Here is a 144,179-nt window from a genome sequence, read left to right on the forward strand (position 1 = left end):
ATGACGATTCAATTTCAAATTACTTTTTACCTTTCAAATTAAATAATGTTACAATTGTTTTGCAACAGTGAATAGAACATTGCAATTTCTATCATCTAAGTCTTTAAGTAAGACCAAAAACCAGTTTTCATTATAAAGTAGTTGATCTATTATATACAATATGTTCATATAGTTGTGCTGTCTACACAAGTCATCACAGAGAGGCTTAAATATATTCTCCTGGATATATCCTGGATATGCTTTAAAGCAGTTAGAATTGACATTCCCCTAAAAAATATGACCAAAATTTCTTCACTTTTCAGTTATTAATCATATTGTTTTCATTATGATAAGCTGAAAAACGGGACACTTATGATCTTAATAAATGTCTATGATCATGAGTTAAGAGTCTTATTTTCAAAAGTGATTATTTTCGAAGGGTTAAATATTTCGCGGTGGTGTCTTGCCATGGCTTTGTTTGGACTTGTTTGTTAGCTTTTTGGCCTTGAATGTTTGTCCCTTATATTTAATTAACTGTGCATTTGCATTCAGGTATCGCAGATCAAATTTATTCGTTCATAGTGTGTTAATTTACGTTTTTTTTTATTGAGTTATGCCTTCCAATTGATATTTTATCGTGTGGTTTCTATGTTGTAAAAGGTTTAATCCCGCTGCAAATGTTTGCACCTGTCCTAAGTCGGGAATCTGATGTACAGTAGTTGTCGTTTGTTTATGTAAATTATACGTGTTTCTCGTTTTTTTATATTGATTATACCGTTGCTGTTCCCGTTTGAATGGTTTTACACTAGTATTTTTTAACCCTTTATAGCTTTTTGTTCGGTGTGAGCCAATGCTCCGTGTTGAAGACCATACATTGACCTATAATGGTTTACTTTTATAAATTTTTATTTGGATGGAGAGTAATCTTATTGGTACTCACACCCCATCTTCTTATATCTATTATATATGTTTCTACCATGTTTTTAAGCATTACAAAAAATATATACCGTTATATTTTGATAAGTAGAATGTGTCTTTGGGTCACGGATAGCACCTGTTTTGTACCTGTATTTCGTTAGATATTGTAGAGGCAAAGGTTTGTACAGAAAAATCATGTTGCCTAACTACAGGTGCTTCAAAGATATGACAGACCTTGGTTATATTAAAATGTGTTTTTAATTTTATTACATATCAGATACCCATTATCTTATGATCTCTTATCAGAGACTGTTCATCAATATCTTTACTTTTGAAATTGGATTTAATTCATGAGCATGGATTCTATCTACCTGGTTCAAATTTATTTTTCTTATCAATATTTAATCATTAAAAAATTTCATATTTCACAGTAATGTCAACTGACCTTTTGATAAAATATTTGTACTTATAAACTTACCATCAGTAATATGTAATGCTTTTATGATATTTTAGACAGGAATTAAATAAACTATGACGAAAATGAAAAACAAGAGAAAAATGTTATTGAAATGATACTATGTACATGTATATAATTGGTACATTACTAATAACATGTTACTTTTATCAAATTAACTGTAACTTGTAAGATAACTTCAATCTCCAACTATAAAAGAAACTAATGAAAAATATAATAAACACATGTAGAGAAGGGGAGGTTTGCAACAAATAAAACGTTTAATCCCTCTGCAATTGTTTGCACCTGTCCTAAGTCAGAAATCTGATGTTCAGTGGTTGTCGTTTGTTTGTGTGGTTCATAAGTCTTTCTGGTTTTATATAGATTATACCATTGGTTTTCTAGTTTGAATGGTTTTATACCAGTAATTTTGGGGGCCCTTCATAGCTTGCTGTTCGGTGTGAGCGTAGGCTCCGTGTTAAAGACCGTACTTTGACCTATAATGGATTATTTTTTATAAATTGTGACATGGATGAAGAGTTGTCTCATTGGCACTTATACCACATCTTCCTTTAACTATATCATGTATATTGTAATGAATGATACAAGACAAACATATCAGTGCGCAAATCTTAAAGTCTACATACCATTCATGAACCTTGTGACATTAATCAATTACAATAGCTTTCACTCCAGATTAAAATCTAATCGTGGTAAAGAATATATAATCATATTTTTTTGGGCTTTTATTTTATTTTTTGTATAGGGAGGGGGACATTGACAGGTCAAAATGAATAAACATGTATTATATTCTTCTTTGATAGAAAAATGCATATAAATATTGTATGAGATAAAGAAATACAAAATAAAGAATTTAAAAAAAAACCTATAATAATACACATGTACATGTTTGAACTGCAGAGACATTTCATGACTTGAATATATTGATATTTGATGTGCCTTTAATTTAATACAGTAAAGTTATATTAAAGAGATAACCATATATTATTCAACACAGCACATTATTTTGGAAAACTAGAATAGAATAGAATAGATTTATATTTTTATTTCCCAAGTGACCCATATGCCCATATTCAAGATTCCTCATAGAAATTATAGATGATTAAATATTACCCATTAGACCAAAATATATGAAAAATTGAGGAGAAAAAAAATCCTATTTGAAAACAACTAAAAGTGGAAATGAAAGGGAAAAAACCTAAAAAGTTTTGGGATCTTCGTCGATATCGATTTTCTAAATAAACGGATGTAAGATTCGATTTGAAGGCACAAGAACACAGATATTTAGTGAAAAGATTATCAAATAATGTTGACTGCTGTATATTTGACATTTTTACCTATTATGTCTGTTTGTTCATTCATTGTTGTCAATATGAATCCAGGTCTGTTAGTCCAAAAACATGTTTGCGCCTATTCACATGGCTCCTCTTCACACAGTTTGTCTGCACCCTACACTTTCGCACTCTTTTTTGGTTTTCTGTTTAATAAGTAAAGGCAACAGTAGTATACCGCTGTTCGAAACTCATAAATCGATAGAAAAACACAAATCCGGGTTAGAAACTAAAACTGAAAGAAATGCATTAAATATAAGAGGAGAACAACGAAACAACATTAAAATGTAACACACACAGAAACGAACTAAGCATTTGACAAAATCCGAGGAGAATGATAAATATAACATCAAAACTAAATACATGAATTTGGAATATAGAAAAGTAAAAATTTTGTAATCAAGGTTTGGTAAAAATTGAAAACAACACGTTTACTAATTTCTTGCGTCCGAAGCGCTTTTCTGGATTTACCTTCATCCGGAACGCTCAGAGCCAAACATTTGCAATCCGAAGATGTAAGTGTATAGCTTTAAAATTCTGTTTGTTTTCATCTTGACTATTTTGGTTTTGATATTAACTGTTTTGGTTTTCATCTTGACTGTCATTCTGTAGAATTTTAACCGTATTGGTTGGCAAGTGTGCTGAAGTTTGAATGATTCCTGGACTATAGATCTGTTTTCCATTACCGAGTGAATTAAGTTTGTTACTGAAATTGCTATTTCTCTTTGGCTATGAAATGCATAATATTGGTCCGCGGTTCTTAGTGAGTGGGTCATGTTATTGGCCATCGCGAGTCTTGGCTCAGGTCATGCTGCCCGGACATGTATTGCTGTAGCTTTTCGCACACGTGCTTTGCAACGATAAATTTACATGTAAACTTCATTTCTGCAATACTTCCATTTGCCTTAGGTCAACAGATGAAAACGCTTATTATGTCATCAGGTGTGATACCTTGTAATGTCTTGCAAACTGATATAATTTTTTTAAGCATGGTGAATATTTCCTTGGATAACGCTATCATTACTGGTCCCTGTTGACTTGTCTTTTGGTCAGATATCTGATAAAAATTAAAACATGATATTATTTTTCTAAATCTTCCGGTCCTAAACAGTTTATTCTATTAACTAAGCATTTTACGACTTTCCGACGATGTTTTCTATTCAGTTTCTGTTATTTTGTATTACATTGCATACTTTGTAGGAAATATAGCATTGGTAATTAGATAAGAAAAAACGGTAATTGAATACATCTAATCGTAATTGGGGAACCTATTAGGGAGTATTCGCTGACTTTTAGCGGTAATTAAATACGTGTACAAGCAGTAAAATAAAACCTGTATCCAATTACCACCAAGTTAAATCAAATTACCGTTAAATTGTAGCAATTGCCGTAAGATTGTATCGAATAACCGTAGTGTTATTTACCAACTTAGATAACGGTTGTGTGATACCGTTAATCAATTACCGTTCATTCGTATTCAAGTACCGCATTGATGTATCGAATTACCGTTAGATTATATCGGATTACAGTAGCAGTATTTAACAACTTTCATAACGGTTATTGGATACCAATAAGCAATTGGTATTCAAGTACTGCTTTAATGTATCGAATTACCGATGTAGTAATTTGATACAAATTAACGGTAATTTGATACCTAATGGTGGTAATTGGATATAAGTGGCATCGACCCAGTGGTTGTAAATACCGACTACAGGGCTTGTGAAAAAGATTATGTGTCATCCTTTTATCTCCTGTCACATCTTCAATTACTAATTCTTAAAGGAGATCATATGAAAAAATCTGAAAAATCTCTATTTCTTCAACACATTTCAGTCCATAAAGCATCAATATTAAAATTAGTGGCCTCGTTAATAGAATTTAAATTCAAAGAAGAAGTAAAAAAAACATTTATTATGTCTTCAAAAGAGGCCTTGACAAAATTTGTCCCAACTATCAGTACAAGGAGATGTAGAGGTTTAGCACACTTATCATTTCGAGAATTTAAATACAACTACAGGTATACAATTAAAATTAAATATGGTCTAAGTATAGTATTGCTCTCTTGAACCAGCTTTTTTTTTTTATTATTATAAATCCATTTTCCTTTTTGTCAGTGCCCTTAATCTATATTAAAAAAAGTCATAATATTATGGTGTTCAATTCAACAACAATATTTTTAAACCAACAGGTTTTTTATGCCCCACCTACGATAGTAAATTGTCATTATGTCTTTCTGGTCTATGCGTCCGTTCGTCCTTCTTTAGGTTAAAGTGTTTGGTCAAGGTAGTTTTTGATGAAGTTGAAGTCGAATCAACTTAAAACTTAGTACACATGTTCCCCGTGTTATGATCTTTCTAATTTAAATGCCAAATTAAAGTTTTGACCCCGATTTCGTGGTCCACTGAACAAAGAAAAAGATAGTGCGAAGCTCAGGTAAAAGTTTTGGTTAAAGTTTTTGGTCTAGGTTGTTTTTGATTAAGTTGAAGTTCAACTTGAAACACATGTTTCATATGATATGATCTTTCAAATTTTAAAGCCAAATTAAAGTATTGACCCCAATTTCACGGTCCACCGAACATGTTAAATGATAGTGGAAATGGAGCATCCGTGTACCATGAACACATTCTTGTTTTATTATAAATTCATTGTACTCTTTGGCAGTTGCTCTCAATTCATATAAAAAAAAGTTCCACAAAACTTGAAGATCTGATTAATTTTCTTATTTAGCATCTAAACCGTGAATATCTGGATTTCATTTCTTTCTTGTGTTTCTCTGTACTCATATATTTAAAGTTACACTGAAAGGCTTTAATGAAAACCAATTGACATAAAAGAACTAGAAATTATCACAGGAAATTCTTTTGGTCTCTGGCGTATAGTTGCTCTATGGCAATCATCTTTTTTTTTAGAAAAAAGCACCGTGAAATTAGAAAATTGTTTGAATGTCCATAATGAAGTTACTTGTTTGCGAGCTCTATTGAAAGCATGCGTAGCAAAAAGAGCTTATTGCATATGATAAATTCCCTTTGATAGAACTCGATATATGGAATTGCATTTTGAATATTCTTTTTTTATTTTTCCTTCATTCTGTTTTATTACCTACTTACAATAGATTTCCCTTGATAAAACTCGTTATAAGGATTTCCTTTTAAATATTTTTTACCGTTTGTAAAATTACTATCTTTCCTTTATTCTGTTTTATTATATATGTATAATAAATTACAATTGAAAGACCTCGTTATAAGGAATTGCATTTGGAATATTTTTTACCATTTGAAAAATAACTACTTTTTCTTCATTCTGTTGAATTTTCATAGTTTGTATTATTATTAATTACTATGAATTGATAGAACGCAGTTTTATAGTTTTGCGGTTTTTTTTTGTTTTTTTTTTGCTATTGTACAATTTAATTGTAAGTTGAAACTTGAATAAACAGTTTTAGAAATAAAAGTTGAGTCTCATGGATTTCGGTTATAACTTTGAGACATTTAGATTTAATAAACATAAAATCTTAGAGAAATTGTTCCATTGATTAACTAAAAAGTCACACTATATCATACAAATGAGAGGTTTAAAACCAGGTTAATTCTCCATTTTCTACATTTGAAAATGTCTGTACCATATCAGGAATATGACGGTTGTTGTCCATTCGTTTGATGTGTTTTATCGTTTGATTTTGCCATTTGATTAGGGATTGATTCCTCGGAGTTCAATATAGCCCTCCTCTTTCTTTAAAATATTGGACAGGTTAAGGTAGCATAATGGATCTTACAGGTAAATAATAGTCCAATCACTGCACAAAAAACACGATCAATTCCGTCAATACATTTGGTTTACCTTCAGCTTTGCTTTGTTTTTGTCTGTTGTTTAAGTTGAGCTACTGTTTAATGGGCCAACATTTTAAAGAAAGTTTATTCACTAAACAATTTTCACACTTAATGAAATAAATCTTAACAAAGGTTTATATTAATTTTGCTTGCATTTTCCACCTTTTTGACGTGTTTAACAAGATATAAGCCTCTTACAGTCCATTCTGTACATTATTGAACAGTCCAATACTTAAAAGTATGGACTGTTATCGGCTTATATCATTTACATAGATCCTTACTCACTATCAACAATTATATTGACGTTCATTTAACAATATTAGTGTCTTCTCATTTACTGATATACAGTTTACGCTTCTTTTGATATTTAAGATTGCATTTGGATACTGGTAAACGCTTTTATAAGTCAAACTTACTCAACAAAATATATAATGATTGTTTTAATACATGTTGTACAAAGTTCCTGAAATGGTCATGATAAAGTTCGGGGATTTTTTAGACTGCCACTGGAAAATGAGAATACATTGGACAGTGACTGAAATTATCACTTGTAACAGGCCACATAAGGACCATCAAATAGTTGATGCAAAGGTTCTTTATGTGCTAGAATTTGACACTCTTCTAAACGGTGCATCGGATTTAACTTCTCTTTTTCGACTTGGCATGGCAGCGTACTTTTGCCAGGGTTTTACTGCAGGTCGATATCAGAAGAAGACCAAGATTGACCATATTGCTGTTCCCCTGCCACACTTTGTTTTTATTCTACATGGAGAAAACTTCATTTGAACTTCTAAAATCCTCAAATTCAAAGTAAAACTAATTAAAACCAACCAATAAACTGTCCTCAAGTTCACAGTTAAACTAAATATTTAAATAGACATTCAAAGATGCATATCATTGATAGGACATCAACTCATTACTAAACATTCTTCACCTGCAGAGCTTGAATTGATTATGACTGCGTTTTTCAGTCTCTGTTAAACATAAACTGTCATTTAGATACAATATCGTTTTGATTCCACCTTAAAAAAAATGAAAACAACACGTTTAATAATTTCTTGCGTCCGGAGCGCTTTTCTGGATTACCTTTTGAACCAAACAGACTACTGAGCTGATGATACCCTCGGGGATTAATAGTCCACCCGCAGAGGTATCGAACCAGTGATGTAAAAAATTGAAAACAACACATTTAATAATTTCTTGCAACCAGAGCGCTTTTCTGGATTTACCTTTATCAGGAATGCTCAAAGCCAAACATTTGAAGTAGTACTGCTATTTTTCATAAAGGATTACTGCAAGGATTCCGACATATGCATTAATAGGGCTCTTCACGGTTAGTTCGGCCATATTGGATAGGGGGCATATTTTTTGGAAAGAGGTGGAAAAAGTATAAAAGTATGGGAAATCCTATGTGTGTTTCCAAGCAACTGCTCTGTTTTAATGATGTTTTCCCGTACTTTTCACACCATTTTTACCTCTTATATGAAAAGCTGCCCCCTATCCAATCTTGCCGAACTAACCGTAAAAAGCCCTATTGAACACAAAAGAATATCTGTGTTACCCGATAAGAAACGAATATTTACGAAATGTAGAAATGAATAATCCTTTTAGATGAATCGATTTTACAATTGGCAACACCCTTTACTATTTTAAACACAATTATTTGTTTTAAAACATAATACAAATATTATTTTATATTTATGATGCAAAATAAAAAAAAATGATAATTAAAAATACACAATTCAACTGCAGGTAATCTTTTGAATGAAGTAAGGATTAACACTCAGGACAGTGGATTTTATAGTCTGTGTAATCCAAATATTGAAGATTATTACACCAATTTGTCAACTTTCCAGATATTTCTTGCCAACAGATATTTCAAATTCCATGATAAAGCTTGAAATGACGCTTTTGTTCTCTCTGCTGCAAAATCTGCAGTCGGACTGTTATACAATCTGAATTGGTGGAAAAGAAAATTATTTCTACGTGTCCGTCGAAATGGCACAGTAACATAATTGAGTTTTTTGGAATCTGGTTTATTAATTGCTCGGAGTTCAAGGTATTTGAAGTAAACTGGGAAGAATCAGGAAGGATAACTGTAATAGCAGACAGAAGAACAGTCATGAATTGGACGGACCCATCACCGATACAAATACAAGGCTTAGCGATCATGACGGGATGGGGAAGTGAAGGACAAATATTTCAAAAATTGAAATTAGTATTACGATGGTTTTTAATAAAATTAATTTTAAATTCAGGATGATGTAGATATTTTGATAATACCGATCAGACGAAAAGAGCAAGTCGTTGTGGAATGTTTTCCCTATTTATATTTTTCTTCAAAAACACCAATACTGTGGATTCCTTAATAATCATTGGATACCAATTTTCTTGGATTTGGTTGGTACATATCCACGAATATGCAAGTTTTTTTTAAATGTTCAACGCACTACAAATATTTTAAAGAAATGTATGTGGACTCGGCCAAAACAACGAAATTAAATATCGTCGAATATGCAAGTTTTTTTTTCAAACCGCGAAAATTGGTACCCACGAAAATAAACGAATCCACATAATGTTTCAAATTTCAGACTGTTACAATTTTTTTGTGTATTGATAGTATAAACAAACAAACAAAATACAAATAGTTAAAAATCAAACTAAACGATCGATGATAATCTAAAAACTCATAAACATATTTCTGTCATTTATTCCTAAGAAAAACATGATATGTTATAAAAGAAGTGAGAGATGGAAAAGCTATTCTCCTTTTTTTTTTTTTTTGTATATCCTATTCCATGTTATTGATCTCCGAACTTGACTTTTCAGCTCTTTTCACTTAATAGTTATCCCACAAGGACGCGGTGTGTCAGTGTAAGATCACCCCGATGTCCGGAGGCCAGAGGGTGATCTAACACTGACACACCAAGTCCGAATGGGATAACTATTTTACATCCCAGTTGTTTTAGATTAGACGAAAAACCGTCTACAGTTCATAAAATCGAGTTTAGAACGCCACACAATCATAATAATATACTTTATATATTACGATATGATGTATACCCTTTTTGACCCCCGAACACAATGAGTAGATATCAAACAATGTCAACTCGCCCCACTTGCCAATCGGCCCACACCATATCGCCACTTTATAAAATAAATCGCCCCACTCTTGGTTACCGACTCTTCCCACTTTTGAAAAAGTGTAAAATCAAATTTAACAATAAGTCTGACAAGTCACTTATTAACGAAAAAGGTTTAAACCCCACTGAATAAAGGTCTGCCAACTCGCCCCACTTATGAAAAGATCTTGCTTCCTTTAAGTATGTTAAATTACTGTTAGTTCGTATCCAGTCGTCCTGGTGTAGTGGTATGTGTCGTGGCTTCATATGCTAAAGGTCTTGAGTTCGAATCCCTGCATATACACTGGATTTTTTCTACGTTGAAATTCTTTTCCGTATAATTAATTATAAGTTTTATAGTGGATTTGACATTCCAGCCAAAATGTTACAGAACAAAGGAAAGCATGCATAACAAAGAAACTCAAACTGGGGTGATCTGGTAGGGGTGATCCGGCTCAGATCACCCCTGTTAGAACAAAGGAGCTAGGATGTAAAGGCTATTATTGTGGTGAGTCGGACACATATGGTTATATGACCTGACTGTCTACCACTGTTCAACGCAGTCGTATTACCTGTTCAGGCGAATGTTCAACAAGGAATGACTGTCTTGGTGTCAACTTCAGTATCAATACCAAAACATGTGAGATCGTTGCTGGAGGTCAACTAGTCGTCAAGTCTGTTGTCAACAACTGGAAGTTTTATTCAAAATGTTTGCATGGAAACAAGGCATGTTTTGCTTGTATTGTTTGACTGTTCCCTCGATCTGTATCAGGATACAATATTGCTGTTGTCGGTTTTCCCTTTTTATACTTTATAACTAGTATTTGTTTTTGAAAACATTGAATGATGATACCAATTATAAAGACAAATGAAGATTCATTTTCGTATGATTCACCAGATTACAAACACTTCAATTTAATGGATGCAATATAAGTTCAACCGTATAACTGTTTAAACAGCTTTGTGTGTTAATGAAAAAAATAACTTGACACCGTATGACTAACTATATTATTATACTTCACGTTAAAATGCCATAGTTTGATTGTCTTATACGAGGGTGTTAATTTACTCTATCACATGGCTGAGCGGGTGACAATTTTTTTAATGTTACCCTCTGGTCCAGACCAATCAAAATCGATAATTTAAAGGAAAATGAATAGAATTTGCATCAAGTAATTAAATACAATGCGTAAGTTCTACGTTGTGGTTCAGATTTTAGTATTTGAGTGTCAAAATAAAAAATAATAAAACATCTTTTGTTGTTTAAGAAATAATTCATGAGAGCCATAGATTGTTTGAAATTTACACATGGCCTAGGCCGTGATATTCGAATTTTATCCTGAGCGTTAGCGAGGGATCAAATTATCGAATATCACGGACCAGGCCATGTGTAAATTTCAAACAATCTATGGCTTCCATGAATTATTTCGATTCTAATAGGACAAATACGGTCATTAAAATACTGAAGCGAGGGTTGGTTTGGTGTGTAGGTGGCTGATCTTTTTTACTCCCTGTTAGATAATTATATATATAAAGCTCAAATATCTTAATAAATCCGTAGCTTGCATGGGTTATTTCGTGAATAACCGCTAGAAAAAAAACTGTTTAATTCTTCTTATTCTCAAACCCAACATTTCACATTTTTGATTTACATGATTTTCTCGTAAGCTTCCGTCAAATCCAAAGTTGACATTTTGTAACTAAGGAGCCGCCATGTTGACTTGCTGAAATTAGTAAATATGCAAATAATGCAATAGAATATAAAATAAAACAAAACCTACATCAAAAATCATTTTTAATACAATATTATACGAATGTCGATGGTTCAAGTAACAGAAAACTTTCAACTTTAGCGGTTTCATTTGTATGACGTCATGTTTTGAAATGACTTAAATCAGCGCCAAAAAAAAAAATAGACTCGCGGAATTTTATTTTATTTTTATTTTGTTGATTTCTCCGAGCTCTTGTGAATTACTTCTTTTTATTATGTACCCGAATAAGAATAACAGTTAATTTGTCTTTTTTTAATTGCACTTTTTAATCAATAAAATCGGCAAAGGGTCTGCAAATAGGTTCCAATACATGTAGATTTACGTGGGAAGTATATTAAAACAGCCATTATTATGTATATCTCTGAGTCTGCGCTAAGTATAGATATATCGAGAATTGTATCACAGTGTTGTTTACAAAGCTAAAGAAGCACGTCATATTAGAATTGTTTATAATACCCGTACCGATGTTATGTACGTGACGTCATAGAAAATACTTTTAAAATAAAATTAATATGTAATAGACCATAATGATAAGACATTCAGTATAATAAATTAAATAAAACATAGCTAAAAGGGTGATAGAGCAGATTCGTACCCCTCGAAAAAGTATTGTCAACCTTGACTTCACAATGTTTTCTCGGGGTTACAATCTGCTGTATCACCCTCTCAGCTATGTGTTATTTATGTAGAGTCACATGAAAGGTTTTATTTTATTGATAATGCCAATGCGTTTAGATTATGCTAACAATGAACGAAGTCTAAGTGTGACAGGTCCATATTTAAGAGAATTAATTGTGTGAAAGTTCTAAAGTTTAATATATTATACAATGTATATGTAAACAGTGTATTGTTGAGATCGTTTACATCAATGTTCTTTTTGTGTATTTAACATTGCATTTTGTAAAATTTTCAATATTGACCGTCAATGTGGACAAAGAGAACTTCCTTACCTTCGGCCGAATTTTCTGAAATAGGAATTCCACAATTAAATGCACAAGTATAACTGATTACCAATGAGAGAACTTCGTTCATTATGAAAAGAAAGTTAACTCTATAGAATTTATCAATTTTAGAAAAAGAAATAAAAGTCATTAGGATAACAGGGTACTATATTTCAGCGTGTATATATTACGTAGAATTAGTAGCAAACCTGTGCTACTGTATATTTGGAAGGCTGGTGCCTATCGAAAGGACTTTTCAAAATATATATTGTGTTAAATTGCAAGCTTTAAGTATTGTTTGAAATAAAAGTCAACAAAAATTTAAACAATAGGAATAACTTATTGGTATCTCTTAACACCTATTCGTACCGTCAATGAGATATAAATTACATTTGTACCAGGCTTAGACACAGGAAGAAATCGAGGCTTTGCTAAGCATTTCTATACTGCTTTGAACTGACTACAAATAAAAAAAAATATATGACATGACAATTTATGATTATTCTGCATATACTACATCTCCTGCACAAACCAGTATAATTTCCAGTATAATTTATTGACGTCATAAAAAACCCTCTACAGAAACAGTGTTAACGTCATAAAAAGGTGATCTACATTAACTGCCTGTATATCACAAATGAATATATGGTCTATGCAATTTAATTTAGCAAATAGCACAGTTGACCTACAACATTAGACGTATTAATGTATGTGTACTTGAATGAGCCACATGTCAGTTGTTTCCTGTTTTTTTTTTTTTTTTGGACCTATTCCTTTTTTGCCATGGAGTTGGGTTTTTATATTTATGAGTCTGAATGTCCCCTTGGTATCTTACGCATCTGTTTAAAGATTATGAAAAAAAGGTCTTTGTAAAACATCTTATGTTCACAATTCATACTGACAAAAAATAAAAATATGAAGATGTGGTACGATTGGCAATGACTCAAATATCCACAGGGCAAAGATGTTACAGGTCAGCATACAACCCTTCAACAATTAACACATCCATTACAATATAAAGAAAGAGCAGACAAGGGATTGAAAAGCTTGACCGACATTTTACTTTATTTCGATACATCTATGTCCTATGCTCGAACAGGATATTGAATGCAGTTGTAATAAATTGCTTGTAGTAGTGTTGCATGTTATTCAGTCATGCAGTCATGATAAGATATGATGTGGTCAGTTTATGCAGTTTCTAAATTTCATTCATTTAGAGTTATTTGAACTATTCGAAACTCAAATAACTCACTACTGAAGCTTTGTTGAGTTTCAGACTTATAGATAAATTGACACGTACCTGTTCAGTTAAAAGAAAATTGATTTCTATAAAATTGTTAAAGTCTAACTCTGAGCATGCAATTTGTTTGAAAAAAATAACACTATTGGTAAAATAAATAATTTCACGATCGTATGTTTTAAAAACATACCAAGTCTGATGAAAACAGGTGGAAAAATACATCATTGCTATCAGTTGTAAATGGTGTACGGATTCTTTATAAAAGGTCTACGGACTTCAACAAAATAACAGTAGTCTCACTGTATAACATTCTAAGTAAACTAATATTGTCATTCTCTTTTACATAATTATTATTTTCTATATTTCCGTCTCAAATACTCAAATTAAACTTGTGTTTTACATGTATTTGTTTATGCATCTCATTAACTTTACTGCGATAAATATTTTGTTACCATGTAAATAATATACTCTACATGGATTCCATAAATAGTAAAAAAGCAAGCAAAACAGTAAAATATTATCTGCATGGAGCAAATAAGCAAAGTAACGTAAGCCAAAATAAGCAAATTAATAACTAAATTATTAAACAACATAATACAACTCTTTGCTTATCTCAAGTTTGAATGTTAAAGACTAACATCATATGCGTATGGACACATCAAATATTATCCTGAAGATAAATATGAGTTTATAACTAATGTGTTCCATGTCTACAATATGACTTCCTGATATGAACACATACCAAAAATAAGAAAATCTATTGCCTTAGATATTAAAACATAATAAAGGTTTAAAATGAATATTTATCTCTTATTTATACACAAAAAAACTCTTTCTTTCCATTTAATATCATTTTACACCAATGCTCCATTAAAACCTATTATTGAGGATTATTTAGTATTTAATCGTTGGTCAATCTTTAATGATTTAAAGCATGTTGTTGTTAATACTTATTGTATTTCTCATTCAGGAAGGTCATATTCACACTACAGATTCATTTCTCCATTCAATCAATCAGTCTTAACATATCTTGTATACTCTGTTGAAACTCTAGGGACTATTGAATTATTTTTTTTAATTTGAACGTCACTGATGTTAGTCTTTTGTAGACGAAAAGCCTGTCGCGCAAATACAAAAATTCAATCGTGGTATCTATGATGAGTTTATTTGTAATATTTCGTTACGTAATTAATTTGTGCAGAAATAACTACACCATTCAGTTCCTACATGGTGTTTGTTTCTATGTTTCTAATGGGAGTAGTTATCGGTGGAGTGTAAATAATGGCTTTTGCTATATTATGCACACAAACTTTTAAGAAAACTAGATGCATTTAAGTATATAAATGTTTAATCTGTGTTGGAACGAAGTGTATTCAAACTTATAATATCAGAACACTTAGTAACTCCATAAAGAATCTTAAAACAAAAATATCACAACTTAAGTGTACATCCTTCTGAATACTGACAAAAGCTTTTTATTTTTTCAAATATATTATTAATATTCTGACTTTCCAAATCATAACAGTAGTAAAAAACATCGTCAGCTGGGACAAATTTATGAAGATAAAAGTTCTTTTATATTATGTATATATATATTTTATTTTAATACGATTTAATGCGTCTAAAAGCTTTTCTTAAAAAGAAGAAAACCTCATATTTTAACCTGTGCGGTAAGAAGCTGAAACATAAAGGAGCTAAGTATCAGACTTTTTTCACTAATACCGTTGAGTATTGCCCTAAACAGAAAATAGTTTATTTACTACATTGGTGAATATTTTCCTAATATTACAGGACTTATTATTGTTAAATTTTCCATGAACAAAATATCATATTTTCCCTTTGCACTTAACATAAATATTTTTGAATATTGATCTGATTTAAAACACAAGGACTATCGCAACAATATTGTGTAATACTTCCCTGAATATAACATTACAGGATTATACCCTAGTATTGCTGAATGGTACCCTGAATAGAATATTTTACCATGCAATAACAAATTAAATGAACAAAATTCCCAAACTTAATAATGCTTGACAACAATACAAAGAGTTTACACATTTTCTCTCATGACAGTTCTAAGCTTTACCCCAAAGTAAACGATAGTTTGAAGGTTGCTAGTGTTGATAAACTTATCATTTCACTCAAATGATCCCTCAGACAAAATTGACCTGAGATGGTTTCGGCTTTTTTATAGGTTCCTTTTGATCATATATATAGCTCTTCGGATCATATACCTTTTTTAATGCCTTTTCCCCATCGTATGTGACGTAATTTTTAATGTCTTTTCACCGTCGTATGTGACGTCATTTTCATAAATTTACTGCGTTGAGGCCTAGACTGAGTCGGGAGCGTCTATTCTGTGTTGGTCATTCATTATGTATTCGTGTTTGTTTTATGAAATGAGTTAATACTTCAGTTTCATTATGTATATCTGTTATATTCATTTGATAAAATTTACTGTTTGCAATAGCATTAATTGTTCTAAATAATTAGGATGTTCTTATCCCAAGCATACAAACTTAGCTGTATTTGACACAACCTTTTTCAACTTTTGATCTTCAGTGCTGTACAACTTTGTACTTTTTTTCGCTTTCGATCTTTTATATCTGGGCGTCACTGGTGAGTCTTGTGTGGACGAGGCGCGTTTTTGGCGTATTAAATTTTAAACCTGATGCTTTTTGTTATTCATTAATCATGTGTTTCTTTGTCTAATACGTTTTCCTATTTATTTGTATTGTAGTCCTGTAATATTATGTTGTCATTTCTATGTTATATTTAACATTGCTATTAAAGTGAGAGGTTTGGCATGCCACAAAACCAGGTTCAACCCACCATTTTTTCCTTTAAAAATGTCCTGTACCAAGTCAGGAATATGGCCATTGTTATATTATTGTTCGTTTCTGTGTGTGTTACAATTTAACGTTGCGTCGTTTGTTTTCTCTTATTTTTGAGTGTAAATTGACATTGCGATAAGACGTGTCACGGTACTTGTCTATCCCAAATTCATGTATTTGGTTTTGATGTTATATTTGTTATTCTCGTGGGATTTTGTCTGATGCTTGGTCCGTTTCTGTGTGTGTTAGTTACATTGTAGTGTTGTGTCGTTGTTCTCCTCTTATATTTATGCGTTTCCGTCAGTTTTAGTTTGTTAACCCGATTTTGTTTTTTGTCCATGGATTTATGAGTTTGAACAGCGGTATACTACTGTTGCCTTTCTTTATACATCATTGGCATTCAAATGGTTTGGTCTGAGCATTCCCGGTAATTGTAAATCCAGAAAAGCGCATCGGACGAAAGAGTTTCATGATTTAATTTTAATTAATCAAATAATCAATTATATTCTTTGCTTACTTCTTTAATTGTATACTGAATTGAAAATGCAATGAATCGAACTAAGATGTTCATTGGATAAGATAAATTTGATTGACAAAGAAATTGATTTATATATGGTTTTTCTTTAAAGTAACTAAGAAATAATTTTAACAGTAATTTGGTTTTGAAGTGCTTTAATAAACTTTCGGCAAATATGATTATGAAGGGGACCTTTGTAGCTCTATTGAGCATTACTACACTTGGTAAGGAAATTAGACAATTTATTACTCTTTTCTCTTCTTCTTGATCGTGTTTAATTATCCATGTGCTAACATTTTCCAATTTGTGTTAATAAGATATATTTTAGCATTATATTTTCATTTAATAAAGCACGAAAAGAGCTCAAATACAAATTGGGTCAATAGTTTGACGGACACTGAACAATGAGGATATATTGGGCAGTGATTAAAATTTTGACTTGCAACAAGCCACTTACAGATCCCTCAACAAGTTGTTGCAAGAGTCCTTAAAATTACGTGCTAGAGTTTGGCATTCTTTCTATACGAGGCATTGGATTTCACTCCTTTCATCTGACTGGACATTGCTGCGTACTTTGGCAAGCGTTTTACTGGTTAAAACATATTTTATTGTTCAAAAGGACAAATGGATCGGACTCAAGTTTTACAACTTATTAACGTCTTCTCCAAGCGATTTACCGACGGTCAGAATCGAAGGAATACCAAAAGTGACCATGTTTTATTCCCCAGCACTCTTGGTTTCTATTTTACTTTAATATACATCCATTTATATTATCATCAATTCACAGTTAAACTAATTCTAACCAAACAAATATTTAAACTATGCTTAAATTCACAGTAAAACCAAGGCAAACATATATTTAATTAGACATTTCATTGGTGGGAACAAAAACAAAATGATTTCTAAACATTATTAAACTTTACAGTTTGTATTGATTATGACAGCGCTTTTCAGTCTCTGCTACACATCAACCACTATTCCGATACAATATAGTTTTGGTACCATATTTGCACCAACGGGCACATTACGGTAAAACTGCAATTATAGTGAATAAAGTATGATTGCAAGGATTCTGACATAAGCATTAATAGAACACATACATTCTGCCAATGGTATCCGATAAGACACGAATATTTACGGAATGTAGAAATGAATAATACATTTTGATGAATTGTACACACAAAAAGTTCGTTTCGATTTTACAGTTGGCAACACCCTTGACTATTTAACACATACATGTAATTATTTGTTTTAAAGCATAATCATGATAAAAACAAAAATAAAAAATGATTTGAAAACTAATCATACACAATTCAACTGCAGGTAATCTTTTGGATGAAGTAAGGATTAACACTCAGGACAGTTGAAAAGTAAATCTTTGGACTCCAAATATTGAAGATTATTAAACCAATCTGTCAACTTTCCAGGTATTTCTAACCAAGAAATATATCAAATTCTATGTTAAAGCTTGTAATGACGCTTTTTTTCTTCTCTCTGCTGCAAAAAGTCTGCAGTCTGACTGTTATGCAAATCGTCATTGGTGGACAAAGAAATTCTAAAAATTTTCTTCGTGTCCGTCGAAATGGTGCAGTAACAGGTTTTACTGTTTTGGAATCTTGTTTATTAAATTGCTCGGAGTTCAAGATATTTGAAGTAAACTGGGAAGAATTAGGAAGGATAACTCTAATGTCAGACAGAGGAACAGTCATGGATTGGACGGACCAATCACCGAAACAAATACAAGGCTTAGGGATCATGACGGGTTGGGGAAGTGAAGGACAGTGGATTTTGGAGCATTCGTGTTAGTAATATAACCAAAACTGATTTGAATGAATCAAAAATTGAAATTATTTCTCCGATTGATCAATGAAATCAATTTAAATACAGTAGATTGTCATGCAAACTTCATGAAGTCAAGGTATTTTGATGTTTTCCATCTTCGCTAGCCAAGGGTTACGATCCACTCCCGCTCTCTTCACCCTTGGCGGATTGAGCCAACATTTGTGATAACAATGTTGCGCCATCTATCGGAAGATAAAAATCACGCCCATTCCGAATACATTATTCTTGACCAATGGTAGCACTTCAATTTGGAGGTAAAAACACGGTAACATCTAGATTCTACATACTTGGTAAAGCCGGGAATGAAAATATACGTCAACATTCATGCATTTGTGCATGAAACATACACAGGAACTTCTATTGGTTGATTAAAAACATTCAAGTTGTCACTAAATATAGTCGTATGTGTAGGGATGTAAAGACTTGTTGCATAATAAACACGTGGTAATTGTTTACAAACACTTTATGCATTTACATGTGATCATGTTATAGGCGCTTTTTGATTGGATGCAGCGAGTTTTGACTGCAACCAATAAAAATCCTTACCTTGTGTCTCCGAAATTTTATCTCAATCCGCCAAGGGTGAAGGGAGCGGGAGTGGATTGTAACCCTTGGCTAGCGAAGATGGATGTTTTCGATCAAACAAGCAAAATCAAGGGAATTGTGTAAATGATGATACAAGCATGAAAATTAGCACGAAGCATCATTATTATATACATTTTAAGAAAAAACTGCTGGCCATGAAAAAATTTCATTTTTTCAAGATAGCCACCACCTTTTCTAAAATGGCTGTTTTTTCAAGATTGAAATACTTATTTTTCTGGAAAACGTTTTCTTTTACCTTCTTTAAGTAAAAAATATTATCAGGTTTGGTGGATACCTTCTTTACATGTGACGAATATACTTAAAATAAATATTTGACATGTTCTGGGTTTGCGCGTGCGTGAAAATGTTACAAAATTCACACGCAAACTTTTCAACTATTTATTACATGCTTAGCGCTTTTGAGTTTTATATGATGTTATGAATTTGTTTGATGACGTTTTTTTATCTTCATGTTTGTTGGATTGTCCATGGCTTGTTTTAAATTCTGAGTGATATATTGCGCGATAGTGGATGGACATGTGCCCTTGCTGAAGCCGATATTGCAACACCTAGAGCAGCAGATGCTTTTCAAGTATGTTCAAATGTAATTAGGAATGGACACGCGCATCAGATAACTGCATGTGGTTTGCTTGAATTGATAATGCTAGTCGTTATGAAAGCGTAAACACAGAAAATGTGGTTCATGGCTCTGTGACGTTGAAGTACGTTATCAACGGGTGTAAGGAAAGAGAGTCATATCGACTACAGTTTAATTTATGGCGTTCAATTATGAATTACGAACTTCATGTGTCTTCAGTAGTACGCTCATATCACGAGTCAAATATTGTACTTTACAAACAGTTCATATCAAGCATGATGCCAATCTATGCAAGATATGGATTCCCTTCACAAACATCAACAACAGGTTGCAATGAAATTTGTAAATGGTAATTTTAACTGTCCGTAAGGCCAGCAAGTTGATTTATTATATTACAAATGATCAGGCACAAGCACAGAATAATGAGTCGTAAATGGCGATGTTGTTACCATACGTTTAATCAAAGATCCTTTGGAGACGATGGATGGTAGCTGGAGCAGAAGTCAGTAGAATGGTAGATGAATTTGAAAGATTCAGTGGTTTGAGTAATTCTACAACAGATGAACGACGGCATGAAGACTCTACGAAAACACAAACGGATTTCTTCGAAAAACTTTAAAAGCTTTCTAAAGTGATAAACGAGTTTGGAAATCTATTTCTAGAAGAGTCGTCAGATTTGTACAAAATGTACTCTTTTAAGGAAATTGATGATTCAGAAGTAGGTAAGATATGTATATAAACTCCACGATATTGGGTCCAAACAGTACGATCTTTTGAAGCAAATCTGCTTTTTTAACCAGATGGAAAAAAAAACGTTTCCATATAAAAGCCGTAAACGGAAACTGGAAACTTCTTTGTTAAAAAACAAAGCTAGAGTACCTGAACACTGATTGGGATCTCTTTTCTAGACTTTTCATTTCTTCTTTAGCCACGAAAGTCAAACTGCCACTCCGTCTTTGTGTCAGGACGAGGTATTAAATCGCAGCAAATGGGTATACTTGAAACATTCTGCGATTTGCCATCAACTGATCAAAATTCTGACGCATTTATCGTTGGTGTGGCAGCAATGGTTAGTTTATAATAAATAAACATATGTGATGATTATGCAAATGATATCATACTGCCTTACATAAAATCTTCCTTCAATAAGTATCAAAGATTAAACATCGATTTGATGTTTACTAAATTAATTATTTAAAGGCAGGGACGAAAAAAAAGGCAAAGTACTGGTGCTAGACTGAAAGTTGCTGGGTTTTGGTAGAACGCCAAGGGTTTGGAGTAGTTTTCTAAGTGAAGATGACAACAAAACGGAATTGTTCAAGTTCCTTCTTGCCGACAGAATTGCTTCTTTAGAGACTAATGGAAATGCTTATGCTACTTAAGGTGAAAATATTCTTTGCAATTTCAATACGGATACATCCCAGTTATCCTCTTGTAACCATAAAAAAGCAGATACACGTATGATTGTTCATGACAAGCATGCTGCTGAAAATGGTTGTAAAAAGTAATTTTAAGAAGTACTGACATACATGTAGTAGTATTAGGAATTGCAGTACTCGCAAGATTAGGTGTGGAAAAATTGTGGATAGGTTTTTGTAGGAATAAAGAATGTCGATGGCTTCTTGTACATGTCATATCAAATGCGTTTGGTCCTCGTGAAGCAGCTTTTCCTTCTTCCATGCATTTAGTGGGTGTGACACTGTTATCGGCACTTCATCGAAAAGTGAAGAGGTCCGCTTGGCAGACATTTGAAGTATTCTCAGATGTACCGGTCGTTTTTGACCGATTTTGTATGAAGACACAGACATAGACATCATAGAAGTATTTGTTTGCATCATGCACGGAAACATCACCGTTTGCTGTTAAGGAGGCACGATTAAAATCGTTTGCGAGGAAGCAGCGGGCTTATGATGCTATTCCGCCTACCACAAAATCATTATCATTAACTTTGGTAGGCGGAATATCATCATAAGGCCGCTGATTCATTGCAAACGATTATAATCTTCTGGAGCACATCAAAAGAGAAGCATATCAAGGTGGACATGGTTGTTCATATACCAAGTCATAAACACAGGAGTTGGGTTAAAAAAAATGACAATTGGAAACCAAAATGGACTTTTTTGGTTGCCGCTGATTCTCGTGTCATGATTTTTTGAAATGCGGATGCAAGAAATTCAGATGTGTTGGTAACTGCAAATGCTACCGTTCTGGCCTCCCGTGTACATGCTGGTGTATTGGTTACCGTCAGATAATTATCAGATAAGCAACCTCTCTTTCTAAACAAACTATATATGCATTTGAACTTAACAAAGTCAGTGATATATCTTGTTAAGTTGATAGAAATGATAAAATTGACATTTTCAACGTTTTGCCGCCATTTTGGGAACGGAAGTCACCTTTATATTCATGTAGGTATTGTTTTTTCGTACTTTAGGAATTGTGATTTAAGTTTTATCAAAACTTACATTGGATTATACATATTCCACAGCTTTCAAAAGATTTACGAAATGTTACCAATTGGATATGACGCTATTTGAAGAATGAGCGGTGGCCATCTTGAAAAAAATGATTTTTTTTTATGGCCAGCAGCTGATTTTGTTTTAATATCATTTAAACCACCCATATACCAAATTTCATGCTTGTATCACGATTTGCACAATTATGTCCATAATATCTCCCACTAATAAACTATTTAATACTATTGCGAAATCATTTTTTAATATTAAAAATTATTTATTAATATTAAAAACCTATTTATTAATATGAAAAAGTTTTTATAACATTAATTAACAGGTTTTATTTTATTAATATAATAATAATAATAAAAAAAAAATTTTAAATAAATAAGTTGTATTTTCTAAAATATAAAAAGTATATTTTAAAGAAATAAGTTTAATTTTTTAATATTAAAAAAAAAGAGTTTTCATATTATAAAATCGATTTATACTATAAATTAGTTCCAACATTTAAAACTCATTTTCTAATATTATTAAATACACTTACTATCTTTAAGAGTTGTTTGAGCGCTTTTATATGCGATGAGCATACGTAACAACCTTGACATGTTTTTAGAGGGAAAACAATGCATTCAGATTATACAATGTTTCTGTTGTACTGATGTTTTCCTCTTACAGATGATGTGTTTCTCTCGGTTTTGGTTTGTGACCCGGATATGATTTGCGTTCTCGATTTATCACTTTTAAACAGCAGACTACTGGTGGCTTCATTTACCTATTCGAGGATTAAGTGTTTCGCTGTTTATTTTAAAGTTAATCCTTGGTGTTGTTTCGGTTGTTGTGTTTCAACCCACCAAAAATGCATTTTCTACCACCAGAAGTTATTGTAGATCAATTTTGTTCATGATTTAATTATTATAGAAAACTATAAATTTCACCATCAGATGAATGTAATATCCCTTGATAGAACAACATGAACATAATCGTACATGACTCTCTTTAAAGAGTTGCCAAGTTGTTACTCATAGTTGTCATACAAAACCCCAAATGTGTACATAATTTCAACCAGTTTAGATACTTAAGTACTGATATTATCACAAAACAAACAAAATACAAAGAAAAATTCAGACAAAATGATCCATGATAATATAAAAACCAATACAAATATTTTGTCAATTATTTCTTTTGTGTTTTCTATTTCATGTTATTGATCTTTCAATTTATCTTTTCAGCTCTTTTCACTGGCTATTATTGTGGTGAGTCGGACACATATGGTAACATGACCTTACTTTCTTCCACTGTTCATCGCAGCAGTATTACCTGTACATTGGAATGTTCAACGAGGAATGACTGTCTTGGTGTCAATTTTAATGGCATTACCAAAACATGTGAGGTGGTTGCTGGAGGTCAACCAGTCGTCAAATCAGTTGTCAACAACTGGAAGTTTTATTCAAAATGTTTGCACGAAAACAAGGCTTGTTTAGCTTGTATTGTTTGACTTTTCTATCGATCTGTATTTAATTAGGACACACGATTGCTTTTTTCGGTATTCACGTTTATACTTAATGACTAATACTTGTTTTTGAAAACAATGAAGGATGAGACCAATTGTTAAGACGAATGCAGATTCATTTACGTATGATTCACCAGAGTATAAATACTTCAATTTAAAGGATGCAATATCAGTTCACCCGTATATGTGTTTAAACAGCTTTGTTTGTTAATTAAATGGATAACTTGACATCGTATCACTAACTATAAAGTCACATGGAAGGTTTTATCTTATTGATAATGTCAATGCGTTTAGATCATTTTAACAGTGAACGAAGTCCAAGTGTGACAGGTCCATACTTAACGAATTGACTATGTGAAAGTCCTCCACTCTAATATATTATATATGTAAACAATGTATCGTTGAGATCGACATTAATGTTCTTTTGGTGTATTTAACATTGTATTTTGTAAAATTTTCAATATCGACCGTCAATATGGACAAACAAAACTTCCTTACCTTCGGCAGATATTCGGAAATAGGAATTCCACAATTAAGTGCACACATTTAACTGATTACCGATTACTGAACTTCGTTCATTAGGAAAAGAAATTTAATTGTTTGAAATTTATCAATTTTGAAATAGGAAATAGAAGTCATGAGAATAACAGGGAACTATATTTTAGCGTGTATACATGTTGTACAATGAGAAGCAAACCTGTACTGCTTTCAGTTTGGGAGGCTGGTGCCTTTCAAAAAGACTTGGGAAAAATCTTTCCAAAAAAATCTCTATTGTTTTGAATTGCAAGTACGGCGTTGTTTTAAATAAAAACCAAGAAAAAAATTAACAAGAGGAATAACTTGTTTACACCTATATGTGCAGTCAAAGAGAACTAGAATAACCATACAACGTCTCGAAATGTGAATTTCATTTGTTTCGGGCTTGGAGACAGGTAGAAAGCGAGGCCTTGTTGAGTACAAATAAAATTTATATATTTTATGGGTTTTTTTGTCTTTTGAACCTTTTCTTTTCTTGCCATGGGGTTATTTACTTATGAGTTTGAATGTCTTCTTCGTACCTTGTGCCTCTATTTTAAAATTTTGAAAAAAGTGAAGGTGTTTGTAAAAAATCCTATGTTAACAATTCATAATGATAAAAAAAATCAGAATATGATCATGTGGTACGATTACAAATGACTCAACTATCCACAGGGCAAAGATGTTACAGGTCAGCATACAACCTTCAGCAATTAACATATCTTTTACAATATATAGTAATAGTGGACAACGGATTGAAATGCTTGACCGACATTTTATTTTATTCAATGCATCAATGTCCTATGCTCAGACAGGGTATTGAATGCAGTTGTTACAAATCGCTTATAGTAGTGTGGCATTTTATTCAGTCTTGAAGTCATGATAAGATATGATCTGGTCAGTTTTTGCAGTCTCTTAAATTTCATTCATTTAGAGATATTTGAATTATTCATAACTCAAATAACTCACTTCTGAAGTTTTTTTGAATTTCAGACCTTTGGTTAAGTTTACATGAACCTGTTCAAATAACAAAATAATTGATTTCTATAAAATGGTAATACTTTGAACATGCAATTTTGTTGGAAAAAATAACACTATTGGCAATTAAATATTTGTACGATCGTATGTTTTGAAAATATACCAAAGCTGATGAAACCAGGTGGAAATAGGTATCATATAACTGCTATCAGTTGTAAATAGTGTACGGATTCTTTATTAAAGGTCTTAGGACTTCAACAAAATAACAGTAGTCTCATATAAAGACCATACAAACTTCAATCATAAAATACTATAAATACTTGTGCCAAGAAAGATAATTCTGACATGTTTATGAACAAGTTCATTGCATTGTATCACATTCTAAGTAAAATAATAATGTCATTCTCTTTTACATAATTATTATTTTCTATATTTTTGTTTCAAAGACTCAACTTAAAGTTGTTTCTCCCATGTATTAGTTTATGCATCTCATGAACTTAACTGTGATAAATATTCTGTTACCAAGTTAAATAATATACTCTAAATGGATTGCATAAACAGTAACAAAGAGAGCAAACCAGTAAAACATAATCTACATGCAGCAACTAAGCAAAGTAACGTAAGCGAAAATAAGCAAATTATTAACTAAATTATAAAAAAAAAATTTAACTCTTTGCTTAGCTCAAGTGCTAGTTTGAAGGTCACAAGACTAACATTATAAGTGTACGGCTACATCAAATATTAACCTTAAGATAAATATGAATTTATAACTAATGTGTTCCATGTCTACAATATGACTTCATAATATGAACACATACCAAAAATAAGAAAATCTATTGCCTTAGATACTAAAACATAATAAAGATTTAAAATGAATATTTAACTATTTAATTACTTCTCATTTATACACAAAATAACTCTTTCTTTCTATTTAATATCATTTCACTCCAATGATTCATTAACATCTATTATTGAGGATTATTTAGTATTTAAATCATTGATCAATCTTTAATGATTAAAAGCATGTTATTGTTAATACTTATTGTATTTCTCATTCATGAAGGTTATATTCACACTACAGATTCATTTCTCTATTCAAACAATCAATCTTAGCATATCTTGTATACTCTGTTGAAAACTCTAGGGACTTTTAAATTATTATTTTTTTAATTTGAGCGTCACTAATGAGTCTTTTGTAGACGAAACGCGCGTCTCGCGCAAATCCAAATTCCAATCGGGGTATTTATGATGAGTTTATTTGTAATATTCCGTTACGTAATTAACTTGTGTAGAAATCACTACACCATTCAGAATCTACATGGTGTTTGTTTCTATATATCTAATGGGAGTAGTTATCGGTGGAGTGCACATAATAGCTTTTGCTTTATTATGCACACAAACTTTCAAGAAAACTAGATGCATTTAATTACATAAATGTTTAATATTCGTTGGAACTAAGTGTATTCAAACTTATAATATCAGAACACTTAATAACTCCATAGAGAATCTTAAAATAAAGGTATCTCAACTAAAGTGTACATCCTTTTGAATACTGACAAAAGCTTTCTAATTTTTCTAATATGTAATTAATATTCTGACATTACTTGAAAATTTCCAATCATAACAGTAGTCCAAAACATCTTCAACTGGGACATATTTATGAAGATGAAAGTTCCTTTATGATTCAGCTTCTTACCGAATATAATAAAATTTTCCATGAATAGCATATCATATTTTCCCTTTGCACTAAACATAAATATTACTGAATATTGATCTGACTTAAACATAAGGACTTTCGCAACAATATTGTGTAACATTACCACGAATATAGAATTATAGGACTATACCGTAGTATTGCTGAATTCTGCCCTGAATAGAATATTATACTACGCAATAACAAATTAAATGAACAAAAACCTCAAACTTAATAATGCTTGACAACAATATAAAGACTTTACACATTTCCTCTCATGACAGTTCCAAGTTTTATGACAAAGTTTACGTTAGTTTGAAGTTTACTAGTTTTGACAAACTAATAATTTTTTTCAAGGAATCCCTCAGACAAAATTGACCTTAGATGATTTCCGCTTTTTTGTAGGTTCCCTTTGATCATATATATAGCTCTTCAGATCATATACATCATTGGCATTCAAATGGTTTGGTCTGAGCATTCTCAGTGATGGTAAATCCAGAAAAGCGCATCGGACGAAAGAGTTTCATGATTTAATTTTTAATTATTCAAATAATCAATTATATTCTTTGCGTACTATATTAATTGTATACTGAATTGAAAGTGTAATGAATCGAACTAAGATGTTCATTGGATAAGATAAATTTGATTGACAAAAAAATTGATTTATATATGATTTTTCTTCAAATTAACTAAGAAATAATTTTAACAGTTACTGTGTTTTGAAGTGCTTTAATCAAATTTCGGCAAAGATGATTATGAAGGGGACTGTTCTAGCTCTATTGGCCTTCACTTCACTTGGTAAGGAAATTAAGCAATTTATTACTTTTTTCTTCTAGATTTTGAGTTATTATCAATGTGCTAAAAAATTTCCAATGAAGTGTTAGTTATATATATTCTAGCATTATATGTTCATTTAATAATGCATGAAAAGTTGTTGCAAGAGTCCTTAAAATTACGTGCTAGAGTTTGGCACTCTTTCTAAACGAGGCATTGGATTTTACTTCTCTTATTTGACTGGACATTGCTGCGTACTTTGGCAAGCGTTTTACTAGTTTAAACATATTTTTTTGTTCAAAAGGACTAATGGATCAGACACAAGTTTTACAACTTAGTAACGTCTTCTCCAAGCGTGTTACTGCCGGTCAGGGTAGAAAGAATACCAAGAGTGACCATGTTTTATTCCTCAGCCGCTCTTAGTTTCTATTTTACGTGAATTCAAATCCATTTATACTATCCTCAAATTCACAGCTAAACTAATCTTAATCAAACAAATATTTAAACTATTCTTAGATTCACAGTAAAACCAAGGCAAACAAATATTTAAAGAGACGTTCAAAGATACATTTCATTGATTGGAACAAAACTAAATAATTTCTTAACATTATTAACCTTTACAGTTTAAATTGGTTATGAAAGCGCTTTTTAGTTTCTGTTAATGATAAACCGCCATTCCGATACAATATAGTTTTGATTCCATCTTTGCACCAATGGGCACATTATGGTAGAACTGCAATAGTAAATAAAGTATGATTGCAAGGATTCTGACATAAGCATTAATAGAACACAAACATTCTGCCAATGGCACCCTATAAGACACGAATATTTACGGAATGTAGAAATGAATAATACATTTTGATGAATTGTACACGCAAAAAGTTCGTTTCGATTTTACAATTGGCTATTTTACACAGAGTTGTTTGTTTTAAAGCTTAATTATGATAAAAAAATAAAAAATGATTTGAAAACTAATCATACACAATTCAACTGCAGGTAATGTTTTGGATGAAGTAAGGATTAACACTCAGGACAGTGGAAGAGTAAATCTGTGGACTCCAAATATTGAAGATTATTACACCAATCTGTCAACATTCCAGATATTTCTAACCAAGAAATATATCAAATTCTATGTTAAAGCTTGTAATGACGCTTTTTGTCTTCTCTCTGCTGCAAAAAATCTGCAGTCTGACTGTTATGCAATCTGCATTGGTGTACAAAGAAATTCTAAAAATTTTCTTCGTGTCCGTCGAAATGGTGCAGTAACAGGTTTTAGTGTTTTGGAATCTGGTTTATTAAGTTGCTCGGAGTTCAAGGTATTTGAGGTAAACTGGGAAGAATCAGGAAGGATAAGTCTAATGTCAGACAGAGGAACAGTCATGAATTGGACGGATCCATCACCGATACAAATTAAAGGCTTAGGAATTATGACGGGATGGAGAAGTTAAGGACTGTGGATTCTTGAGCATCCATGTAAGCAATAACCAAAGCTGATTTGATTGTATCATAAATTGAAATTATTTCTATGATTGTTCAATAAATTCATTTTAAATTCAGGATGATAAAATGATAGTCATGGAAACTTCACGAAGTGTATATATTTTGATGTTACCGATCAAACGAAAGCAGCAAGCCGTTGTGATATTTTTCACTATATATTATTTATTTTTTTTAGAAAAAAAAGTTTTTAACATTAATAACTCATTTTCTAATTATTAAATACGGTAACTATGTATAAGAGTTTCGGTTATAAAATCTCAGAGAGCTTAATATGTTTATTTGTTATGTAACATGCCAACTATAAATAAAGCTTTGAATTGAATTGAAAGAGTTGTTTGAGCGCTTTTATTTACGATGAGAGCTCGTTACAACCTTGACATGTTTTTTCTTGGGACTTCAGGCTACTACATCTTGCCTTTAATTATCTATCCGATGATTAATAGTTATCAAAGGTACCAGGATAATAATTTAGTACTCCAGACGCGCGTTTCGTCAACATAAGACTCATCAGTGACGCTAATATCAAAATATTTTTACAGCCAAACAAGTACAAAGTTGAAGAGCATTGAGGATCCACAATTCCAAATAGTCGTGCCAAAGACGGCTAAGGTAATCTATAAATCCTTAGTTTTTGGAAAAAAGTTTTGTACACAGGAAATGTATAAAAATGACCACATTATTGATAGTCATGTCAACACCGAAATGTTGACTACTGGGCGGGTGATACCCAATACTGTTGATTCATTAATTTTCTTTGGATACCAATTTGCGTTGATTTGGTTGGTACAAGGGAACCACGAATTTAAATGTTCAACGAATTGAAAATATTCTAATGGAATGTATGAGGAGAAGACTCTGCCAAAACAACGAAATTAAATATCCACGAAAATGCATTTTTTTTCAAACCACGAAAATTGGTACTCACGAAAATATATAAATCCACATTATGTTTCTAATTTCAAGCAGTTAAAAATAATTATGTTTTGTATTGATAGTAAAAACAAACAAAAAAATACAAATGAATAAAATCAAACTTAACGATCGATGATAATCTAAAAACTCATAAACATATTTCAGTCAATTATTCCTCAGAAAAGCATGATATGTTATAAAAGAAGAGAGAGATGGAAAATCTATCCTCCTTTATTGTATATCCTATTCTATGTTATTAATCTTTGAACTTGAATTTTCAGCTCTTTTCACCGGCTATTATTGTGGTGAGTCCGACACATATGGTAATATGAACTTACTTTCTACCACTGTTCAACGCAGTGGTATTACCTGTACAGTCAAATGATCAACGAGGAATGACTGTCATCGTGTCAACTTCAATACCAATACCAAAGCATGCGAGCTCGTTGCTGGAGATCAACCAGTCGTCAAGTCTGTTGTCAATTACTGGAAGTTTTATTCAAAATGTTTGCATAAAAACAAGGCGTGTTTAGCTTGTATTGTTTGACTATTCAATCGATAGTTATAAGACAGAAATTGCCTTTTCTGTTTCAACTTTTTATATTTTATAACAAATATTTGTGTTTTGAACATATTAAAGATGAGACCTATCATAAAGGCGTATGGAGATATGTTCAGGGGTAAATTCAGTAAATAGATATACGTCATCAGGGACCGCCCATTTAGGGGAGAGCTTTCTGTATAACACTGAAGTCATATGCTCTTCTGATTGGTAGATAATGTTTGTAATAAATATTTTTTGGCAGATGGATCAAAACTAGAGTTGAAAAAATATAAAAAATAAATGCTGAATGTACTAAATTTTTTTACTACAGGGTTGAAAAGTAATGGGGGTCAGTATAGGAATTCAGTGCGAATCTACATTGTTTGTAAACAAGGCCATGTGAATGCCCGAAAATGCCGCATGACCCTATGTTTTTATTAGTGCAAAAGATAGGGCTACATTTGTACTTTCATGAATGTTATATGAAAGTTTCCAATTTCTAAAGGTAAATCAGGTATAAATTTAATTCCATACATAGATTAGCATTAAAGTCAATGGGAGATTTTTTACTGAATTTACCCCTTCAGTATAATTCCCCCGTAATATATGGGCCTGTTCATATATGGACTTTATCATCTGTCGATATGGTCTAAATTGGTCCATATTTAACGTATTGACCTCGTAAATAGACCAAATTGATATTTGTATTTTGTAAAATTTATAATACGAATCGTGAATATGGACAAAGCAATCTTCTTTCTTTTTTTCAGATAATCGAAAAGAGGAATGCCATAATAAAATGCATATGAATAACTGATTATGAACAAGAAAACTTAGTAGAAGAAAGTAAATTCTCTAAAATTTTGAAAATAAGAGATAGAAGCATAACTTTTGGATATCAAAAAGCTATATACCAAGAATATTAACGAAATATATTTTATTAGCTTGAAAGCATAGACTCAAACATACTTAAGTGTATGTCCAAATTGTAGAGCTAAAACTATTCATCTTTGTCAAGTTTTAACACATTATATATTTATGGACAATTGGTCTTAGTAATTCGTCTAGTTATCACTGACTGTTAAAACTGAGGTTGTTAATTTGAGGACCGTTCATTGAAGTTGCATTTGATAGATATCCAAATGGACTGGGAATTTAGTTGGTTTTTTTTGCCGAAGATATGGTTCACTATCGGCAGCTCATATGATAGAACTAAATACCACAATAGTCAACAGTACTGAAAGTGGCACTAAATACTAATAAAAATCAATCAATTTCACATTGATGCAAAATTTAGTGGTTGTCGTTTATTAATGTGTTACATATTTGTTTTTCGTTCACTTTTTGTACATAAATTAGTCTGTTAGTTTTCTCGTTTGAATCGTTTTACATTGTCATTTCGGGGCCTTCCATAGCTGACTATGCGGTATTGGCTTTGTTCATCATTGTTGAAGGCCGTTTTTTTTTCATTCTGAATTAATTGTTAACCCATTACAGTTGTCAAAAAGACCTTCTCTGTGTGCTTCAGTGCTGCGGATCAATACATTAAGTTAACTAGAAAAACATTTAAAAAATGATGATAGTTCTTAAATTGGTTAATGTTTATTACTTGTTGCTTCCAATTTGGCAATTATTAGTGACAAAGTAATGGAAATCACTCATGAAAAGCTCTTGAAAGAGTAGTTTGAATATTTTTCATTCATATTTACGTATGGTGTTGACAAAAAAGAACATACATGAATACTGCGCTACTGAAGTCTATTGCATTTACTACTGGTCTTAAGAATCATATGCATTTTTTTTTCAGAAGATAAAATAAGATAAATGTTATCAATGAGAAGTGGTCAACATTTTCGATAAAAGTGCTAATAATATCCTAACCAACTAATTGTGTTCCCTGTTTCGTGTTTTATTGTTCACATTTCATCTTTAAAAACAGAAGAAACTACAAATTAAAATGTCAATTGTTCTTGAACAATTGAGAGGTCTTTCCTTTTGTAATGTAAAATACATGTTCCAATAGACGTAGAATGTATTGAAAAGTTCTTACACACAAAAAACTTAAAATATAAAAATCAACAAATTCGCTTTTTAGATGACCTTGACCTTTGTGAAGATCATCAGTCCACAATGTCATTGCAAAAGGCCCCATGGGTCTAGGACCTTTGGTTCAAGAGTTAAAGCTTTTTTTACCTTTTCGGAACCATGAACAGGGGTTATGCCCCTTAAGAATATGTCAAATCTCTTCGTTCAAAATGTAAAAAAGTTGTGCTTCAGTCACTTAAACATTTTTCACTGTTTACTATTTCTGTAAGTATAATCGTTTTTTAGATATCCAGTAAAAGGTTTTAAGGTCAAAAGTCAACCTTAAAAAGCTGTAAAACACACTGAATATCCTTTAAATAAGATCAAAAACACATAATTCGCTATATGGGACATGACCTTGACCTTTGACCTTTTGACCTTTGTCAAGGTCATTAGTCCCTTCATTGCTGAAGGTCATATAGTAAAAGCTGATTTTGCCTTTTCAGAAACCTAAAACAAAAGTTATGCCCCTTACAGAAAGGTCAAATCTCTTCGGTCAAATGTAACAAAGTTGTGCATTAATGACCCAAACATTTTCCACTATACAACACTTCTGAAAGTATTAAGGTTGCTGGGATTATCCCATAACAAGGTGTTATGTCAAAGGTCAAGGTCAACATACACATTTGACCTTGAGGTATTTTTCAAAGTCACATGAATTGATGATGAATGGTGAAGATCCTAGGTGTCTACGACTTACGATTTCTGAGTTTTGGTGGCCAACCAACACCGGTTAATTTTAATAGGGGCATAACCCTACCAATGAGTCGTTGAATCTTTTCGATCCAAATGTAATAGGAACCAGGGTCTGATCCTGAACAAATTTCACCCTTCGTTTTTTTCTACCTATTACGGTTACAGTGTTTGAACGATAACAAGGTTTTTGGGTTTCGGAGGGATTACTCCGAACCGACAAAATATTTCGACTCACAAGGTGAGTTCCGGATAGGTATTCATGACACAAATACAAAGTGTGAACATGAAAGCGACACGTCTTACGGTTAAGGCTGCTAACTTCGTCAAAGTTTGGCGGAAAAAGAATAATAATAATAATAATAATAATAATAATAATAATAATAATAATAATAATAATAATAATAATAATAATAATAATAATAATAATAATGATAATAATAATAATAATAATAATAATAAACAGAAGAAATACAGTAAGGTCTTTCCCTTTTGAAAAAGGAAAGACCTTAATTAAGGATTCTTTGAATTTAAAGTAATTTTAATTAGGGACTTTCCGTTTGAGTTTCCTCGGGGTTCAGTATTTTTTTTATTTTACTATTTATCTTCATATTGCATATGAAGTTTTTTAGCTTTTGTATGAAGATGCAAACAATCGTAAAACTAATGGGGCGACTAATAAGTTCGCTACTGACCCCTTACGGATTCACAAAGGGTTAGTAAAATCCATAGGGGGTGAGGCCGCACGCTAGACTTTTTCTTCTGCGTTTTGTTGAAAAATAAACAATGAAACACAACAACATTAATCAATGACGTCACCATTAACGCGTCATGAACCCCCTATGAAATTTACTAACCCCCTAAGGTCTCATAGGGGATCACCACGTGACGGCGTTAAACCAATCACAACATGATAATTTACGCGCGGTGCGATAACGTAATACATGTGTAATGTAATCTTGGTTTTAATGATGTATGAATTTCACAAGATACTAGTAAATTATCATTTGATTGTATAAAAACACGTATTAAATATACATTTTTACAAAGCTGGAGCTTTAGAAAAATGTAACAATCTTTGTAGTTATAAACGATATAAACTAATGTTCGATTTTGAAAAATACTTAGAAAATGTATCTATATTAACTAAATTGCGTAGCTGCATACTTAGATTAAATATTGAAATTGATCGTTATCTTAAAACCCAAAAGAGATAATAGAATTTGTTTATGTTGCAATATTAATGTTTTAGAGGACGAATTATAGATCTGTGCGAGGAGAATTTTTACCTAAATTTTACTATTCTTGGCCAAATCGGTACAAGTTAATAATTTATTACAAGCTCATTGTAAATCTCTGACAGTAAAAATATGCAATTATTTAAATGCAGCTTGGAAAATAGATAACCTACATTGTCATTATATTATAGTTTACTCTGTAACTACTGTTCTCTGCTATTCTTTGTTTGTCATATATTGTATATATTTTCATCTGCCATATCATGTATATGCTTCTTGCAAATAAAGTATTTATTCAATTATTTATTCCGTTTTGACATGATTTAATGAACCATTTTTTAATTGTAGATCAAAGAAAAAGTCAATGAACAAATCTTAAATGTCTATTTATTTAACATCTTATATATAGATTTGTGTATTAAATAATGAGGTCAAGTTTTTATGTATTGAGATATATAATGGAGGATCTGCTAAATTATTTTAAACTGAGCTTCATTAGTAATTTGGTCAATATGATTGGCATTTAAGGAGGTTTGACAATCGAATTCAGGTCCCGCCTTTTCTGTTGATTGTTTTGGCTATCATGGCAGTTGTCAATAATGCAGGTAATGTGTCATTACTCTTTCCTAATTAAAATTATTTAACTAGCCTGTAAATTGAAAGACTCCAGACACACATACTTGAATGAGGTACTCAAAAGACACTGTATAACCGTTTGATTTCATGGAACAAAATATACAAAACATTTTAGCCGTTATTATTTTGACAGATTCGAAACTTTTATGAATATTATTGCATGTGCACTTTATAATTGGCGAAAATTATTTTGGCGATTTTGTTTTATCTTCAAAATACGCCATAATTTACACCCCTAGAAAGTACCCCCTATAGTATATAACCAAATACGTTCACTGTTCCTATGTGCACATATACAGAATAGCAGAGAACGTATATAATTCATAGAACTAGTAGCAAACCTGTGCTACTTTATGTTTGGGAGGCTGGTGCTTTCGAAAAGACCTGGGAATAATGGATCAAATTTTTCACAAAAATTCAATATTGTGCTAAATTACAATCATGTCATTGCTTGAACTAAAAGTCAAGAAAACATTAGGAATAACTTATTGGTATCATTTAAAACCTATAGGTACCTATAGTGTAGATATAGTGTCATACATTGTCTCAAAATATAAATTTTATTTGTACCAGGCTTACAAACAGGAAGAAAGTAAAGCATTGCTGAGACTTTCTATTCTGTTTTGAGTTGACCACAAATAAAATTTATATTTTACGAGACAATGTATTGCTATTCTTTATATACTGCATCTAATACGGCTGTTCCGAGTAAAATGTTGATGGTAAAAATCTTTTTTTTTTAATTTGGAGCGAAAGCATAACATATTGACAAACCAGTCTTATTTATTGAATTCAGAAGTAAATCTTTACGGAAACACATTGTCAATGTCATTAACAAAAAGGTTATCTACCGTCAGTGACTGTATATCACAAATGAATATATGATCTTTGCAATTTGACAGAGCAAATAGCACAGTTGCAGTGTAAAAGTCAATATAAATACTGTGGATTCTTTTATTTCCCTGGATAAAAGAAAAAATTGTATGTTTGTGGATATTTAATTTCGTGGTTTTACCGATGTCTGCATACACGCCTATATTAATTTTGTCATTCGTTGAACATTTAATTTCGTGGTTTACCTGTACCCACGAAATCCACGAAAATTGGTATCCAACGAATAATAATGAATCCACAGTATTAAAAGAAAGGAAAAGATACTAGAGGGACCATCAAACTCATAGAACGAAAACAAACTGACAAAGTCATGGCTAAAAATTAAACAAACAAATAATAGTTCACATGACTTAACATAAAAAGCTTAAAACTAAGCAACACGAACCCACCAAAAACTGGGGTTATCTCAGGTGCTCCGGAAGGGTAAGCAGATCCTGCACCACATGTGGTACCCGTCGTGTTGGTCATGGTATTACAAAACCTGTTGTGTAATTCGGTAGGTCACATTCATAAAAAGGGAAGAGAATTATAGTTACGACATGAGGAACACCTCCGATATTATCTGTAAAACGGTTATTCCTTAATGATCAACCAACTTGTGATGGTGTCCGTAAAATTTACGAAGGGATGACTTCAACTTCACCATTTAGAACTCTTGGTTTAATAGCTTCCTTGTGCGCAACAACTCTCTATCAAGGAAATCATGATAGGAAATACAAGCACGGGAATATCGTATCCATTGGGAGATATATACTCCGTATGCAGGCGCTGCTGGAACGTTGCTACTAAGAAATGGACTGTTCACAATTGGGAAGCTGAAATCATTTCTTTTGTTGTAAAGTTTTGTTTTCAACCGATTCCTAGATGTTAGTCAAGATATGAGACTGACTTAACTGTGTCTGCTGTATCCTTTATCTCTAGTTCGATGGGATAGATGCGTTCAATATAGTCTCCAAATTTTGCATTATTTAGTGAGAGAACATCATCAATATAGCGGAAAGTAAAATTAAAGGATATTGCTGTTATCTTATCTTTCTTCATAAGAAGTTCCTGGTTGAAGTCAGCCTCATAATGATAAAGAAACAAGAACAGGAGCACAATTGGTTTCTATTGGAATGCCGACATTCTGTTGAAAAAACATTTACATCTCCTCCAAACGTTACAAATATGTTGTCGATCAAGAAACCAAGGATCTTGATAATGTCGATTTCAGAGAATATTTTGTTTGAATCAGTATGATCCTTTACAAATTAGGATTTATCCCTTCCTAAGATAAGATACTACGCTGGCCATTCTTTTTTATGAAACAAAGCAAAACCAACTCTTTCAATTTGTCCTTATGTTTGGAATGTCTGTGTAAAGTGTAGAAAAGTCAAATTTTTTAATACTGTTGCAAGATAAAAGAGTCTTAGAGTGTATGTACTCTTAAAGATCTTTGAAATTTTTTAGTATTTATATCTGATTTTAAATGGTACAAAAAGTCTACTAGATATGTTCCAACCGTGTAAACCACATTCCCCTCCTTTTTTTTTCTCGAATCTTAACAACAGAATTAGACTTATCACTGTCTGTGTAATTGCATAAGCAACACGACAGTTGCCACGTATGGAGTAAGGTCTGCTTATCTTAATGGAAAACCTAAGATATCCTCTGTTTTTGGTGGGGTTCATGTTGCTCAGTCTTTAGTTTTCTTTGGTTTTTTTTTACTTTTGTCCTTTTTCTCTAACCATGGAGTTTTGTTATTTTATACTTCAGAGTTTGAATGTCTCCTTTGTATCTTACTCATCAATTTTAAAATTATTAAAAAAAGTGAGGGTCTTTTTATTTTCACAATTCATAATGAAAAAAAAATAAAAGATGAAGATGTGGTACGATTGCCGATGACTCAACTATCCCCAGGGCTATGATGTTAGAGGTCAGCATACAACCTTCAACAATTAACACATCCATTACCATATAATATTATAGTAATAGCGGACAAGGGATTGAAATGCTTCACCGATGTTTTATTTCAATGCATCTATATCCTGTGCTCGGACAGGGTAGTGAATGCAGTTGTAATAAATCACTTGTAGTAGTGTTGCATGTTATTCAGTCATGAAGTCATGATAAGATATGATCTGGTCAGTTTATGCAGTTGCCAAATTTCATTCATTTAGAGATTTTTGAATTATTCATCAACTCAAATAACTCACAACTGAAGCTTTGTTGAATTTCAGACTTTTAGTTAAAGTGATGTGAACCTATTCGATTAAAATGTAATTGATATTTATAAAATGGTTAAAGTATAACTCTGACCATGCAATTTGGTTGAAAAAAATAACACTATTAGTATAACCAATATTTGGACGATCATATGTTTTACAAATATACCTAAGCTGAGACCTGCTATTTTACCACGAAAAATAACTTTCACTAAAATAGATTGATGCTATTAAAACACCTTTTCTGACAAATCTTTTGGCGTAACTAATACTTCATCAATTAAAATATTTTTTTTTTAAAGTATATTATTATAAGACGTATTCAGACCCTTACTCGCGTAATAACTTAAAATAAAAGACAATGTATAGCAACATTAAGTTGGTTTATTTTGCATAGATCCCATACCTTAAGGAAATTGTACCTTAACTGGCAAATTTGTTCCTATTTAATCATATTACTAATATAAACATATTTCACTAGTCCATCAGGCACCAATATTAAAATTATTTGCTCGTCAATAGAATTTAAATCCAAAAAAGAATTAAAACCACCCATTTAACATGTCTTCAAAAGAGATCTTGGAATCCACGATTTGTGTCTGCAACTGTAAGAAAAGAATTAACCTGGTACATCAACATAGCCTCCCATTTTTGTCACAAAAAAAACGGGCTACAGCAAATTTAGTTCAGCTTGTATAAATTCGGTACATTGAACCATGATGTAATTTGTAAGTTGTTTTTCAGACCGGCATCCAAATACAGTTTCATAAACATTGACAACATATTTACGAATGTGCATATCCATGGCTATGGGAAAAGTCCGGAACATTTTGCACCATTTTAACTCTAACATCATCTGCTACAACATCACGAGTTGGTTGACCGTTATGGAATAACCGTTTCACAAATGATATCGGATATGTTCCTTACGTCGTAACTACAATCCCCTTCCCTTTCATGAATGTGACCTACCGAATTAGACTATTTACCGGATTTGTAATCACATAAGCAACACGACGGATGCCACATGTGGAGCAGAATCTGCTTACCCTTCCGGAGCACCTGAGATCACCCCTAGTTTTTGGTGGGGTTCGTGTTGTTTATTCTTTAGTTTTCTATGTTGTGTCATGTGTACTATTGTTATTCTGTTTGTCTTTTTCATTTTTAGCCATGGCGTTGTCAGTTGGTTTTAGATTTATGAGTTTGACTGTCCCTTTGGTATCTTTCGTCCCTCTTCTTCTACAACAATAGTATTACAAGATGTTGAGCATCCTGAGAACGGTTTCTTTTTCTGTCGGCAGTTTTATCTAGAACAGCAACAGAAGTAAAAACTTTTTTTAGAAGGATTGGTCAGAGGCCTAATTCTAGGTATCTTTATCTGTTTGTCATGCAAAAACATTTTGAAAAACCATGCATTTACCAACTCAATCGGGGAGTTCATCATCATCAATTTTTATCATTTAGGTTATCAATGGGTTGAATGCAATCTCTTTTTAGCACTGTGCAAACTTGATCAACAAAATCTGCAGCACTTTAATTTCGTCCACGTCACATGAAGTGCTTGCTACCTTCTTCACAACTCAATACTGTTGATATTATTTGTATGCAAAGAAGGACAAGGGGTTACTGTAACTTTTGTGGTATCATTGAAAGTACTCTGACCTTTGTCCACATTAACAACAGAAGACTCGGTTTGATCAAAGCTGTCAAAAACTTTATCTGCTTTTCTAACCGCCTACATCTGTTGGTATTGTTAATTGGTAAGGAATATGTTGACATATTTGACAGGAATGTAAATGAGGCATTTACAAAAAGTCCAATATATCAGTACAGGTTTAACACACTTATCATTTTGACAATTTTAAATACAACTACAAGTATACAATTAAATTTGGTCTTAGTATAGTGATACTCTCTTGAACCAGCAGTTTTTTTTTTTTTTTATCATAAATCCATTCGACTTTTTGTCAGTGCCCTCAATCTATATTAAAAAAAAGTTATAATATTATGGTGTTGTAATTTTTACAAATCAATTTCAGGTGAAGTAGAAAATCTATATTGCCATGACTTAATTCAACAATATTTTTTAACCAGCAGCGTTTTTTTCTTTATATATAAATTCATTGTCCTCTTCCTCAGTTGCACTCAATCTATATATAAAAAAAATCCACAAAACTTGAGGAATCAGATTTTTCCTCCTATTTAGCATCTAATCCGTGATTATCTGGATCTCATTACTTTCTTGTTTTTCTATGTATTCATAAGTTTAAAATATCAATAAAATGCTATAAATGCAACCAATTGACATAACAGAACTAGAAATCATTACATAGGAAACTGTTTAAATGAACCTCTATCTACGTCAATTTGGTCTCTGGTGGATAGTTGCTCCATGGCAATCACCTTTTTTTAAGAAAGCACCGTAACATTAGAAAATTAATTGAAGGTACATTATGAAGTTACTTGTTTGCGATCTCTGTTGAAATCAAGTGTAGCAAAAAGAGCCATTTGCTCTGATTACCTATATATAATAAATTCCTTTTGATAGAACTCGATATAAGGAATTGGATTCTGAATATTTTCTTATTTGAAAAATAATGATTTTTTCTTCATTCTGTTTTATTACCTACTTATAATAGATTTCCCTTGATAAAACTCGTTATTAGGATTGCCTTTTGAATATTTTTTACCGTTTGAAAAATGACTATCTTTCTTTTGTTCTGTTTTATTACGTATTTATAATAAATTACCCTTGAAAACTTCGTTATAAGGAATTGCATTTGGATTTTTTTTTTTTTTTTTTTTTTACAATTTGAAAAATAACTTTTTTTCCTTCATTCTTTTGAATTTTTATAGTTTTCATTATTATTAAACACTATGATTTGATCGAACGCCTTTTATAGTTTTGCCTTTTTGTTATTGTACAATCTAATTGTAATTGAAGACTTGAATAAACAGTTTTAGAAACACAAGTTGAGTATAAAAATTCGGTTATAATTGCTGAGGTTTGAGGTATTTAGATTTAATAAATAAAATCCTAAAGCATTGTTTCCATTGTATATAACTCTAAAAACCACACAGTATCATACAAATAAGAGGTTTAGTGCTATAAAACCAGGTTCAAACCTCCATTTTCTACATTTGAAAATGCCTGTACCAAGTCAGGAATATGACAGTTGTTGTCCATTCGTTTGATGGATTTTATCATTTCATTTTGCCATTTGATTAGGGACTAATAAAACTATACAAAGTTATGCCCCCTTTGCTCGACTCGGAAGAAACTGTATTTTAACTAGTCAATGTGATAAATTCTTAAATTCTAATGATGCCCCGCAGATGCAAAGTTTAGTTAGATATTATCATTTAAGATTTGCATTGTATACAAAATATGATAAAACATACCATGTCCTAGTTATGATAAAAATTGCTTCGCTAAGCGCAGCTGGATACGACCACAGTGGTCCAACCCTGCACAGTTTTGGCAAATATGGACACAATATTAGCACTTGATACAGGTCTGAATTTGAATTGTACATGTTGTAATTAAATATTTGACACAAATAATAGGTTTTTGACACAGAATACCTGTTGTCAAAGAACTTAGAATTGATCATATGATTTAAATTAAGATTCAATATTTTGTTTCCTTTCGTGCAATACACTACGCTGTTGCGAATTGGCATCCCCCGGCCAGAATTTTTTCACCTCCCTATTTCTCTTGCAAAAAAAATATTTTCCCCTCAAGATGGTCATAATCTCATTTCAAATTTCTACTCGAGTTTGCAAACATAATTACCCATTAAATATGTTGTACTTTAAGTGTGATTGGATTACCTCCCTTACACTTTTAAAATTGCCTTAATTGTCTATCAACCAAGTTTCAAGTTTTTTTATTTCTCAAAGACCCCAACAGGGGTATGTGAACAATAACAAATACTACATAAGTATTCATAATATAACAAAATAACAAAGTATCAAAGTAATGCAGTGAACATTATAAACATTGATTAACATAAATACATTTCAAAAAGGAAGACAGTAAATTTCAAATGCACATATTAATGGTTGAAACAATATTAGATTAATTAACAACAGCTAGTACAATTTTACAAAATTTTGCAATTTTAAGAACAACATTGTAAGAGTCAGAATTAAATAAGTTATAAAATTTGTCAGTATTATTGTTGGTAATAAGATTACAAGGTAATAAAGATTTCCTTTAATTATTGAAAAAGTACAATTAAATAAATAATGATATTCATCCCCTAGTTTTTATTACAGATGTCACAAATTTTGTCGTCACGATCTATACCCCAAAAGCGACCCCTTGTAATAGGGAATCGATGATTAAGACATCTAAAATTGCATAAGGCTTTTTTTCAAATCATCTGGTAAACTTAGTAAATAATATTCTAAACCATAATTGTATTTATAAAAAAATTCTGATATTTTGGTGAGTTAAAAATAGTTTTACCCCAATTCTGCATAACTTGATCACATAATCTCTGTTTAACAAGTTTTGATAAATTTATACATTTTGGTACATTTTGTGCAATCCAATATTCAGAAAAACCACAATCATGCAAGATATTTTACATATATGTTATCCACTTAGAATGGAAAAAAATTTTTCTTATGCATATTAAACAACAATTTGTACAACATAGCAGATATCTTGTCTTGTTTATTACATATGAGCCTTTCCACATACCCATCATTCTGCTCTTTATAAATATGTCAGTAGGATATCTACCTACTTCTCCATATAATAGTTATCAAAGGTACCAGCATTATAATTTAGTACGTCAGACGCATAAGAATCATCAGTGACGCTCATATCAAAATATTTATAAAGCCAAATAAGTACGAAGTAGAAGAGCATTGAGGGTCCAAAATTCCAAAACAGTTGTGCCAAATACGGTTAAGGTAATCTATACCTGGGATAAGAAAATCCTTAGTTTTTCATGTTTTCAATAAATTCAAAGTTTTGTAAACAAAACATTTAAAAAAAAAATGACCACACAATTGATATTCATGTCAACACCGAAGTGCTGACTAATCCAATTAGGAGTAGATTTTTTAACAGCAAGTATAATTTTGTAAAATTGTAAAAACAAAGATTCAACAGCAGCATTATTCTAATAACCCCACACTTCACAACCATAAAGAAGAATTGGAGAAACCATAGTATCAAACATTTTAAGTTGGATATCAATAGGCAAACCTATTGATCTACACTTTCTCAACATACTATACATTGCTTTTCTACCCTGATCCAACAATGTAATTCTACTTTTGGAAAATGATCTATTTGACATAAAAAAAAAATATACCTATAAATACACAAAGTCATCTAAGATATGTAAAATTTCACCATTTAAAGTAAATACAGGTTTGTCAATTATTTTACGTTTATTAAATATAACAACTTTTGTCTTTGAAACATTAATTTCTAAATTCCATGTCTTACAATACAATTACATGGCGTAAAGAGCAGTTTGTAATTCTACCTTGGATTCAGCTCAAATAACTGTGTCATCAGCATATAACAACAAGTATAATCTTAAATAAACAGAAATTTCATCAGTATTAAGTACTGGGTGAATTGCATTACATACATCAGATAGCCCATCATAAGCTTTGAAAATATACCGGGTCATTTAAAAACTGTGAAAAATACAGGAGACAGATTTTCGCCTTGTCTATCATCAATATTACTTTGAAAATATTCAGATAACTTTAAACCTTGCCTAACACAGGATTTAGCATTTTCATACATAGCATGTATAATAAAAAACATATGTCCATCAACACAGTTTTGCAACAATTTACGCCATAATGCTATTCTATTAACAGAGTCAAATGCCTTACGGTAATCAACAAATGCACAATACAATGGTTTTTTACGATATAAATATAGCTCAACTAAGCATTGAAGATTGAAAGTACCACAATTTTTCCTAAAACCTGCCTGTTCTTCGCAGAGAACATTCATATTTTCTAAGTAACAATTTAATCTGTTACCAGGAAACCCTTGTTCCCCCTTTTTTACCCCAAATTCCTAAACGGTTTGAGTCATGACTATCCCAAAGTCAATTCTAATTAACCCTTTGTGGTATGGAAACTCAAAGTATAATTTCAGAGATATTCATACATTTAATCACAAGTTATTGTCTGGAAACTACTAAATGTTTATTTGGGAACTTTTTTGGCCCCTTATTCCTAACCTGTTGGGATCATAAACCCAAAATCAATCCCAACCTTCCTTTTGTGGTTATAAACCTTGTGTATAAATTTCATGGATGTTTTCCTACTAATACTAAAGTTAGAAACCAATTGTCTTCGGACGACGACGACGACGTGATACCAATTTAAGCCTGCACCGTATCAAAACAAAAGGAACGTGAAAACCTTTCTTTTTATATATTTTGAAACTAAGATGTTTGTATAAAATTGTAAATTACTCAACTCTGTCTTTACTTAAATGAAGATGGCGGATTTGGGGGGAGAGGGCAATAGGTCATTCATCTTTGGATTGGACAACGTATTATGTTTAAGCATAACATAGTCAAATTGTTTTTAGTCAGGCTATACACTCGGGGATATACTAAAATTTCATATGATAATACCCTTTTCAAAATCCAGGAACCACCCCTCAAACTGTGCAGAATATTTGAGGTAGTTAATGCACAAATTAGCTGTGCACTATTCATTTTATAGCACAATAAGAACAAAGAGATTTTACCTATATCATGTGTTAATGAAAGTTTAACTGTTTACAGTATAGAAATGTCTTAATAAGTAAAACAAGTGTGGACACATATCAGTGTGGATAGTATGGTTACATGTTTGACAATTTTTGACAAGAAACGTTCTCTGTCTTTTTCCTAATAGGGTCCTATGGTGTGCACAGTGACAGTCAACTGCAACGTCTTTTAATTAATATTGAGTTTTAATGTTCAAGACTTTCATGGACGAAATACTACTTTAAATCTGTGCCGACCGTTCATAGATTTTCTAGACATTACTATTGATATAAAATTTACATTTTGAACATATTGGCCAACTGTAACATGCCCAAGATTTAATGTCAATAGACAATAACAACCATGACTAAGGAGGTTGACCAACTAATCCCCATGGATGAGATGTTGTTATTTTGTTACATGTACTACAACACACCAAGTATTATTGTCTTACCAGTACTGGTTCGCTACAAACTGAACAAATCAGATTCAGTATATTACAGGGCTCCACATAAGAATTCACAAATGTCAGGTTATCATAGTGTTTCCTGCAGCTTTTGAAAAAAAGGAAGTGTAGTTTTTTTTCCCTCAGAGAGCACCCTTATAGCAATTTGTTACATTTTATGGGCGCCCTTTGCACAGAGGACTACACTTTTAGAGCACCCTTTACATAGAAATAAAGGCACTGTAATGGATAGGTATTTAATTGAATGTACCATTGTTTCATACTTATTTTGAAGAAATAAAGATATTTATACTACTTTTAGGTTGTTAATGTTCGTTCTTTTTTGTAATACAATTATCATTTCTAGACTCACCTTATATGAGGCAGGCGTTACCTTTGAAAGGGGTCGTAGTCCGTATCAATTACATTTTTTTTTAATTCTAACATATTTTAATGTTCAAAAAGAAACGGAAATATCGTTTCTGATATATGTTCTGTTGTTACTCAAAGTGTCCTGATAAACGAAACCGGAAGAAAAAATCTGCGAAAATGCAGGAAAATAAAATAGTAAGAAAAATGAGTCATGACCATCCCAAAGTCAATTCTAACCATAATGTTACCTTTAACAATGTTTAACTGTACATTATTTTAAAGAATAGCTCTCCTCTTTCTTAAAAATATTGAACAGCTAAAGGTAGCATAATGGACTGTAATCACTGATGAGTCTTTTGTAGACGAAGCGCGCGTCTGGCGTGTATACAAAAAATAGTCCTGGAATCTATGATGAGTTCATTTAGAGGCTTATATTTTACATAAAACATTGTTCAACACGTCAAAAAAGAGAAAAAATGCAATCAAATAAAAAATATTGTTTTCATCAAGTGTGAAAATTGTTTTGTGAATAAACTTTCATTACATAAAAATGAACGACAAAAAAATATGTTACACATGAACAAACGACAACCACTGAATTAAAGGCTCATGACTTTGGACAGTATATTTCAACAAAACAAATTTGACTAACAGGTAGAACAACTGATGTTGTAAAACCCTGCTGACTGTCATTGACGATTGAGATGATGGTTAATCCAGAAAAGTGTATCGGACGCATGAAATTCAAAGTTGTATTTTTATTTATTCAAATAATCAATTGTGCTGTCTGCCTTTCTCAATAAATTCAAACTGAATTTAAAATGTAATGTTTCGAAATACGATGTGCATTATGTCAGAAAAAGTTGATTGACAAATGAATTGAGTAACTTAGAACTTATTCTATCAGTAATTGTGTTTGAAGCGCTTTAAATAAATTTCGATAAAGATGATTATGAAGGGAACTTTTGTAGCTATATTGACCATTACTGCACTAGGTAAGGCAATTAAGCAACTTTTTACTTTTTTAGAAATTTGTTTTATTGTCTATATTTATTGTGCTATAATTTTCCAGTTTGTGTTAATAAGATATATTCAAGCATTATATTTTTTATAATGAAAAAGAGCTAAAATTCAAATGGGATCAACAGTTAGACGCAGTTAATATATTGAAGAAGAAATAAAGCAGAAAGAACACATATTTAGATACTTAAACTCTAATATACTGGTAAACGCTTTTATAAGTCAGTCAAACTTACTCGTCAAAAGATATCATGATTGTTTTAATACATGCTGTACAAAGTTCCTGAAATGGTCAGGATAAAGTTCGGGGATATTTTTGATTGCCACTGGAAATGATGATATATTGGACAGTGACAGAAATTACCACTTGCAGGCCACCTACGGACCATCAAACAATCGATGCAAGAGTTTCTTTTATGTGCTAGAATTTGATACTCTTTCTAAACGGGCATCGGATTTAACTTCTCTTTTTTTGACTGAGCATTGCAGCGTTCTTTCGCCAGGTCGATATCGATAGACGACCATGATTGACCATATTGGAATTCCTCTGCCACTCTTGGTTTTTATTTTACAAGGAGAAAAATCCATTTCAACTTCTAGTATTCTTAAATTCACAGTAAAAACAAATTAATTATGACTGCGTTTTTAGTCTCTGCTAAACATAAATTATCATTTAGATACAATATCGTGTTGATTCCACTTTAAAGTAGTAAAGCTATTCTTGATAAAAGATGACTGCAAGGATTCCAACACATTCATTAATTGAACACACAATAAATATCTATGTTACCCGATAACAATTGAATATTTACGAAATGTAGAAATGAATAATACATTTAGATGAATCGTACACAAAAAAAAGTTTTGTCTAGAATTTACAATCGGCAACACCCTTAACTATTAAATATGTAGGACTCGGAGGTGCGATGAGGCCTCTGAAGTGCGATGGTCCTTTCGTTGAAGTGCGATGGTTTTGCAGGACATTGTTTGGACACCGTGACGTTTTCAAATACAACATTATTAATTTAAATAGTCCATAGGCGGGAGATTAAGATTTGTCGCTGAAGGTTTCATGAGTACAAAGGAAAGGAAACAAAATAAACGAACGATTCAAGTCATGAATTTTTGAGTATTAGATGTATAGGTTACAAAAATATGTAAAAATTAGACAGACAGCAGAGAGCTTGGTCGGCAGATGAGCTAATCAGTGTTCGGAAGCATGAATAATGCATACCTCAAATGTTTTGTAAGACAAATAAAATGTTCCGATCTTAATATTGATTTTGACTTCTCTTCAAGTATATATCACATAAGTTTTGCGTGAACAACTTATGAAATCAAATAATTATTTAAGGAATAACTGTAATATTTTTTCTGTCTATGAAGAAATAACATAAAAAAATGTGGTGCACACTGAATACCCGCGATTGTAAACCGGAGTAAACCATGAAAAAACGTTGATGACGTCACGGTCACATGACTAAATTCGTCAACGGGCTGATAAACAAAACAACGCCAACCAATCAGAAGACGCGTTCCATCCAAAATTAAATTATTAGAAAATGTTTTCGTGATATCTTGACTAAAGTAGCTTTAATTTTGTTTTATTCTTGAAATGAAACCTGCTTTGTAAGAAAACACGCAATCTTTTATTAATTTAGCAATAATTTTATTGTGTTCACATGTGGAATTAATTTTCTGCAATGATTTAGACAAAAATATTAAAGCAATATTAAAGCATGTCCTCGTACTCGAATCCATTATACTTAATCTGAGCCATCAAGTTTGATTTTCTGACTCCATACTGTTGTATGCTAAGCGAAAAAAAATTGCAAATAAACTCATCATAGATACCAGGACTAAATTTTGTATCTACGCCAGACCCGCGTTTCGTCTACAAAAGACTTATCAGTGACGCGCGAATAAAAAAAAGTGAAATAGGCCAAATAAAGTACGAAATTGACGAGCACTGAGAACCATAATTCTTAAAAGTTTGGCCAAATACAACTAAGATAATCTATGCCTGAGGTAGACAAGCCTTAGTATTTAAAAAATTCAAAATTTTGTAAGCAGTTAATTTATAAAAATAACCATATCAATGACAATTCATGTCAGCACAAAAGTGCTGACTACTGGGCTGGTGATACCCTCGGGGAAATAAATTTCCACCAGCAGTGGCATCGACCCAGTGGTAGTAAATAAACTCATCATAGATACCAGGACTAAATTTTGTATCTACGCAAATTGATAATTAAAGTCTTGGGTTTGACCTAACCAGAAATCATACCCAATCTCCCAAATTGAGGCTAACACGCCCACCACTACACCGCTACGTTAAATCGGTATGAACTTCAGACCATCGCATTGAGCTAGTATAACAGAACATCACAATTAGACCATCGTACTTCAGTGTATCTAACATGTAAGCGTCACAATGTCACCATCGCACTTTAATGTGTTAACAATCCCACTTCAACGTGACCGTCGCGAGTCGGAGTACAATCGCGGTTCCAAGTCCTACACATATACAATTATTTGTTTTAAATAATAATGAAAATATTATTTATATTGATGATATAAATAAAATTCTGATCTGATATTTTAATACCCAATTCAACTGCAGGTAATATTTTGGATGAAGTAAGGATTTACACTCCGGACAGTGGAGATGTAGGTCTGAAGACTCCAAACATTGAAGATTATTACACCAATCTGTCAACTTTCCAGATATTTCTTATCAACAGATATATCAAATTCTATGTTAAAGCGTGTTCCAATGCTTTTGTTCTGCTCTCTGCTGCTGACAATTTGCATTCGGACAATTATCAAATCTGCATCGGTGGAAAAGGAAATTCTAAAATATTTCTACGTGTCCGTCGAAATGGAACAACAACAGGTAATAAAGTTTTGGAATCTGGTTTATTAAGTTGCTCGGAGTTAAAGGTGTTTGAAGTAAACTGGGAAGAATCAGGAAGGATAACTATAATGTCAGACAGAGAAAGAGTCGTGGATTGGACGGACCCGGACCCATCACTGATACAAATTAAAGGGTTTGGGCTCATGACGGGATGGGGAAGTGAAGGACTGTGGATTTTGGAGCATTCAAGTAAGCAATATAACCAGAACTAGTTTGCATGTATCAAAAATTGATATTATTACTCCGATTGTTTAAATGAAATTATTTTCAAATTCAGAATGATAAAGAGATAGTCATGAAATCTTCATGAATGTAGATATTTTGATGTTACCAACAAACGAAAAGAGCAAGCCGTTGTGGAATGTATTCCCTATTTATAAATATTAAGAAATCATTTATAAATATTAAAAAAATATTTATCAATACCAAAAATAGTCTTTTTATAATATTAATAAACAAGTTTTGTTTTTTTAATATCAAAAACAATAATATTTCATATTATAAATTCGATTCAATTCATTAATATTAAAAATTGTTTCCATCATTAAATGATGTCATTTGCTAATATTAATAATTATGCTTACTATATTATACAAGGTTTTTGAGCGTTTTTATATACGATGAGCACACGTCACAACCTTTACATGGTTTCTAGAGAATAAAAATACATTCATATCAGATTTCATAATGTTTCTGTTGTACTGATGTTTTCAGCGTATAGTTGATGTGTTCTCTTGTTTTTGGTTTGTGATCTGGATTTGTTTTCGTTAAATCGATTTATCACTTTTGAACAGCGGTACTGCATGGTGCCTTTATTTATCTATCCGATGATTAAGAGTTCGCTGCTTATTTCAAATATCTTTTCTTTCGAGGTTCTCTGTTTTATTCTTTAAATTTAATTTCAAGCTGCTCATGATCAATGAATTTTAATTACCTTAATTGTTTATTGCGTTTATATTGTGTTGTGTCCCCATTATAACTCAAAACAAAATGTATCATTACAATCAGAAGTTATTGAAGACCAATTATGTTCATTTATTATAGAAAAAATATAGATTTAAGAATTTTACCTTTACTTGAATGTAATATCCCTTGACTTAACATTGTGTACCTAATGACACTCTTAAAAGATTTAACAAACTGTTACTGATATTATTCTTCAAAAACACCAATACTGTGGATTCATTAATATTCGTTGGATACCAATTGTTGTGGATTTGGTTAGTACAAGGAAACACGAATTTAAATGTTCAACACGTTTCAAATATTCTAATTAAATATCCACGAATATGCAAGTTTTTTTTTCAAAGCACGAAAATTGGTACCTACGAAAATAAATGAATTCACATTATAACGCTCGGAGATAATCTAAAAATTCATAAACATATTGTTCTCAATTATTCCTATGAAAAACATGATATGTGTAGCAAAAGAAGAGAGAGAGGGAAAATTTTCCTCCTTTTTGTATATCCTATTCCATGTTATTGATCTTTGAACTTGATTTTTCAGCTCTTTTCACTGGCTATTATTGTAGTGAGTCTGACACATATGGTAACATGACCTTACTTTCTACCACTATTCAACGCAGTCGTATTACCTGTACAGTGGAATGTTCAACGAGGAACGACTGTCTTGGTTTCAACTTCAATACTAATACCAAAACATGCAAGCTCGTTGCTGGAGGTCAACCAGTCGTCAAGTCTGTTGCGTATTACTGGAAGTTTTATTCAAAATGTTTGAATGAAAATAAGGCATGTTTAGCTTGTATTGTTTGACTGTTCAGTCAATCTTTATAAGACAGAAATTGTCTTCTTCTCTGTTTACACTTTTTATATTTTATAACAAATGTTTATGTTTTGAAAATACTTAAAGATGAGACCTATCATAAACATGATAAAGGCGTATGGAGACATATTTCAGTATAATTCCTCCGTAATATAATGGCCTATTAATATATGGACTTAGTCACCTGTCGATATGATCTGAATTGGTCCATATTTAACGTATTGATCTCGTAAATAGATCATAATTGATAATTGTATTGTGTAAAATTTATAATACAAATCGTGAAAATGGACAAAGCAACCTTCTCTCTTTTTGTCAGATAATCAAAATGAGGAATTCCATAATTAAGTGCATATGAATAACTGATTATGGACAAGAAAACTTAGGAAAAGAAAGTAAATTCTCTATTTTTTTTTAAAATAAGAGGCACACGTGAGATAGTAGCATAACTTTTGGATATCAAAAAGCTATATACCAAGAATATTAACGACATATATTTTATTAGCTTGGAAGCATAGACTCAAACATACTAAAGTGTATGTCCAAACTGTAGAGCTGAAACTATTCATCTTTGTCAAGTTCTAACACATTGCATATTTATGAACAATTGGTCTGAATAATTCGTCTAGTTATCACTGACTGTTAACGCTGAGGTTGTCAATTTATGGACCGTTCATTGAAGTTGCATTTGATTGATATCCAAATGGACTGGGAATTCAGTTTTTTTTGCCGAAGATATGGTTCTCTATCGGCAGTTCATAGAATAGAACTAACCACCACAATACTCAACAGTGCTGAGATTGGCACTAAATACTGATAAAAAAAATCAATCAATTTCACATTGTCGCAAAATAACTAACTTTTCAGGAGCCTGTAATTCAGTGGTTGTTGTTCATTTTTTGTACATAAATAAGTCCGTTAGTTTTCTGGTTTGAACTGTTTTACATTGTCATTTCTTGGCCTTTTATAGCTGACTACTGTGAAAGTACTTTAATTCGTGGGTATCAATTTTCGTGGTTTGAGCAATGTTTACTTGTTCGTGGGTTTTTAAATTCGTGGATTTTAGTTTTCTAGAAAAAAAAATAAATTAAAAATTAAAGCCTTTATAAAATGATTAACGAAGGTTACAAATATTCTGGATTGAGGAAATTGAAAACGGTAAACACTGACCCGTAACAAAGTTATCAACAGATTAAAGACCATCAGAGGTGTTAATTAGGCCATAAACATGTCACCTAAGATAACATAAACAAATGCTATAAACGTATCTTAAATTGTCAAATAATTCTTGTGAAAATCATGCCCAGCATGAAATTATAATTTCCCATATGTACGAGAACTACAAGGATATAAAATGAACACTTTATAATACCAGCATATCTATACCGGAAATTTGACTTTCATCGATCAAAATATTTTTTAAGAGAATTAAAAGATCAAAAGTTGTACAATTTAGGTTATTAAAGATTAAATGGGTATAATCCTGCATGGGGTTGTAGTTCTGCGACTACTATGAAAGATTTTACGTTATTCAATATATTCTCTAGATCATATCAGAAGACAAACCTACCGATGGGGATCTTTCCATGTCTTGATTTGGACAATGGTTGTTTTGTTTCGTTGGACACTTAAATTCGTGGATAAAGTCATCCACGAAAACCATAAAAATTGGTACCCTATGAATAAAAGAACTTTCACAGTATGCGGTTTTGGCTTTGCTCATCATTTTTTAAGACCGTACCTTTAGTTGTTAACTTCTGTGGCATCTGTTCTCTTGTTGAGAGTTGTTTCATTTGCAATCATACCACATCTTCTTTTTTATATTTGCTGATAATGTGATCATTCAGTCTTAAACTCCTTTGGCTTTTAAATATGTAAATTGATGATCTTGATGCTGAACCACAGGCACTTGTTTCTATCCATTGGAAGACCCACTATCAACATATATTTACGAGTAAATATACGTTGATAGTGGGTATTCCAATGGATAGAAACAAGTGCCTGTGTGCTGAACCACTTTTTACTAGTCTCACCATAAAACGTTGTGGCGATCGCTCTTAAATTCGATCAAGCCTAACTTTGCTTTTAATGTTTTCCACAATACTTGATGAAATACTTTCATAATTACATGCATATATAAAGTATATTTTTGTAATAACATGTTTGTATGTTCAAATGTTATGGTGGAGGCCTTGCTTTAATTTTTTTTATTAAACTAGTTGCATTTAATAAAATGTTTGCATGTTCAAGTAATGGTGGAGGCCTTGCTTATAATTTTTTTTATCAAACTAGTTGCATTTATTGTGAATTAATTGTTAACCCATTACAGTTGTAAATAAACAAAACTTCTCTGTGTGCTTCAATGCTGCAGATCAATACATTAGGAAGACTAGGAAAACATTTCAAAAATGATGATACTTCTTAATTTGGCAAATAAATATTACTTGTTGCTTCCAATTTGGCAATTATTATTATCAATGTAATGGAAATCACTCATGGAAAGCTCTTCGAATAGTAGTTTAAATAATATCCATTTATATTTAAGTTAGTGTGGACAAAAAAAGAACATACATGAAAATAGCGGTGTTGCAGTCCATTGCATTTACTATTGGTCTTATGCATTCTTTTTTAGTTTATAAAATAAGATAAATGTTATTAATGACAATTTGTCAACATTTTCGATAAAGTGCAATTGATATTCTTACCAAATAATGGTGATTATACTATTTACCTTCATGGTGTATTTAAAGTTTATAAACTTTTGTACGAAGATGCAAATAATGGTAAAATTAATTTGGCGTCTAAAGTAATAAATGTGTTATGTAACCTTGGTTTTAATGATGTATGAATTTCACAAGATACTAGTAAATAATAATTTGATTGTATAAAAACACGTATTACAGATCAGTTTTTACAGGTCGGAGCTTCAGAACAATGTAACAAAATTTGTATTCATAAACAATATAAATTAGTATTTGGTAAAGAAAAATACTTAAATTTTCATTGTAATGTATCTATATTAAATGAATGGCGTAGCGGTACACTTAAATTAAATGTTAAAATTGTTCGTTATCTTAATACTGAAAAGAAAAAAATAGAATTTGTATATGTTGCAATATGAATGTTTTAGAGGATGCATCTCATTTTGTTTTATCATGTCCTGCGAGCATATAGATCTGTGCGAATAGAATTTTTAACTTAATTTTACTATTCTTGGCCAAATTGGTACAAGTTAATAATTTATTACAAGTTCATTGTAAATCTATGACAGTAAAACTATGCAACTATTTAAATGCAGCTTGGAAAATTATATCACATATATTGTCATAATATGATTGTATACTCTGTAACTACTGTTCTCTGCTATTTTTTGTTTGTCATATCATGTATATGCTTCTTGCAAATAAAGTTTTCATTCAATTGTTCATTCATTTTATACATGACTTATTGAACCATTTTATAAATGTAGATCAAAGTAAAAGTCATTAAATAAATCTTTAATTTCTATTTATTAAACATCTTATATTAGATTTGTGTATTTGATAAAAAGGTCAAGTTTTCATGTAATGAGATACTTAATAGAGGATCTGCTAAATTATGTAAGACCGAGGTTGATTGGTAATTGGTTCAATATGATTGGCATTAAAGGAGGTTGGACAATCTAATTCAGATCCCGCCCTTTCTGTTGATTGTTTGTCGTTTATGTAGGTAATGACGCATTACTATTACGTAATTAAAATGACTTAACTAGCCTGTAAATTGACAGAAACAAAAGACATGCATACTTGAATGAGCTACTCAAAAGATACTGTATAATAGGTAATTTTCGTGGTTGTAAACTTTTACGCCTATTTGTACGGTCAATGCAATGCGCGTCTATGAAATATTATCTTCAGCAGCACCAGGGCATCGCAAATTATATATATGGACATCTAAAATCAATGTTTTGCAATCTTAAATTGTTAGGCCCTAATCTTGTTACTGGTAATTGAAATTGTTGTTTTCTACATATATATATATATATATAGCCGAACGGGGACAATATATCAAATATAGTATTTCTTTAACTATATAGCTTCATATTGTAAGAAGAGGGAAGAAATTACTGTAAAACAGTTGGGTTGTGATTCATGCATTTGGTCTAGTCGAAAAAGAGTATACAAGTATTATGTCCGAAGTTGTAAATCCCTCAACATAAAGCTATCCACATTTTGGTGAGAGGTGAAATTTTTTTAATATTTTTCCCAAAAAAGTATAGAACACTGTAAAAAATCTAATAAAAAAATAAATTCCACTTTAAAACTTTTAAAGTTTATTTACGTGAGGGGGTCCTGGTAACATAGGGTGCTCCTTTTCCCAAATCCCTCTTCTCATCCCCCTCCCGAATCCCACCCTTGTCTACTTTCTCTCAATGACTCTTGCTTTGATAACCTTCCCAACCATTTATTTACACAGCTATATAGCAAGTCGAATAATTTGGTGACCGATCAAGTACCTTTTATTTCCCCTTTTCCTCATGATTTCAATTATTTTTTAGTCACTTTTATAAAATTATATCATTCTTTGAAAAGTCATACTATCGCATTCCCTTGTGAAATTCTAAAAACTTGAATACTGGCGATTTTGTTTATTCTCCAAATTACGAATAATTTACACCTTAAGAAAGTATGAAACCTGCTATATGATTACGCCAAAAATTTTCATATTTCATATGTACAGACACGAGAATACCACGAGACTTTTTTTCATCATGTATACATTTTGTAGAATTAGTAGCAAACCAGTGCTACTTTAGGTTTGGGAGGCTAGTGATGGAAAAAGACTTGGGAATAATTGATTCAATTTTTCCCAAAAAATCAATAATGTGCTAAATTGCAAGTATGTCATTGTTTGAAATAAAATTTAAGAAAACATTTAAACAATAGGAATAACTTGTTGGTATCATTTAAAACCTATAGGTACGTAGGTATAACATATATGTAAACACACATTGTCTCCAAATATAAAATTTATTTGTACCAAGCTTACAACTAATAGAAAGTACATCATTGCTGAGAACTTCTATCTTGTTTTGAGCTTTTTTTAATTTGGAGGGAAGAACATAAAATTTCCACAAACAAGTCTTATTCATTGAATTCATAAATAAAACTTAACCAAAACACATTGTCAATTTCATAAAACAGGTGATCTAGTCAGTGACTGTATATCACAAATGGTTGCCACATTTGGAGCAGGAACTGCTTACCTGTACAGAAAACTTATAATATCTCCTGTTTTTGATGGGGTTCACGTTGCTCAGTCTTTAGTTTTCTATGTTATATTCCTGTTTTTTGTCTTTTGGTTCTTTTCTTTTCTAACCATAAGGTTGTGAGTTTTTTTGTTTTTTTTTAATGAGCTTGAATGTCACTTTGATATCTTTCGCTTCTATTTTAAGATGATGAAAATAAAAGTGAAGATCTTTGTGAAAAATACTAATGGTTTACAGTGACCAGAAACTTAAAATAAGATGATGTGGTACGATTGCAAATGACTCAACTATTCACAAGGCAAAGATGTTACAGGTCAGCAAGCAACCTTCAGCAATTAACACATCCATTACCATATAGTAAGCTACAATCACCCTGAATTGACAATATGTGAAACAGTTTTTAAAAAAATCAATGACTCCATTTACCCGACTAACAGTTTTAAAATGAAATACAAAAATGACAGACATCAGAAACGAACAATACAATACAACTGGATTACAGGTTCTGTGCTTTGGACAGGCATATCAAAATGTGGAAAATTTATCAGAACCAAACTAGTTTGTGTTTTCGCGATAAAATAAAGCATCTGGTTAATTAAAAATTTATTTTATCACACTGCATTTGTAATAACATTACATTTTTTTAACAAACATAAAAGTTTTGTTGTTCATGACACTTCATTATAATTTGTGTTGAATAAGGATTTGACTGCATCACTATATCAATCTCCATTTATTTTTATAGGAAAAACTGCATATTTCATCTTGATCTCTTTTTATTTGGTTCCCAGCTAAAATAGAAAGAAAGAACAAATTTAGTTTGCAGAATGAGAGTCCAATCTATTACTTTTGTAAATAGTTGCTTCTAAAAACAGGTTAAATTAATGCATCTTTTAAATCTTAATTTAAAAAAAAATTAAAATATGTTTGAAAAAGTGACATAATATGTATGGGTTTACAATAATAATTATTGGGGCCCTTTATAGCTTGCTGTTTGGTGTGAGCCAAGGCTCCATGTTGAAGACTGTACCTTAACCTGTAATGGATTACTTTTATAACTGTGACTTGGATGGAGAGTTGTCTCATTGGCACTCATACCAAATCTTCTTATATCTATATATATATGAAATGTGATAGTCCAAAAAGCAGCCAACACAATTTTTTTTAAATGACTTAAAGAAAAGATTTTATACAAAGATATGCAATATACAAGTACCATAGTCCCTGTGCTTGTTTTCGTGATATAAGCCATTGAAAATTCGGCTGGAAATGATTTTCTTTAGATTTTTCATGCATTTTTAAAACATTTGTTATTTTTTTTCTTTCAAAATCAATAAAAAAATAACAAGGATTTTATAAGATTTTCAAAAAAAGGGCTGTACAAGAAATATGTAGTAAAATTATGAAAAGAAAAGTAGGGGTTAGTGGGTAAAATTTTAAATGACAATACATGGCTACAAGAGTGCACTTGCATGAAATGTCTTGCCTTCTTAATTATATATATATAACTGACCATTGATTTTATGTTGAAAGTCCAAAATATAAAGCTTTACTACAAGAATCACAAAAACTGAACAGGATCCAAGAAATATGAGGTCAAGGTCAGATAAAACAAATAGGGAATACATGCACACCTTACAATCATTCAATACACCAAATATAATTGACCTATTGCTTATAGTTTTAAAGAAACAGACTTAACCAGGAAAACTACTCATTGACCAATCAACCATGACAATGAGGTCAAGGTCAGATGATATCTGCCAGACAGACATATTGCCTTACAATCCCTCCCTAAGCAACAATAATCGGTGACCTATTGCTTATAGTTTAAGAAAAACATACCAAAACCCAAATAAAATGCTTTGCTGTTGGCAGCCTGATACCACTGCAGAGGTCGAAACCCTGAACAGTTGGTGCAAAATTATACACAATATTCAAGCTTGATAATGGCTGAATTCTTAACATAATATAAGTTTTGGACAAAAAATAAATGTGTTGAAGATCTTAAAAATCTATCGCACAATATTGTGCAATTGAATATTTTTTCTTGAAACTTTCCGCAATTTACAAAATTTCGAAAGAAAAATATGAACCCATTGAAAAATTTTGAAAATCCCCCCACTATCCCTGTGTCGAGCTTTCTGCAACTTTGACAAAAACAACACGATTCCAAATATCTTGAAAAAATTCAGATATAAGAGGAGCAAGCATACTTTAGTAAATTCAAAGATATCTTAAGGGGGTAAACCTTGGTTCAGGGAGATAGCTCCTTAAATCAGTTATGCGTTTGTAAAAGTCAAACTTCATCAATGAATTTTAAGCATTTACCTGAAACAGATTGAAAATAATCTATGTATCCTAGAAGCTTATAACATATTTATGAAAATGGCTGACACAAACGTACTGATGATTTTAAGAGTTATTTCCTTTAACCTAGGTCTACCTCCTTAAATTGTTTGCTTACTTAAACAAATCTTGAGCTTTCTTCTCTGATTCATTTGTTTGACTCTCAGCCTGCAATAAATACAATATGTTATTAGTTCCATGTTATGGAATTTAAGGGAGTTCGCTTCTCAGTCTCAAAGTAATTCATTTTTCAAAAAACTAGTTTATATAGATAGGGGATTAATAAAGTAATCCAAAGAGCAAAAAAAATATATAGGTCACCGTGCTTGTTTTCGAAATATTAGCCATTGACATTTTGGCGGGAAAATATTCTCTCTTGACTTTTTATAGCTTTATCATTGACAAGTTGAAGTTCTCAAAAACTGTTAAAAAGTAATTAAAGTTTTATAAGACTTTTACAGATGGCTTATCATTATACATGTAAAAGATTTACAAAAAGAAAAATGCGGGTCACCGGGCAAATTTTTTCAAGGCATTCAAATTGATAAAACCAGAGGATTCCGAAAATCTGACAAAAAATCTAAACATGACAAGCCAGCTTCCTTAAATATTTCCTATACATATATATACAAATAAGAAGATATGGTACTATTGCCATGTGAAATCTCTCCATAGGTGAACAAATTTACTAAAATAAACTGTATGTCATTCACAGCCTTCAACAATGAGCAAAATTCTTACTTCATAGTGAACTATAAATGATCATGAATTGATAAATTTAAAACAATTCAAACAAGAAAAGTAATGGCTTGATTTCTGTACAAACCAAAAAACAAATAAACAAGAATGTGTCCCTAGTATACGGATGCCCCATCCACATTATCATTTTCTATGTTCAGTGGACTGTGAAAATGGGGTAAAAACTCTAATTTGGCATTAAAATTAGAAGATCATATCATAAGGAACATTTATACAAAGTTTCAAGTTGATAGGACTTCAACTTCATCAAAAACTACCCCGATCAAAAACTTTAACCTGAAGGGGGACAGATAGACCGATGACGGACGAACGGATGAAGGGACAGACAAACGGACGCACAGACCAGAAAATAAAATGCTCATAAATGGGGTATAAAAAGGAAAAGTTTGTGAACACATATGACCCCTCTCAAGCTCTGTAACTTTCCAAGTTAAAAAGGGGTGTAACTCTAGAACAATTTATGACGTACAGCAAAAATTTAAAAAATTAAATTACTGTGTATTGTGGTTCTTAGCAATATGTATGAGTTTCATAAAATTTGCATAAGGCAAATTTGTGAAAGATTAGGTGATTTTGTAGTTCAATTCTACTTGTGTATGAATACCATCAAATTTGAATTTGCAGGTGCCAGATTTTCTCACTGTGTTGAAGACCCAATGGCAGCCATTGGCTGTTTTCTACTCTTTTGACAGAATCCCCATTTCCATTCTCAATTTTATGAAGTAAGAGTGGGGAAACAAATAAATTTGATTTTTTCTAAATTTTAAAGGGGCATAACTCTAAAATTGTGAATATTTTACTGTCCAAATTGTTGCTCTGTCTGTGTGTTGTGGTTTTCAGCATTGTGTATGAGCTTCATAAAATTTACATGCAGCAAATTTAAGCAAAATTTGGGTAACGGAAACATTTTCAAAGTTAAAATGAATATAATTCTACAAAGTTTAATGACTCATTATCCAAATTCAAGTTTTGGGTTTTGGTTGCTATCATTGTATATGAAATTTCATTAATTTGGATAAGACAAACTTAAATTAAAAGTGCAGAAACTGAAAAAATAGCATTAATCCAAGTTATAAAGAGGCATAACTCTATCTAGATCTGTTAATGACATACTGTCAAAAAAGTCTTATTAAAACCTTTTAATACATGTGCTTATCATGTTATAATAATTTGTACTTCCTGTCACATATATCAGTATCAATTATATATACTATTATTGCACCTTTGTTTACCATGTTGTTCTAATGTAAATATGTTCACAATTTTATTGTTTGTTGAAAAATGTTGTACTAACATACCCCATGTGGGGGCTTTAGTGAAATAAAATGTCTTATATCTTATGTCTTTTATGCCAAATCATATTCTGTCTGCAAGTTTTGGTTTCTAGCATATTGTGTATGAGTTTCACAAAATCAAAATGAGTAAAACTTAAGTTCAAACTCCACTGTGGCAAGGGTATAAAACAAATACATGTATGAAATAAAGCAAATAAAAAATGACAACCACTGAATTACAGGCACATATAGAGTGTGTCAGGGTTAAACATGTTTTCTGGCGCCAATGTTTGCTTTGAATAAATGAAGATGGTAGGTACTTTAAATTCAGCAATTATCGTGATGTTTTTATTATTGCGAAAAATGCGACAGGATTATAATCGCAATAATTTAATCCCATTTTGAAATAACAGGATTTTTTTTCAAGTCGCAAAAATTAGAATTGCATTGTAGTCTAAATAGATAAAATCGCAATAATAAGTGCACGCAATAATTTCTGAATTTACAGTATACCTCAATGATAGACATCTAGAATGCAACATACAGTCTTCAACAAAAGAAAGGTATCCATAAAATATGTGAAGCCCTTATTTTCCAGAGTTTATAAAAGTGGTGAATAAAATTAAACAAAAATATCAAAAGATCACCGTTTTTACAGGCCAAAAATGCATATAATGGTTTACTCTTTTTAAATTGTTATTTGGATGGAGAGTTGTCTCATTGGCACTCACACCACATCTTCCTTTATCAGACCACAGATAAATTATCACGTTGTGATTGGTTAAACACCGTCACGTGGTGACCCCATATGAGACCATAGGGGTTAGTAAGTTTTATAGGGGGTTCATGACGCGTTGATGGTGACGTCATCTATTAATGTTGTTGTGTTTCATTGTTTATTTTTCAACAAAACGCATCAGAAAAAGTTCAGCATCCGATAAATTCGTTATACGGTTAACTACTACCCCCTACGGATCCATAGAGAGTGAATAAAATTCATAGGGGATTCGGCCTCAGGCCTCACCCCCTTTGGATTTTGCTAACCCTCTATGGATCTGTAGGGAGTCAGTAGCAAACCATATAACTTATAATATCTATCTATATATTATCATTAGATGTCAAATGTGTAAGATAACTGGATACATTTAACATATATCAATGCTGTGTAAAAAATATCAATATTTACTAGAATGTGTATCGTATATCATTGCAATCATTGTAATAAATTTAATTTATCTGCTCTTACCAGTGGCTTTTATTCAATTTTTAAATTATCTTTTGTTTCTTTTAGGTATAAAGTAGATTGTTCTCCCTGGACACTCATGCTTCCTTCACCAATAAAACTGACCGCCATGAAAAAAGACTCTCTTACCTGAATTGCTTCTTTAAACCAATCATCTAAGTCCTTTCTATTTGTTGCGGTATGGGCAATTAGATCACTTCCTCCAATAATTCTGGGTAAACTATTTGCTCCTGCATTTTCTGTCTATAACAACAAAACATATCATGTCAAGTGGATTCTTTTGACTTCTTTTTTATGGTTCATTGATAATAATTAATTTATCTGATAATGTAGGACTTGTAACATACCATTCAATCATGATCACTAGATATAAAGCAGGAGACATTTCAGTGTATGTACTGTATTTTTAAGTAGTTGCTAACAAACAAATGGAGCTTGATACAAATGAAACATTATGAATAAAAGGCATAGGAAATGCAGTAATCAGATACAAAATTGTCAATTAGTTATCACTATTCAGTATTGGAAGTGGTTGCACATGCAGAGAGGTCTAAGTAGTATCAACATTGATAACATGACTGCTACACTACTTTCCAAGGTTATGGAGAGGGTTGAGCACTCACAAACATGTTTAACCCCCCAACATGTGCTTGTCCCAAGTCACAAGCCTGTAGTTCAGTGGTTGTTTTGTTAAAAATGATGCTGTTATTTCATTGTATTTTTCTCAATTGTATTGATCAATATTTTCATATCTGGGCCTTTTACAGCCACCTATACAGTATTGGTTTTTCTCATTATTGAAGGCCTTACAGGTGCCTATAATAGCTAACATCCACTTCATTTGAACTTAGGTGGATAGTTGTCTTATTGGTTCTTCCAGGCACATACAATTATTTGATTTTTTGTTTTAATGTCAATTTTACGCAGCATTTTATAAACCATATACTAAATCAGAAAGAATGTTTTCTTTTAAGATTTGACATTCGTCTTTTCAATGTTACCTGGAATTTTATATATAATGATAACAGTACCTTTCTAAACTTTTTGTAACTTCTGACCAGTTTTCCTTTCCATTTAACATAACCCTCTGGTACTCCTTCACTAGATTGTTTTTTAGGTTTATTTGGTTTCCTAGCAACCAGGTCAACAAACTGAATATTGATACACCTGGAAGGCAGGTCTTCCTCTTTGACATAGTCAGTTGATCTGCTATTCTGAAAAAGCAAATATAACTTAAGAATTTAAAGCTACTTTTTGTATTTTTACTGCTGAGTAAAAGTATTGATCAAGCATATTTGGCACAAGAGCACCTCAAACTTTGTTAATGTGCACATGGTCAGCACTTTTACATCCCTATTAAAGTACGATAAAAGATACATTAAATTCTTATAGTTACAATTTAATGTTAAAATGTAAGGAGTTTTAAAAATCAAATGATTGTTGGGTTTTTTTAATATATATTCCTATGCATTTACTGTAACTTGCCATGTAGCCATGCATGAATGTTGAATTTTATAAGGAAATAAAACTTCACTTAAAACATTACATGATTGTTGTCTGCCTATCAAAATTATGGAATTTTTATGAAGCATATATGTAAACTTATGGATTTGAATAAAGATGAACTGTTGACACCGAGATATGTCTTGCCTGTCAGTCAAATATTCTCCGAGAACAGCAACATTGCTATTAATCAATTCAAATGCTGGATTATGACCTTGGGGGACCAGCCTCCAAATAGTCCTCAAACTGATATGTACTGGTGGTAATGCAACTTTAAACAAAATATCTTAGATCTTCACTTGTAAGTGGTTTTTATCAATTTGACTAAAGCAGAACAGTTAATAAATTTTAATGCATCCTCCGCCATTATTTATCTGAAAATTTCAGGGCAGATAGATCTTGACCTAATGAACAATTTTACCCTGTCAGATTTGCTCTAAATGTTTCAGGTTCAGTGATATAAGCCAAAAACTGCAATTTAACCCCTAAGTTCTATTTTTAGTCATGTCAGCCATGTTGGTTGGCAGGTGGGGTCATCGGACATATTTTATAAACTATATACCCTATTGATGATTGTGGCCAAGTTTGGTTAAATTTTGCCCAGTAGTTTCAGTGGAGAAGATTTTTGTAAAAGTTAACAACGACAGACGACCATGACGGATGCCAAGTGATGAGAAAAGCTCACTTTGCCCAAAGCTTAAAATCATTACAAAAGTAAATTATCACAGGGTTAGTTTTCTACACCTAACATGATCTATATTAAATTTTTGACCCTACCTGATTTTCCTCAGCTGCAGAAATAAAACCAGTCTGTGGTTCAGTGACTTCAGTCTACAGAAGAAACAATATATGATATTAATAAAAGAAGAAACAATAGCTGTAGGCAAATTTTTCCAGCTTTTTTTGTTTGATATTATTCCTGTGAATCAAAAAAACAGTATGGGTTTTTCTCTTTGTTATAAACAGTACAGTTACCTATAATTGTACCACTTAACTTGAGTTCTTGTGTATAGTGATCCAATATATGAAATCCTACCACATCTCCTTTTTTTAATATAGAATAGTTGTCAACTTGTCATATATTGTTGCACTCTGGTCAATACTTAACATTCAAGTGATTGTATAGGGGTAAGGGTTATAAGATCATGGCACTTCAGTCATTTAAAATTGAGAATGGTACCGTAATTGTGTATGTGTCAAAGAGACAACAACCCGACCAAAGAGCAAAATACAGCCAAAGGCCACCAAAAGGTTTTAAACTGGCATTTAAACAAAAATTGTACTAGTTCAGGGCAAATGGCCATTACATTAAACTCCAAAACATATAACATGTATTAAAAAAAAAATACTTACAAAAGCCAGAGGCTCCTGACTTAAGACAGGCACAAAAATTTCTTAGAAATACTTGAAAGTAAAATGTATAGATAAATTGTTATAACAATCCATCTACAATTTACTTTCAAGTCTTTATGAACTATGAATGCTTTGTATGTGTTCGACATATCTTTTTGTCAAAAGGAATAATGTATTTTAACGGTACTATTTTATAGTTAAAAGATCTTAACTTAAAAACAGAGATTCTGTTATTTATTCTCATTTGTGTCACTTTTCTCACCTTTATTTCTTCACGGTTTTTATCCTCAGGAACAACAAACTTTCCAGTGCCATGTGTTACCATGGTTACAGGAATAACAGTATTATCCTCATCAGCAACAGAAGAAGTCTGTGGTTTCTTCTTCAGTCTGTCAAATTCATCATCAGAATTTTCAATAACTTGTCTCTTTTTTCCTTTAGGTTGAACATCTATTTCTTCATCCGAATCTTCTACTAAAGTTTTTCGTTTACTTGTTCTCATCACATTTGCACCAGTATTGTTTTGTTCATTACTATCTGCATCACCATCTCCCATATGTTTTGATTTTGATCTGGGTGCTGGTGATGCTTCATGTTTGACAAGTTTTCTTTGACTAGACCTAGGTTTACCAACATGAAATTCTTCATCAGAGTCTGACATATTTATTGATTCAGATGCTGCTTTCAGTTGTTTTCCTTTTATAGTTTTTGTATGAAAATCTGGAAACCCATCATCTGAATTTGCAGATGAAGTTTTAGGTGACTTCTGTTTAAGTGGTATCTTTTTACTTCGAAAGTCTGGAAATTCATCCTCAGAATCGTCTACAATGACACGATGCTTATTTTTACTTTCAATCTCATCATCAGAGTCCTCAATAATTTCCTTTTTGAATTTTCCTGCCGATTTATTTTGTTTCTTTGATTTTGGACTAGGTGATCTCTGTGATGTCGTTTGACTCTTAGGTGATATATTCCTTTGTCTCCTCGGTGATGACCTACTTACAGGACTTGGTGATCTCTTTTGTGACATTCTACGACTTCTACTTTCATTTTGACTTTGCACAGGAGTAACTATTTCTTGTTTAACTTTCTTTTTTAAAGGTGTTGTAGCTTCCTGTATTTCCTCCTCTTCATCAATTCTACCCCTATTACAAAAGAATTTGAAATATTTAATTGAAAAAAAACTCTCAATATTAAATTGTAAATGTTGTTATAATTTTGGTAAATATATAGATATCCCTTTTCTTTACATTATTCATAGGAAGTTTTGATCATTTGAATACTGCAAATTAGGATTTAAAACTAGCAATTTTAAACAGTAATCTGTGGCAACCAACAATGATGTCAGATAAATTGTACAGTACGGGTAGGGACTTATTTTTATGGATGTCTTAATCCGTCTAGTCGGATATGAATAATCCGACATTTTTATGGTAGGTAGTATGGTCATTAATCAACAGATCCAGGTGTGAATGGTCCTTTCATCTTAATCCGTGTTGCTAGAATTACGGTTCACTGATTTCAGAATCAGATTACCTGTAATTTTAACCTCTCAGTCACTTTATTGATTATATTAGTTCTACATCGAATTTGACATAAAATATTTTTACAGGTGAAGTACCAGAGAAAACTTTGTTTAATAAAAATAGCCTATTTTTGTTAATTATGGTTTTGATATTTCAACTGTTATTTATTTTTTTTGTTCCTAAAAAATATTTTTATTTTATGTTCCTTTTCGTTTTTTTTTTTTTTTTTTGTATCTTTTTCTTATTTGTTTGCATAAATTTTTTAAACATATATATTTTTTACATGTATTCTATTTCTTGAAGCTTACGGTTATTTTTATTTAACTGATTTATTTTCCACGTAAATCCATTGATTAGCAGAATGCTGTCTCAAGTGTTGCTGAATACGTTTTAGTTTGACGCGGTCACATGCAAAATACTTCTATAATTTGTATTTAATATTCAGTCTGTGTTGTGTCAGTTCCGAGATAAAAATAATTACAGTGAGCAATACTTATAAAAAAATATTGATTCTTCCGCGGCATAAGTTTATTTTAAGATTTCCGTGTTTGTTCATTATGCTAAATTAATATAATTGATCTGCATTTTGGGGTAGGGGGTAAAAGGGGTCCGGATATTGAAATCCCGGGCTTAAAAACACGAAGTACCGACATTGCGAAAAAAGAATTCCCAGATCCCGAAAGGGTTAATCCCGAAATCCCGAACTTAATTGCATAATATTAATTTACGCACAATCCATGTAAAAAAGGAAACTTGTATGTTATATTTTTTATAGCAATCTATAAGAAAAAATTGCTGTGAAAAGACAATTCCATGATACACATACACAACAGCCCGAGTGGATTTTTCTTTTTCCACCTGCCCACCGTGGGCAGCCCACCCATGCCCACTCTAGCTATAGTCTCTTTTTTTTTGTAAAAATATTGATTACAAATGCTTATCTGCTTTTTTCAAGTGATTGTACTTGCAAGTCTTAAGATTAAACAAAAGAAATTGCATGTCCACTCCTATGGGTGGGCAGAGTGGACAAGGTAGAAATTTTGTCCACCTGGTGTCCACTCCCAAGGTGGGCCGGTGGATAAAGCAAAATCCACCCAAGCTGTAGTGTATCAGTGATCAACAGCGTGTGCACGTGGTTGAACTTTAACTTGACTCCACGCACAATAATATTGAATGCTAATAAAAGATATTAATGATCGATTTTGTCCACTGCACAAGATTTTTATATGGCGGGAAATGTCGTAACAGTAAACACAGGTGACCTTACTGACCGACCGTGGGAAAATTCATTCATGATTAAATTTGATGTGGAATGATTGACAGTATTGTGCTTTAGTTTTGAGGCTCTTGATCGATTTACCAGAATAGAAATTTAATCGATTTACATACATGTATAATCAAAACACGATTTAGTCTTCTTTAACTATTTTTTGTTTTATTTTTATCAGTCATTTCCCAGATTCCCATTTAAATAATCTATTTGGAGACCTCCTTTAAACTTCGGAAATAATACAACATCGATTTAAAAAATCATACTGACTGCGCAAGCTTTAGAATGACTAGAAAAACGACGAAAAAGTAAAGACAGCTGATCATGAGTAGTACGACTAGCCTTCAACCCCATTGGGGTATAAATGTGCATTTAGTCAATAAACTATATAAGGTTAAACTTTGATTTTCGTGTATCGATTTGATACAATTTGTAAAATATATTTATAACACCGGCGATTTTCATAAAAAATTTCAGACATGAAAATAGAAAGGCATATTATCTCGAGTGTCAACAATTTTAAATAAAATGAAAACAAGAGGCTCTCAAGAGCCTGAAAGGCTCACCTTAATTCTTTTGGTTAAATCTCTCATCAATGATTATTTTGGCTTTTCAATTTATTTAAATGTTTTTTGGATCGTCCTATTTTCTTCAAAAGCCAAAAAAAATAATCATTTTCTCCTATGTTCTATTTTAGCCATAGGAGCTATGTTTCTTGACATACTAAATACTCTGAAACTCATTTAGCCTAAGTTTGGCTGAAATTGATACAGCAGTTTCAAAGGAGAAGATTTTTTAAAGTAAGTCAACATGATGAACAAATTGTGAAAAAAGTCTTAAAGGGCAATAACTCCTTAAGGGGTCAATTGACAATTTTGGTCAAATTGATTTAATTGAAGATCTTACTTTGCTGAACATTATTGCTGTTTACAGTTTATTTCTATCTATAATTATATTCAAGATAATAAACAAAAACAGCAAAATTTCCTTAAAATTATCAATTCAGGGGCAGAAACCCAACAACAGGTTGTCTGATTCATCTGCAAATTTCAGGGCAGATAGATCTTGACCTGATAAACAATATTACCCAACGTCAGATTTGCTCTAAATGCTTTGGTTTTTGAGTTATAAGCCAAAAACTGCATTTGACCCCTATGTTTTATTTTTAGCAATGGCGACCATGTTTGTTGATAGATCATAACTTCGGATACAATTTACAAACTAGATACCCTAAGGAACATTCAGTTAAAGTTTGGAAGTATTTGGCCCAGTAGTTTCAGAGGAGAAGATTTTTGTAAAAGATTACTAAGATTTATGAAAAATGGTTAAAAATTGACTATAAAGGGCAATAACTCCTAAAGGGGTCAACTGACCATTTCCGTCATGTTGGCTTATTTGTAAATCTTACTTTGCTGAACATTATTGCTGTTTACAGTTTATCTCTATCTATAATAATATTCAAGATAATAACCAAAAACAGCAAAATTTCCTTAAAATTACCAATTCAGGGGCAGCAACCCAACAACGGGTTGTCTGATTCATCTGAAAATTTCAGGGCAGATAGATCTTGACCTGATAAACAATTTTACCCCATGTCAGATTTGCTCTAAATGCTTTGGTTTTTGAGTTATAAGCCAAAAACTGCATTTGACCCCTATGTTCTATTTTTAGCAATGGCGACCATGTTTGTTGATGGATCAAAACTTCAGAGGAGAAGATTCTTGAAATAGTTTACGACAACGACAGACGACGACAGACGATGACAGACGACAACGGACGCCAAGTGATGGCATAAGCTCACTTGTCCCTTCGGGACAGGTGAGCTAAAAATAGGAATCGAAATATGATCTCGGCGTTATAAATATTGTATTAAAGGAAACCAATTGTTTGACTTTCAAAGAGATTAACGGGAAATATGTCAAAATAGAAAGCACGAGTGATCTGTCTGACCAAAATGTTTCACTTGCGAGAAATGATTGACAGGTGTGAATAGATGTAGAGGCTCTGACGGGGAAAGTTGTATCAAAAGGAAAATAACTTAATTCACAATGCCTATACATATTACATAAATACGATATGATGGCCTTATACTTAAAATTGAGTTTCTTATAATAACATATTTATAAAGGAACAGGACCTTAAAAGCGGGAAATAATATAACCATCAACGAAAACTCGTATAATTTACGGGATTGAAGTCTCAACAATTTGATTTAAACTTCTATTGAAAACAGTCTTGGTTGTTATTAGGCTTATTATTTTGAATTAGATGAAATATTTACGGTTTACAAATACAAATACAAAATAGTTTATTGGCACAAAACTATTGAAATAATTGGCAACACAATATATTGTTAAAAATCGTCTTTATTTCATTTTCAAATTATAAAAAAAATAAAATTATGTTTAATTTTAATTTTTATTCTTATATTTAATTTTAATTTTATTTCTTATATTTAATTTTAATTTTATTTTTTGCTCTTTGAATACAAAACAATATTTTACATTTATTTATCCTCCATAAATACTAATATATCTGTACAGGTAAAATTTAATTCTAATCAACCTGGTACAGATTGATTTACGACCTTCCACTTGGATATTGCACAGCAGGTGTTTATTACACTGGGACAACTCTCCGACCAGTCTGACATCTAGACGGATTAAGACATCCATAAAAATAAGTCCCTACCCGTACTGTAGCTTAGATATCTTACTATAAGAGCCTTGCATCTTGTAAAATTTGTAAAATGGATCAAACTTGTTAAAGACATATTGCTGAAATAAACCTAGGATATAAGCCTCATAAAAATTCTGGCAAGAATTGTTTACAAAAGAGTGCTAACAAGACCAGGGAGACAAACACATGCAAGGATGACCTGTATTTCTATGTCTAATGCTTTGCTTATCAAAAAGTCCATGTTTTCATATAGTATGGTTAAACCCCAAAAATAACTTAGATCCTAAAACTGAAACAGCAGCTTATAACAAAATGCACTGTAGAGCATTTATTCTGATTAAGTTCAGTTGAAATCTTTGCAGCAGATTTCAAAGAGTTTTTGATTAGCATAAAGTGTGACAAGGTCAACGAGCTGAGGGAGGAAAAATTTAGAATGCAATCATTAGAAAACTTTGATAGATCCACTTTTTTTGAAACTCAAATTATAGTAAAAAAATTACTTGTTTGAAGTATTTACAATGGTTTAAACAGGTCTCGTTAAAAGGTATCATGCATGGTGCATTGTTTAAAAGAGGGTCCCAGATAGCTTCAACTGGATGAAAAAGTTGTGTAATTTTAGAACTAACCCGTAATAGAATAAATATCCATAAGGTGTATTTCTTAATTAGGACTGAACATTTTGTTTTGACTAGACAGGTATATTTGTATTTATAGGACTGATTAAATTATTATTATCAATTACCAAGGCCTAAAAGTGTCATAGGTTCAGTTTATTAGTTAAGTTTCTGATGTGTTTAGGAATTTTATGATAACAGTACCTCTTATTTGACCTCTGTGACCTTTGACTGTGTGTCGTCTGCTCTAGTGATGTACTTTTTGCTTGTGAACTCTCCTGTTTAACCACTAACGTTTTGGCAGGTGTCTTATCCTGTGATATAAAAATACATATTTTTGGGGTTGTCATTTGTTATTTGTGTTATAATTTAATTTTGATTGTAACGCATCTTCTGATTGGCTGACGTTATTTTGTTATCAGCCCATAGACATAATTTACTCATGTGACTGTGACATCATCAACGTTTTTTCATGGTTTTCTACTGTTTAAAATGGAATTTAGAATTAAATTATAAGAAATGACTGTCATATTTTTTCTGTCTATTTCGAAATAACATAAAAAATGTGGTGCTCACTGTTAAAAATAACCAGCTATGCGCGTTATTCAGTGTGCACCAAATTTTTTATGTTATTTCTTCATAGACAGAAAAAAAAATTCAGCCATTCCTCAAATATAAAATTGGTTAAACCATGATAATTCTACAATGAGATACATTTTTATCCCTTTCTCGCTGATCTGATATGGATATATTTTAGTGAAGATCTAAAGCTGTTGTTTTATTCAATTTATGTACATTGAAATTTTCTAATGGAGAGTGTTGTGGAAACAAATTGTGAACTAAAGTAATTTGTTGGTTTTCTGAGGCAATCATGTTTTTCAGTGCCAGCAATTGTTTAAGCATTGCTTTTAATCTAATTTTTTTTTTATCACTTTGATGCAAACTTTTAAATTTATGCTTTTTGATTACATCCTTTGTCTTCTTTTTTATCAGCCTAGATGTCAAATGGTTGTTTGGGTCATTGGGTTGCTGTCTCACTGACATATACCCCAACATCTCCTTCATTCATAAACTTTGTGTTTATAGTTTGTCGAAACTAGCTTTTAAAAAAACAAATATAAAACATCTGTAGTTATCATTATTTATATTATTGCAAACCTGTTTGTCAAATTTGGTTTCATCTAACACAGTTTCACATTTCTTTTTTCTTACTCTGGTAGGTGACCTGCAAAAAATCAAACATAGTTAATACGACTCCTGTTAAAGCAAAGATAAAACTTTTAAATAAACAACATCTTGCTTTTATAACATTTTTAAATGTTGATATCAAAATGGCAATACTTCATTATGTAAACTATGCAAAACATTTGAAGTCAATCCTCCTGCAGACAATAGAGCTTTTAGTGTGCTGAGGCTGAATAAACCAAAGTTAGCAAACATCAGGAGCCTGCAATTCAGTGGTTGTCGTTTGTTTATGTGTTACATATTTGTTTTTCGTTCATTTTTTTACATAAATAAGTTGCTAAGTTTTCTCGTTTGAATTGTTTTACATTGTCTTATCGGGGCCTTTTATAGTTCACTATGCGGTATGGGCTTTGCTCATTGTTGAAGGCCGTACGGTGACCTATAGTTGTTAATGTCTGTGTCATTTTGGTCTTTTGTGGATAGTTGTCTCATTGGCAATCATACCACATCTTCTTTTTTATATATCAATAAATCAATTAACCAGAGTCAATGAAAACCATGACAGAAGATGCAGAGACAAATAACCTTCATGGAAATGAGAAATTGAAGTGCTGTTACAACTAGTACTACTTACTAAATATACAATTGACTTATCATTTGTGGTACCCTATATACTGACCTAATCACAAATGTTGACATGTAAAGTATTTAAACACTTTAAAGTCATAGACCATGACTGACAGGGTCTTGCTAAATAATCTCCATGGTAAAGAGATGTACCAATGTTCAGACGGGCACAGGACGTTTGCGCTTTTTTACCTGTAGAACAATAGGACATTTGCGCTTCAAATATTATGGACATTTGCGCTTCAAATTTTGATTCACCTGTATTAAATTGACCGGACATTTGCGCTTTTTACTTATTGTCATCTACCTGTAATTTTAATGAGAAGTAATAGTACCTAGATGAATAGCTTAAATTTGTTATTATTAAGACAAATTTTGGAGAATACTTCCATGCCCACTTCAATAAACAGTTAGTTCTACTCACTCATTCTGCTATCTTTTCACAACAGTCGGTGAATAACATTAACATTTGTTATATTAATGAACATGCACCCCAGAATTGAGAAACATGATTATATATTTGAAATAAAGGCGAAATACCAGTAAGAACAGATAACAAGAGCTATTTTTGTTTCAGTACTTGGGCTTCAGATATCAAGCTAAAAACAAAATGTTTTCTTTTACTAGTTTTAGCTGTATGTAAACTTTTAAATATATATATCAATGTGCTATGAAATGTGCTATGTAATGATTTTTAAATTTTGAACTCTGCCATGTCAAACCTGTCAGTCCCAAGCCCAGATAAAATATGATAGTAATAAACTAGAGGCTCTAAAGAGCTTGTGTCGCTCACCTTGGTCTATGTGAATATTAAACAATGGACACAGATGGATTTATGACAAAATTGTGTTTTGGTGATGGTGATGTGTTTGTAGATCTTACTTTACTAAACATTCTTGCTGCTTACAATTATCTCTATCTATAACAGTACTTTCTGTGGAAAATGTTAATGAATTTTAAGAAAATTGTTAAAAATTGACTATGAAGGGCAATAACTCCTTAGGGGGTCAATTGACTATTTTAGTCATACTGACTTATTTTTAGTTCTTACTTTGCTGTACATTATTGCTGTTTACAGTTTATCTCTATCTATAATAATATTCAAGATAATAACAAAACTAGAGGCTCTAAAGAGCCTGTGTCGCTCACCTTGGTCTATGTGAATATTAAACAAAGGACGCAGATGGATTCATGACAAAATTGTGTTTTGGTGATGGTGATGTGTTTGTAAATCTTACTTTACTGAACATTCTTGCTGCTTACATTTATCTCTATCTATAATGAACTTGGCCCAGGAGAAGATTTTTGTAAAAGATAACTAAGATTTACGAAAAATGGTTCAAAATTGACTATAAAGGGCAATAACTCCTAAAGGGGTCAACTGACCATTTCAGTCATGTTGACTTATTTGTAAATCTTACTTTGCTGAACATTATTGCTGTTTACAGTTTATCTCTATCTATAATAATATTCAAGATAATAACCAAAAACAGCAAAATTTCCTTAAAATTACCAATTCAGGGGCAGCAACCCAACAACAGGTCGTACGATTCATCTGAAAATTTCAGGGCAGATAGATCTTGACCTGAGAATCAATTTTACTACATGTCAGATTTGCTCTAAATGCTTTGGTTTTTGAGTTATAAGCCAAAAACTGAATTTTACCCCTATGTTCTATTTTTAGCCATGGCGGCCATCTTGGTTGGTTGACCAGGTCACGCCACACATTTTTTAAACTAGATACCCCAATGATGATTGTGGCCAAGTTTGGTTTAATTTGGCCCAGTGGTTTCAGAGGAGAAGATTTTTGTAAAAGATTACTAAGATTTACGAAAAATGGTTAAAAATTGACTATAAAGGGCAATAACTCCTAAAAGGTCAACTGACAATTTCGGTCATGTTGACTTATTTGTAAATCTTACTTTGCTGAACATTATTGCTGTTTACAGTTTATCTCTATCTATAATAATATTCAAGATAATAACCAAAAACAGCAAAATTTCCTTAAAATTACCAATTCAGGGGCAGCAACCCAACAACGGGTTGTCAGATTCATCTGAAAATTGCAGGGCAGATTGATCTTGACCTGATAAACAATTTTACCCCATATTAGATTTGCTCTAAATGCTTTTATTTTTGAATTATAAGCCAAAAACTGCATTTTACCCCTATGTTCTATTTTTAGCCATGGCAGCCATCTTGGTTGGTTGGCCGGGTCACGCCACACATTTTTTAAACTAGATACCCCAATGATGATTGTGGCCAAGTTTGGTTTAATTTGGCCCATTAGTTTCAGAGGAGAAGATTTTTGTAAAAGTTAACGACGACGGACGACGGACGACGGACGACGGACGCAAAGTGATGGGAAAAGCTCACTTGGCCCTTATGGGCCAGGTGAGCTAAAAACAGCAAAATTTCCTCAAAATTACCAATTCAGGGGCAGCAACCTAACAACCGATTATCCGATTCATCTGAAAATTCCAGGGCAGATAGATCTGACCTGATCAATAAATTTACTTCCTGTCAGATTTGCTCTTAATGCTTTGGTTTTTGAGTTATAAGCCAAAAACTGCATTTTATCCCCATGTTCTATTTTAAGCCATGGCGGCCATCTTGGTTTGTTGGCCGAGTTACCAGACACATTTTTTTAACTAGATACCCCAATGATGATTATGGCTAAGTTTGGTTAAATTTGGCCACGTAGTTTCAGAGGAGAAGATTTTTCTAAAAGATTACTCAGATTTACGAAAAATGGTTAAAAATTTACTATAAAGGGCAATAACTCCTAAAGTGGTCAACTGACCATTTTGGTCGTGATGACTTATTTGTAGATCTTACTTTGCTGAACATTATTGCTGTTTACAGTTTATCTCTATCTATAATAATATTCAAGATAATAACCAAAAACAGCAACATTTCCTTAAAATTACCATTTCAGGGGCAGCAACCCAACAACGGAATGTCCGATTCATCTGAAAATTTCAGGGCAGATAGATCTTGACCTGATGAACAATTTTATCCCATGTCAGATTTGCTCTAAATGCTTTGGTTTTTGAGTTATAAGCCAAAAACTGCATTTTACCCCTATGTTCTATTTTTAGCCATGGCGGCCATCTTGGTTGGTTGGCTGGGTCATGCCACACATTTTTAAAACTAGATACCCAAATGATGATTGTGGCCAAGTTTGGTTTAATTTGGCCCAGTAGTTTCAGAGGAGAAGATTTTTGTAAAAGATTACCAAGATATACGAAAAATGGTTAAAAGTTGACTATAAAAAGCAATAACTCCTAAGGGGGTCAACTGACCATTTCAGTCATGTAGACTTATTTGTTAATCTTACTTTGCTGAACATTATTGCTGTTTAAAGTTTATCTCTATCTATAATAATATTCAAGATAATACCCCAAAACAGCAAAATTTCCTTAAAATTATCAATTCAGGGGCAGCAACCCAACAACAGGTTGTCCGATTCATCTGAAAATTTCAGGGCAGATAGATCTTGACCTGATAAACAATTTTACACCTGTCAGATTTGCTCTAAATGTTTTGGTTTTTGAGTTATAAGCAAAAAACTGCATTTTACCCCTATGTTCTATTTTTAGCTGTGGCGGACATCTTGGTTGGTTGGCCGGGTCACCCCACACATTTTTTAATCTAGATACCCAAATAATGATTGTGGCCAAGTTTGGTTTAATTTGGCCCAGTAGTTTCAGAGGAGAAGATTTTTGTAAAAGATTACTAAGATTTACGAAAAATGGTTAAAAATTGACTATAAAGGGCAATAACTCCTAAAGGGGTCAACTGACCATTTCGGTCATGTTGACTTATTTGTAAATCTTACTTTGCTGAACATTATTGCTGTTTACAGTTTATCTCTATCTATAATAATATTCAAGATAATAACCAAAAACAGCAAAATTGCCTTAAAATTACCAATTCAGGGGCAGCAACCCAACAACTGGTTGTCCGATTCATCTGAAAATTTCAGGGCAGATAGATCTTGACCTGATGAACAATTTTACCCCGTCAGTTTTGCTCTTAATGCTTTGGTTTTTGAGTTATAAGCCAAAAACTGCATTTTACCCCTATGTTCTATTTTTAGCTGTGGTGGCCATCTTGGTTGATTGACTGGGTCATCGGACACATTTTTAAAACTAGATACCCCAATGATGATTGTGGCCAAGTTTGGTTAAATTTGGCCCAGTAGTTTCAGAGGAGAAGATTTTTGTAAAAGTTAACGACGCTGGACGACGACAGACGACGGACGACGGACGACGGACGACGGACGCCAAGTGATGAGAAAAGCTCACTTGGCCCTTTGGGCCAGGTGAGCTAAAAATGGTTAAAAATTTACTATAAAGGGCAATAACTCCTAAAGTGGTCAACTGACCATTTTGGTAATGTTGACTTATTTGTAGATCTTGCTTTGCTGAACATTATTGCTGTTTACAGTTTATCTCTATCTATAATAATATTCAAGATAATAACCAAAAACAGCAAAATTGCCTTAAAATTACCATTTCAGGGGCAGCAACCCAACAACGAAATGTCCGATTCATCTGAAAATTTCAGGGCAGATAGATCTTGACCTGATGAACAATATTACTCTGTCAGATTTGCTCTAAATGCTTTGGTTTTTGAGTTATAAGTCAAAAACTGCATTTTACCCCTATGTTCTATTTTTAGCCATGGCGGCCATCTTGGTTGGTTGGCCGGGTCACCGGACACATTTTTTAAACTAGATACCCCAATGATGATTGTGGACAAGTTTGGTTAAATTTGGCCCATTAGTTTCAGAGGAGAAGATTTTTGTAAAAGTTAACGCAGGACGACGCCGGACGCCGGATGCCAAATGCCAAGTGATGAGAAAAGCTCACTTGGCCCTTTGGGCCAGGTGAGCTAAAAACCAAATATTGCAAAAGCGCAAATGTCTTATGTAAAAAGGGCAAATGTACTTATTTAAAAAGCGCAAATCTCCTTTGATTTGCAGCCCAAGTGTCCAACAATAAAAGCGCAAATGTCCTATGAAAAAGCGCAAACGTCCCGTGCCAGTTCAGACCAAATTTCATTGACTCATCACAAAATCAATAGTGTTAATATTGCCTAACCAGAAGCCACATTTTTGGCAGTTTTGGGGTGTGATTTCAATGCTGGCTTCTAATATGTTCCAAAAGAAATTTCCTTTGATATGACCTTTAATCTTACCTGTCAGGTGAAACTTCTGTGTTACCAACCAAAACATCTGTATTAGAAACGGACTGAGAGGGAACATGACGCAAAACTGGATCATCTGTGAATACAGGAAAACAATTCAATCTATTATCTAATAAAAAAAATAAAATATATTGCTTTTTTTAGAATTGTTGAAAGGAACTGAATACTATATCTAAAAGGATCTTTGGAACGCAGATGCATATATATATTTCAAGTGTTTTTTTCTCTAGTTTTAACATATTTAGCTAAATTTGAATTTTTTATAAGTCTATTTCACGATATTGTTATGATATTGTAATTATTGTATTTACTTATGTTGGCCTAATTTGTGTTGTATGGCCTGATAGTTGTTTACAGAATAATCTTAGAACTGTGCAGTTTAGAAATCACTGGAACAATTACAGAATGATTGGAATTTTTCAGAATGATCCTAATAAAAGATGCGTTATATAAACTTCTACATTTTACTAGAAACTTCTGTTGTAACTTTCTAGGATGTTCCATTATAGACTGTTCTAGAATCTTCCATGACAACTATATATATACAGACACTAAAGTTAGACTCACACTTGGACTTAGACATCGATAGACATTAATATTCATAGCATTTGGATTGACACTTTTATTCTACAAACAACATCATACTGGATTGTGACCTTAGTAGTGAACGTAATATTCAGATTGGATTCCGAAAGATATCCGGATACAGATAAAGATAAAAGATTGGACTCATATTTTGACAGTTAAGTTGACAGTAATATTTGTGTATTACTTCTTGTAAACTTTTGTATAATAAATCTTGTTAATTTTTATACTTGATTTGTGTCTTTTGTTGGCTACAATTTAAAGGCGATTTCTGGCCGTAACAATATCCAACTACTATGGTAGAAAACATGTATTGTTTTTCTTTTTTTATATAATTTATAATTAAGTGTTTGGTGAAGATAAAACAATAAATGAATTATTGGTGTGTGTTTGTGATGGAAAAAAAAACAAATTCCTATTGGAACCAAGACAATAATATCCATATTTAAAATACCTTAATGTTAGCAAATGCATACTGTTACTTTTGACAGTCCACTTCAATAAAATGAATAATAATCAAAGTGAAATTTTCACTAATTCCATGATTAAAATAAAATCTTGCTTATATGAACTGTCCATTTGAATTTTGTGAAAATAAAACCACTTTACTCTATAACATAGATTCTAGATTCTCATACATGAATGAACAAAGGGAGACCATTCCACAGATTTTTTTAGTTTGAAAAGTCTTTAATACTTACCACTATCTTTATTAGGATTACAGTGTTTCTCTGTAGAACAATAAAGTACAGCAAATCCTATTTCAGCATCTTGTATCATGTGCTTCTTATGCCTAAAAGATAAGATAGAAAGTCAAATGAAGCTGAGTTGTCAGTTAATTAGCGTTTAATGCCTTGCTGTCTGCAATGGACTCTCACTAGTGTACTTTAATGTCTATTTGTACATTTTCTCCTTAATCTTACTGCTTAATACTTTTAAGATCATGGACAGGACTTGATAATAGAAAATATAGGGCAATTATGTCATGTATCAGGACTTGATAATAGAAAATATAGGGCAATAATGTCATGTGTCAGGACTTGATAATAGAAAATATAGGGCAATAATGTCATGTGTTAGGATTTGATAATAGAAAATATAGGGCAATAATGTCATGTGTCAGTGCAGCAACATCAGATGCTCAAAACCACCACTTTAATTTATCAATGAAATACACTTGATTTCATTCACGCTACCAAGCAACTATCCAAATGTTTTGTAAGCATAAAAGTATTTTTACCTACTTTTTTATTCTACTTGATATTTTAAACCAAAAAACATACAGTTAAAACTTATTACTGATAAAAAGAAATAATGACTCTATTTTTTTAACAGTGGGCTAACTTGATATTCTTGCTGATAAAGTCAGTATCAATAACAAAAATGCCATTATCCTATATGTATCTGGTAGACTTCTACAGATATGAGAATATGCAACTCTATTCTCAAATATTTAGGTTTGATAACGATTTGTTCATAGGTTCTTCACATTTTTTGGTGAAAAGAGCTGCTTTTACTTCCCTTGCAATAAGCTTCTTTTGATTGTTTTCAATAAACATGAAATCATTTTTATAATGGCACTTATGAAGTCAGAAAAATTTGACAATGACAGACAAAGCATTGTCAGGGGATCCGATCCACCTGAGAAAACAGAATCTTTATGTAATTTTGGCTATTAACCACATGCATGGTATTGCACACTTTCTTTGAGCTACTTCTTATTCTTCATTTTTTCGTTTGGTATCTTTTTACTTCCTGAGAAAAACCTGAACAAGCAAAACTGTTGTAAATTTTTTAGAAGCGAGTCACAACTGGGTTAATCCTGATAATGCAGTATAAAACAGTGAATTACTTCTACCAAACTTTTTGTATGTGCCATACTAAACTATACTTGATTCCACAAGAAATTGTATACATTGAGTAGAATGAGGTTTATTCTTTTCTCTAAAGGAAAGCTTGTGCACAAAGGGCTTATATGTTGTTATGTATTCATGAAAGCTTACATGAAAAGGCCACTTACTTCCGAAGGAAAGCTTGTACATGTAGTACCCAGTTGTTACTATCTTGTGACATCATCTGTGTACATTGGTTAGGTTCACATTGCATTACAACTGATCCTTTCTCCACCAACATAGTATCTTTCTGCCATTTCTCCTCTAATAACACAGGAAGTCCCCCACCTAATTCTACTGCCAGGTTCATCTTCTTAAACTAAGAAAAACAAAGTGAATAAATATAAGCAGAAGGGGTATAAGTGCCAATGAGACCATTCTCCATCAAATCACAATTTATAAAAGTAACCTGGTCAAAGTTGATACTCACTCACGGGTCTTAGTAGTCTTTACTAGTTTAAAACCATTTAAACGGGAAAATACATGATGTATATGTACATTGTATGCCTCAGGGCAATACTTGCAACTGGTGTGGACAATAAACTTACTATTCCACTCATACCCAGTCAATACGTATAAAAAAAAATGCCATTTTATTTTATTTTTTTCCTTTCAGGAATTACTTTCTTTTTTCAAATAAATGTCCACTTATGATGAACTTCACAAATCCATTTATAGATGTAAATAAAGCCTTCAAAGCCATATATCTTGTAGTTAAGTTATAGTTCCAAAGGTAACTGAATCAAAACAATAATAATTCTTTCCCCATCATCAATGATGCTGAAAGAATTATAAACAAGAGGCTCTCAAGAGCCTGAATCGCTCACCTGGTAAACAATGCCTTATTGAACATATTGAACAATGTCAGGCAAACATGTACAGCTAACAATTCTATGCATACAAGAAGAGCGGCAGGACGTTATTTTTATTACATTATAGTTACAATAAAAGAATTTTAACAATAAAATTGTTATTGTTACATTATTAAATTGTTATTCTTTCGAATTTCTTCATTCATGATTTGGATTTATTCCACTGCTGAGAAGGGGCAAGGGGCTCCAATAACAGCAAAACAGTTAAATGATTTCATTAATAACAGTTAGGCATGCACCATTTAACTTGTAGGGGGACATGGTTTTTTTTCTGGTCAGAATATTTTCTATTTTTTGGAAGTAGCACAACAAATTATTTTTTTTGCAAATTGCAAATTGAAAATTTCAGGACAGGTAGACCTTGACCTAATAAATATTTTAACTTCTAGTCTTATTTGCTCTAAATGCTGGAGTTTTTTAGATATAAGCCAAAAACTGCATTTTACCCTGTGTTCTATTTTTAGCCATAACGGCCATGTTTTTAGACAAAATAGAAAATAAAACAAAAACTTTATTTTATACACCCTACTGATCATTCAGTTGAAGTTTGGTTGAATTTGGTTGAGTAGTTTTAGAGGAGAAGATTTTTTAAAGTTAGCAAATATGATGAACAAATTGTAAAAAAATTGTCATTAAAGGACAATAACCCGTTAAGGGGTCAATTGACAATTTTGGTCATATTTAACTTATTTTTAGATCTTACTTTGCTGATCATTTTTGCTGTTTACAGTTTATCTTTATCTATAATGATATTCAAGATAATGACCAAAAACTGCAAAATTTCCTTAAAATTACCAATTAAGTGGCAGCAACCCAACAATGGTTTGTTTGATTCGTCTGAAAATTTCAGGGCTGATAGATCTTGACCTAATGAACATTTTTACCCCATGTCAGATTTGCTCTAAATGCTTCTGTTTTTGAGATATAAGCCAAAAACTGCATTTGACCCCTATGTTCTATTTTAAGTAACGGCGGCCATGTTTTTTGACGGATCAAGAATCTGAGCACACACTTTGTGCAGGATAATCTAAGGAACAATCATTTTAAGTTTCATTCAAATCCATTCAGTAGTTTCAGAGGAGAAGATTGTTAACGACGACAGACAACGACGACGACGACGACGGACGCCAAGTGATGAGAAAAGCTCACATGGCCTTTTAGGCCAGGTGAGCTAAAAAAATGCTGTTAAATTGTAAAACCACAAATTATATTGCCTTTATGGTCCTGACCACTTGCTTATGTTCAAAGCAAAAAGAATCTTGATAGTAAACAGTCGGAATTGATAAATAAGTTCCATTAAACTAAGCAATCTCCAAGAATGTTACTTTTACAGGAATGTTAAAAACTGAAAATATGAACTTTTAATTTTTTACCTGAAATTTATATCCTTAAGCTTGAATTACCTGTTTTTCATTTAGAAATATAAACTTCATTCCTTGGAAAATATTCCTCCTCTTAGGTACCACTTTAAATGATACTTCATGAGTTTCAACTTGTGTTTCTGTAATAACTGGTAAGAACCTGTAACAAACAAGAATGTGTCCATAATACATGGATGCCCCATCCACTATGTCCACACTATCATTTTCTATGTTCAATGGGGCATAAAAATAGCACAAATACAACTATGTCAGCTTAATTCAATTTAATTGTCAATGTTTCTTTTTATTCGGCCATTTAATATTCTGCTCACAAATGTTTTATACTTTAAACTTTCAAAGCTTTTGGTATCAAGTTCTATTCAAAAAGGTTTTTGAAAATGAGTTAAGAATAAATTATACAAATACTATCATATATTTTTTCAGAGGGCTAGAGATTTACATATTGAAACAGATGCTGCATATCCATTTCTATTTTATAAAACTGCACTCTTTCTATTTGTGCAGTCAAAATGTGTTGACTGTATATTTCTATGTTATATATAGTCACTGACCAGATAACACTTTTCCTCATGAATATTTTTTAAAATAGTAGAGCCAAAACTATAGTTAGCAATTCATGATGACCTTTTAAACCTATACTTGTTTCCAATGTATACAATGAAGCATGGAACGACTCCTACTTATTTCTTTTACAGTTGTTGGAAAAAATATTTCACTTGTTCATATTTTTTGCTCAAACCCTATAACTCATTATGTTTAATGCTTATTGTTGATATCTAATCCATGCTCAAATGAATTCTTTCACCATCGAGTGGTTGGAACAGGTAATGACTAAATGTACATTTCATCATCGTGTATATTTCTTTGCCAGATAAGAGGCTGTTTTGAATGGGGGATTTTTCCAAATATTTAAATCAAATAAATAACAATAACACAATAAACACCAATTGAAAAAGTTTTTCTCTAGATTGCAGTATAATGACAATAATAGTGTATTTGGCAGAGCCTCACATTTCCCCGTTTCTAAGCCTCATTCTTATATCGTTGATATATATCAAGTCAATACACTATTAGTGTCTATTTAAACATTCTAGTTATATATATATTTTATGGTTTGAATTAACTCCTTTGTTTTAAATATCATCCTTGTTTGAAAGTTCTTGTGGTGTTTGCTTGCATTGCACTACCCCCCTCAAGCTTCTTCTTTTTTTCACAGGGGGGGTATCAACTTTCTATAGCTCCTCCTACTTATAGTTTCTGTGAACAACTTACTGATCAGGATCAGGTTTTCCACTTTCCCCTCTCAGGAATTGTATGTATTTTTCAAGGTAATCAGGTGTAACAATATTCTTCAAGGACAGCAGAGCACACACAACCTAAAATACACATGTACGCATATAAAACACATGTACAGATATAAAAGAAATATATTTTCCTAGCAAATCAATTAAGTTTTAAAATATCTATTTTTGGAAGTCAAAATATGTTTTTTCCATTTTTTCTACAATAGAACAAAACCTTTCGTTTCAAAAACTTACCAAAGAAAATAAATTTCTGCATTTATGTTAAATAATTATATATAACTCTACACAGCTTTTAAAAAATGATCCCTGGAGACTTGTAAATATTCATTGACACAATGATATAAAATAAACTTCAATGGGATAGTGTATTTTGCAGTTTGTATACTGTAAACCATTTTATTTTAGCGGATACTTTATTTCACATTCAGCTTTTTCTCGCCCAATTCACAGTGATTTAATTTCGCAATTTTCAAATATACTTGATCAAAAAGACAAGGGAGAGCCAAGTTTTTAATGTTCCTTAGATTAATATTCGCGTCATTTTTCTTCTTGAGAATGTCGCGAAAAAAAAATCGCTCGTGAAAAGATAGTTGGTTAACAGTATACAATGGTATACATGATATCGTTCTATTATTATTGTTCCCCATACCTTAATAGTAACACTGACATTATTCATGACAAGCAGTGTGCACTCTTTCTTCCAGTCGTTGACCATATGTCCACCAAGTATACAGATCCACTCCCTCACCTTCTTCTTTGAGGCTGGTTCTAAACATGACGATGAGATGATGAACGGCTCATTTACCAGTCTGAAATGTTCAAAATTACCATAGAAGCTTAAATTTTTTTAACCTTTTTTGGTTAGGATGTATGGAGTATATGATCTTTTTAGGATACATTCACAACTTATCTGCTTCCAGATAATACTGTATAGCAGGGTTTTTTCACAGGTGTAAAATTTTTATTGAATAAGGCATACCAAATTTAGGCGGTTATTATTTAAGCGGATTCAAAACTTTTATCAATACCTTTGAATGTGTACCCTTTTAAATTGGCGGTTTTTTGTTTGTTCTATCCCCAAAAATAAGCGAAAATTTACACCCAGGGAAATCCGCAATACGATATTGGGTAATGGGTGAAACACAATTATGCATCCTAATTAAAACAAAGTAAGTATGATTCTCGGGAAATATCTTATTTTGGTATGGCCTTTAATTCATTGGTCTTTCAATGGAGATTTTGAGATGTCCTTTTGATATCAAATAAAGATTATAAATTGAGCACTTAGCAATAGCTGTATGATAAAAACTGTTAAATTTGACACCAAAATGATCATAGGTCGTTATATTTCAAGTCTGATAAACATATTCCTATATATTGGCTCAAAATTTTTTGTGTTTAAACAGGAATTTTTACATATATGTCAGACTGACACTTGAACCATGTGGACTACATTCTACTTTTTTGTTGCAACTCGCCTAAAAAGTTAACAGTCAGAAGATTGATGCACAGTGATGACAAAAGCTTGTCAGGTTTCACAATGCAAGAAAAACCTTAAATAATTTTAATTGTTTTGCCTTTAGTAGTGTGTCCTTTGATTGTTTGTGTAGTTGTCATGTTGTTTCATTGACCATGTTGACATACATGTGTCTTTCTTTGTTGTGATGTTACACTATTGTTTCAGATAAGGGTGAAGATTGGTACCTATTAAAACATTTAAACCCACTGCATTTGTTTGCACCTGTCCTAAGTCAGAAACCTGATGTTCAGTAGTTGTCGTTTGTTGATGTGGTTCATAAATGTATCTCATTTCTCATTTTTAAAATAGATTAGACCATTGGTTTTCTTGTTTGAATGGTTTTACACTAGTCATTGTTGGGGCCCTTTATAGTTTGCTGTTCGGTGTGAGCAAAAGTTACTTGCTGAAGACCGTATTTTGACCTGTAATGGTTTAGTTATACAAATTGGGACTTGGATGGAGAGTTGTCTCATAGGCACTCATACCACATCTTCTTATACCTATATACACCCCACCTTTCCTGATATTCATTCTTAATATATACAGTCAGGGGTGGTACTTAAACAAGTGATTTCAAAATCACTTTTTGGCTGTACAATATTTTAAATTTTCACACAGACTTTTCAAATTCACTGAAACAAGTAATTTGAGAAGTTAAAATTTAATCACTTCAATAAGTGTTTATGTTATTTTTGGGATATTTTTCCAACAAGCTTGATTTTTTTATTGGTAAAAAGACCAGAATTCCAGAGAAAAAACAACTATGTACATACAGAAATTGTCAGTTGCTTGATAAGCCTGCCAGTTTTTACAGTTTATTTGATTATGCAAAAACTGGAATAATTTGTAGATCAGGACATAACCTTAAAATAAATCATTCTAATTCTAAAGAAAACCAATAAGGTCACCTAATACTGTTGACCTTTGTCTGATAGTACGAGTAGTTAATGAATATTTGATTACAGAACAATTCCCAAGGGTACTTTTAAAAGCTTTAGCGCACTAACTTACTGCCCAAGCGTACTGGTGAAATTGATATCCATAGATAAAGGGATACTTTGTCATATCGGGGTCTTTTATAGCTGACTATGCGGTATGGGCTTTGCTCATTGTTGAAGGCCGTACAGTGACCTATAGTTGTTAATGTCTGTGTCATTTTGGTTTCTTGTGGATAGTTGTCTCATTGGCAATCATACCACATCTTCTTTTTTATAATTGATTTATGTAGGAAAATTATAGAAAAGTTTGTGAAAATATGGAAAATCAATGAAATTAGCATTTGAAGATCAAAGAAAACACCAAAATCACTTAAATAGGTGATAACTGAATATAAAAATTCATATGAAATAGGTGATAATGAAATCACTTGTTTAAGTTGCACCCCTGACTGATATATATCTTAAATGCTGGATATATATATTGAGATGAAAACTATCATTTTTTCACCGATTAACTTACGTGAAGGTAGAACTATTTCCAAATGTAACCAAATCACCATCCTTTAATTCTGTATTCTTTATTTTATCTCCATTTACTGAAGTACCAAACTTTGATAAGTCTGTCAAACTGACTGTTGGTAATTTTTCTGGGTTTGCCTGTAAAATAGAGGTTAAGAATTGAAACCAAAGTTCCAATATTAAATAAAACATGTAAAACTAATAAAATTTCAATTGAGAAAAACTAATTCATTCAAATGATAAGTATACATACACTGTTTATGAAGTCTGAATAGTTGTTGCAATGTTTGAAGATGGTATAAATTGGCAATTATACTTCTGTTAGTAATCATCAATGTACTTTTCCCCCCAAATGGTTAACTGTATGACCATTCAAGGATTTGAATTATTTCTAAGTGACATTTTTTTTTCATTGTCTTTGATGATAGCAATGTTGCTGATTGGAAACAATATCAATTATATTTGTTATCAAACTTTCTAATATGACAATTGTGTTCTGATTCAATTTTGTCAAGTTATATAAGAAAAGACTATTTCTGGAAAAAGTAAGGTTAAAAGTCAACACTAGAAATATGGACAACAAATGCCAACTAATGAAAATATATTTGTCTCAATTCTGACTGTGGTCTCAAAATGGAAGCTCTTTATGTACATGGCATCTTCATTTCTATGCTTAAAAAAAAATATCCTGAAAAAAGCTGAAAATATATATATATCATAGGTTTGAACGTAGTTTTCAATTTAGACTAGTTTATATTTTTTGGTTTGGGCTTGTATATTAATTTCCCCCCGGTTTATATGATCCGTTCATCCTATTTTGACTCTTTAAAATTGAAGAGTCTATCCTAAATTGGGGTAAATTATATGGCCTTCCAAATACCTTTCGATCCCTAACATCACTGAAGAGACATTTATTGTTAAAATTCAGATATGGTGACCGTGTACAAATTTTTGCACCTCATGTTTGTGGTATAACATCTTTGCTGCAAGTTTATAGTTTTCTGTTTAGTATTAAATTAATATTAAGATCTATTTTGTTACATCTTGTGATCAATTTATTTGGCAATCGCCAATGGCAGTCAGCAGGGTTTAAGAACATCAGTTGTTAGTCCTGTTAGTCAAATTCGTTTTGTTAAAATATACTTTTTCACTTTTTTGTTTTTTTTGAAAATGTTGTTGTTTGTGCTGTATTTAGACCCTTCTACAACGAGATTTGTTTAACATGCACACATATAAAAATTGCGGTTTTTATCCAATGCAATCATTATGTTTGAAAGTAGTTTTCAATTTAGACTTGTGTATATATAGATATAGGAAGATGTGGTATGAGTGCCAATGAGACAACTCTCCATCCAAATAACAATTTGTAAAAGTAAACCATTATAGGTCAAGGTACTGCCTTCAACATATATATATATATATATACATGTACCAGTATATCAATCAGGATAGATACTTTCAAATTTTGAATACTACTTTCATGTGACTTTTAAAAATAAAAAGTTCTAGTTCTTACCATAGGAATACCATCAACTTACAAAATCTGTTTTCTTGTCACTTGTGTACAAGTCTATATTTGAATACCATCAACTTACAATATCTGTTTCCTTGTGTACAAGTTCTATTTGTGCATGGTTCCTACTGACAGCAGCATCTCCAGCGATAAGTATGTCACAATTCTTTCTACCAATCAGGTATGTATGCTTTGTTAGGAGGGTGTATTTCACATCTGGAAAAAGATTAAAAGTAAAAGTTATTTGCTCTTCTTATCCAAATACGCATGAAGTAAATATTTTTGAAAATGTACTTAATATATGTACTACTGTACAGACACTGATTGCTATTTTTTTTATTTTTTATTTAATTACAATAACCAATAACTGATCTCACGTTTTTTGTAAATAATTCAACAACTGCAAAAATATAAATCCACACATAGTTTTCTGAATACCGTCTTTTGGTGCATGTATAAAATGCAGTCATGCATAGTACATACCCCTGCTTTGGACCTTGAAATTTGAGGAGAAGAGTTGTTGAATTATTTCATTATGTACACCAATAAAAGCTGACCGCCAGGAAATAACCTAAATGTGGTGCTTGAAAGAGGGGTTAAAACACCAAAACTCAGAAATCAACCAATCCTGATAATGAAGTTTCCATCATTGTCCATACGGCAAGTTCATTTTTGTTGTTGTTGCTATTTTGGTAATGGTTTAGTAATTAAACACATGCGCTCACCAGTTTTAAAAAAGTTTTGTGTTGAATAAGTTTGATAATCATGCTTTAGTTAGTGTATTGCTGTAAAGACTGAATAAAATAAGTGGTTTTTTTTTTATTGTTTTAAAAAAGTGACATTTGACTAAAACCGATACCAGGCATGACAGGTTTTCTTTTGTAAATTTGAGAAAATAATTATGTTCCATGTTTTCATTTGAAATCTTCATTTCAATTATTCAAATCAAGATTATTATACTACTTGTTTTTTACTTTACACCAACACATAACAATAAAATCAAACTACTTTGTAAATACATGTACAGTCGATTCCACTTAATTGCATACCGCTTAATAGCATAATTCGGTTAATTGCATAGTTTTCTCCTGCACAAAACCATTTCCCATTCATCTAATGTTAAATTGTCCGGTTATATGCATAGCTCTACAAGTGGCCTTTCGGTTTATTGCATAGAAAATTATTGCCGTCTAGATATGCTTAGTTAAAACTGGCGAGATTTTTGACCGGAAACGGTCATTTGGTAAGTATATTTTTCTTGAATGCATCCTTATTTTCGTTATTATTTCATATTTACTTTTGTGTTATTGAAATAAAGTTTTAAAACAGTTTCTTTTGTGTTTATATTATAGAATTTGATTTAAAAATAAACCTCGATGTCTACACAGGTAAGTTTCCCATGTTCTATTTTAAGCCTCGAGGTCATAAAAATGTCAAACAGATAATTGTAAAAACACTGACCATTCTACTTCAAAGGGTGTTAATAATTGATTGGATTTAAACAATTGTCCATAGATTACATTTGGGGTTAATTTTTAAAACAAAAACTCCTGCTAATTATCGATCATAACCAATGTGAACTCTATTGGGCTTGGGGTGATCTGTATTAATGTTAATATTATAGGGCATTTACATATGGTTAAAGAATTTTATACATCAATCATTTGTTTTTAATATTTTATGAAAAGAGCATTTGACTTTTAATTATTATATTTTCTCACTTTCAACACTTGTGTCCAGCAATTAACCTGTACAGGGCCCCACCATTACTGCTTTGCATATACGAAACTAACAAGCTGTTACTTCAGTATCCAACTGGATATCAAAAGCAATTCATTACACATCTATTGTTAAAATAATTATAAACTGTGAATTATTGTTTAAAAGTTTATTTTAATCAAAGCCTAACAATGTACATTGTACATATGGGTCATAGAAACAAATCTATTTTTAGAACAGTTTATTTTCGTATCCCGGGTAAAGGAAAGTCTGGATGCAAATAAACTAAAACTAAATGTGTTTATAATCTTTATTTAAAGAAACAAAATAAAATAACACATATGACACTAGAGTAGACATAAAGTTTTTATTAGAATAAATCAACATTCAGTATATTGTATGTGGATTACAGACGTTTATCTTTCTTCAGGGATTTCTTTTACCTGATCTGTTCCATCGATGTTATTTGACTCTGTCATTTGGCATTTCGGATATAAGCATACTCCGCTTTATTGCATAATTTTGTCTGACAAATAGGCTATGCAAATAACCGGAATCTACTGTACTAATTAAGGTGGTACCTAACACTACAGGGAGATAACTCTGTAATATCAGCTAAACGTTTTAATAACGTTGCCTTGTGAAGGCAATATAAAGCTTCTCAATGATCAAAATTAGTGTTTGTCAAACTGTTATATAACCAGTGTAATTTTTCTGATAAAACGCTTTGTTCAAATTTTTTGAATTTTTTATATTTTTGTTAAAGGGTCAAAGTAAATACTTTGTCAAAATTTTATGAAAATTAAACGAGCCAAATTAATTTTAGTGAAAGTTTTGGGTACCACCTGAACTGTAAATCTGAAATCAATTAATAATTAATCAGCCAATCACCAAAAATAATCTTATTCACAAATGAATATTTTCATATTAATTTATATGTCTTTTAACCTACTAAAAAAAAAATTATAATTCAACATGTAGTTGAATAAATACAAAAAAAAACAATACAAAGAAATGGACTAAGGAAGACAATAATTAATGGAGGACAAAGTCATAAAGTGTGGGGTGCGAATGTGTTTTGGGAGCTGACAGACCTGATAACAACAACCATAACAACGGAATACCAAAAAAAATTAATTCTATGAAATTAATACAAAATTTTAACAAAGTTTGATGAAGGACATATATATAACTAACATTTAGTATACGTCCTTGGTTTGGTCAGTTGATGAAGACTGAAGTCACTGATGTGAAATTCCAAGGATGGTACAGTGGGATTAGAACCCTCAATCACCGGATCAAAAGGCAGTGATCTAACCAATTGAGCTAAACATGCTAAAGAAGATCATCCCTAACTCAACTAGTTAGACTACCTTTATATCTCCAGGTCTACAAAAGGCTTCCAAAACAGTCATTTAATCCGGTCATTTGTATAACATGTATAATGTTCAGAAAAAGTCCGGCTGGCCGGGCAAAGCATGAAACAGTCATCTACTTTTAAGTTCAAGGCTTTTTCGGTCATTTTAACATAATTCACAATCTTTTTGACCCAACCTTTTGCCTTTAACACGTTTAACATCTATTCATTTCGGGGCGTAAAAGTGACATGATGATTAATGACTATCAAAACAACTCCTACTTCAATACTTTCTAATTTTTAATCAAGGCTAATTAGTTGTTGGAAAACCTTTTGCCTTTAACATCTACACATTTTGGGTCATAAAAGTGACATGATGATTAATTACTATCAAAACAACCCCTACTTCAATACTTTCTGATTTTTAATCAAGGCTAATTAGTTGTTGGAAAGCTGAAATCTACCTTTTCAGGTGACAGGTAAACTATTTTCAGTAACCCAACTTCATATAATTTGATCGGTCTATTCACAATTATTTTCTTACATTTCAGCAGTTTGTATAGATCTAATTGATTGAGTCCAAAAGATTAAAATTATAAGAAATTAGTTTATCAGCATGATTTGATGAACAATTTAAAAAGGTTTTAAAGTCATATTAAGAAACCTCAAATTAAAAAAAAATTATGCATGTGTTTTTTATAACTAAATGAATAGTTTTCATTATACAACTTATGTATATAATATATAAATTGCATTAGGGAACTGGTCTTTTCTTGAAATAATGGCGGTTAAGAGATCGGCAAACGAAAGTCCCTTATAGTTATTGAAGATCAAATACTTAAGTATGCCCCATTCTACTTGTAGTTCTTCTTGGTTGATTAAATTATAATGGTCCCCAAGACACTCTAACTCTTGTTCCCCCTAGTGAGGAAGGTCGGCAACACTACTCGGAAAGTTCGACGACTCAAACACAGAGAATGCTTCAAAAATTTTGTTGTCTGGAAATCGGTCACGAATGTTATCATGAATCAATTGGGCACATTGCACAGCTCTTTTCTTAAGATGGATGTCACGGTGGTTACGTTGAAAGGTGATAGTTTTGAAGGTGTCAGATTGTTCTGTTGATTTTAGAAATTCGGTACATAATGGTCCAAATGAAGGAAGTTCGGTTAAGTACTCGGCCTCTATTGCCATAAGAAAAGAGTCAACTAGTTGTTTCACGGTGGCATAAGACAAGTCACGTTTCTGGAGTGATTTGCTGAGCTGATTTATTTTACCTAACAGGTCGGATAAAAAGTAGAGCATGAAAAAGAACTTGTATGTTGTCATACTGCAGTTGTGTAGAGAATTAGCCACGATGTCCATGTCAGTCTGGTCGCCTAACATGTTTACTATGGAAACGACAGAACGGCGGAGATTGTCTAAAGCATTTCCCATAGAAAGCCAGCGGACTTTGTGAATGTCAAGCGGATTTAACAACGGATCATCTATTATGAGTTGCCATGATCGTAGTTCAGCAAGGTTTGTGGGTGAACGTTTGTAGTACGAATATACAGTGCTAACAATGCTTTCTAAAAGTTTAATGTCCGGAATTTCTTTTGCCGTGTCGACACAAGCTAATGCTAGGCGGTGAGCTACGCAATGAACCTCTACTAAGTGTGGAGAAGTGTCTTTTAAAAGCTGAGATACACCTCCGTGCTTTCTTATCATAACAGACGCACCGTCAGACCCCATGCCGAATATTTTAGACAAGTCTACACCAAATGACTTCAAATAGGCAATTATATGTGCAGTGATTGACACAGCGGTACCAGAAGACAAGTTCAAAAGTTTTGTATAACTAATTTTCAGTTCACCAGCTTTGAGGTATGATAAGTACAAGATTAAATGTTTTTGCGTAGCCAGATCAGTTGACTCGTCGATCATAATTCCCACGGCGGGATTTAACTTTACATCGGACATCACCTCTTGCTCTATACTATCGGAAATTGTCTGAATAAATTCGGAACAGGCATTGTTCTCTTGGTATAATTTAGAAGTGATCACGGCACCATTAAACTTATTCAAACCATTTCATGACTGAAATTTGTCCATTGGTAAGTTTTCTTTAGCAATAAAGTAAGCATTACGGAACAAGTTGCACATAGCTTTGTCAGTCTTTTCATGAATTTTCTCAAATACTGATACGATTGGATTACTTTTAGAAGCTGTCTCTAATTTAAGAGCTTGAACGTGGTCATTGCTATTAGCATGTTCTACAACGGCTGACTTTCGAAAATTTGTCGAACCAGGCTTTACAAAGTTATTTTTCAGTTTATGTTTTTGACAAATGTCACAAAACATGGCATTTAGCATACTGTCAAATCTTAACCATAAAAACAGTTGTAACCACTTTTGACTAAGGCTTCTAGCATTTTTAGCAGATTTCGAATTTTGATCGGAATCGTCACGTTTACGTTTGCCCATGATGGCAGATTTATAAAGTTCATATTCAGACGAAGTCTTAATAAGAGTCAGAGATTGTCATGATTGGATATTATTCTTTATGATTTTAATTGTAAAAACATTTTTTTAATATGAAAACAAGAATAGAGAACGCCACTCTTATTCATTCGACAAGTCAGCTTGAATAACTTTTAAATATCAGGAAACTTTGTTAAACTGAATGCTCATTTAAAATAATATCTATAAAGCGTAATTAAATAAGATGTTGTTCCGTACATGCTTACATATTTGACCTCGTTACCTGATCACCGTTATGTACATTGTTATGCATCATTAGTTCTATTGATAAAGACAAGCTAAGGACACCTCATCAAAGGTAACAAACCTGTAATCAGTGAATGATTTATGGCTTCAATATAACTTATTGAAGGGATAATTGTTTGACAGCTTGTTGTTATTTAAATAAAAGAAAACGTGTTTTTTCTACTTTGTATTGTTGTACACAAGCTAAAGACCAAGCCGTACATTTATGTATCCAGAGAATTAGACTAACTTAGACACTTATCTTAAATTTGCTGCATCTGTTGTAATAAACCCAATTATATCCGAAATATCTTTGTGAAATAGTATGCCCAAGCGGACATGTCCAAAGCCCCAAACGGACATTTTTAATGATCGATAGTTGGTCAAAATTGAAATGACTGTTTTATCAAAAATGCCTTGAATAACTAATAACTAAAAGTGGCAAACCAATTCTATTTGACCGTTTGAGGCTGAGAGCAGCCAGACTTTTTATGAAAGTTTCGGTCATGACCAGAATATATGACCGTTTTGGAAGCCTTGGTATATATACTTTTTTCTCAGGAACATTCTTTAATTTGTCCACATTTAGAAGAAGTTTACTTATTTTTATAATTGCTTGCTTCCTTGAAGCAATTCGCATAGTGACCTCAGCGTAACCCTTCTCGTAAAAATCAAGTGATCGCAATCGCATGGATCTGTCACCGTATTTAATGAGCAGACATATTTGTTAAATCATAACAGACAGAGAGAAAAAAAAAAATGACTATTATACGATGTATTTGCTTAAAAATAGATAAAATCGTGCACAGAGGACCAAGTTTATGATATATACATACATTGTACATTGCTTCAAGAATTGGATAAACACTATTTTTCACCACTCACTCGTTTCATATGACTTTATTAAAATGAAAAATCATCAGAACTATGTTGTATCAACTAGAACATGTGTGCGCATGTGCACAGGTGGGAAATTAAATTATGCATCCTACATTTCTTCAAAAATGCTAAAATTACCATTGATTAATGTATCTAACGTTCATTTCAAGTAATTTGTTGAAGAAATAACGTGGAAAAGCTTTTTCACTCAAGACATGCTTTGTTCACGTACACAGATTTTACGTATCTGTTTATGGTCCATGTTTTACCATGCATATAGTCAAGTCAACATCCGGTTTTAGAAAAATGTGATTTTAAAAACGAAAGTAAAGTTTTTGACAATGACTGTCATTTTGCAAAAATAAAGAGTCTAAGGCAGATATGAGCATGCTGATATGCACACTTTGTACGATGCACTGTCAATTTAACAGTTTACATCCAAACATCAAATTCATATCAAAGTAAAGTTTAAAATCTTTTTTTTTAATCTCATGTCAATCATTGGAATGAGGGGGTATAGGACCTTTATCGGGACTCCGGGATCAGGTGTTTTTAAGCTCGGTATTTCGGGATTGACCCTTTCAGGATCCGGGAATTCTTTTTTTCGAATTTCGGGACCTCGGGATTTCGTGTATTTAAGCCCGGGATTTCGGGATCAGGTGTTTTTAAGCCCTCCCTCTGGAATGGCCATCTGATTGCCATAATTACCTTTTGTGACTTAGTCTTAAGGGATTAAAATCGGGATCAGATATAAAATGTTCGTCTAGCTCAAATATTTTTTGGAAGCCCTGGTCTGCAACATTGATCATTAAGTGTAGATTTCCATTTCTTGCATTATCTGATTATCGTTATAAGAATTTTCATTACTAAAAAAACTATGGACTTTGATAAAAGTGTGTCGTATTCTAAGAAGACCCAAACCTGGATTATCCAAAGATATCAAATACCACATGATGTGGTATCTCAATGACTATCTGTCTTTCCTGGGGAGTATAATATTTCTTTTGTAAATGATTTCCCGCTGTTATGTTATGTATAGGGAAAAGAAACAAGTATCATCATGATGTCTATATTGCTATTCACATTCTCCTACGTGTAGGAGCACCACAAATATATGGCACTTGGTACGATTACGTTTAAAAAAAACATAATATAAACAGACATAAAATACCGGTCTCACTAATTAGCGACAACAAGAATTTTAGCGACAACAAGCGTCAACAAGCGACAAGAAGCGACAACAAGAATTATTTTAGCGACAACAAGCGACAAGAAACTATTTAGCGACAAGAAAACATTTTTTTTTAATTAAAATTAATTATTGCAATAAATTTTAAAAGAATATGCAATAGAAAATAATTTTAGCGACAAGAAAGTTAAAATTGATAGAAAAAAATGAAACATTATTTACATAATATTTTATCATCTATTATGAATAACAGCCAGTATAATATTACGTTTAATTATTGTATTATGAGATTACTTTTCCTTGTGTTTTAGAACATATTATCTATCTTAAAATTTGTTTTTTAAAACTCTTTTCGTGCAATATGTATTAAGCTCGCAAAATGAATTACTTGTGCATCATTGTCCTTAAAATCTTGACACAAATTGTGAAATACAAAGGAGGAAAAGAAAATTGAAATGTGAATGTTTTCATCTTTTTATTTGTTTATATTATTGCCTCATAATAAACGATATTTATCATGTTTATGCATATTGATTGAAGATGAAAGGAAATTAATGACAATCTTGAGTTTTCAACAGGTGTTCACTATTTACAATGATTGTATATTCTGGCGCGTGTAATTGTATAGTCTGACGCGTGTACAAAGTTGAAGGTGTTAATTGGATGTTATTGTAGCAATAAAACAGGGGACACGCGACTCGTTAATCTCATTTGATGTTCCACATTGTGTGTACTATTATTACTTTAGAGTGAAGCCACAACTAATGTTGTTCCTATCAAGAACAATGAATTATACTGTTAGAAAGGAAATAATATTTCATGTTTTTGTTTCAATAAATCCTTCAAAGGAAAGTTGACCTTTTTTTTGTTTTTTTTTCCGCAAAAGTACGTGATCTGTATATGGACCCCAAGGTAGAAGAACCACGTCCTCCTCGTGGGGTCTGGAAACACGCTTAAATAATAAAGATGGCAAAGCGTGGCCGAGAGTTCTACAAATAAAGCATCGAATTGACATAACAAGAGTACACTTAGAGCATAGTATTAAGCAAATGAATCAAAATATTATATTCCATTATGCCTGCTCCATATATATCTCCATTCGTTTATTCATACTTTGACTTTGATGAAAACAGATACATACATTATCTTATACATATTCTTCATATTTAAAAATAAAAAAAGAAGCTCAATCTCTTTCTTTTTCACAAATGTAAAATTTCTTCATCTACCAATATACTGATATAAACTTCACAATCTCTTTCTTTCTCACAAATGTTTCATTTCTTCGTCTATCTATATAATTAAAACATTTTAATTAGACATATCTGCTCGTATATTTAAAAAAAAACATTAAATACAAATTTCTTTATATCTAATAAAAAAAAAATGTTTTCTTGTCGCTAAATAGTCTTCTTGTCGCTTGTTGTCGCTAAAATAATTCTTGTTGTCGCTTCTTGTCGCTTGTTGACGCTTGTTGTCGCTTCTTGACGCTTGTTGTCGCTAATTAGTGAGACCCTAAAATACAATATATGTCTCTGATAATAACAATTCACAATTCAATGATTCATATCTTTTATTGTCATTTTATAGCATGTCACACAAAATAGAAAAATAAAGGAAAAAAACAATATAAACAAGATCATCAATATACATTTATGATTATGAAAGTAAATATTTCAATTTTCTGTGGTATTCTGTGGTGTTCTGTGGTAAAAAGACGCCCCGAGAGTGCCATATCCAAACTTTTTAACTGAATGTGTGATCTTGGATTCAGGATATATATGTAATTCTACAGATAAATAAAAATAATAATGAATTTATTTTATTATTGTGTCCTAAACCAGAGACATATATAACGTGACGGTACCCAAATTGCACCTATTTTGACAGTTTTTTCATCTACGTTTTTTTTATGATAAAGACAAAAATGTCCATTCTGTGTTTATTTTGTAGCCGTATCCTTCTTTATTATAAAGGTACACCAATTTGATTTTTATTCCATATGGAATGATAGAAAAATTGGTCTAAACTGACCTCCAAATCATCAATTATTCTGAAATGAGGAGCACCCAAATTGCATCCATGCTTAAATTCACATCGTCAAAAGTCTAATAACAGAGCTTTTTGCAAAGTTTGTTTTTGATGTACGGAATTTCTTTATTTGTTGTACAAGTAGGGGTATCGGTAATTTAATAGACCACTTTCGAGTTCATCCGTCACCGGCAAAAACTCGTCAATTATGCACGCCTCTATGACGTCATTTACCAGATAGAGGGGGTCGCCTGTATCCCTGCACTATTTACGTTCATCAAGCGTCTTAGTGATCGTCTTTGTGCAGGATAAACTAGAAATAATGGTTGCTCTGTAGGTACTTACTGACAATTCTCTAATGACAGCAGTGTTGATTGTCAATTTTGAGAATTCAATTTGCCGAACAATTCGTATAATATAGAATTATAGTTTTCCAACCACTCGCTCAACATTGGAAGGGAAGTGACGAAACGCACAAATGACGGTGATAAAAGCGCGTATAATTGACGAGTTTTTTCCGGTGACGGATGAACTCGAAAGTGGTCTATTAAATTAGCATGGAGGCAACGAAGAAATTACGGGAAAAGTGCATGTATTTACAAGTCTAAAATGACCGACTTTAATAAAAAAATTAAACTGTTAGGACCAACATTTTTTGATAAAAATATGTTTGAATATCAAGGATTGATTTGCAAAACTTAGAAAACTGGTCAGGTTTATGAGAAAATTAAACTTTATTGAAGCATCTATGCATTTTATATGGGGAAATATAATACAAAATGGCGGCCAGAATACGTCACAAAAGTCACGTGTTGTCTAACTTAGTTGGATATGAGCTGTGCGAATGCTCGACCAACGTTCGTTTTCAGAGACAAATTAAGAAGCTTTGAAGTGTCTATTATCTCTGAGTGATAAATATGCTGTTGTTCCTGCGGACAAATCTTTAAATATCGTTTTTGTATGTAAATGTACTACTATGAGTAATTTGTAAATGCATTTGGAATTAATGAGCACTCCTATAATCCCACATACAAAAACATATATCATTCGACAAGGAAGAGATTTTTGCGAATCATATAAGTCCTTCATGGGTTTAATGAACATCACATTGAGCAGCAAATCTTGCTTGATACATAACAACGGTAAATTACCGCCTTATTTGCATGTTCTACAACAAAGGAATTGTCTTAAACAGTGCTTATCACAACTGCATATTATCGTCTACATCGTTTAACATCGTAAATTGGACAATAGTGAAACCAAAAGACATTGAAACTTGGCATAAACAAAATTAGCGTATGTAGCTGTTTTACAATTGCATGTTTCTAGTAATAAAAAGAGACATTTTTGCTTTCTTTGTAGACTTAAGGGGAGTATGAAAGATTTGATTTCTCAATTGGTTTTGTGCAAATACAGGCTCAACCGTTTATGCCATCGTAGGAAGCTGACACAAATTTGAAACCTTGTGATATCTTATAAAAACTCATCGAATATATATTAGGCGTCTAATTGACACTGCTGGTGGACGTTTCGTCCCCGAGTGTATCACTAGCTTAGTAGTCAGCACTTCGGTGTTGACATGAATACCAATTATATTGTCATTTTCATAAATTTCCTGTTACAAAACTTTGAATTTTTCTAAAAACTTATCCCAGGAATAGATAACCTTAGCCGTATTTGGCACAACTTTTTTGAATTATGGGTCCTCAATGCTATTCAACTTTGTTCTTGTTTGGCTTTATAACTATTTTGATCTGAGCGTCACCTATGAGTTTTATGTAGACGAGACGCGCGACTAGATTACAAAATTCAATCCTAGTACCTTTGATAACTATTGATTCGACATATGAGCTGTTTATTTTCTTTAAACAAATATTCTCGAATCAAACACTAAATATGAAACCTATCAGTATCAGTATCCCTTTTAGGTCCATCGATGTATAAACATCATCTACGACTTGTTATTTTATAGAAGTAAAATTTATGCATAAATTCTGTTTTTAATATAAAAGATTGCAATACACGAATAAGGATAAAACCTACGTATACTTCGGTATTTCTATACTTTCTTTAGTAATTGCATAGAATAATGTCATTGACAATGATGCTATATGAAGCAATATATTAAAAGACATCGTCCTATAAATCATTCCCACAATGTCAGTTTTAATCTTGTTCTAACCTAACCTACATAAACTGCGCCTTCTTACTCTTAATTTCTTTTTAGATCAATGTAGATTAATCAACTTTAGTTTTAATTGGTTATATTAATTTATTTAAATCTACTGACAAATATCTCATCAGACACAAAATTAAATCTATACATAAATTTAATGATGTTATTGGCATTTTATTTGAAAAATCTTCCTTAAATCAAAAGAAAACGAATTATTTTATTCTTTACATTATAGATCTAATCATAAAAACTCAAAATAACAAACATTGCAACGCCAACATAATATTTAATATCGACTAGGAACATGTTAAACTAATTTGCTTATAATCTGATATCTGTAGAAAAAAACATTATCCCAAGGTTGTTCATTCACTTTCCAGTTAAAGTAGACTATATATAGGTGCAGCATAGTAACCACCTTTTAGTTGCTTTATTCGACGTCGTTTGGACTCGGTTAGATAGTTGTCTCATTGACAATCATACCAAATCTCTTTATTGTAAATGTGATACAAGATCATACAAGTCTTATCATATAAACTGAACAATATATTCATTGCAATGTATGTTCTATATTTAACAATGTTTATTTCACTGTTCGTACAAATAAACACAGAAACATTTGATGATTCAAAAAGACTTTATGAAAAACTACTTACAGGATACAAGAAACAACTATTTCCACGCGAAAACAGTGCAAAACCGTTAGAAGTAGGACTATCACTATGGTTAAAAATGATAAACGATTTTAATGACGTGAACGAGGTGTTAACAATAGTAGTCGCTTTGAGAATGAATTGGACAGACCCATCATTAACGTGGAATCCAAAGGACTATGGAAACACGGACATTCTACGTATCCCCTCTGCTGACATTTGGATCCCATGGGTTTATGTTCTTAATAGTGTAGACGACTTTGAACCAATTGGAAAAGACGCCCCTTTTCTCGCATCGATTTGTCCGAATGGAAGTGTGACAGATGCACCTGGAGCGATAATAAAATCAAACTGTCCTACGGATATGTCTAAATTCCCATTTGATGTTCAAACATGCACACTAAAATTCATTATGTGGAGTGCTGGATCTGCTTTCAAGCTCATATCTAATTCGGATGAACTTTTGATGGAATTCTTTACCCCAAATGCACATTGGAATCTTGCGAACCATAAAGCATACATTGTCGAAGAAAACGGAGTGCATACATACAACATAGATATATGTATACAGTGGAAACCTCTATACTTCATCGTCATCATTATTTTACCTATACTTTTGCTATGTTTACTAAATCCGTTAGTATTCACATTTCCAATAGAATCTGGCGAAAGAATGGGACTTGCGATAACGGTACTCCTAACATTTGCATTTTTTCTTACTATTGTTGCGAACGTCCTACCGACATCATCAAGTCCAATGTGTTTTCTGCTGTGTATGATATTCTCTATTATTACAATAAGTGGCTTTATCATCATTGGAGTTATACTCAGTGCAAGATGCCATTATGTTGAGACCTTTGACCATAATTCTTCTTTTGAGATCTTTTTTAATTTATGTTGCAACTGGGAGAATGGCAGACCACTGGAAAGTAAGAAGTTTCATGGGAAAGACGTTGCAAAAGTTTTAGACATATTGTTTTGTACTTTCTCATATGTACTTATATTTATTTCGATTATTACATATATCTTTTTTGTGAAATTCGGATAGTTACATTATGCTGGTAAATCGGCGGTACTAAATATGACTAGTACAGACGACCCATTAAATAAACTCATTATAGATACCAGTAGTTGCGTCTACAAAAGACTCATTGTGACGATGTTTTCTAAAAAAACAAAGTTAAAAAGTTGAAATAAAGTACGAAAGTGAATAGCATTGAGAACCAAAATTCCTAAAAGGTTTGCCAAATACAGCTACGGTAATCTTTTCCTAAAGTATAAAGAATCTTAATATTTAAAATTTCCAAAATTTTATCAACAGTTAATTTATAGTTATGACCAGATCAATGATAATTCATGTCATTACAGAAGTGCTGACATAAGTATTCACAAGTTGTATCAACTCAAAATGAGATATATTTTTCTTACCATATTTCTTTGACAGATAGAGAGAAAAACATTCTTAGAGGAGGGATGTCAACATTTTCATTTAATCCTAGGCCAAATGCTAACTTAACATGTTTTTGACGTAACTAAGCCAAATACTATTTCCGTTACTTTTGTTAAACTACCAGGGATATCACTATTGTGTGGTCCATCGCAAAATGTCTTACCGATTATTTTGATTTCATTTAAAATTGTTAGATATTTTTCGCTTGCCGTTTTAATCTCTACATTTGTTTACGCTTGTGATTATGAATATGAATTGTCTACGTAGTTTTTAATTAAGGAAGTCGTATAAACAAGCTAGACGCATGAAAACGACGACGACGTTCACTAAACGTAAAGTATAATCTAACGTATGTCAAGTAATTGCAAATTAAAACAATATATACAACTTTAAGAGAAAAAAAACATCTTTTCGATTGGCTGCACCAATGAAATGAAACACACCGTCTGACAACCATAGAAAGAAAAAGAAAAAAAGAATATGTAATCAATTTAAAAATTGATGTTAGATTGGAATAGGAATGTCTAAATGCAAATATGTCTGTTGTAGCTTAAATTTTATCAGCATTGATTGTTTTTCAAAAATATATTCTAGCAAATTGTCATTGCCTTGATTTTGTTTTTTGTTTTACCAGATACGTCTGCCATCTTGTTACTGGTACTAAATCTGCTTGCATTGTTTCACTGTTTAATTTTTATTTTCTGATAAAAGCTCTTGAGACAATGAATACATAAACACTAATTTAAAAACAATTCAAGCAGATTTAGTTGCAATTTTCTATGTTATAAAAAAAACCTACCTTTCAATATAAATGATCTTTTCTGTTCAAAATGTTGATAGGTCATGCGTCGGAATAAAACAATTTTGCCTCATTCTAATTATATTCGATGTAAATATTAACTGTTATTCTAATGTATACTTATTGAATCCTGAAAATAAAATGAAAGTACACATTCAACATGTTTTATACCTCATGTATGTAAGCTCATGTAATGACTGATTAAGTCCTATTATGTTGATCTAGTAGTAACAAAGGTTCGGTTTTATTATCACACTAAAGTCACAAAAGCCCTTAAAAGGCAGCTGAAACCATGGCAGACTATACAAAGAGATTTGTCTATTGTTGGCAAATAGATTGCCTTCTCATAAACATTAACCCTACAATAATTTATTTCAATTCATTGAAAATCAAGACGTTACTCTTTTTTCTTTAAAAAAAAATGTACCATGAATGCTATGCTGAAATGGAAGTTAATGTAAATGAAATGATAATTCTGTGTTTGAGTATTTGTACAAATATGTTGTATTTATATGAAGAAAAAAAATGTGGTTTGATTGCCAATGAGACAACCCTTCAAAGGAGACCGAGTGACACGGGGTTTAACCAATGGCCTTCAACAATGAAAAATTCCCATATTGCAAAATCAGCTATAAAAGGCACCGAAAGAAAAATGTAAAACAATTAAAAAATAAAGGCAACAGTAGTATGCCGCTGTTCAAACTCATAAATCCATGGACAAAAAACAAAATCGGGGTAACAAACCAAAACCGAGGGAAACGCATCAAACACAACAGGAGAACAACGACACAAAACTTCAATGCAACACACACAGAAACGGACCAAGCATCAGACAAAATCCCACGAGAACAACAAATATAACATCAAAACCAAATACATGAATTTGGGATAGACAAGTACCGTGACACGTCTTATCGCAATGTGAATTTACACTCAAAAATAAGAGAAAACAAACGACGCAACGTTAAAATGCAACACACACAGAAACGAACTATAATATAACAATGGCCATATTCCTGACGTGGTACCGGACATTTTTAAAGGAAAAAATGGTGGGTTGAACCTGGTTTTGTGGCATGCCAAACCTCCCTCTTTTATAGCCATTTGAAATATAACATTAAAATGACAACTCAACACCACAGGACTACAATATAATTAAATTGGAGAACACAATTGACAACGAAACACACGAACAACAGCCAACAAAAGGCAACAAGTTCAAAATTTTAATACGCCAGAAGTGCATTTTGTTCACACGAGATCTACTAGTGACCCCCAGATACAAAAGTTTTAAAGCTGAAACACGCACAAAGTCGAACAGCATCGAGGACCAAAAGATCAAAAATGTTGTGCCAAAAACGGCCAGGGTTTTCTGTTAGTTACCAGGACATGCCTATTATTTAGAATAATTTATACTTTTGCAAACAGTAAATTTATAAAATTACTATACAGAAGATGTACATGATAAAACTGAAGTATTAACTAATTACAGGAAACAACTGAAATACATTATATAACCAGACATTTGCAACACAAAATGTAGACACATCCGAATAAGTTTAAACCTCAACGCCAAGTGACGTCATATTTGAAATTGTAAAAAATGACAAAAAAATGACGTCATTTGAATTTGTAAAACAGATCATCAAAAAATGAAAAATGACGTCACATTTGAATGAATAAGATAGAATTAGGATTGATTTAAGATTATATTTGAACTAAATACTAATATTGCATTTAATAACAATGCACATTTCAATACTTATTAATAGCAAACTAAGGTAGCAATTAACTATATTATAAAGCTATGTCCGGTTTGTTTTGAATCTAACTTCAAATAATGTGACCTACCGAATTAGACTATTTACCGGATTTGTAATCACATAAGCAACACGACGGGTGCCACATGTGGAGCAGGATCTGGTTACCCTTCCGGAGCACCTGAGATCACCCTAGTTTTTGTTGGGGTTCGTGTTGTTTATTCTTTAGTTTTCTATGTTGTGTCGTGTGTGCTATTGTTTTTCTGTTTGTCTTTTTCATTTTTAGCCATGGCGTTGTCAGTTTGTTTTAGATTTATGAGTTTGACTGTCCCTTTGGTATCTTTCGTCCCTCTTTCAAACGTAAAATATCGTACTAATGACGTTGAAGAAAATCAAGTCTAATAAATGAATGCGGTGATTAATTTTCTTTACCATAACACATAAATATAATAGAAAAGACGTCAGCACATTTGACAAAATCCGATGAGAATTACAAATATAACATTAAACATTCCAAACGAGACAACTAAAGGCTCAATTAATGTATAATGAACGAAAAACAATTTTGTAACAACACAGCAACAAACATAACCACTAAATTATAGGTTCCTGACTTGGGACAGTAAAATACAGAATGTGACGGGATTCAACATGTTAGCGGGCACCAAACCCTTCCCTGTCATTATGAACATATTGCATGAAATAAAGGAATTACTTCTATTCAAATACGGTAATAATTCAGATTGTAGATCAAGGAATCATAAGTTACCGACAAAAATGTGTTATTCGTAAGAAGTTTTAAAAAAGGTGATACATTCCATAATGCTCCTTATCAAACTTCGTATTTTTGTTCTGTCTATTTATTGTCTTGATTGGAACGTCACTGGTGTTTTTGTCAGTATACATTTAAGAAAAATCATTAGTTTTTTTCTCTTTTCAACTACTGTAGATGACTAGAGTAGATATATATTATCGGACAGGATTGTAAACAATTATTTGCTATAAGACGAGTAATTTGAATCCGCCATATGTTTTCAATTTAAAAAAAAATTACCAATGTCATGTGAAAGAACTACTTCGTCTTAAATACGATATTAGTTATTAACATCAAAGCTTTTAAGGAATTATGAACTTTCGATTAAAAAATATTTTAAGTTTGAGAAACGAAGAAAAAAAATTATTGTACATTCCACGAAAATTTCATTGTTGTTGTTTTTTCTTATCAACTGAATAGTGTTTTTTTTTTTAAAGTGGGCGTTTACATAAATACTAACTGTCTTACATCAGAAGATATTTGCACCAAGGCCGAAAATGAGAATCGTTTCAAGTCGTTACTTAATATTGCCGAGTGATTGGTTAATTGAGTCGGTTTTTATGAACTTCCATTTGTTTTAATTTCCTTTGGGGTTCGGTATTTTTAATTCATTTTTATTGCCTAACAGAGGAATCTTTTGAACACACCATGAGGTATATAAACAACCCGAAATAAAAGAATTTTATGCTCCTCCTATTTAATAGATCCACGCAATTTGTACATTGTCATAATGGTTTGCCTACTTTTAATAAAGAGTATATAAAATCATACGGTGAAATGCGTACATTATTTTTGAATTATGTAATAATATTTCTACATGTATTTCACCTTTAAATCCTCAATAACAAATGAGATATGCTGAACTCTACCATTAAATAAATTGAGATATATGATAAGATTATAACAAGTTTTAAATCACTTCTCAAAACTAGACAACACCAGAAAAGGCTAAAAAAATAACCCTTATCATACAATCTTACATGAGACGGGTATTTTATACATTTATCATGTTTATATATACGTGTTTTGTATCTATACTCAGTTTCATTGGTATCAAACGTTTTAATTCAACTGATTCTTCTTCCCCTCTTGTTTGTACAGTTTTATTATTTGATTGTGTACCGTTTACATAATTGATGTTTATCTATTTGTTCGGTATACGTACAGTTAACAACTTTTTAGATTACAACAAATAGGGTGTCACAGTTTCAAGCTCGTGAATCCAATACTCTTCTTTGTTGATAAAGAGGTTTTGCAAGATAACCATTGTTGGTCCTGGGGAATATACTTCAAACATGTTAAATGATGTGAATTTGCAATGCAAGGATCGATTGATCAGACTCATAAAAAGGATGATAATCAGGTCATTTGCATTGATGTAAGTGTCATTTATGTAGATGAACTGATCATAGATACCAGGACTAAAATTAGTATATACGCCAGACGCGCGTTTCGTCTACAAAAGACTCACCAGTGACGCTCGAATCCAAAAAAGTTAAAAAGCCCAAAACACGTTTCTGAAACGTTCCTTTCGAATACATTATTATATGAAAATCAAATTCTGAAATCGATATTATACACAGCATATACATTTCAGACATAATTGTTTTTGTTCTTGTTCATTGTTCTCATATTATATATCTTTTTATATGTTTGACAAGCCGTCTTGTCGACATGTCTCACATGGTTTCTAAAGTATTATCTTAATTTTCATACAATTCATTTAAAGGTATTTTAATCTTTTTAAATTTGAAAGGGCAGTTCTTGGGTCAATACGATCCTTTATTGCGTTATCAACACGTATATTATTTACAAAAATAGTTCAAAATCTACAGTTTTTTTCCCCATTTATATAAAGTACGACAACCTGGTGTAATGACAGTGAACTAAATTCACTGCTAACATGCGAAACATTTGAGGTTAGTTTTTGACAGTAGTTTGATCAGTTAATTCATTTAGTTAAAGTTGCTTTGCCAAAAAATATCTACTATTCATTGTTTGAAGTTCAAAGACTGCTGTAATCGAAAGAATATGTGAAGTAAGTATATTTTTTTTTAGTTTGTACATTCTAAGGATGTTTTTTTGTAACGTTCAGTCAGATATTTTGAAATCTCGTTTTATACAAAGGTCATGAAGTATCATCAAACAATTTCGACCCGTAATCCCCTTTTCTTTTTTGATTTTATTTAATAGAGTTTTAAAAGGCCAATTTATTCAATCTTATAAAATCCTTTTTAACTTTTAATAGTTTTTAACTAAAAAATTTTGCCAATGGTAAATGTAATACAAATCTAGCTAGTTTAATTAAGTTTCTTTAATGGCATACTATCAATTTTTTTTTTCAGGAGGCAAAGCAGATTTTAGGATGGTTATTTTCCTCTTCATACGAATTACAAATGTCTAGTTTGATATCTACTTCAAAATAGTGACCATTATCATATAACTATCAAAGATCATCAGAGTTTGAATCCTGATTCAATCCATCAGAATGGAATCCATTTCTCAAGATGAAGAATATTACGTTCGAATGAGTTTATTACTAACTGGAATTGCTCCACGTGCAGTGAGGAAGTGTTTTGATAATGAATTTGCTCCAGCAAGTTTAGATGTCTCACTGAATAAAGAGTATAACAAACTGCGTGACATGCAAAAGAAACGGCGAATCAACCAATCACAGTGGAACCTCCTGTTTCCAAGACGTCCTGGTGAGTTTCAAATTTAACAATCTCTTGGCTCAGATTCCGAAAAAATCCCTGTCACAAGCTAGACATATCAATTTTGAAATATATATCTTATCACTCTCTGTATATAGATGAACCCATTTACAAAAATGAATTAAAAAATATATTGATTGCGTATATTAGTCATGGCTTAATTCGTCTCTGATTTGAACATTTCCATTCCAATGGTATCGCAAGCCTTCGGAATTTTCTATTTGTAAGGCTTTTGTTTGTTTTTTTGTATTTGTTTAATTTCCACTTTTTCCTAAAATCTTTTAAGAATCTTCAAAAGTCTTTAATTATACTAGCTATACTTGAATATCTATACAAGAAATACACTAAGAAACTGGCAACATGTGGCATTACTGCTTATGAGACGTTTATCAATCAAAGACCAAGGATAAAAGAAAATATAAGTTACATATGCTGTCCTCATCACTTACCAACCGTGGTGTAACATAATCAACATTTGAAAAGCATGTTCAAGTCATATTTTTTTCAATCTCTGTTAAGGCATGTATCAGATTTTATCAATGAATTTGAACAAAGGTAAACTACTGTTGTCTTAAATTAACATATAATTCATTAGATGATTCACCTACTTATCATTCGTTTCAATGGAGATGAATAAACTTTTGTCCTATCTTTGTATCGCTTATAATTTTATCTGATGTATTTACTAGATGTTCCAGATTCTAAAACTTTTGATGTGACGCTGATGATAACATTATTGAGGAACTTGACTTCAATGAACCCTCCCGTTTATGGCTTTGACAGTTTACCTGATGCAGCAGAGACAACACCATCAGCAGATTTAGCAAGAATAAAACACTACAGGAATTATTTGTCTCATACGGATAATGGTAAACTAGACGATACTTTCTTCAACACAGCCTGGACTGATGTAACTGGAGTAAGTTTAATAAGTTTCCTTCAGCTGATGTTAAATCACCAAGTTAACATCATTTGGCACTGTAATTCAAAAAATATTATTGGTTTAATGTGCTTTAAACACATAATTATGATATTTTCTACACGTATTAATTTGTGAAAATAAAGTGACTGTTTTCAATGAAATTTTCTGTTGATATTTACATATGATACATATTAAGATTTGGAAGTTGATTATGGACATAACACCGTTTGAACTAGTCAATCGTCTTTCCTCATGAACAAAACTCAACATATAAACAAGCAGAAAATTTATCTATGATACTAGGGTAATGGATTGGTCAGCGAGCAACGAGTTTCGTCTGCATGAGACTCATCAATTATGCTTGATTTAAACCGATTTTTTTTTAAATGATTGATTCTCACTGCTTATCCGTTTCGTACTTTATTTGGTATTTTTAACGTTTTGCTTCGATTGCCACTGATAGGTATTTTGTAAACGTGAAAAAAACGTAATATTCGTTTGAGTCCATTACCTTAGATTTCAAAATTTACCCTATTGTTGTTATTGCCATCCTATGACTTTTGAATTTATAACTTTCATTTTTGTTTCATGGATGAAAAAGTAACACAATTTAAACCAAATGATTTTTTTTTAATTATTATTTGTGTTTCTTTATTTGTCAGCACAAGTTATCATGTACTTCTGAGTTGTTGATTGTTCCATTTGGTGGAGGCTTTCTGTTTAAGATTTTCCTTGGGGTTCGGTATTTTGTTGTTTTCCTTTTGTTTTCAAGAAAAAGCAAGTAAACTATTTTTTTTATATTGTATTGTAACTTGTGAAAACTATGAACCCTGATACCAATTTGCAATGTAAATTAAGAAAATTCGAAGTTAATAAAATATAACAAAATATGGACAAATTAACTTGCAAAATATCAATTCATAAAAAATCTTAAGGAAATAAAGACACAAGTAATGGCAAAACTTACTATAACATCCACTTGATGCTCAGACATTTTTACAAAGCTGCCAGCTCTTTAATACTGAATTAGTATGGAAATATATATCCCATAAGCAGGATAAGTCGGTATATGGCTACTAGGGTGTGGACATTGATAATTTCAAAATTACAATCGTCTCGTTTGTCATAGTTTCTTGTACTCTGAGATGACTGCGTATGTCAAATTCAAGGTATAAGGGATTCAAATGAGGCAGAAGAAGCCGTGATTGTTGTTTCTCTTTTGATACTATCAACACATATATTGTCAATAATGAACTCCAGCATACTGATTACTTGTTCCTCTGTGTAGCATGTTTTAACTTTTTATTCCCTATTCATAAAATATGCTGTTTGATTTCCAAAGTTGATAAATTTAAAGTGTATGCTACCATTTGTATATTGATAAGCATTGTGGACTTTTTCTTTAGACGACTTTTCAATTTAAAATGTGGAATGGTGGTATACCGGATTGAAAAAGATTTTTTTTATTTAAGGAAAATTATCCAGAAGTTCTTTAAAGTATATATTTTAATCCACATATGGTTAATACCACCACACGAGTAAAAAGTTTCACAGTATCTATGAAGACCCTCTTTCACTGTAGACAAAATTGTAGTCAATCTAAAGGACAATTTTTAGCTGAACATGTAGATGTGACAACAATGTATCGTTGTTTGTATTGAATTTCGTAAAGCTTAATTATCCATTACAAACAATGTGAGTCCTCCGATTTGTTGTTCAATTTAATGTTCATTGATGCCATGACGGATGTCATTTATATATGTGGGATTATCTGAGTGCTCATCTATTCCTAATTCGTTTACAACTAAGATACTTGTAGTTGTGCGATTTACTCACAAAACAATGTTATTTGAAGCTTTTTTCCCAGGAACAACACCATGCTTAATGTGAAGATATGATAGACATTTCTTTGTCTTTGAAAACGGACTTTGGTCGATCATTCACACAGTTTTGCAACTTATTAATGCGACATTTTATCAGAGACATTATTGTAACTGGGTGACTTTTAGACATATGCATGAAGCTACTAAAATAGTGGTTACCAATTGACAGTTAAATGATTTTCGTTTTGGATTGGATCAGACCTATTACTATACACAGTTCTTTATTAAATGGAGAAAAGTTTTACCCTTTATCAGCAATTTATGCATTTTTCAATTAAACATACTGTCATATTTTTCTAAAGATCACTGACTGGACATGCTACTTAAATATTATGCAATGACGTCACTAAACTATGAACTTGGTGATTAGATTCATATGTAATATCAAAGACGAAATGCCATTATTCTCTGTGTATTTTACAGGCCATTGAAAGAATAGGTGGGCGGCCAATGAAGCAGGAATGTGATCAGCTGAAAACTAAATTCCTAGATCAAACCAACCAAGAAATAATAAGGGGCATCAAACGTTCAAATGATGAAATCAAGGATATAAAAAAATCATTTAAAAGAATGAAACGCTCACATTCTATTATGAGAAGAGAAATGAAAATAATAAAAACATCTCAACAGGATCCAGTACCACCGAATGTTAGAGGTAAGTTATAGTTGAAGTACTAAGACTGTTATCATCAAACTTACTTTGATTTTATTATCATCAGGAAGGCTTGTCTAGAAACATGTCTCGGCTTTACCAAGTGGGTACTTACTAATGTAAGAGATCAACAATGGTCTGTACACCTAATACATGTAAGTGGTAAACACAGGGATGTCAGGACAATATGTTGTCAAGGAAAGATAGTTTCATAATACCTTATAATATTAGATAAACACAGAAGATCAGAAAGATACACTGTGAGACAAAATATCATCCATGCGATGTCTTTTAAAAATTTGTAATGGAAGCGATAAACAGCTACAAGTAATGCAATTACATTGACAAAAGTGTGTAAAGGAAGATTTGTTTTATATATCGTATGTAAAAGTCATTTTAGATCTGGTCGCAAATATGTAGATTAACGGTAACGAAGGGATGTAAGTTTGATATGTTGAATTTTTAACAATGGTAAGTTGTGTAAATTCTAAAGATCGTCGTATTATGATTTGTCACAATCTGTTTAATACTTTTTAATTTCGTAATAGATATATGGCATGATTACTGATAAAAGTGCCACGCTCACAATGATTTTGTAATGCAACATTAGGATTTCTTTTACCTTAAGATGTCTTCCTTCAAGTGTTTTAAAGTTTTTTTTCATTTAAGCAAATCCTGTGAATTCTTTTTCCTATAAACAAAGCGTTTTCACATGATGTTTCTTGAAAAATATATTCTCTAAATTATAACCCTCTCATCATGAGATTATTTTACTTTGAATGCAGAGTTCAACACAATGAAAGTCAAAGTTAAGCCAGGACTTTTATCCAGTTTGGATTCTACATCATTTGCTGTAAAGATCACGCTGAGCTAATGCATTATTCCATGTTCTACATTAAGTATGTTTCGCTTCTTTTGTTATTGGCATTTTGTAAGATTTTTTGAAAGTCAGACTCCTATCTTTTTTCATGGTGACAATGTGAATAAGTCATTTAAAACAAACTCCATATCAACTTCATAGATAACACACGATGGTCTTGAAGTATAAATTCAGGGTATTGACATTGTTAATCATCTTTATTTGTGTCGTGGTATTCTTTTATTTGTCTTTGATGATATTACTTTGTTTACTGTTTGGTCTTGTTTTTATTAATAACAATTTGACTTGACTTTGTACTTATACATTCCGTCAATGTGTTATTGTTCTATGATAATTCACATATTTTTGTCTTCATTCATTTTTGCTAATGTGTTTTGCCTATATGACTTTTATTGGTTCTGTGCTACATATAACGTGGCTATGTACTTATTCATCCCGTTATTGTGCTATTTTAAAAAAAATGGTATTCTTGTCTTTCTTTTTTAATTAATGTGTCTATATTCCTTTTTATTGTTTCTTTGTAACATATGTTATGTGACTCTGTACTTTTACATTCCGTCATTATGTTATCGTGCTTTGGTAAATGGGTGTGTTCTTGTCTTTAATTTTGCTAATATGCTTTGTCTATTTGCCTTTTTGTGCTTCTTTGTTACATATTTGTTTGTTTTCATAGTGATTAAGATTATAACACAATGTTGACTGCTGTACCCCTATTTCTGATATTTTTACCTGTTATGTCTTTTTGTCGGTGTCATTAAAATGAAATTGATGCGACTGTCATAAGTGAGAGGTTAATGTCACATTAGGAAACGATGTGTCAAGTCAGGAATATGACAGTTGTTATCCATTAGTTTGATTCGTTTGAGCTTTTTATTTTGCCATTTGAATGGGGACTTTCCCTTTTGAATTTCGTCGGAGTTTTGTGATTTTTTTTATCTTATAAACTTATCTAAAACCAATTCATATACATGAGATTCAGACTGGTTAAGTCTTACCTTTATCTAAGAAAGTAGTCCTTAATCATAACAGAAAAACGATATGTATTCTTTATGTCAATCCTTAACTTCAACAACTTATATCCAATAAATAATAAGTGATGATACGCATTTCTTACATAATCATTCATTAATTTCTTATGTCTTTTTATAATTCCAATATGCAGTTAATGTACAATAAGAGTATATGAACATTGTGTAAGAAATTCTAATGTCATGTTTTTTACCCAGCTAGTTTGATCATATTGAAATATTGAAACCGCCGCAGGACTACTATACTTATTATTGGTTTGACCAATGTACTTGCAAATTTGCATAGAACAACTTAAACAATTTTAAAGCAGAGACAAACACTTCTTCGAAAGTTTACATTTAAGATTTTTTTTTTTATTTCATTACCTTTTTAGCAAACATTGTAATGTTTAAATCGTGCAAACAAAGCGAGTCTTAAGAAAATAAATACACCGCTATAGCATCAATGTTTTTTTCCAATATATACAAAATATTAGGGTGTATGGATTCGTGTTTTTGAATGTATACCGTCAATCCGAATGTTTTGTCTGTAGCAATTTCAAGATTCAAAGTTCATATATGTGATGTAAAGCATTTGATGGAAAAGGGCTTTGTCAAAACCGTCTCGTCCTTTTTCTAAAAGATTTATCGGAAGATACCAAGACAAAGTTGATTAATATTCCGTATCAATTTCACAAAAAAAATACATGATGGTTTTGAAGTATAGATTCTATCTATTGACGTTATCTATCATCTTAATAACGTATAATTTTGGTCTTTAATTTGTCTTTGTTAACTATTAACCTTTACTGTTTAGTCCATTTTTGATAATATCTTTTCAACCTGCTTCGTTACTTATACATTCTGCCATGGTGTTATTATACAATGGTTGTTTTTTAGCTCACATCGCCCAAAGGGCCAAGTGAGCTTTTCTCATCACTTGGCGTCCGTCGTAAACTTTAAAAAAAAATCTTCTTCTATAAAACTGCTGGACCATATTTAACTAAACTTAGTCGCAATCATCATTTGGATCTCTAGTTGAAAAATGTGCTCAATCACCCAACCAATCAAGATGGCCAAAATGGCCACCATGGCTAAGACAGAACAAAGTAGTAACATTTAGATTTTGGCTTATATCTCTGAAGTCTTTGGAGCAAATCTGACAGTGTAAAATTGTTAATCAGGTCAGGATCTATATGTCCTGAAATTTTCAGACGAATCGGACAATCCATTGTTGGGTCCATTGCTGTCCCTGTATTAGTAAGGTTAAGTAAAGTTTGTTGCTTTTGGTTATTATTATGAATATAATTATAGATAGCGATAATTTGTAAACAGCAATAATGTTCAGCAAAGTAAGATATACAAATAAGTCAACATGGGCAAAATGGTCAATTGACCCCATAAGGAGTTATAGTCATTAAAAGTCAAATTTATCATTTATCGTACATTTTTGTAATCTTTTCCAAAGTCTTCTTCTGAAACAACTGAGACAAATTCAACCACATTTGTGCACAACTAAGCATTAGGGTATATAGTTTTAAAAGTGTGTCCGATGACCCTGCATGCCAACCAGCATGGCAAACATGGCTAAGAATAGAAAATAGGAGAAAATGCAGTTTTTGCCTTGTATCTCTGAAACTAAAGCAAAAGTATAACGGTTGTTTTATTTCATACATCATTTGTAAATAAAAATATCATGTGAACGACTCAGGCTCCTTGGAGTCTCTAGTTTGTATTTTTGCTTATTTGCTTTGGTTTAATGCCACTTTGATTTTCTTTGCTGACATATTTGTTTGTTTTTATAGTAATTAAGATAAAAACACAATGTTAAACTATGTACTACTGTTTTTGACATTTTTATAACACATTGTTTTCAGTTCAATGGAATTAAATGCGACAGTCATACAACTGATAGGTTTAGCTCGATGAAAAATGAAAGTAAAAGATCCTAACGATTCCCTTTATTCTAACAAAACGATTTATGTACAATGAATCAAAAAGTACAGTGAAATCATTATAATGATAATTAATTAATTTGTAATTTAAGATTCAATGGAGCGGTTTTGATGAAATTATCGTACCAATATGGCCTTTTATAGTTTCTATGTACTACATACATGTCACTAGATGCTTAATTGACATTGAATTAACATTTCAGCAAAAATCAAAGAAACACTTAAAGCCTGGAAAGACACTGATGATAAGATGTTTATAAAAACAAGAGCTGCTCAACAGGTTCTCAAATGTATTCAAGAAAATAGTTGTGTAACAATTACTGCTAGTTCTGGTGTCGGAAAGACAGCAACACTCCGACACGTGGCTTTACAAATGGCAGAAAACAAATACGATGTTCTTCCTGTGACATTTCCAGATGACATTTTAAAATTTTATAACCCAAATAACATGAGTAAAAAAACAATGTTTATTGTTGATGATTTATGTGGAAATTATTCTTTTAACCAGGGTGAAATTAATATTTGGGAACCAGTTATTGATCATTTGAAAATGGTTCTTGAACGTAAACTCACAAAAATAATTGTAGCATGTCGGTTACAGGTTTACAATGATGAAAAGTTTGAATGTTTATCACTATTCAAGTCATGTGTATGTAATATTTTATCTAAGAACATTTGTTTGTCTGAAACTGAAAAGCAAGAAATTGCTAAGTTGTATCTCAAAGAAAAAACATCTGATATCAGTCAATACTATGATTTATATGATTGTTTTCCACTTCTATGTAAACTATATCATGATAATCCTAAACTTGAAGTTACAGATTTCTTCGAGAATCCATTTTCAGTTTATGAAACAGAAATTGACAAGCTACTCAAGAAAGGGTATCACACCAAATACTGTGCTTTAGCTTTATGTGTCTTCTTCAACAACAATGTGAATGAAGAAATGCTGATGGAAAATGTGAATGAAGAAACCAGAACTATTATCGAACACATTTGTGAGGCGTGTAAATTAAATAGAGGAACTTCAAGAACTATTCTTCTGGATGAACTTGATTCACTAACACATACATTTATAAAGAAGAAGAAAAACGTTTACAAGACGATCCATGGTAAAATATTTGACTTTTTGGTTTACTACTTTGCAAACAAAATAATGCATTGCCTGATCCAGAACGCAGATAGTGGTGTGATAAAAGAAAGATTTGTATTAGAAAGAAAGGATGACACGGAGCAATTTATTACTGTTATACCACAACAGTATCATCATATCTACATACAGAGAATGATAGATGACTGGGAAAACGGAAAAGTACAAGATGTATTCAGCAACATCAATATGAAGGTTCCTCGTTTCAGAGAGAAATTTCTGTTACATTTGAATACACTAGGTGTATCTCAACAAAAACAACTGGCACAAAGATGTAATGATAAACAAGAGTATGACGATTTTAGTTTAAGCCGTGTATATTATGCCGAATGTGACTATTGGAATTGCTCTAGTTCTGATGAGGATGACAATGATGAGGGGAGAAGGGACGAGGATTACTACCCTACTGCTTTATTACATTGTTGTTCTATAGGAGATGTTTCCTTTGTCCAGTGGTGTTGTAATCATGGTGTTGATATAAACGGGTGTACATATAGTGGACAATCACCTGTTTTGACTGCATGTGTAAATGGTCATATAAAAGTAGTACAGTTTTTGTTAGACAGTGGAGCAGATTTTAATCACTGTGATGACGAGGAACAGTCATCTGTTATGAAGGCGTGTGAACATGGTCATATAGAAATACTGAAGTTGTTGTTAGATAAAGGAGCAGAATTTAATCAATGTGACGTCAGGGGGCAGTCATCTGTAATGAAGGCATGTGAACATGGTCATACAGAAATAGTAAAGATTTTGTTAGACAGAGGAACAGACGTAAATACATATGACATCATGAGGAATACATCTTTAATGAAGGCATGTGAAAATGGTCATACCGAAATCGTAAATATGTTATTAAACAGAGGAGCAACATATAAATGTGTTAATTGGTTGAGTCGGTCACCTGTAATGATGGCATGTACACAAGGTCATACAAAAATAGTCAAGATGTTGTTAGACAAAGGGGAAGATATAAATACATGTTACGTGTTTGGCGAGTCACTTTTATTTTATGCTTGTGAAAGCGGCAGAATAGATATAGTAAAAATGTTGTTACACAGAGGAGCAGATTGCAATACATGTGATGTTCAAGGACAGTCTCCTTTGATGGTGGCTGTTGAAAATGATCATACAGAAATCAAAAATCTTTTGTTAGATACATTGGGAACTGTATAGACTGTATATTCTTGGTAAGATACCTGTAATAAAGGCTTGTGATTTCTAGTACTATGTATTCATTCATTTTCGTGTGTATCAATTTTCACTGATTGAGGAAAAGTTCCATTTTCGAGGTTTTGACAAATTCTGTATACAAGTTAATTTGAAAAATATATTGTTCATTGAACCATGAAAATTCTTGGTTCTACTATACCCACGAATTTCACGAAAATTTGTACCTATCTAATTATAATGAATCCACAGTAAACAAAAATGTTCAAGATGTAAATAAACAGAAGACTAGACTGTAAATGATCTAATAAGGACGGGACGGTTCCTGGTGTGAAAGCGAGTGAGCATATTCGTATCCGAAAATATATTTTTAAAAGAGACAACAGCTGCAATGAAGGTACTTTCTATGAATTGCCTGTAATGATGGACATGGTCATATAAAATATCAATTATGCTGTTAGATAGATGACAGTGTTATAAATGTGTCATCTGTAATAACAGTATGTGCATTGAGTCTTAAGAAATCGAAAGATGATTCAAGACAAAGGAGTCAAATGTGATGAACTTGACTACTGGGTCAGTCACCTGCATGTAAAAAATATTTTAACACGGTATTGTAAAATTGGTTAAACTTGTGTTAGACCGATGGACAGACCGTACTAATTGACTGGTTGGGTTAGTTATATTTCAGACTTGTATCTACAGATGAAAATACAGTCTTATTGATTTATAAAACATACTCCATATCGGAAAAATTGTTATGTTGATTTTAAATCATAACATCAAAAAACCAACGTTAATTGAAAACTTTGTTACGATAAAAAATATACACTAACGTTGTAAACATGTATTTGGACAAAAAAATGCCAAAAAAATGATTTTTTATCACATTTTGAAGATATCTTCTTCTTCGATATGATGCAGAGGGCAATCAGTATTCATAATTTCAATAAAAACAGAGATAACACCTTGGTTATCATTAAAAACGACGAATTGACAACAAATAAAGAAAAACATTAAGTAAGAAACTGAAGTTAACATAGATGAATGGTAAATTTACAATGCTAAACATAATGACGTAGCAATCTATCGTTTTGAGATTTATCAAATTATTATAAACTGTTGTAAATATTTGAACTGATTTACTATTGTAGCATAAAACTTTTCTGATGATTATAGAGATCATATATTTAATACGACTGTTAACCTGCTATTTTTTGTAAATATATTGTTTAAACAGTACTATCGTTTGTGCGAAATGTGTTATTTTTGTTAAAAGATGAACAGATATGCTTGACAAAACATATTATTGTTATTTTATCTTGGTGTTATAAGATAAGGTATCATACTTGAGAGATGTATTATTGTTAGTTTGGTATTTGATATTGTTATTCAAAATTGCTTTGTTATGATAGATACTTTATTGTTGAAAAATATGTTATTTGAGTTGTAGTATAAATGATGTGTTGAAATAGCAGTTCTTGTTGAAAATTGTACTGCTCTTAAGAAAATTGCTGTAGTTGATATAAATACTGTTAAAATATGTGAAGTTGTTTCTACATATACTGCTAAAGGGTGAGCTGTTGTTTTTTATTTTCTGCTTTTCTTTTTATCCCTTGCAGCATTTGTAATTTTTGTATAAATATTAAAGTTGTTGAGGATGTACTTCGGTTCTTTGGTTGAAATGAAAAAGTCTAAAATTTAGAATTCATTATTAAGTATGACGAACATTAGTTAAGGAACAAAGTAGGCTAAAATATTGATAGGTTACGGAGCTCTTAATCGAGATATTAAAAACACAACGGGAAAAGATTTACTCGGTCTTTTACCTTAAATTTAAATTGGTATTATTTATATATCGAATCAAAAGAAAAGAAATTTAGAATCTGCTAAAATTTTGATGAATGAATTTTTATTAGCTTTTGAAGCTTCTATATAAACAAAAATGGATGTTGTGGGGCAAAGTTTTGTTTTACCCTGCATCGTAGGGAAAACAAGGAGCCTGACAAATTATTCATAAACCACACCTTTTTTGTTATTAATTGACTTGAAGTTAAGAGCATTGTTGTTATTACTTAAAGATGTACTTTTTATTATGAAAATATGTAATGTAGTTACTTGAAATGTTTTGTTGCAATGGAAATCAGTTACTATGTTTATAGAAAAAAGTAGTTTCTTGCAGATTTCTAGACCGTCTATAAAAGTTTGATGTTTAGAAGTTTATTTAAATAAAACACTTATTGAAATAAAATTTGTTTTAATTTCAAAGAGGAGTTAAATTAAAGCAAATAAAGGCAGCAGTAGTATACCGCTGCTCAAACTCATAAATCCATGGACAAAAAACCAAAATCGGGGTAACGAACTAAAACCGGGGGAAACGCATCAAATACAAGAGGAGAACAACGACACAACACTACAATGTACCACACACAGAAACGGACCAAGCATCAGACAAAATCCCACGAGAATAACAAACACAACATCAAAACCAAATACATGAATTTGGGATAGACCAGTACCGTGACACGTCTTATCGCAATGTGAATTTACACTAAAAAATAAGAGAAAACAAACGACGCAACGTTAAAATTTAAGGTGGTATGGGAGTCTAAAATAAAAATGATAGAATTTGTTCATACTTTGCCAAAATGTTATATCTATTGATACATGTTGAAAAATATAATAAAAATGATAGGTCACTGCGCATTATCTCAAGCTACAGGACGGGACAAAATGACACATTTTGTATGGATTATACAGGAAAAAACACCATTTTGTGATTAGAAACTAAACAAAATGATAGAATTGTTAAATACTTCAGGAAAAGATAGCTTTCAGACACTGCTTTGAGAATATCAAAAGAAACGATAGGGTCACCGTACGTTTTTTCCGGCTAAAATACAAAATAGGAAAATTCCATACAGAATCCTTCAGAAAATGCACTTTTTTAGAGTTACCTCCCCTTAAAATGCCAATTAAAAAAAAAATTAAAACAACCAAAAATAATTAACATTTGCAAAAATATCAATATTTAGAAGTTATATTCACTTTTAAATGAAAATGTACATTAAACATCTGCATTCCTGCATCATATTTTGCTAACTTGATGGAAAATCTGGACCTTAGATTCTCTGTTTTTTTACAATCTAAGATGGAGGAAGACACCCATACCACCTTAACACACACAGAAACGAACTATAATATAACAATGGCCATATTCCTGACTTGGTACAGGACATTTTTAAAGGAAAAAATGGTGGGTTGAAACTGGTTTTGTGGCATGCCAAACCTCCCCTTTTATAGCCATGTGAAATATAACATTAAAATGACAACTTTACACCACAGGACTACAATAAAATAATTGGAGAACACAATTGACAAAGAAACACACGAACAACAGCCAACAAAAGGCAACAAGTTCAAAATGTTAATACGCCAGAAGTGCATTTTTTCCACACAAGATCTGCTAGTGACGTCCAGATACAAAAGTTTGAAAGCCGAAACGCACAAAGTCGAACAGCATCGAGGACCAAAAGATCAAAAAACGGCCAGGGTTTTCTGTTAGTTACCAGAACATCCCTATTATTTAGAATAATTTATACTTTTGCAAACAGTAAATTTATAAAATTATTATACAAAAGATGTACATGATAAAACTGATATATTAACTAATTACAGGAAACAAATCATTCAAAAATGTTCCGGAGAAGATGGGTTTAATAACATTAACGTTACCAATTTTAATTCACTTCGTATCAATTCACAATTAAAATTTCTTCAGCAAATTTCGATGCCTAATGTAGATGAAAAAATATTAACTTGGTCGTGAACAAAAATCTGATATGGTTTGTAAGGAAAAAGGGGTTCAATTTTCAAAAATATTTAACAGATAACGTTACAGAATCCTTATTTTGATACCTTTCCAATTATGTCTAATATCATAATTCGTGATGCCGTCCGTAAATTTACGAAGTGATTTTTCATGTCCCTTACTTGGAACTCTAGGTTAAATAACTTTCTTGCCAGCTGCAACCCTCTTTCAAGGAAATCATTATACGAAATGCAAGCTCAGGACTATCGAAGCAATTGTGAGATGTATACTCCGTATACAGGCGCTTCTGGAATAATGCTTTATAGCAAGGGACAGTTGAAAGTTAGGAAGCTGAAATCAATTTTTTTGTCGTCAAGTTTTGTTTTTAACTGATCATCTATGTCAATTTCTAGATATAAGTAAATTTTGAATACGTTTGGGAGAGATAATTATCTTCATACCGAAATGTAAACTTACAGGATACTGCCAACTTCTTTTCTTTCTTCCTAAGAAGATCCTGTATAAAATCAGCGTCATATGAACAAGTCGGAAAGAAATGTGGCATAGTTGGTTCTCATGGGAATGCTAACTGTTTATTGAATTACACGTTCTCTTAAAAGTAACAAATATGTTGTCAATCAAGAAATCAATCATCTTGATCATAATGTCAGTTTCAGAGAATTTTTTGCTTGATTTAGATGAGGATTTATCCCTCCCTAAGACGAGATATGTGTATATACTTTGGCTATTTGTCATGAAACAAAGCAGAACCAACTATTTCAATTTGTCTTTTTATTTTGAATAGGGAATACTTGTGCAAAGGGAAGAAAGATCAAACGCGTTATTCTATTGAATCCATCTTAAAATTATATTATTTTTTAGAAGAAATATTTGTGTTGATTATATGTTACGTCAATTTTCCAACATTTATGAGGTTTTTCTCGGTATGTGTTTTTCTAAAGTGTACCAAGATGCCTTTACGAAATACTTTACATATATGAGGGTTACCCCCAGTGTGTGTTCTCATGTGAGTCTATAAGGCATAGACTCAACAAAAACATTCACCAAAAATATCACATTTATATGGCTATTCGCAAACGGTGAATATTATGTGTCTATGATAAAAATTCTCTCTATAAACTCTATATGACTTTTTTGTTTCTTTGTTGACACATTAGCTTGTTTTCATAGTGATTGGCATTATATCACAATGTTGATTGCTTTACCCCTATTTGTGACATTTTACCGACTATGTATGTGTTTTGTTCAAACGTCGTTGTCAAAATAAAAGATTTTTGTTGCGTCTGAAATGCAAATGAGAAATTTAGCTGGATACAAAACCAGGTTTTATCCACCATTTCTACATTAAAAAAATGTCTACCAAGTGAGGAATATGACAGTTGTTGCCTATTCGTTTGATGTGTTCGAGTTTTTGTTTTTACCATTTGATTAGGGACTTTCTGTTTTGAACTTTCCTCAGATCTCGGTAATGTTATTTTACTTTTTTTCCGGCAAAATAATTTAAATAATCACTGCTCTTTTAAACTAGCTTTCGATATCATAATTCCAAAAACCGAAAGCAATTCTTCACTTTCACATAGAATATTTACTCAGTATGTCTTCCAATGACTCTGCCGGGATATCGTGAACGAGATCATTTGTAAAATAGTTTAAAACGTCTACTTACAGATGGAAAACGTAGTAATTTTTGTTTTACATCTTTTTCTAGCAAACTTAACATCTGCTGTTATATTTTGAACCAGACTATGATAAATAAAGTGGGGATTATATGCCCATGATATAGTAACCCAACCACAAAACTAGCCAAACGATATTAAAATGACAAAATAACTTTTCAACCGTCCACGAAGCAAAATGTTAACTCGTGACATGGACAAAATTCAAACATATTTTTTTTCAAAACTATAAGTTGAATTGTTTAAAAAAAAATACTCATGAGGTTCCGTATTTGAAAATATGAAAGTTCATAATTTCGAATTGGAATGAAGCCGTTATAATTTCAATTTTAGTTAATTAATATTACGAATGGTATGTCTTTTGCTCATTGTTGAAGACCGTACAGCGACATATTTAAGTCTCGGGTGGATAGTTATAACATTGGCAAGCAAGCCGCATGTACAAATAATATAATACCACAATGTAAACGCATTCATATGAACTTTTGTATTTCAAATAAAACGATTTTATTAATAAGTATTTCAGTAGTTGTATATTGTATGTTTATTTAGATCGTTACAATTCCTTCATAAACGACAAGAATCACATAATTAACCATGTCACAACTTAACCAAGTTATGACACCGAATTTTCCGTAATTATTTACTGTGTGCAAGAGTAGCTGGATATTTTTTTTTTTTGGAATAATTGATGGTAGTTTTAAATCACAACGAAATATTTGATGTATCAGACAGTAAGCAAAACCACTTTTCTTTATGCATTAGAAACGAATCACAACGTTTAAATTTTGACATACGCAAGCATTATCCTGTGTCAATTTATAAACTAAAGGATACAAATTTTGATGTACTAACATATTAGCTGTAAACAAAGATACTTACCAGCTTGAATTTATAGTCGGAGGTTCCTTTAACAAAATATTCGAATGTTTAGATTTTGGCATTGTTTGTACTTAAAAAAACTTAACACAGTCATGTCTAACTTAACCAAACTATGACAATAAACTGTAATAAGCGCTCCACGATATGACTTGCTGATATGCGATGGTGGAAAATATGTGTGTGTCATTTAAATTTTACGCGTTACATCCTAGTTCACCGTGTAGAACGCCACTTGCGGGGTGTCGGCTATGTTTGACATGGGGTGGCAATTTTGAGGCGACGAAAAAGTAAGAAGGTTAGTTCAAGTATCCAAATTTTTTATTTCTAGAACTCTCAGTACCATATAATGTATTGCACGGAAGGAACCGCAACATAATCTATTTCCTGACAGCAGAAGCAGTCGAATTCAGTGCTCAGTTTTCTCAAACACCTCGCCCTAGTTTTCCGTGTTGCAGATTTTGAGGCTTTATATGCAAATTTCGGTTTAAAAAACTACTTTACACAGCTACCCTCCGTATCATTTATATAGAATTGTATTCCTCTCTTTGACTTATACCAAATACCAGTTTCTTAGTTAAAATTAATTGGTTTTAAAACTGTTATTCATCAAAATATAAAGTGTCGCCCGGGGTGTCAGATTTTGCGTCGCAAGGGGTAGAGGCTTGTCATAAAAAAAAAGAATACATTTTCTTATAAATCGATCTCTATCTGATACTTTTTAATTCAAACACACCTACACAAATAGGAATATAAATGTAACAGAAATTCAACCTAGAAAAACAAAGGTTACATCAAATTCTTCAAATTTTATTCAATTCCGGTTCGTTTAGAGATATGTATATAGAGTAGACCTTCAAAGTAGATATGATATGATAGATGTGTAACAGAAAACGGATGGTTCTAGCTGGGCGATTACGAACGAAATAACTGTCTTGAATCATTTTTTCATGTAAACCTGTTCCGTTGTTTATTGTGTACAAGTCGTTGTTTTCTCATTGACAATTGTAGTATCATCGTCTTCAGGATTACTTGAAGTTCGCTGAAAAAGATGCCAGTGAGTGTTTCATTGGAGAGAGTGTTCTAATTCTTTCAGGAGTAATGGATTTTTTGCGGCGTGCACGAGTGCTTTTTAGATGAACCTGCAGGTGATAAACTATGATGCATTTTGGCTGGTGGAGGCTTCGGGCATATCTTATATTGAGGACTATTTTGTGATGTTTTGGTTTATTGAGCAATAGCCTTGACTTTTTTTACCATGATAATGACTGAAAAGGAAAAGAAATCGTTTACCAGCTTGAAAACTAAATATTTTAAGCCATTTTTTTACTATGAATGAAATCAAAAGCACATGTTTTATAAGACCAAAAACAGGCAAAATGAAAAACCCTTATTTTGTCATAGTAAAGTAGATGTGAATGAAATCAAAAGCATATATTTTATAAGACCAAAAACAGGCAAAATAAAAAAATTCTTGTTTTGTCATGGTAAAGTAGATGTGTTTGAAATAAAATGTATCATATAAAGACTAATTTACATGCAAATATGTATTTTTGTATGACAAGCCTCTACCCCTTGCGACGCAAAATCTGACACCCCGAGCGACACTTTATATTTTGATGAATAACAGTTTTAAAACCAATTAATTTTAACTAAGAAACTGGTATTTGCTATAAGTCAATGAGAGGAATACAATTCTATATAAATGATACGGGGGGTGGCTGTGTAAGTAGTTTTTTTATACCGAAATTTGCATATAAAGCCTCAAAATCTGCAACACGGAAAACGAGGGCGAGGTGTTTGGGAAAACTGAGCACTAAAAACGACTGCTTCTGCTTTCAGGAAATAGATTATGTTGCGGTTCCTTTCGTGCAATACATTATATGGTACTGAGAGTTCTAGAAATAAGAAATTTGGATGCTTGAACTTACCTTCTTACTTTTTCGTCGCTTCAAAATTGCCACCCCATGTCAAACATAGCCGACACCCTGCATGTGGCGTTCTACACGGTGTAGTTTGTTTGTCCTAAAGAATATTAATTCCTATGTTAGGCCGTGTTCACATCAAACGCCATGTACAGTAAACTAGTTTACAATTAGTTTGATATACTAGACATTGGTTTCACATTAAATTTGTTCACATCTATACACCTTGTTTAATTACCTGTACATAAGATTTGTTCACACTTGTAAATTTAAATGTTCATTACGTAGAACCGAGTACACAGTTTTCGGACAACTTTTCTAGCAGGAAGGGAACGACCATTTGACTTCAAATCAGCCGGGGGGGAGGGATCGATGGAAATATTCCGAACCCGAAATGGATACAAAAAAGGTCCTACAGATGATACAAAAATATTCTAAATGAAGAGTTTCCTCATCCGTTATAGTGTTAAATGTTGAAAAAATTGATTGCCAGCATTTTTATTCTCATAAAGCCAATGCATTACATCGGTATAGAGATTGAAGGAGAAGAAGGAATGATATATTAGGGATCACTGTATTCCTATCTTTTCTGTTTGTTTCAAATGGTATTTCTTCTCCACGGAGTATTTGGCAAAGGGAGGGGGTAATGGTTTTTTTTTTAGTTTTAAGGGTAATTTAACGGATCCGAGATACATGTACTAGAAAACAATACATTTACCCCACACTTTTTAAGTAATGCATTTATGAGTGAATCGTTGTTTGAATAAAGACCAGTGGCAAACATTTCTGTGCAAGTCAGGTCGATTCTGAAAGACGTTAATTTTCAAATGAATTATGTGTTCGGCAATGTTTTAAAAAAACCAAATAAATATATCAAGTTTAGACAAATATTTCTGTAAAGAACTTTATTAATAATTGTTATAAATATCAAGTTTATTCAAAAATTGTTTCTTCCTTAAATATACACGGTGAAACAAATGTTTTAAATGCCTAGTTTTGTGTACACTTAATCTACACAAGGCCTATATCGAGTATCGACTGCATGTAGACAAAACATGTTTTACACTACATGTAAACATTGAGTTTTATCAATGGGAACATAATTTTGTTTAGTTTACGTGTGAATCACACTTACACAACACCGAGTTTAGGTCAACGTGAACACGGCCTTAGATGTTTGATAAAATTTATTAACTTACTATTATATTTTGCGAATTTGTGCTATTTTTATTTGTATACTAATGAAAAACGGAAAATAAAAATGTAAGTACGCATTAAACATGTTTTATACATATGACCATATAATGTATACTGATAAAATCACTAGATGATTATATATGATACTAGAACAGTGTAGAAAATTAAATAAAACCTAATATACAATTTGACATGAACTTAATATGGTCATTTATTTTATACATATAGAAGCGTTTTGTTTTAATCTCAGTATACATTATACCAAACGTCTTAGGGAAGTTCGCTACTCAGTTTCAAAATAACAAGCTTTTCATTACACTAGTATATGTTGCTAGGGGATAAATAAAGGAACCAAAAAAGCAAAAACAATAAATAGGTCAATGTATTGGTTTTCGAGATATTAGCCATTGAAAATTTGGCGGGAAAGTGTTCTCTCTTGATTTTTCATAGCTTTTTCATTGACAAGTTTAAGTTCTCAAAAACTATTAAGAAATAACAAAAACTTTATAAGACTTTTACAGATGGCTTATAATTGTGCATGAACAAGATTTATTAAAAGAAAAATGTTGATCAATTGTCAATTTTTTTCAAGGCACTCAAATGGATAAAACCAGAGGATTTCGAAAGTCTGACAAAAATTCCAAAACATGACAAGCGAACATCCTTAATAAAGGTTTTTCTCGTTTTCAACAGTTTCATTATTTGCTTGTGTACCATAAACATTTTATTTTTATCTAAATTTTCGGAAATTGGACACTCACATAAATTTTGCCTTTTTGACCGACACCATGAAATAAGTAACACAGGCTGCAAGTAAAAACAGGTTGATGATGTATAATTTCTATATTAAAACTACCTTATAAAAAACTGATTAATAACAAATAAGCAAACTTAAAACTCGATTACTAACTGTTTGATTAATATACATCAATTGCAATAAGTATTTGTCATTTGATTTATTGATGAAAAACACATCTTCCAGCTCTTTCGAGTAAATTAGTTTCTTGTCACGTAATAACGTGCATGGCAAAACAATTGTTTTTTTAAGTCTTTAAAATAGGTTAATGATTTGCACCGAGCTTATCTCGAGAAATATTGAGAATTTACCTTGTGTACTTGTAGATAGATGTTTTTGTGGTCGATTAAATTGTTCCTTTTAAAATTGTTATACGATGATGACTGATGTACCCATATTTTGACTATTTTATTTATTGTGTCTGTTTAGTTAACGCATCAATGTAAATATAACGGAATTTGATGAGACTGTCGTCAAAGTGAGAGGGTTAGCGCTATAAAACCAGGTTTAATCCATCATTTTCTACATTTGAAAATGCCTGTACCAAGTCAGGAATATGACAGTTCTTATCCATTCGTTTTTGATGCGTTTTGTTATTTGATTTTGCCATGTGATTATGGACTTTCTGAATTGATTTTCCTCTAAGTTCAGTATTTTTGTGATTTTACTTTTAAGAAAGTTTAATATTTAATAGGCACGATGAATACCGATAACATGATTTGTGTCTTCTAAATCTCGCGTATATTATCGAAGTAGTATTGAACTGTGATCATGCTCAGGTTTTATTAGCCAAGACATTGCATCTTATGTTTAAACGTAGGAAAATTAATTTGTAAATTTTTAATCATTATTGATTGTATAAATGAACTTAAAAGAGTTTTCTTAGAATTTTTAGTATCATGAAAAGTTTTATTATTTAAATATTTCTTTTACATTATAGTATATATTTTTTAGTTTGAAAAGGATGAAAGTGTCTCATATGTCTTAAAGGCAGGGATCTAATATGGTTTTAAAGATTTTTATATTGTATATGATGATGTATATTGGATCGTGACACTATAATAAACTATTTACTTACTTACTTACTTACTTACTTACTAGTATTACTAAAAATCATTATGATGGAGATGTCAAAGTAATCATTTACAATGTAATCACAATTTTTTGACAATAAAGTCTCACAATCCTTGAATATGTTTTAATAAGATAATCAAATAATAAAAAAACAGTCATAGATAAAAACAAAAATATAGTCATAGATAATCAAATAATCGAAAGTATAGTCATATATAATCAAATAATCATTAAAGAATTGGTCTGGTATTAAAAAAATCACTCTAAAAACGTACAATAAATCACATAAATAAAAACCATATAAGGAGGTTCATTGTTTGAGTACTACTACGGCAGTGTTTAACGATATTGATTGACTATAAAGCCAACACATGGTCGGTCACACTTATATTTAAGTAAAAAAGAAAAATTACATATAAAGCGAATGGAATTAGGCAAAGGAGAATAAGTTAAATTCTTAGTAATAAGTTTTTTTTATGTCTATTATGCATTTCCTATACATATGCATGTTAATTATGAAAATCTACTTTGGACTTGATAAGTGACCATGTAATGTGTTGACTCAGGTTATTTACAAGTGTTTATGTTCTCATAAACATACAGATTTTATAAACATATCTAATTTTCATGAGTTTCTTAGCAGGACAATAACAGGCTCATGCAGTTGAATAGTGGAATTACGCATTGACTATATAAATCATAAATGTTAGCAATTACATAACGCACAATAGTTGCTTAAAGATATCCACAAAGAAAGTGCGTTTCATTTTAATCTATTTAAAATATTACTGTAAAACATTATTTTCGGTTACGGGTGTGTTTCATGATCAGGCAACATATATTTATTCTGTTGAGCTTTAATGGGGAATGTTTTGAGCCTATAGGTTGCGCTTTGTAAAAACAGCTGTTTCTCAAACCACGCCTCTTTTGGGGAGATTTAGAATATTCATAGAAAATTAATTTTGTTTACATACTGGTTCCCAGTTATGCTCTCTATGTCCCGTCTCATAGAGACATAACTTGGGAATGTTACCAGTAAATATACATGTGCATATTGTTTACATTGAAATCGGTGGTAACCCTTCATTCGAGGTAGGGGTAGTTAAGAAAAATAGTGTTAGTTTAAACTCTGAAATGTTCAGGGCATATAAACGTTGAAAATATGCTGCACAGCCCTATATTTTTACCTTTGAAAAAAATTGTAGTGCATATGAACTTTCAATTCTAGGATAAGATTTTTTTCAAAACTTCATAGAAAAAGTGGTACAGTTTTAGCCGTAAAAGGAGTTCTTATGGGAAATTGCATTGTCAATATTTACAGAAATGCAACCTTTAAGAAAATATATTTTTAGAAAAAATCTGTCATAATGCGAATATGATGCAGATAAATTGGTACCGTTGATATCATTAATATGTGTCAGTATTTCGTGTGCATTTTGTCTAGACGCCACCTAATTTTAAAACCCTCAATATGATCTCTGTAGACAATTTAAAAATACACATGAAAAGGTATTGTTAAAAGTTTTGAATCCGCCTTGTTAATAACCGTCAATATTATTTCGTATACTTTATTCAATGAAAATCGCGAAACTTTACACCAGCAAAAATAACCCGCCTAACGGTATATCAATAAGATTAAACTTTAATATATAATACATTTCTGTAAATAATGCTGGTGTGAATATGACGTATGGCGTACTAAATTATAATCCTGGTACCTTTGATAAGTATATATATAACAATTTACTGACCAAAAAGTAAAATAACAAAAGTTCCGAAGTCCGAGGAAAATTCAAAACGTAAATTCCGTAATTAATCCAATGGCAAAATCAAAAACTCAAACACATCAAACAAATGGATAACAACTGTTACATTCCTGGCTTGGTAAACGCATTTTTATGTAGAAAATGGTGCATTTAACCTTGTTTTATAGCTAGCCAAACCTCTAACTTGTATGTCCAAATTAGACAATTCATCAAGATTCAGTATCTGAGTTTTAAATCCATTTGTTCTAACATCATTAAAATGCATATGCCATGAACATCGTGATTTATAATGCACATCCTTTCTAATTTGTCGTGCCAAGGGGTATTAACAACATACACCCAGTAACTGATTCCAATTGTGTATAGTTTATAGAACTTTTACAGTTGACTACTAAGTATTTGTAAAATAATAAAACTGGATGTTAAAATAATTTCCTTTGATATGCTTCAAATGTGCTTATCGCGCCAAATTTTCATTTCACCTTGTGGTCTACGTACTAATTTTTGGCAATGTCACAGGCTTTATCAAGTTTAATTTTAAATTCAGATACATAAGGATATTCTTCTTTTTTCCTGGAATTGTTTAACATTTCACAGCGGTATAATACTGTTACTATAATTATTCACTCCTTATTTTCTTGATTTTGTATTAACATTGTATCGTAGATCAAATTCATTTGTTCAGTGTATGTTTACTTGCGTTAATATGTCTTTTGATTTAGTTAATCCATTTCAATTGATATTAAATAGTGTGTTTTTCAATGTTGTGATATTACACTATAGTTTTAGATAAGAGTGGAGGTTGGTACCTATTAAAACGTTTAAACACGCTGCAATTAATTGCACCTGTCCCAAGTCAGAAATCTGATGTTCAGTAATTGTCGTTTGTTGATGTGGTTCATAAGTGTTTTTCGTTTTTTATATAGATTATGCCGTTGGTTTTCCCCTTTGAATTTTTCTTCGCTTGTTATTTTTGGGGCCCTTTATAGTTTGCTGGTGTGAGACAAGGCTCCATGTTGAAGATCGTACTTTTACCTATAATGGTTTACCTTTATAAGTTTTGACTTGGATGGAGAGTTGTCTCATTAGCACTCATACCACATCTTTTTATATCTATCAACCACGGTTGTGGGAAACGTTTATTGTAGTAAGATATAAAATGAATAAACTGAAACGGACTTAAACCTATGGATTCTGGTACGTACTACATAGCAGCAACAGAAACAAATACATATCGCACTAAAACCTTAACTTATTATAATCCTGGTACCTTTGTTAACTACTTAATCAGACCGAAAAGACTATGGATGTACGAATAAAGTGAACATAAATGCCATTTTTTTAACGAATGCCGGCAGCTCTGATATTTCAAATCGTATGGCCTCTCAAATGTGATCGAAGCACTGATTATAGTTAGTATGAAGTAAAAAGTAAAATCACAAAAATGAACGCGTTGTTATAATTTGTCGTTTTTAATGGTTCCGTACTAAATTATAATCCTGCTACCTTTGATAACTATTTACACCACTGGGTCGATGCCACTGCTGGTGGACGTTTCGTCCCCGAGGGTATCACCAGCCCAGTAGTCAACACTTCGGTGCTGACATGAATATCAACAATGTGGTCATTTTTATAAATTTCCTGTTTACAAAACTTTGAATTTTTCGAAAAACTAAGGATTTTCTCATCCCAGGCATAGATTACCTTAGCCGTATTTGGCACAACTTTTTGGAATTTTGGATCCTCAATGCTCTTCAACTTTGTACTTGTTTGGCTTTATAAGTATTTTGATATGAGCGTCACTGATGAGTCTTATGTAGACGAAACGCGCGTCTGGCGTACTAAATTATAATCCTGGTACCTTTGATAACTATCTGCATATCAAATTAACACTTTGCTACATGGTTTAAAAACTGGTGTTGGATTTAAATGTGCTATATATTTAGACACTATACGTATATTGTTTTTATACTGAAATCGATAAAAAAAAAAAAAAAAATGTAACAAATATTGTTAAAAAAAAAGTGTTTGGAATCCCCTCTTTGGGTACCATTTTGGGGTAATTTCCTATAAGCGTAGTCCAGGCGGTAAGACATTGACATTTTAAGGAATTAGAAAGGGAAAATGAACTTAATTTGTAACATTTAAGTACAGCTCTTTGTAAGAACCAGGCAGAGTGCGATATATGAGGGTTTCAGATTTTTTCTATAAATTGCCTGGTAGAAGCATTCCTTGAATACTGAGACTCTTTTTTGGGGTTGTTAAGCGTGGTAAAATCTTTCAAAAATCATCTTAAACACAACAATTCAGAGCCTGATATTGAATAGAATCAAGTATATTTCATCAATTTTCATATGTAACGTTGATACAACTTGGTTTAAGCTTCATTCAAGTTAAAATTGCATGTAAACCAAATTTGTAAATTTTTTGAAAAATTTTGGCAAAAAATGCATATTTTCAACTTTTCTGAATTTGGGATTTTTGTGAAATTATCAAATTTTCTCGGGTGTTTTTCAGAAAACTGCAAATGTGTACAGCATTTATGTGTACTGTGGTTATGAAGTTTAAATACTACTTTAACAAATTAAATAGAAAAATGTGTGGGACTTTCTTTACTTTTATCACCATAGCAAACATGTTTTTCCTTGGAAACGGAGTTATTAATTACAGAATATTGCAGTTTAAGAGCTTAAATGTCCTGAATTGTTTCATAACCGATAAGAAAATACATAAAAGCTAACGCAAACTTTAAATTACTATCGTCAAGTGTTGTTACCTTCAATTTTTACCATGGAAACAAAGATTATCCATAGCAACATCCATTTAAAAACTGCATAAATGGTGTTTATTTTCAAATTGAAATATGACTTTATTCTTAGCTTCACTCGCAGTCTTGTCTGATGTTTTTTCAGACAGTTCAATAAATGTAATATATAATGTAACATTGGGGTTGGAGAGTTGGGAAAAAAAGGGGGGTATGTTAATTTTTTCAAATGTTTCATACAAGTTGATCCTTGAAAAGATAATTGCGTTTTGTCGGACTTAATTTCGAGTTCGTAATCTGATAATCAATTTTTGAAAGTTAACAGATGATGAACTTCATTGGATTGCAATAGCCGGGCAAACCTAAGGCAAGATAAATATGGTCCTTAACAGTTGTAGGAAAATTCTTAATTTAAGAGCACACACAAGTTTGAGATGTTATCCCACAAGCATATTTCACAAACTTGAAAACATACAAATTGAACACATATTAAGTCGGTGGGGACTTAAAAAATAATAATAGTCAATTGGTAATCGTTGATATTAGAAGTCCAGTATAATGGAATCCTCTTAATAAATAGCTATTAGCATATCACTAATAACTCCTTTGTTGTACTACTATTCCGTAATTGGAATTCAGGATCTCCGAGAAAGATGAATAGATACATTTGCTAAGTTAGAATTGTGCTACCGGGTAAAATGATTATGATATTACAGGCAAAATTATCAAAACAAAATTATTATACAAAATAATTGTATTAATTATGAATCATTTCTTACTATGCACCGTACTACATACTGTAACATCTCAGATGTTCATGCTTCTGATAACATTATATCTTGTTTTGTGTGTGTGTGTTAAAGGGGGGGGGGGTGTTTAGCTGAAGCACACTTATAATCCTTCTGAAATCCCCCTCTTCTCTTTTAAGATAGTAAACATGTAAAAATGTTTCATTTGTATAGGTTGAATCTTCAAAAAAATCGTTTTGCTACTCTCAATGTCTTTTTTTTTTTTAACCTTTTCATGAATTACGCACCTATTTTCTGTATCTGTCTCTGTAACCTTTATAAAAGACTGTGCAGTAATCCCGAGATTTGGAATGAAATCACTAAGCTGAGAATGTGTGAATAAATACAAGATTAATAACAGTTAATGTTAAGACAAAATACACACATGGTATTATTCAATTAACTGCAACACTAGAAACAGCGCAGTAAATACCAATCTTATTTGTCTTTGTAATAATCAATGCTTTCTAGTCCCAACAAGTTGAATATCAGACTTTAGCGTCCGATGTGAAATAAAAGAACACATTTCAGTGTCTCGCGCATTGCACACATTTTATCTATTCAAGGTACAAGGGCAAAAACTAAAATACACACTTTTATGGCCGCGCCGCAATGTTGGGGGGAGTAAGTTTTACCCATGTCTGTCAGTACGGTAGTCGTCTCAAAGTTTGTTTCCATTTTCTAATTTTAGTTTGCCTCAACCAAATGTTATGAAAAATATACGCAATGCTGATAAACACAAAACAGATATCAAGTTTGAATTTGTTGGCGTCACTTTAACTGTTCCCGAGTTATGCCCATTTTGCTTTACGTTTCTTTGTTTGATACTTTAAAAATGTTTAAAACCCAGAACCAGACAAGGTTAGAACTGTATAGTTTGCCTTAAACGGCCTGGTTAACTGACGAAATTTCTAAAAGTAACTATTTCATCTTAGGAGAACCTTTCTGGAGCCCTTTTTTCTGTCATACACACCATATAATATTTTTCGACTTTAGTGTAGATTTGTTTTTATCATTTCTGTTAATATAAAAAAAAAAGAAGATGTGGTATAATTTCCAATGAGACAACTCTCCACAAGAGACCAAAAAAGACACAGAAATTAACAACCGTAGGTTATCATGCAGCCTTCAACAATGAGCAAAGCCCATGCCGCATAGTCTGCTGTAAAAGGTCCCGAAATGACAATGTAAAACAATTCAAACAAGAAAACCTAACGGCCTAATTTATGTACAAAAAGTGAACGAAAAAAAAAATATGTAACCCATACATACAGGCTCCTGACTTGGGAGTGTTATTGCGCTAGGAAAATTAGAAGTTTGCCAAAATTTCTTAATTTCTTACCAGTGGTAAAGGACATTATATTGTCAGAGCTATACTTTCGAAAATTATATGGACCTTGAAAAAAGTTAGAATGTGCTATTGCAATCCCTTTGAAGTCCATCATCTGTTAGTAACATTTTATGAATAATTATAGATTACCAGATTGAAACTCTGAACAAAACCTGACCAAATGTTGTAGGAAAAAGTAAAATAACAAATATACGAAACACTGGGGAAAATTTTAAATGGAAAATCCCTAAGCAAATGGCAAAATCAAAAGTTTAAATACAACAAACGAATAGATAAAAACTGTCATATATTACTGACTTGGTACAGACATTTTCTTATGTAGAAAATGGTAGATTAAACCTGGTTTTATACCTAAACCTCTCAATTTTCCTCATACGGATCTATGAAAGATTCAAACAAAATCCACCCAACCTCCACTACTCCCCCAAAATGCCACAGTGTATATATTTAAATTTGTTGAGTCTTCTCAAGGAGCAAAGACAGGACTGAGAGTGAAACAAAGCAAAGCATGCAGTTATATTCCCATTAGAAAAATTAACATTATCAAACTTAATTATATATAATTTTTAACATAAAATTTTATTATATATCTTTTGATTGGATGTTGGTGATATTTGTTACCATGGCTACTGTTGTAATAATACTTAACGATTGTAGTTTAGAGTAAGAGTATATATATGCTTCTATGTATTTTTTTATCAAGGTTTGGAAACAATTGAGAACATTGAATTTCCTATACTGCAGAATTCAACAAATAATATCTGTGTTTCCAAGGGGAAAATACGTTAATATGGTGATAAAATTCAAGAGAGCAACACGCAATATTGTATTTATTTTGGTCAAGTAGTATTCAAATTTTGTTACTACAATGCTAGCATTTTTATATGCTTTACATATTTGCACTTTTCGGAAAAACACACGAAAAAATTTAATTATTTCACAAAACTCCATATTTCAACAAAAATGAAAATATGTGTTTTTTAGTATATTTTTACAAAAAATCTAACAGTCGGGTTAAACTGTAATCTTTACTAAGCTTTGAAGCTAAACCCCAGTTAAATCGATATTATATATGAAATTTCTGAAAAAAAAGTTTGATTCTATTCATAATCAGTCAGTACGACCAAACGTTATCGTTTCAAGATTCTACATGTATGATTTTTTTTTTTTTTACATAAACCTATCCCCCTTTTTCCCAACCTTCCAACCCCAATGTTACATTATGTATTACATTTGTTGAACCTTCTGAAAAGAACAGAAGAGATTGTGAGTGAAGAAAAGCATGCTGTCATATTCAAATTTGAATATAAACACCCTCTATATATGTATTTTTTTACATAAATCCATTGATACATTTTAAAATAGATGTTGCTATGAATAATATGTGTTTCAATGGTAACTATTGAAGTCAGCAACTCTTACTAATGGTGAATTAGAGTTAGCGTATGCTTTTATGTATTTTCTTATCGGTTATGAAACAATTCAGTACATTTAAGCTCTTAAACTGCAATATTCTGCAAATAATAACTCCGTTTCCAAGGAAAAAATCAGTTGCTATGGTGATCAAACTGAAAAAGGTCCCAAGCATTTTTCTATTTAATTTGGTATAGTAGTATCCAAACTTCATAACAACAGTGGTAACTATGCTGTACACATTTGCAGTTTTCTGAAAAACACCCGAGAAAATTTGATAATTTCGCAAAAATCCCAAATTCAGAAAAGTTGAAAATATGCATTTTTTGGTAAAATTTCAAAAAAATTACAAATTTGGTTTACATGAAATCTTAACTAAAATGAAGCTTAAACCAAGTTGTATCTATGTATGATAATTAATGAAAAATACTTGATTCTATTCATAATCAGGCTCTGAATTGTAGTGATTTAGCTGATTTTTGAAAGATTTTACCACTCTTAACAAACCCAATAAAAAGAGTGTCCGTTACCATGACAACCACTCATATTTTCCAACTCAAATTTATTTTTTGAGCAGTATGTGGTTACTGCTTCTTCTAGGCCATTTATAGATAAAATCTGAAACCCTCATAAATCACGTGTATATAGCACTCTGCCTGATTCTTATGAAGAGCTGTACTTAATAAACATGTTATATAGTTTACCAATTTGAAGACATAACAAGTTTAAGGGCATACGATACAGTTTTGATCCCGTATTTACAGTTTGATGAAAATTTCCATATAGGCTATTTTTTGCCTGATTAAATCAAATATGTAATAAGAAATATACCTTCATGTGCTGATTTTTGAGTTAAATGAGGTCAAAATTTTGTATATTTGCTCAAAATTCGGATTTGTGGCCGTATTTTCCCTTTCGAAAGAAAACCATAACTTTTTTGTTTTAAAAGATAAACACAAATTGTTTTTTTGTTAAATAATTTGTAATTTCTGTATTTTATAAGTATCCAAAAAATTTATACATCTTTTATTCAGAAATAACTCATATTTATCAAATGGTCATGAATTGAGAAAAAAACGTAATTTTTTGCTGCATATTTATCAAAATTAAAAAAAATTGCACTTTTTACAGTTTTATAAAATTTGATCCACATAATCTCCCTGCAAAATGAACAAAATGTCGTTTTAAAAAATAGGGGTCCATGCACTAGTTTTCAAATTAAATCACTTGAATGATAAAAATCAGTCGAAAAATGCATCTTTTCCCGATATGTCATAGTTTGACGTCGCGAAAATAACATTTTATGTTAGCAACGTCATTACCTCCCCTGTAACTGTATCGTATGCCCTTAAATATATAAAAGTTTAACAATTGTTACTAAACGTTGTCATGGTTGTGACGTGAAATTGTTGATGAAATACAGTAGTTCCGGTAAGTAGACGGGGCTAATAGGTTAGTTGAGGTCATTGACGTATAAAGCTAACGTTTATACGTATAGGTTTATCTGTATAGTAAAAAAGCTGATTGCAGTATAAAATATATTATCTGGTTTAGGCCGTATTTCATAACAACGGGCGTTAGATTTGGCCAAACGTGACAGCAAAGTAAAGCATGGTTTTCATATTCTATTCTCTAATTCAACATGTCAAATCTTTTTTTTTTAGTTTTTTAGTTTTTCTTATTTTTGTGTATTAAATTTGTTTTTTATGAATCAATCGTTACTATTTACCTTCGAATGTGTGTTTTTCCATTCTTTCATCACGGGTTTTCATTCTTGCGCTGTGCTGTAGTCGTATTTGAAACGATAATTATAGGGGTAAACTTACTGCATGCGGAGGAATATCGACACATTAGAGTAGGTACAGGAAGACATTAGTTCAACAGCAGTACATTTCTGAAGACTTTAAGGTAGATTCATGGTATACCGCCATCTTGGATTGTACAATCACAGTACAAAATCGGTCTAGTTATTTTCCCAAATCAGCAAATTTGGAAACAGATTTGCAATTTAATGGTTAGACTGTTAATTTATATAAAGAAAACTTGCTAATTTATTGTATTATTTTAACAAATATCAACCTTTTTGGTTTTTAAAATCATTTTTTTTTTCAAATGAGCCATTTAAGGGGAGATAACTCTTTTAGCACAAAATTTATACTGGGCTAATAGGGAAATTTTTTATTTTTACTTGTGGCAAGAAAACAAGTTCGGTGACACCATGTTTTCTTTTTATTTTCTTAAAATATTTTATAACACCTATCTTCTCACAATTTATTTCAAAATTCTATCTCATAGAATTTTTTTATGCACTGTTATGTGTTTTTTCATGAACAAACTAACCAAAATTAGGCAATATTCAACGACTCATAGCTTGAAAAATAGCACGGTGACCCATACTTTTTATTATATTTTTGAAAAAAGCATAGGAAAATCTTCATTTTGTCAAATTATAAGAAAATTCTGTCTCAAAAAACATTTACTTATGATCTACCTTAATAGGGTAGAGGTTTTTCTTTCACAAGAAATTTAACATAACTTGTTTTTATATGGAAACTGTACGCTAGTTTAAACAACATATACTAATTTTGGTTAACCATGAAGTATCAAATGAATCTATGTCTTATGAAACACACGTCAGGCGTACAAAATGAAAAGTTTTTCGCCGTTATGTATTTCTGAAATAAGTTCATCTTGAATTTAACGCATATTGTACGTTTTGGTGAAAGGTTTCATTTTCTATTGTGCAAAAGAAATTACATGACATGTTTCATATTGTTAAGACAACTAATGTACGCCAAACTCTCCAGAGCACATTATTCATTCCTGCTTTTCGTGTTGTTAGTGTTACGAAATCTTAGAAAAGCATACCAGTCATTTGTTTTAGTTTTTCGCTTAGTACCCGTTAACTCGAATTATAGGTGCTGTCATAGTTTAATAAGGTTCTGTCCCTATCATACATATAAAAAAGAAGATGTGGTATGATTGCAAATGAGACAACTATCCACAAGAGACCAAAATGACACAGACATTAACAAATGAAGGTAACCGTACGGTCTTCAACAATAAGCAAAGCCCATACCGCATAGTCCGCCATAAAAGGCCCCGAAATGACAATGTAAAACAATTCAAATTAGAAAACTAACGGCCTTATTTATATAAAAAATGTACAAAAAACTAAAAAGGTAACACGTAAACAAACGACACCTGACTTTGGACAGGCACATACTTACATAATGTGGAGGGGTTAAACATGTGACGAACTATAAAAATCAGTTGAAAAAGGCTTGGCACTCACACCACATCTTCCTATATCTATTAACTCATCAGATGGACAAAAATAAAAGTGGACGTGGACGGGTACTTGTACATTCCAACAACAAAAGACACTAGGAACAGATCTGAGAGTACTCGCAGTTAACTGGCAGCTAGTTCAAAGCCACTTACAACTAATAAAAACAATCATGCATCGAAGACTAAATATCCTATTTTTCTAGAGGCATAAAAATTCCCCAATTTTCATTCCAGCCGAACCGCTTTACAGAACTGACCTCTTGTGTAATTGGTTTTTTTTTCTCATTCTGAACGTGTATGAAATATTGGCCACTGAAAGTTAATTTAACAAAAATCAATCGTAAAACTTTAAAGAAAATCCTCATTCTAGAAATACAGAAACTTGGCACTGACATGTTGGTTAAAAATAGACTCAAAAACATTTGCTTATTTCTGTATGTACTTCAACAAAAAATACATCGATTATCTCGAAGTAGCATGCTCGTCTGCTGTACGGATGGTCGTGGCTTCTACACAAGGCAGGGTCAAACAAAAGACTTAAACATTTTTAATTGGGTGTCTCACTGTTAGGCCCGTGTTATTTGGGGATATGAGTACAAAATGGTCAGCCCCGTGTAGAGTAGTATCATCATGTTTTACTTAAGGTTCATCATAAGGAGTTAAAAAATATGGCCGTGTTTACACCTCAAAATTTACTATGAGTACAGACAAACTGATATATTTAGGATATATTAAGGCATGGCAGATACTAGATATATAAAAGTTATATGTATCACCAGCCCAGTAGTCAGCACTTCGGTGTTGACATGAATATCAATTATATGGTCATTTTTATAAATTTCCTGTTACAAAACTACGATTTGTTTAAAAATACTAAGGATTTTCTATTCCCAGGAATAGATTACCTTAGGCGTATTAAGCACAACGTTTTGAAATTTTTTCCAGTCTGCAGAAGATAGCAAAATAAACAAACACCCGAGTTTCATTTAATACGATCCACTCAGTTACACAGTTGAAATCACCTATATATTGTTTGCAGATGTCTATTGTCCATCTATTGTCCATTTAAATCAATACTACTCACAACATGTATTATATGTAGGGAAGATTCTCAAACCTCTTTCCAAACTTAGTTAATTTTGCACCTTCTGCAGGAACGAAAAAAAACCTGAATAGCAAAATCTAGTAAAGTTTATACTTTTCTGAAACATAAAATGCATATAAAATTTAAATATCGAGTTCCTGTCATCCATTAAAAACACTTGCATGTGCATAGGTTTGTCTGTACTCAGAGTAAAATTTGTGGTGTAAATACGGCCATATTAGCAAAAAGGTTATGATGAACCTTAAGTTGTGAAATAGCAGACTAAAAATCCGCCTCAATATGTGGGTTAAGTACAAAACGGCTGACATCAATATCTTTTAACACGTGCTCGTCCTGACTATAAATTTAAAACGTTGTCATTATAATCATCTTCATCAGCAACATTATGGTCGTCGTGGTCGTCGTAACCAAAACAGAAAATAACGCATTATTAGGTTGAACCTTCATTCTTAAAGACGTGTTTGATAAAACCAACATATTTGGTGTATGCGTGATATCTTAAACATGATTCTTTACATTTAGCGTAGTAGCAATGTTGTATCCAATATGATGATAATGAAATGTAAAACAGGCAATGATGTGGTTTAAGTCACCTTTAGTCAGATTAAAGTAGGCTGTTTTTATAGTACTCGACATCTTGTTTTCATTTCAACCAGCATAGACGAAAATAATAAGGTACATGTATATAAAAAAGAGCTTTAATAGTATTACAAATTTCGTTCAAAAGAAGCACACAAATTGAAATTACGAAGATAAGACACACATACAAGTAAAGGTTACTGATAAGTTCTACATCAACGAATGCTCACAGTCACAGACTGTGTTAGTCTGGTATTGTACTAAGTAATCAAGATACCTGTATTATCGGGTGGTCTAGAATCCCAAACAATACATGATACGCACATCGTTTTATCTTGTAAGCATTTTGTGTACAAATACCATGGTGATTTTTGAACAACCATCTTGATAACCTGTTGACCTCCAGCAATCATCTGACATTCTTCTGTTTTGCGATTGAAATTGACTCCAAGACAGTCATCTCTAACTGAACATAAAGATACACAGTCAATCCTGCTGTGTTTCCTTAAGGTAGATAATAAGGTCATATTACCATACGCTCCTGATTCACCACAGTAAAAGC

The 144,179-nt window shown here is 31.8% G+C and overlaps 2 protein-coding genes, 1 long non-coding RNA gene and 1 pseudogene across 3 annotated transcripts in view; 1 reads left to right on the forward strand and 3 right to left on the reverse strand.

Annotated features, from left to right (window-relative positions):
- Positions 1-57,744: 57,744 nt before the first annotated feature.
- On the reverse strand, positions 57,745-97,049 carry LOC143076027 (uncharacterized). The gene is made up of 17 exons (XM_076251639.1): positions 96,898-97,049; positions 89,356-89,489; positions 87,762-87,898; positions 85,434-85,593; positions 84,753-84,856; positions 83,502-83,619; positions 81,355-81,545; positions 80,036-80,127; positions 78,741-78,825; positions 72,882-72,948; positions 71,928-72,037; positions 65,897-66,779; positions 65,059-65,112; positions 63,810-63,992; positions 62,908-63,021; positions 59,621-59,670; positions 57,745-57,944 (listed from the first exon to the last, which is right to left on the reverse strand). Exons 1-17 carry the CDS (start codon positions 96,926-96,928, stop codon positions 57,914-57,916), a joined length of 2,544 nt encoding a protein of 847 aa, XP_076107754.1. The 5' UTR covers positions 96,929-97,049; the 3' UTR covers positions 57,745-57,913.
- Positions 93,079-94,880, reverse strand: LOC143076922 (E3 SUMO-protein ligase KIAA1586-like; annotated as a pseudogene).
- Positions 97,050-109,255: 12,206 nt separating the features above from the next.
- Positions 109,256-119,187, forward strand: LOC143074073 (uncharacterized). Its single transcript, XM_076249621.1, has 4 exons — positions 109,256-109,553; positions 110,252-110,481; positions 112,791-113,022; positions 117,065-119,187. The coding sequence occupies exons 1-4, from the start codon at positions 109,337-109,339 to the stop codon at positions 119,185-119,187; spliced, it is 2,802 nt and encodes a 933-aa protein (XP_076105736.1). The 5' UTR covers positions 109,256-109,336.
- A 24,535-nt stretch (positions 119,188-143,722) lies between these two features.
- Positions 143,723-144,179, reverse strand: part of LOC143074606 (uncharacterized) — a 2,778-nt gene continuing 2,321 nt past the window's right edge. Inside the window, exon 2 of the long non-coding RNA XR_012977963.1 lies at positions 143,723-144,179. This exon is cut by the window's right edge and continues 12 nt beyond it. This is a non-coding gene — a long non-coding RNA (uncharacterized LOC143074606).

Source organism: Mytilus galloprovincialis, chromosome 5, assembly GCF_965363235.1.
Source record: "Mytilus galloprovincialis chromosome 5, xbMytGall1.hap1.1, whole genome shotgun sequence".
NCBI lineage: Eukaryota > Metazoa > Mollusca > Bivalvia > Mytilida > Mytilidae > Mytilus > Mytilus galloprovincialis.

What these genes read in the sequence shown, in the direction of transcription:
- LOC143074073 (XM_076249621.1), top strand. Translation starts at nt 109,337, where the DNA reads ATGGAATCCATTTCTCAAGATGAAGAATATTACGTTCGAATGAGTTTA. An exon ending in CCTGGACTGATGTAACTGGA is followed by an intron (nt 110,482 to 112,790) that starts GTAAGTTTAATA and finishes TGTATTTTACAG; the next exon opens with GCCATTGAAAGAATAGGTGG. An exon ending in AGTACCACCGAATGTTAGAG is followed by an intron (nt 113,023 to 117,064) that starts GTAAGTTATAGT and finishes TTAACATTTCAG; the next exon opens with CAAAAATCAAAGAAACACTT.
- LOC143076027 (XM_076251639.1), bottom strand. Translation starts at nt 96,928, where the DNA reads ATGTGGTATTTGATATCTTTGGATAATCCAG. An exon ending in GTACAAGCTTTCCTTCGGAA is followed by an intron (nt 80,128 to 81,354) that starts GTAAGTGGCCTT and finishes CTTATCTTTTAG; the next exon opens with GCATAAGAAGCACATGATAC. An exon ending in AAAACCGTGAAGAAATAAAG is followed by an intron (nt 65,113 to 65,896) that starts GTGAGAAAAGTG and finishes TTTCTTCTGTAG; the next exon opens with ACTGAAGTCACTGAACCACA.